The 120,495-nt window shown below is 36.0% G+C and overlaps 3 protein-coding genes across 3 annotated transcripts; 2 read left to right on the forward strand and 1 right to left on the reverse strand.

Moving 5' to 3' along the window:
• Positions 1 to 4,610: 4,610 nt before the first annotated feature.
• LOC121409343 (RAB11-binding protein RELCH homolog) lies at positions 4,611 to 39,014 on the forward strand (the record flags this gene model as incomplete). The annotated part of the gene is made up of 23 exons (XM_041601279.1): positions 4,611 to 5,025; positions 5,841 to 6,002; positions 9,541 to 9,599; positions 10,662 to 10,775; positions 13,924 to 14,127; positions 14,804 to 14,892; positions 15,392 to 15,754; positions 16,560 to 16,740; positions 17,722 to 17,834; positions 18,286 to 18,448; positions 19,003 to 19,140; positions 19,675 to 19,839; positions 20,534 to 20,708; positions 21,660 to 21,819; positions 22,285 to 22,408; positions 23,367 to 23,415; positions 25,144 to 25,336; positions 25,848 to 26,030; positions 26,890 to 27,092; positions 27,789 to 27,905; positions 28,619 to 28,707; positions 33,255 to 33,310; positions 37,977 to 39,014. Coding segments are annotated over 23 exons (3,657 nt in total), but the record flags the coding sequence as incomplete, so codon positions are not given.
• A 10,305-nt stretch (positions 39,015 to 49,319) lies between these two features.
• On the reverse strand, positions 49,320 to 71,160 carry LOC121407116 (UPF0183 protein C16orf70 homolog). The gene is made up of 14 exons (XM_041598046.1): positions 71,021 to 71,160; positions 60,818 to 61,014; positions 59,655 to 59,737; positions 58,610 to 58,693; positions 57,572 to 57,615; positions 56,829 to 56,994; positions 55,956 to 56,059; positions 55,073 to 55,185; positions 54,442 to 54,575; positions 52,352 to 52,432; positions 51,858 to 51,940; positions 50,876 to 50,975; positions 50,071 to 50,202; positions 49,320 to 49,762 (listed from the first exon to the last, which is right to left on the reverse strand). Exons 2-14 carry the CDS (start codon positions 60,879 to 60,881, stop codon positions 49,688 to 49,690), a joined length of 1,263 nt encoding a protein of 420 aa, XP_041453980.1. The 5' UTR covers positions 60,882 to 61,014; positions 71,021 to 71,160; the 3' UTR covers positions 49,320 to 49,687.
• Positions 71,161 to 85,100: 13,940 nt separating this feature from the next.
• On the forward strand, positions 85,101 to 102,030 carry LOC121407117 (UDP-glucose 4-epimerase-like). Its single transcript, XM_041598047.1, has 2 exons — positions 85,101 to 85,430; positions 100,919 to 102,030. The coding sequence occupies exons 1-2, from the start codon at positions 85,131 to 85,133 to the stop codon at positions 101,912 to 101,914; spliced, it is 1,296 nt and encodes a 431-aa protein (XP_041453981.1). The 5' UTR covers positions 85,101 to 85,130; the 3' UTR covers positions 101,915 to 102,030.
• Positions 102,031 to 120,495: the final 18,465 nt, after the last annotated feature.

Here is a 120,495-nt window from a genome sequence, read left to right on the forward strand (position 1 = left end):
AGGGCGTCTGTAAAATGTATCATTTTTTATTGCTACATAAAAATGAATAACACAGTCAGAACCCCGCCCAAAATTAAATCTTGGGGTGCATGCATCCTCGCTTCCCAGGGTCATGTTCATGCATGGGGAGGGAAAATTCTTATTATTTTTGGTTCATGTATGTACTCTAGCTCGGACCACTCGAGAGTCCGAGTTGCCATATGACCGGGGACCGGGGGGGGGGGGGTCTGTAAAAATGGTTCCATTTGCTCCGGCGACAGTCGAATTACTGAATTCAACGGTGGATTTAACACTACATCTATTACATCCTAAACCTTACATCCTACTTACCCTAAACCTTAATTACCCTAACCTATATAAAAACACAATAGGCCTTTAACACTGTAACTCTATAACCAGATCGAGACTCACTGCTCTATAACTATATGGTGGCTCAGTGGTAGAGCGTCCGCCTCATGAACGGGAGGTCGTGGTTCGATCCTCGGCCGAATCATACCAAAGACTTATAAAAGTGTGACCTTTTGCCTTCTTGCTAGGCGCTCAGCATTTAGATTGGAGAAGGGTAATAATATATTATGCAGGGCCCGCTGGTAGAGCAGTTTCCTAACTGAAGTGGCTACCCTGATGGGTAAATAAAACATTATTATTATTATTTATCTATATGCATATAATTATTTTGTTTACAAATTTTCGGCATTATTCATATTTGTCTAAGATCGGTATGCTCGATCTGTAATGAAAATCATAAGTCTGGAACCAGTGGGATTCGAACCTGCCCTGGTTCCAATTTTTTCTGAATTACGATTTTCAGTACAGATCGACTCGATCTTAAACAAATAGGAGTAATGCCGAAAATTTGTAAACAAATTAAAATTTCCTCCTATAAAGCCTCTTTATTTACCATGATACATAGACAAAATATGGCCCGGAGCAAATGTTTGGTCACTATTTAAAGTTTCGCAAGCAAGCAACATTTTGATTTACAAAAAACAATCTGAAAATTAAAGATCCATTTAATATAGGTTTTCCCGTCCAATTTCGTAAAAGTTTTAACCGATTTAATGATGTGATAATTCAATTTGCAACTAATTTGAATGACCTATGAGATTAGCATTTAAATATCCAAATACTTAATTCAATTTAATTCTATTGGCATGCGATTTCATGGTTATCTCATAGAAACATGTATAAATCACGATCAAATTGAAATAGCTGAATAAGTGTTTTCAAATTCGCACCGGTACCTTCCTTGCGAACGTTTAGGAATTCAAAATCATTAATATGCAATCACTTATAGATATGGACAGTGTTTTTCGTTGTTGTTGTTGTTGTTGTTCACTTCTTTTGAATAATTATGGAAATGGATTTTACTCCTAAATTTGATGTTTACAATTTTACTGAAATGTATATCATCCATCTGACAAACCATCATCGGAACAAAAACTCTTTTTTGTGCCACTTTCAATACCATGTTTCTTATCCCTACCCCAAAACGATATAAATTACAGTTATGTAAAATAAAAAAGAACAAGATGATGACGAGAAAATACCTGCCATTGGCATAGGTCATCCACCCACTCACTGGCGGATCCAGGGGGGGCACAGCCGACTCGTGCCCCCCCCCCCTTTCGGCACAATAATTAATTTTTTCGTGGACGAAATACCTTTATTCTTTGGTTAAAAACATTTTTTTTGCTCGTCAAATTCCTCGGGAAAATGTGCCCCCCCCCCCTTTGGTAAATCCTGGATCCGCCCCTGCGCCCACTCATCAATCACTAAAAGAATAAGCGTTTACAACCATATCCTACAAGTTTTACATGAATAAATTCTTTATCAAACATAATGGAATAAAATTATTTTAACTAAAAAGGTTAGAAAAATAGAAAATAGGGTAAAGTTTTAAAAAAAATTGTATAACGTAATGAAAAAAAAATGAACAAAGAAACATGCTATCCAAACTCGGTCGTTTAAAGTGCAATTATGTGTGCCGATAAATGAAATTGAAAATGGTATTTTAGGCGAAATTAAATGATCAGTTGTTCGTCGCGAAATTAAATGACTCCTTAGGGCCATTAATTTGAACGAATATCTCTCTAAATTGAATTTCTACAAAATTCAAAGGAATGATATAGAACGGAATTGAATGCAAAATAAATGAAAATGAACCATGAGTTCAGAGGGTGGACGAAATATTTCGAATTTGAACGTCCTTTCATTGATTCAAATGCAACTCTGATGAAATTGGACGGGAAAACCTATAGACTTATATTTTACCCCGTTTTTCTAAATGTTTCTTGGACCAAAATCACCTTCCTTTTTTTGTATACTTGCTTGCTTGTCAAATTTAAAACAACACCGCCTCTTAAAAATCGTTTCAGGACTGGTCCAGCAATGCCCAATTATTGGAGTGCCAATATAGACGGAGTGGAAAAAAAATTATCCGTTATGAGGGTAGTCCTTTTTACATTTGCTTTAAAAAATTATATTCAGTAGATTATTTCAAGGACTGACTGAATGATTTTGATATATTAAACCCGAATAATATCATTCAAAAGATCATTTAATTCTCCGAATGATACCATGCTTGTAATGATCATGCCATCATGAAGAGCAAGATTCAAAAGTGTTGGATGAGGTCTGAATTGAAAATCTGCAAAACGAGCAGGAAAATAGTCATGAAGGGTCAATAAAAAACATGATTCTTTTGTCTGTGTCAACATGGTCAATAGAGATTCAAATCAATTAAGCTCCTGCTTCTTCATTTTTGATTTTTTTTTGTTCAATGGTTTACGTCGTGATGGTTCTGTGCGATCAGTGGTTCGAGTCGTGGCTAATTTGAAATACCCGGCATGCATGTTTGTTAGTTTGTTATGTGTTTGCTGCCTTGTGCAGAGGTGTGTTTGATTCCATGTTAATTTTAATGTTAAGGTGCATGAAAACAAAACAAACTGCTGATGAGAACCTCACTCATAAACCATGCACGTAAAAAAGAACAGTGACTGTCACTGATATTGTGTCATTTGAAACTTTTGAATTTGACCTTGTACCACATTAAAGGGGTGGTCCAGGCTGAAAGCATTTATAGCTTAATAAATAGAGTAGAATTCACTAAGCAAAATGCCGAAAATTTCGTCAAAATCGGACAACAAATAGCAAAATTATTATATTTTAAAGTTTAGTAATATTTTGTAAAAACAGTCATCATGAATATTCATTAGGTGGGCTGATGATGTCACATCTCCACTTGTTAGGTTTATTCAATTTTTTTTCCTCCCAGAACTAGAAAAATTGGATTGAAATGAAATGAAATAATGAAAAATGTATGATTTTATGTAATAACATAAGAAAACGGAAAGTGGAGATGTGACATCATCAGCTCGCCTAATGAATATTCATGACGACTGTTTTCACAAAATATTGCTAAAAAACTTCAATAACTTTATTATTTGTTATCCGATTTTGATGAAATTTTCAGCTGCGTTTTGCTCAGTGAATTCTACTCTGTGTATTCAGATATAAATATTTTCAGCCTGGACCACCCCTTTAAGGCACTGCACTTCAATGTGAACCATAATATAATGTAGGGTATTTTTTAAAAAGAAAATTCAATGATCTATTCATTGATATCAATCACACAAATATACTAAAACCGAGAAGGGATTATTGATCAAAACTCAGATTTCCAAACTTTGCTTGAGGAGGAGATACGTCTCTCCGACACTAAAAATGCCAAGTGCGAACTTAACTTGAGCAAGCTAAAAAAAATTTGAGATCTATAGACTTGACAACGAGAAAGTACGATGAGCAATAGCTGAATTTTTTTATACAGCGGGCCTATGGGCCAACTTTCGGTTATCTGAAAAGGGAATCTGAATATCAGAAGGAACTTAAAAAGATACGTGATCCAAATTCAAATAATGCAAGCTGAACAACATTCAGACCTGAAACAATTTCAAGCACCTTTTGTAATAACAAATAATGAATAGAATGCCTTTACGATCAAGTGTGGGCTAAACAATTTTAATTTGATCACAAGAGCTGAAAAGGGAATATGTTCAAGCACAGTTTTCGTAAATTAAATGCGTATCATAATTTGTAAGCATTAGTCGAAATTATAGATTTCTGCAATATTACTACGGAAAAAATGCTAGTAATTATTGAAAAATATAAACATTTAGGTTTTGAAATGATGATCCTTTTTTTTAATCTCCACATGAAATCTAATCATTTGAAACTTGAAATCTCACTCTCTCTAAAAAAAAAAAACCAGCAGCCCGGCAATTTTTAGCAACGATAATAGGAGAGGCAACAGTGGATATTTTGATAAAGAGATAATAGCTATGTTAATTGATTTATGCATTTTTGTTTTGAATATCCCCAAATACAATGGATTTGAGTGGACTTGGCCCATGGCCATGTCGATCCGGATCGAGCAGATTCAAATTCATCCAAATTTGAAGAATTTTTAGCCAAATCACGGAATTTCACTCACTTTTTTCTGAACACTTGGCAAATGTCCCTAGGCTGACTGTCCAGCCCCAGCCCCCATCCCCCGGGCCCTCTATCGGATAAATTAATTTTCTAACGTTACACCCCCCCGTGCATACATTTCGAGTCATGTCGTGAAAGAAATCTTTCATCAAACAAGAAAATGCACTCCCTCTAAATGCTGTGTAAACAAATTTTGCGAAATAACCATGGCGGACTATAATCCGTTCTTCGGAGATGAGGACGGAGAAATTGAGGATAGCATCATTGCTGCGGTAGAAGAAGAAAAATCAAGACCATCCTCCAAATCTGAAGGTTCCCCCAAGACTGCCTGGTCCAAAGAAGAACTGAGTTATGACTCAATAGCGGTGAAATTACTAAAAGACAACCTTCTGCTTTCGGCATTGGAATTGCATACGGAGCTCACTGAAAATGGTCGGCAGCTGCCCCGCCTCCGTGATTACTTCTCCAACCCGGGGAACTTTGAGAAACAGTCGGCGGACGGCCGCGGTGGGTCTCCTCAAGTCGGGAATTTGTGTGAGTATCGGGGCAGTGAAATTTGCGGAAGTAATTTTGTAATGAAATGGTGCACAATTTCATGATAATAATTGTATGTAGAGTGGGGGGGGGGGGATTTTTTTTTCTGTTCAATCATGCCTACTAGTACTACATTCAGAAACTTCCTGGCCTAGGTAAAAAAATTGTCATTATGAACCATTAAGAAAATTGACATGTTTAAGGGGCAGCTGCTCGTATTAATAATAACTTTCTTAATCTTTGATTGGATTTTCGTCAACCTCCACCAATATATTTTATTATTTTTTGTGGTATTTTTACAAAAAAATTTCTTCAGGGTGAACTTCCCCTTTAAGTACCAGTACTGTAATTAATGGTGTTAATGTTTACAAATTATGTCTAAACCAGACATGACATGTATCTTTTCTTTTCTCCTATTTTTTTTTCATTTACTGTTGTCTCATGTATACTTTTGTATATTACATTTAAGTGATGACAAGAATTATACTACTTGCAATCTTCCACTCTGAGATAATAAAGTTAAATCTGACCATCTAAAAGTCAAATCTGTTACATAATAATATACAAACTTTGTGAAAGTTTCATTTTTTATATATACACAATCAATCAGTGTGGAATTATGAATATGAGGCTTGTCAGTTTTACATGTATGTTGCTGTTTCATATTTTCTTGTGTTGTATCAAACAGAAATAATGTTATGTTGCTATATTATGCAAGCTTGTTTCTTTATTTAAAAGAATGCGCAATGCAGTTGAGGAAAAATCATGATCAGCGAATCTATAGGCCTACATGTATTTGTGTATCTATTTCACAGATCGAACATCAAGTGAAACAACATTTGATTCCCTGGACTTAGCACGTTATTCAGATGATGGTAACAATCAGGTGGATGAAAGATTAACAGTTCTGGAGTTTGAATTGCGGAAAGCAAGGGAAACCATCAAATCACTCCGAGCTAACCTCACTGAAGCTGCAGGTTAGTCTATATATCAATGTTAAATTGAAAGTACACTTTTAACAAATTCATTATACAAGGTGTGCACAAAAATTATGTTGATATTCTGAACAGGAATAGATCTCATTCAGAAACATAAAATCTTGACTTACATTTATTAAACATTTACATGGCATTACTCGAGTTGATGAGGAAGATGCAAATGTTTTCATTTTTAAATAACATATTTTATTATAAAAAACCAGGCATGGTTGCTTAGTGGTAAAGTGCCTGCCCCATGAACGAGAGGTCAAGGGTTTGACCCCTGGCTTAGTCATTCCAAAGTCTGAATAAAATGGTACCTTCTGCCTTCTTGCTAAGTGCTTAGCATGCAGGGCCTAACTACATTGGCTACTCGTGGTAAATAAAACATCATTGTCAGTATTATTATTAAAAATTAATTATGCAAGAACATCTCATGAACCCCAGCATGTATTAGTTTTATAGAAATATGTACCCCCCCAAAAAAAAAGCACAGCACAAATAATGTACCTGTGGTGTTAAAAGACAAGTCCACCCCAACAAAGTTGATTTGAATTAGCAGAGAAAAGTCCAATAAACATAACACTGAAAATTTCATCGAAATCAGATGGAAAATAAGAAAGTTATGACATTTTAAAGTTTTGCTTTATTTCACAAAACAGTTATATGCACATCCTGGTCGGTATACAAATGAGGAGACTGATGACGTCACCCACTCACTATTTCTTTTGTATTTTATTATATGAAATATGAAATATTCTAATTTTCCAATCATTGTCAAGTGAAACAACGATTAATTCCTCCCTGAACATGTAGAATTAGCATTATGTAATAATATATGGTTCAGTCAAGTTGTCCTTATTGTCAAATCTTTAAAAAATGAAATATTCAAACAATAAAAACAAAGAAATAGTGAGTGATGGACATCATCGACCGACTCATCTGCATGTCACTGAGTTGTGCATACATGTATCACTGTTTTGTAAAAAATAAGGGAAACTTTAAAATGCCATAACTTTCTTATTTTACATCCGATTTAGATGAAATTTCCAACATTCTGCTAGTTTGATTTTTCTCTATTTATTCAGATCAACATTTTTCTCGGGTGGACTTGACTTTAAGTACAGTATATGCAATTGCATTTGATGTTTGATTTTTCTGTTAAAAATTAAATTGTCATTGATTGAATATGTAAAAAAAATCAAATTTCTATTCAACATCTTATAGGTAAAATCCTTGCAAGCTATGTTATACATTCATCTCTCCATCATCATGTGAGTTCAGTGGGGGATGAGAAAGGGGGAAGGTATCAAAATATCCCTCCCTTTAATGCAGTATATTCAGAGATGCCAAGTTCAAAGACCAGCTATGCGTGAGACTTTCTGTGAATCTGAGTGAGATCACAGACATTGTGTACAATGTATATGGGGATAGGCTGTGATAGTTGCGTGAGACAGAGATTTGAGGGGATGAACAAGAGTCCAGAATGCTTGAGTCTCACGCATAATGCGTGAGACTTGGTAGCTCTGTATATTTGTTATCTTTGTTCCCTCCACATATTTCCATTCAATCTTTCTGCTTTCTTTTCTTCATCATGCTGCAGCTACTGGTTTAATAATTACATGTAGTTTGCAAGTAGTGCCTAACACTTTCTTTTTCACAGGTATCTGTATTGTAGCAATTATACAAGAGAAGTTCTTTAGTTTACAAGCACTGCATTCAATGAATAAATTCCTGCCAGGTAGCAGGTACCAATTTACCTTCCTGGGGTTCAGTGCAGCAGTTTGATCATGTGACCCTTTAACGGCACATGATCGATTGTAAAATGACCCTTGACATCTGCTTGTTAGGATTTCTCAGTATGTACATGTGCCATTCACCAGTCAATCTGAATTCTCTGAAAAGGGGGTGTGTATTCCATCTATCCGAATTGATATCAGTATAGATCCTCCATCTGCTGTATGTACCTGGAGATATTTCTTGATTTTGAGCAAGCCTTCATTGAATATGACAGGTACATGTAGTGTAAGAACCATGTAGAAAATGATGAAGTTTATCCTTATTGTTTTTGTTTTGTCATGTTTTTGCCATTGTTAATTAGGCTTGTGTTATCACATCAGGTTGTCAAGTCGGGCAATCGTGAAACCGAGCATTCAAGTAAAGGGTCACCTCAATTCCCAAACGTCAGGTCCAGTTCACTCGACCATTCGAGAAAAGGGCCCCCTACATGTAAATTCCTAAAAGGGCGGTTTCCAGTTTACCTGATGTTTAAATGAAAATCATAACAAAATTATTGAATGGTCTCGTAAACTGGACCAGACGTTTTGGGAATATCTGGGGCCCTTTCCTCGAATGGTCAGGTTTAAGCAATTGCCCGACCTAACACAACAACTTGGATGACATGAGCCATTAATTATATAAAAATATATTTTTCTACATGTACAATTCAAATCTTATCTGAATCTGATTTAGTCTTATAGATTTCTTCAGCTATTCCCTGATTTCCTCCCTCTGTACACTCTTTTACCCCCTTCCCTTCCTAGTACCCTTCTCTCTCTTCTTTCCTCTATCTTTAATCTCCCATCTCTGTCTACAATTCAACTTACCATCTCATTCTGATTTAACCTTTTTAGATTTCTTCAGCTCTTCTCTGATATCCGCCCTCTGACCTCTTCTAACCCCTCCCCTTCCTGATCGCAACTCTCTTCGATCCTCCATCTTTATTATGCCTTACATCATGGTATCTTAGAACTTTCTCTGTCCTCTTCTGCCCCATCCCCTTCCCAACCCCCTTCTCTCTCTCTTCAATCCTCCATCTTTATTGTGCCTTACATGGTATCTTAGAAGTAGAACTTTCTCTGTCCTCTTTTACCCCCTCCCCTCCCAATTACCTTCTCTCTCTCTTTAATCCTCCATCTGTACTAGTGTGCCTTACATGATATCTTTTACATCCATCCTTCCCAATCCCATTCTCTCTTTTTCAATCCTCCATCTTTATTGTGCCTTACATGGTATCTTAGTCAAGAAAGTAGAACTTTCTCTGTCCTCTTCTACCCCCTCCCCTCCCAACCCCCTTCTCTCTCTCTTTAATCCTCCATCTTTATTGTGCCTTACATGGTATCTTCTTTCTCTGTCCTCTCCTACCCACTCCTCCCAATCCCCTTCTCTCTCTTCAATCCTCCATCTTTATTGTGCCTCACATCATAGGTAGTATCTTCTCATCCTCTTCCCCCTTCTACCCCTCCCCTTCCCGATACCCTTCTCTCTCTTCAATCATCCATCTTCATTATGCCTTACATCATGGTATGGTCTCTTCCTCTTCCCTCCTCCAACCCCCTCTTTTCAAAGTAAAACACAGTGTCATGAGAAAAGATGGGGTACTTGATAAACTCCAAGAGAAATTCAAGATTCTGAAAAGAATTCAGCATGCCATCGTGATAAAATCTTGCGGGGGAATATTCCTGTCGTGAGCAGCTTCCGATCTCTGATAGATATTTTCACCATGGACAATCTTGATTTCTTTTTATGTATATTTTAGAGAGTGACATTCCATCACCTGTGCATTCCAATACAGATATGGAGGGAGCTGTAGCAGAGGTATGAAATCTTTTAAGTCATTTGGGCTCTGTTCACATTTGAACCCTGTCTCATAGTTATAGTAAAACTATGCAGTATGTAAAACTTTTACATACATACATGTATAATGGATAACAAATATAAAAGAATGAGACTTATTGGTTCTTGATCATTGTTTTAAACAAACTGGGTATGCAACAATGATCTCGATTAGTCAGAAAGCTGGAGTGAGAGAGCAAGAGAAAGGGAAGGGGAGGGGAATGGAGATGTTTCTGTACATTTATGACCATTTTGAATTGTAACACATGTTGAATCTTTTACATGTACTGGTACTTATTGAATACAGTGACATGTGTATATGTATAATTCATAAGATTATAAAAATTATAATATATCCATGATGGCATGCTGTAACCAAATTTCAGTGTAAATTGCTATCAGAATATGATTGTTGCTCTCAACCTTTTGGCACTTTGCCAACTTGCTTTCATGGGTGAAAAACACCCCCTTATCATGATAATTTGATCTGGAATTCAACTTTAAATGCAGAAAAACATTTAACAACATTTGATTTCAATGATACATGTACGCATACATGTATGTGTAGTTGACCAAACCCTATAACCATGTTATGTTTTTTTTTAAAGTAAATTGTAAAGCAACAGAACTATAAGTTGGTACATGTAGGTGTACATTTCTGAATGTTTTTAGTTCTGTTGCAATCTTTGAATGGCGTACCTGTCTGAAATGGTCCCTATGGAGTAGAGCATATTCATGTATATTGGAAGCCTTAACCCAACACAGACCTGTTTCATGTTGGTATATAGTGTAAAGTACATGATAATGAGGGATTTGCTTCTCAATAATGTGAAGAATTTGTTTGTTCTGTAGTATTTTGACGAAAGTGGAATGCCAAATTGCGAATGAAATTACATTTTTCTTTCAAACCATTTTGTTAAAATGAAATGCATTTCTTAGATAGTAATGATAATCTTTTTTTTATATCATTATCATTTAATCGGTCATTGGCTTATTCAAACTCATTTTTTTTTGTTCCTTTGCTTCCTTTGTTTATTTTTGTAGGAAGCCACCAAGCCTCTTGAAAGGAGAGCAGTCAACTTTCTGGTGAATGAATACCTCATGAACAATAACTATAAACTCACATCCATCACATTTGCAGATGAAAATGAAGATCAGGTAAGAAATGTAAAGATGATGATGAGGATGGTGACGATGATAATATTGATGATGCTGAGGATGTTGGAGATTGTGGTGATGATAGTGATGAGGATGGCGATGATGATAATGACAATTGCAACGAGGATAGCGAGGACAGTGAGGATAGTCGTGGTAGTGATGACTATGATGATGGTTATGATGATGATGATGACGACCACGATGATGATGATGCTGATGATGATCATGATGATCATGATGATGTTGCTGATGACGATGGTGATGATGATGATGGTGATGATGATGATGACGATGATGATGATAATGGTAATGATGATGATGATGACGACGATGATGATGATCACGATGATGGTGATGATGATGATGTTGATGATGATAATGTCGATGATGATGATAATGGTGGTGCTGATGAGGACAGGGAAGAGAGAAGGAATTAATCGATAGGGGAGGGGTACATGTAAAGTTGAGGTGTGAGAGAATGATAGAGGAGGGAAAGAGAGGAGAGGGCAGGGAAGGGGAGAGAAGGAATTCAATTGAGAATGAAATAGGAATGAGGAAAGTTGAGGAGTGTAGGAGAGAGGGTGGAGAGTGTACGGCAGGGGAGTTGGAATGAAGGGTGAGGATGAAGTTGGGATATAAGGAGAGAGAGACAGAGGATGTAAGATGAAAGAGAGAGGGAAGGGGGAAGGGAGTTAAGTTTATATATAACCCCCCTGATACCAATGTAATAGTCACATACATTAATATTAGCATGCATGCTTGCAATCATAGCATCCATTACGCATTTCAAGTCTGCCACTTCTCAATGGAAATTTGCATGTGTATCAGATTTCCAATTCTCTTCAGGGCTCTGAGTGGCTTTTCATTAGTGCATTGTCAGTAGGTGTTAGTGCCATGACAGGAACATGAACCAAATGGGCTGTATCAGTAAGCTACTCATAAAAATATAGTGTGCAACTCTGTGAATCACTGGAACCTTATCATGTATTTATAGTGTCCCTACACATAATTGTACACTATGCATTAACAACACTACATGTATAAAGGAAAAAAAATTAACAGTAGAGGAAATTGGAATTCCTGACCTAGCTAGCTTAAAATCTAATGATTTATATTCAGCTTGCTAATGGCACTTTAAATGAGTATAAATTGAAAATTACCAAATCATATTGTGTATAATTTTATCATCATAAACTATCATGTATTTTATACAACTAGCTTAAATTCAATGCAATATGGTCCATCAAACAAAGAGATATGAGGGTTTTTTTAGCACTCATCAAAAAACCTCTCAATCCAAGTTTCATTATTAGCTTGAAAAAAGTACAAATAGTCAAATCACACCTTCATTTACTCTTGTATTTCCTTCATTAGATTTTCATCCCACAACTTGCTGGGCCATTACTTTTAATTGAAGGTCTAAGAAAATTTGATTGATATCCTTAATCAAACATGAAAATCGATTGATTGGTTTATTATGCATGTAGGCCTACTAAAGGTAACTACAACGAGATGAATTAAAATAAATATTTTTAAATACATGTCCTTGTCTTGATCTCATGTATTCATCAGAAGGGATAAATGAATAGGTCATCCCCAAGTCCTGAACTAAAAAAAATCCTTATTCCTAATACAGATTTACCCCAGTGGCTTCTTGAATAGATAGCAAATAGCTGAACCTCATTTCACATGCTACATAATACAAAACTTGGATGGAGAGGTTTCCTGGGGGGTGTTTCACAAAGATTTAAGTATGACTTAGATCGCACTTAAATGTCAACGCGTACATGATATGCAACGCGCAATCTTATTGATCAATACGCAGTAGTGCGCGTCCTCTTGGCATGATCTGACCAATGCTGTCATGCCTTTTACACTACGCGAAACTAGACATTTAAGTGCGACTCTAAGTCATACTTAAATCTTTGTGAAACACCCCCCTGATGTGTAATGAAAAAATGTTCATATCTTTGTGATTATTAGACCACATCACATAAAATTTCATCCAATTGAAAAAAAAATGAATTGTACTTTACGGGTGTAAAAACATAAACAATATAATGTCATTTTAATAATTTACCCATCTAGAGTGCCATTAACATTTTTTGATTGGACACGCTCTATGTATATATCATACGAAAGAGAAAAGCATTTGTTCTCCACCTAGTTGCAAATTGTGGTCAGTCTTGCGTGAATAATTATGTGAATAAAAAATGCAATAATGCATGTTGTTGGACCTTTCTGTGACCATTAAGCCATAATATTTCTATTTCTATGCTTCATTGATCATGAGCTATTTCAATTTCTTTTCCAGATGTGGTGATATGTTGATATTAGATACAAATTTTTATACTTTTTGTTGTTTGTTTCATTTATTTATTATTTCATTTTGACAAGATAGGGGTCGCTTTCGGGAGGGAGCACTTCTTTGAAATAAACTTGTACCAAAACATATAAACTACCATTTGATTGTGATTTTAAGTATGGTCAGCCCTCCCCCCACTTTCAAAACTCAGGAAAATGAAATGTGAATCCAACTGCATCCTGTCAATGAGGTCCAAAAATTTGTGAAACAAACAATACTAATTGAAATAATCTGAATCATTTATGAAATAAAAGCATAGGTCATTTTCGCCTAAAATCTACGCAAAGGCCGCGACTTTTCTCTTTGCCTTTATGAGTCTGAAGCCTTTGTGCGAAACATCAGCAATAAGTCTGATGCAGATTATGTACTTTAGCTGTGAAGCAGCCACTGCCTATTCACTTCTGTCTTGCGTGATTTCTTTTTTTCTTTGCGACCAGGATACAATGCGGGCTTTTTTATTACTAAAGACCGCCACCGGACTTTCATTGACAAAAAACAAAAACTAATGCTAAACTGGAGTATATACATGTAGGTGGTGGCTACTTCGCATCCAGAGTGCGAAGTCTTCCGTATCAGACGTTTTGCTGTCGTTTCATGTAAGTGCATCAGACTCGTAACTTAGACAAAGACAAAAGCTGCAACCTAGATTATAGGCCAGGGTCATCTCATCTCTTGGAAAATATATGGAAGACTGTCAAGATCACTGAGCAGTCAGCTTTGAATATATTTTGATATAGTCCCAAATTTTCATGTTGAAGTATTAATATTCATGTATTTTCCAAGGACTTTGATGACTGGGATGATGTTGGTCTGAACATGCCCCATCCACCTGATCTTCTGCACCTCTACCGAGACTATAGTCGTCATGTGATCGTCAAGCCCGAGATGAAGGATGTAGGATGTGGGGAGGATAGCATCGACGAGGAGCAGCCGGAAGCGGTGGAGGCGGACCTTAACATGAGCATTGAGCAACAGAGGCAGCATTATGTGAGTAGGGTTGAAATGTATAAACAGTTATTTATGAAGCCTTGTCCAGTGCAGGCAAAGCTCACCAATATTTATCTTTTGTTCAGACATGGTGAAATGAAATATGCAGTGTACACTTCAAAATTGAAAAAAAAAAGAATTCCACAGTTCCATGCACATATTATCGTCATAGTTATGACAAAAGAGCAATTTATTTGATATGTATTGAGTCTGAATATACAGTGTTGTGAGTTTTTTCCACACGACTTTGGACCACAAGAGTTATGTTATGCTCTCGTAGAATTTTATTGGTTTGCCATTTTTTTGTATCCAGGCAACCAGTAAAGTCTCTTTAATTATCAACATTTATTGAATTTGTACACAAGTTGTCCTGAGCTACATGCATTTTAGTATTTATTATACAAATGGTGTTTTTTGTGAATTATTATTCAATAGTTTGTTTTCAAAATCAGCATTGCTATATTGAATTGCGTGATGCAGGCGAGACTGCCAAAGCCATTCCACTTGTTTCTTGTCTTTTTCTTTTTTTCACTAATAAAAAAAAATAAGAAGGGATGGTCCCATTGCTTTCCACCTGTACTGAACAAGCCTTAGAAAAACAGAATCCCCTAAGTATAAAAGTATCCTAATAAATTGTTCATGAATAATAAATAACGCTCCATCATCATAATTTCAGGAAGCTGAAATGGAAAGTCTTGAGAAGCAAGCTGCACAGCTTAGAGAAGAGAAAGCTGAACTTAATATGGTTGTGGAGAAAATGGAAAGGTAATTTATTTGTTTACACTCTGGTATAGAATATATTTGTTGGTTGAATAAGGCTTTGCAATTCTTTGAAAAGTTTGTGTTTTATTTGAGGGGCAGGGTGGCACATTGTCTTGTCTTTGAAAACATTTTCTTGAATTGATCTTTAAAAAAGTTTTTATTTTGATATTGACAACATGACAAAGGACCACATTTTATATTTTATCATGTTTTATGAGTTGCAGGTCTGTTTTATCAATTCATTTTCTACATTTCATTTAATAAAAATGACAGGTAAAATGATAAAATATTGAATTTACACTTTATTTACCTCATGCAAATTTTAAATTGGATGATTTCTACACTGTCTTTATTGGCTATCCAGTTCCCTATTTACAAAATTATATTTCCCTCTCATGATCATTACTTACTCTTTTGTGATTTGAAAAGTAGATTAGAATGTCAGATATATTCCAACCCTATATCAATGCTTTTAATACTTTGTGAACATTTATTTCTACAGAGAAATCCAATCCCTAAAAGCCCCTAAGCAGTCCACACCTATGGTTAGTCCAATCACATCACCAATGAAAGACCCAACCCTTCACCCTGACCACAGAGGAGAGAGACGGGAGCCCATTGGCCAGGAGATGACCGAAGACACGCCCCCTTCATCATCATCATCCAATCAGGTGGAAGCATTAAGGGATATACAGCCCGAGGAGGAAGAGGATGGGAGAGAGGAGGAGGATGAAGTAGACGGTGTGGATGAGATTGATGCGGTTGTCAACGGCGATGAGAGGAGTGGGGAGGGTCAGGAGGAGTTCAGAGAGGTCGAAGGTCAGACAGAAGAGAAGATGGTGGATGGCTATTTGACAAGGAGGAAGTAAGAACTGGAACATTTTTTTCATTAGCTTTTTTCTGAATTCCAGTTTATCATAAGGCCATGTTTTAACTGAAATTGTTCGAAGCCAAAAATTTTGAAATCTGTTTACATTGTATGGTATTTTTATGTAGTTGACTGTGCCCTTTCCTGATGCTGTAATGGTCAAGAAAATGATTTTTGTCATTATTCCTGTACAGTTATGAATGATTTGAGTTTGAAATGAGCTGATGAATTGAACCTTTACTGTTTGATATTTTCTCCACAATTGGCTTTCCATAGTCCCACCACAACTTTAGACCAAAGTTTAGATATTACCCAAGTTAAGAATACAGGCCATATTATCCAGCTTATATATAAAGTTCTAGATGCAATGAAGCATTCCACTAATGCTCTCATATAACCCCACTTGTTTATAACATGCATCTTTTGTGTTTTACCCATGTAAAGTGCACTTAAATTAACTTTGCTAGTAGGTTTATTACTGTAAAAGATCCTGGAAGTTTAACTAATGTTAAGCTTAAGGTAGCAGCATTCCATTTTAAAGAAAGTATTACAGCTGCCATGCTCTTTACATCCATGTACATGTTATTGGCCACATTAATACATTCTAGTATTCTACATGTACCATCTGAAATTGTCTTCCCTGTACAAAGCCCATAGGAATTACATTATTCAGCAGTAAACTGGTCAAACCATTATGTATATTTGAAATTATCTAGCTCGTGGTTAAATTTAAAAAAAATCCATTTAATAAATATTTATATCAAATACATCCCGTCATCAAACGGTTGTATTTTTATCATAGAAACGTTTCTGAAGCATTCCAGAGGGCTTTGCTTGGGACGGTCGTTCATCCTGTCGAAACCACAGAGACGAGACTCTTGGAAGAGGTTTCCCACATAGCGTCATCGGGTCAAGAGGTCGTGGAAATGCTTGCAAGATGTCTGCCCCATATCATTCCTAATGTACTACTTGCAAAGAGAGAGGTACGTTAATTATAGTTAATTGATGTATGCATTGACATAGCACTGTACCTGGCTTTTTGCATAACCCATGGAAAGTGCTCTAATATTCTTTGGAACCCCCTCCCCCTACATGTCTGCCATGAGTTGCAGTGATCTGAAGTTGGATATCTATACTGTATTATATCCTACATTGAGTAAATCCTGTATTGTGATTGGTTCAAGTAGCATCATGTGACCGAATATATTTCAACTATAATGTTGCGTGACGTCAGACCTCGATATATTTTTGGATATATCGAGGTCTGACGTCATTATTTCACAAAACTGGATATCTAGCTTAACTCTCGGGCGTACCGGCCAGCGCGCTCTCTCTTCCGGGCAAGTCCAGGGATGCGTCGGCGCAGGCACTAATCTGCGTTCCGCTGTGCGCGATTGCTCGGAGAAAAGTGGGTAATTCAACTCAAGTAACCGGACTTTGCAAGCTCAGCACATAATTTTGGTTATAAGTTATTAAAAGTAGGATATAAAACAAATATATCAGGTGTTTCATTTGAAAGCATAGTGGGAATTATTAATCCTCGGTTGGACCGGCAAAGCTACTATGTTTCCCTCGGGGCTGCATCCCTCGGGAAAAATAGTACTTGCCAGACCAACCTTGGATGAATAATTCCACTATACTTTCTCAAAGCCTGATATATTTGTTTACTATCCTGGAAAAGGTTTGCACTTCATTCTCCTATCATTCATGAAATACTTCATGAAATCTTTCATGCAATGTAGCTTTTGGAAGCTGGCCAGTGTCATCCCACTACGGTTCTTAATCATATCCGTTTCATAAAGACTTCTTATGATAACAAATATGCAATATCCATAACAAGTTCACAATCCACCAATCAAATTATTTTAGTAGCTTAAAACCGCTGTAACAGCCTTTACAAAATGGGCCCCTGTATTTTGTACTCTGCAGTTTCCACTGTATCTTTAACTTCCTTCTTTCCATAGGAACTTGTACCGTTAATCCTATGTACGGCCAGCTCCCATCCCGAAGCCAAAGAAAGAGATCAGCTATTAAATCTACTTTTCAATCTCATCAAGAAACCTGATGAAGACCAAAGGTAAATTGTGCATTGATGGCATGATTTTATTGACCAATGTGATTAGATAGGAAGAGGTTTGAAAGTTTGAGAATCTTATCAAAAAAGATGTTTCAAGAATGGAGACTTGTTCTGTATTATGTGAAAAATCTATGAATAAGAGCAATAGGAAATTCAAATCTATGTGCATGTAATAGGTGGACAATGTAGCAAGTTATGGTTGAATACTTAAACATTTCCTGTGAAAATGTAGATATAGAGTAGTGTCATTGTAATCAATTGAATTTACAAATTGATTTCACAGATACATTTTTTCCTTCAATGATAGAGCTCATGAACATCTTGCTGCTAGGAATGATTTTTATTCAAATAGAATATTAGGATGTAGAACTTTAAAAATAATAGATACTAGAAAAATAAATTACAGGCATATGAATGGACATCAAATTTTCTTTTCTTTCTCATCCCCCAGACAAATCATTCTAAGTGGCTGCGTAGCATTTGCTAAACATGTAGGACCAACAAAGGCAGAGTCAGAACTGCTTCCGCAATGCTGGGAACAAATTACACACAAGTATCTGGAAAGAAGACTACTTGTGGCTGAGTCATGTGGAGCACTATCTCCTCACTTGCCAGTAAGTGATATACCAGATTGCATCATACTTGTAGGAATTTGTCATTATTTGTTTTATATTTCTGTCATAAATGTTGACATTTTTGTGTGAATTTTTATTAATAAAAAGAACTCAATAATGGGGAGGGCAAAAACTACATATTCTTGTTATAAAACAAAAGCTGAGAAAACATGATAAACCACATCATAGGATATTGTCATTATTTTTATTAGTTTGTAGATTGAACCCTTTTTTTTTACTCTGTAAATCTGTGTAAATTTTGTAACTGGTGGAGGGAAAACAACTAGGCACTTTTTTTGTCTAAAAGATAAAAACTGAGAAAATTTGATACTTTTATCTTTACACTTCATTTCAAACCCTTGTGCTGAAGTGCCCAGATTGCTATATATCCTAAAGATTATTATCAGTGAAGGTTGAGGAGGAGAGGATACAAAATATCAGTGCATTACACATTCTATTAGCTTATCTCTCACTCTCCCCTTTGTCTCTTTCTCACTCTCTGCCCCCTTCTTTCTCTCTCTCTCTCTCGCTCTTTCCTTCTCTTTCCAATGCAGAAAGAAATCTGTAGCTCGTTAGTCCTCTCCATGCTACAGCAGATGCTTGAAGACAGAGCAGAGGAGATCAGAGGCTCGGCCGTTAAGAGCTTAGGTCTTGTCTTCTCTCTCATAGATGATACAGACAAATACAATCAGGTAGGTGATCCATTTTTCTGAAATATTTAGGACCATGTCACCCATGACTTTTGAGTTGAACTTTCTAGAAATGGGGACAGCCTGATCCTTGGTATTGACTTTGAGTGGGGGGTTGGAATGCTGGTATTAAGCTTTATGTGCCAGTGTGCTGTCAATATTTGTCTGTGTGGCTCTTGGAATGATGGGGAGATTCATTTCAGTAAAGAACTGGAGTGAGAAATAAATGGATCGCAGATTTAGAGGTACCTATCGTTGAAACCTAAAATTTGTATTAAGTTGTGGTTGAATATGTGTAGATTCTAGTGTGACAATCATGTGATATTAAAGGGGTGGGGTTGCAAGCATTCTTTGCTCTCATGATATTGTTGGAGGAATAGTTTAATTTTAAGTGATTTCCTACTAATTGCTTGATAATGACACAATTGGGGGTATGATAGTCCCAGGTTCAGGCTTCAGAGTAATGAGTATTCAGTAAAATACAAAATTGCATTGTATCACATTTTTCTTCAAAATGTCACCTCTTTAATTACCTAGGGCCTAGACCTGCTACTGAAGGCTCTGGGTGATAGCTCAGACAGTGTAGTCAATGCAACTCAACAAGTCTTTCTCTCTGCCTTTGCTGCCTGGGCCCAAGATCTTGACAGACTGGAAACCAACCTCATCTCAACAGTACTTAAACGCCTAGAAGTCACTGCCATTGTAAGTTGAGATGGGACCATCTTACACCACTCTCTTTTTGCTGAATTGTTTCCCATACACTAGTTCTTGCAAAGGTGATGGTGCCATAGTATTGTCTTAGTCTGCAGGCACAGACCCTGATTGAAACTTTGATCAACAAGTGTGTCTACACACAAAGACTAGCACATACACAACTTGCTGTTTCAATTCAGCAAGAGGGCCTTTAGTACACAATTGTAGTCTGCACATTCAGACCCTTAACTCGAGTGACAGGTTTGCACAGCAGACTAGTCTTATCTATCATCCTAATATGTGGTTCATCTAAAGCTAGCCAAATGTGATAAGAATGTACAATGCTATGATCCTTATGTTTATTCAACTGTGCCACAAAACAAAGGATTACCATCAGTCTTAAAATGAAATTATAAGACATGTTATCTATTGTATGTGGATTGGCTAATGTTTTAATGGTGAAGAAATCTGTTTTACTTATTTTGCCAAGAAAGTTTGTAATAGCTTGAGTTCCACAAGTTTTGTAAAAATATACTCTATCAATAACCCAATATTATAATTCATTGATGTCTTCACTGTAACAGTATTTCAATGTTTTCGGCACATGTAGCCTTCCATAAATTGCAAATACAAATTACAGATTAAATCTTTCCTCCCGATTATAAATTTCTCCCTTTCACACTTCCTTTTTTTTCTGGGTCAGGATCTTCAAAGGCCCAAGCCAGATCTCCTACAGGGTGAGAGGCTGATAGAACACTACGCTCACACGTTACAGTGCCTCGTTCCTGCCTTATACGCCAACATCCTCAAGACTGGACCGTTTGAAGAACAGTTACAGAATGGGGTGGAAGAGGACGGTGAAGAAGAGGAACTTGAAGGTAAATGCTTGTTATGTAGGGATCTAAAATAAGTGATTGGCTGATATCTATCATGTGACCTTTTGTTTACTTTAGCTAAGAGGAAATTTGCTGACTGGTACTGATGGCTAGTTCTATAGACTTTGTGTGTTGACATCGTGTCACCTACTTAGATGCTGAACCCATTTTGTGCCTTGCTTGCTTTGATCTATAGCCGGCGCTCCTCAAACAACTTCTTTTATGTGTAATCATGTAACTTATGAGGGAGGGCACTATGAGCTTACAACGTCATACAAAGTGTGCATCAGTCTATTGTTTGAACAGACATGATTTTGAGATAACGACTGTTTTAGAATATCAAGGATTCAAATCACTATCTTTATATTAAACCAACATAATGCACACCTTTGTGTTCAGTTACCTTCAACTATTACCTATGATTCAGTCAAAATGCACTTGGCTTTGCCTCTGGCTTGTTCTGAATACTTCAAAGGTATCTTGTGTGTGGAATTCTTACTAATGCCCTTGATGATGATTTGTATTGTTTATATAAATATACCCTTCAAGATTTCCTCTATCAACAGCCCATTGTAGAGAAGTTTCTGTACTGCTATCTTTTACTACCATGGTTACAATGCTCAACAGCCAATAAAAATCAAGGATTCCTTGGATGATATTAGATGCTACCATTTGATGCCAAAGTTACCATAACAATAAACACTGTGAAGAGAATTCACTATTCTAGGGCACAGGCAAATTACAGCACAACTGGGGAAAAAGGGCACATCAAAACTCTAAGGACAATGAGAGAGAGAGTTGCATTGAGACAAGTCAAAGGGCATACACGACCTTAGAGCATACTTGTCCAAAGCCTTTGATTGCCATGAACGATTCTAAGCCCTTGGATTCTACGTAGCTTGAGTACATTGTCTGAATTTGCCCAGAGTAATAATACTCGTTTATTTTTGACAGTGACAAGATTTCCCAAGCCTCTATGCTCTCTTCATAACCTTACCATCATCATGGGTGATAAGAGACGACTCATCAGGCTCATGAAGGCCTTTGAGGCATTCACCATTCAAGAGGGAGATGTGGAATCATGGCCTAGTTACAACTGGCTCACAAATGAATAGTAAGTCTTTTTGATTCTTGTCATATATAGTCTTTGTTATATTCCTTGTGTGTTTGAGATTTCAGCCCAGTCGTGGGTTTTAGATTTTGGTGACGTTGGTTTGATTCCCACTTGGTGCTCTAGTGCCACTGTGGAAGGCATTTATCGTCATCACCAGGTTTCTTGGAGAGGACCTTAGGCTGTTGGTCCTCTGGTTTTAGCAGTCAGTTAAAAAAAAATTCATCACCACCAATTTATGTTTATTGTGATAGAAGAAAAAATATTTGTTTTAGTAAGCTTTAACCTGCAATGATTGACAAATAATTCAAATATGGAAATAATCAAATCCAAAGGAATTTGAAATATCAAATATAGAGTAAAATAGGATGGTTGCATTCTAAATGCCTTACTTTGTATTTATTTCTTAATTTATCACAGCTTATAATTTCTTATTTATGGTTTATCATTTTCTATTCCCATTGACAGCATTCCAAGGTTATTAGAAGTGGCTGGTAGGTTGGACGCTTCCCATACTAACTGTGTAAGAGCACTCACCAAACTCTTTGTTCATATCTGCAAGACTTTTGGTCCCGCATTCACGGATACAAAGGTAAAAAATACACCTAGCTTTTTAAATCAGTACTCTGGCTTGAAATTTATGTATATTGTGTCAATGGAGTAAAATTCAACTCACAGAACAATGGAAGTTTCATCAAAATTATGAAATTCGTGAAAAATCATTATGGCAGCTTTAATTACATCATTTAATTTTGCTTATCTATTTGTATCAATTTAAGGCCAAATGGGATATCCAACATTGGAGGTAAAATTATTTAATTGTCAGCATGGGCATAAGAAATACAAAATGTTGAAAATTTGAAAGAAATTGGACAAGGAATAAGAAAGTAGTTAACTTGGTGTGTAGATTATAACAGTTCATGATGTAAACTCATTTGGCATGTACTTCATTATCAGGCACTATTATGATTTTCTACTTCGTATCCTTTTGCTCCAGGTGGTGTTAAAAATATAATGATAAATTTAATTGTTTAACATATTTTAAAGAATAGTATCATTCTGATTAAAACTTTTATAGTCATTTTGTGAAATGGAGTAAGTGATAAAATCATTTTCCCCAACATCATTATGGCATCACAGTTGGGACTAATTTGAGATTCTATTAGCATAGTGATTACAACTTCATAAAACATCTGTTTTCTCTAATCTTATTTATTTATTTATTTATTCATTATAAATCAACTTTTAATTTTGTTTCAACTTTCTGTTAATGATGAATATTCTACTCTCTGTGGGTATGTGTTCTCTCTTTTTTTTTTTAGTGATTTCTGATGTATGTGAATAATGATTATCATGTATGTATTGTATTGATGGGGGTATCCTTTGGTATTAAATTAGTAGGATCATGGTCAATACTAAATCACTGTAGATATGGCTATGTTGTATCTTGTGTGAATCAATCTATTTAATTTCTCTTTTCTATCTTGGCTACATCAAGGCAATCAGTTTTATATTGATGTTGAAAGGTGTTTTTCTGTGTTCCTTTTCAGGTTACACCAAAGTTCCAAGCAGTGCTAAATGTTCCCAAAGAACAGTATCGTAAGTATAGATGAAAGACCAAATAAAAACTCAGAAGTTTTCTCATACATTTGTATTAATCACTGTATGCTTTTCCATGTTTGGTGTTACTGATTTTGTATGCCAAATATCAGCATGTTCCGTAGTGTCAAAACATTTGAATAAAAAAAAGCACTTCATAAGAGAGAATGAAATACTTTAATTTTGACAAGCCCTGGCAGATCAATAATGACATGAATTGCCTGCCATAGTTAAAATCAAACTAATATTAATATATTTTGTATAACTCTCAAAAGATTCAGTTCATTCCAATATTATTTGAATGAAGTATACATTGTTATAGGTCAGAGAATAATGAACAATCAAGCCAATATATTTGATTGGTCGTAAGAAATGCACAAGTATGGAACTGTTTGGAACTGTACAGGATAATGAATGAATATGATTTCCCATGTACACTTTCAAAGAAAACTAATCAATGAAACATTTTAAGTCAACTGTCAAATTGCTTGGTGTGTCATATGAGGTACCTTGTAGAGCTAGATTCGTAACATGAATCCTGCGTGGTGTCTTTCTTCTCCTTATCCTTCTAAGGTATTTCTAACATGACAAAACACAAGGATAAGGAGAGCCCTTTTTGGCCACAAAGGGCACTCCTGCTAAGCTGCTATACAGTGCGTCCCAGAATAAACGAAACCGAGATTTAGCGATCATTTATCATAACTTAATCATACATAAAATAGACAAATGACCTACCAATTTAAAGCTCAGAATCTCCTCTTCCATCTGATATTACTTAGATTATTTCTTATTCACGCATGAGTGAGCAAAAACAGTTTGAAGAAAGGATACCAAAAACTCATTTGGCGGGGGGTATCTGGGTTTCAAAAAGAAAATCACAATTCTGAAAAGTTCAATATCTGCTCTTTAATTTGGTACCTAATTTACAGAAAATGGTCAAGAAATAAAAAAGTTCTGGTCATTTGAAATAAGGCTTGTATTTCCATAATTTCATGAGATAAACGTGTTTTCACCGGTTTCCCACAGAAGCTTTCGCATGGTGAACAAAAGATCTAATGCATGGCTGATCGTCAACAAAACAGAGTGTCGAGTGAGTTTGAAAGCCAGCCTGGAGAACCTCTTCATTTTATGAAATTATTTAAATTCAAGCCTTATTTCAAATGACCAGAACTTTGTTATTTCATGACCGTTTTCTGTAATTTAGGTATCAAATTAAAGAGGAGATATTGAACTTTTCAAAAATGTGGTTTTCTTTTTGAAACCCAGATACCCCCCGAAAAATGAGTTTTTGATATCCTTTCTTCAAATTGTATTTGCTCACTCATGCGTGAATGAAAAATAATCTAAGTAATATCAGATGAAAGAGGAGATTCTAAGCTTTAAATTGGTAGGTCATTTGTCCATTTTATGTATGATTAAGTAATGATAAATGATCGCTAAATCTCGGTTTCGTTTTTTCTGGGACGTACTGTATAATGTAAAATATGTATTTAAGATGGAGTTTAACAAAAGGAATAGAATTTGTGATTCTTTTTGCAATACCTGTGACATCAAAATGAAAATCAAATGTATTTGTATATATTACTAGTATACAAGTAATATTAAGTGTTCAATATCATGACTTGTTATCTTAAGAATGGAATTGATCACAATTCAAATATCACAATGGGATTCAGTGACTGGGACAAACTATGTCTATGCTCATTTGCTAACCTTTGTACCTTTTAGATACTCTTGTCCGCTCGGGCCAAAGTGCAGTAGCCAAAGCCACGTTACCGGTGTTTGTTTGTGGGGTTCTCGGTAGCCACCATCGGGAAGACGATCGGCATCAGATCTCCCATTACCTTCAAGAAGCCATCGTGATCCTTGGTCAGTGCCAGGCACCACAGGATAGCGTCCATCTTGCTTTCAATGATTTACAGTGAGTTTGTTGTGTATCGGTTAAAGGTAGTTGCAGAATAATCTGCCATTTTATAAATAACTGGAGTACTGGGGGCCAAATTTGTGGCCAGATATATTTGTTAATGATTGATTATTGAATTTTGTTAAATGCTTGACAATGATTTTGAGTAAATTGTGGTGAAAATGTGTTTAAACAGTGTATGTCAACCCCATTAGGACTGTTGTGACCACTCTTCTGCCCAACGTTTTGTCACTGCATCACCAATATGGACTTTCATTTGTTCCTTTGCTTTCTGTATATTTAATACCACTTTGTAGTAATATTGTCATTAGCTTTTGTTGGGAATTCCCCCCTCTGTGTTGTAATATTCTGTTTGATCATATTTGATTAAGGTTTCTGTAAATGTACCAGATCTAGATGATATGGTCCCAAACTTGATATTGGAATATTTTCTCATAAAATCATTTTTTGATGCAAATACATTGTTTTAGCTTTAAGATATATTTTGCTACTTTTTTCCTGACTACAGTGCAAACCCGACCTACCATGAGCTCCTCCTTGCCACCTTATGGAGCTGTGTGGTCCATACAGCTTCCTCCGTCCGCATCGTCACTGCTAGACTCTTTGAATTACTTGCCAAGGGAATCAATGAATCACTGGTATCATCAAGAGTGGTGCCTGCTCTCATCACCCTCTCAGGAGACTCAGATGTGTAAGTAATGGGAATTGCAGGTGTGAGAAAGGAGTCCTGTCTGTTTCCTAATGATTGCTATATCTCACTCTAATGCATTCTTTGAATTGTATGTTTTGCTAGCACTCACACTCCTCGTTTGAGAGGAAGGGGTTGGGAAGAAGTGACTGTTTTGAAGGTTTTGTTAGTGATGCTGTTTGCTATATTTTGATACCTCAGACTGGGGTGGAAAAATAATTAAGATTTCATGATGATTCAATTTTTAATTCATTGCATTTTGTACATATCTTTGATGACACTCCCTTCCCCTTACATGCACCTCCTTTGTTTCTTTCTTTCCACTATCACCCTTCTCCTTGTATCCCTTTTCTCTCCATTCTCAGTTCCACCCCCTTTTAGTCCTCATCACTTTCCCCTCTTTGTCTCTCTAGCCCTTTTAATCCTCTTCCCTTTCCCCTCTTTGTCACTCTAGACCTTTTAATCCTCATCTCTTTCCCCTCCTCTTTTCTAACCTTCACCGTTTTAATCCCCCTTGCCCCTATTTGTCATTCTAGCCCTTTTTAAGCTGCACCCTTATCCCTCCTCTTCTCACTTTCACCTCCTTTAATCAACACTTTTTTCCCCTCTTTGCCCATTCCACCTTTCAATCTTCTCCTCTTCCTCACTCTTCATCATTTCCACCTACTTTTCATTATTTCCACCTCATCCTTTTCCTTCTTTTAATTCTCACTCCTTTCCCCCTTTCTTTTCTCACTTCCACTCCCTTTAATCATCACACTTTCCTTTACTTCCTCTATCTCTTTCAATATTAATGATCATTTTCATTCTCTCCTTTCTCTGCTTCTCTCTAATCACTTTTTGTCTTTCTCTCTCGACCCAGTTCTGTCCGGGTGGCCACCATTCCTGCCTTTGGTACCATCCTAGAGAACACCAATCAGAAGGAGACATTGGACCGGGTTTACACTCAGTTCCAGACCTTCCTTGATGATACCAACTACACCCAGGAACACTCACTCATGGTCCAAGTTATTCATACTTTGGCCAAGATTGGTCCTAACGCAGAACCCAAATTCAGGGACGAGTGTAAGTTGGCAGGATGGAATGTTTAAATCTGTCGTAGATCAGGATTTCATTTTGAAGAGTTATTGTAACTCGTAAACATTTTAAATCCACTGTCTTATAAAGAAGAAGAAAAACTATGATGTACATATGTATGTTAATTTACAATATCTTGTTTAAAAAAGGATATAAAATGTTTTTGTGTTCTGTGGAAATGAAGCTTGAAATTTTGAGGGAATTATGTAATTTTCCTTCTTTTCATTTAGCATGCTTATCTGCTGTTGTAACATGGCAGATATCACTGTTATAATCTTTTAATTCATCACAGTTTTCATGAAACTTCCCAAAGAAATTGATGAAAAATGATTAAAAATATATTTGTTTCAGTACATTTGACTAGACTGTTTAAATGTATAATCTCACAAAATTCTGGAAGTCTAAAGGCTCTCACTTGATTTCCTAGATGTTGTACTTTTATTGTATCATAAACTAAATTCAATCACATCCTATAGTCCTCTATAATTGCCTCAAACCAAAAAAAATGAAATTGACATATATAATATAGGGTATTTATATTGCGCAGATATCCTACTTGTATGTATTATATTCAATATTTGTCTGCAAAAACCCTGTTTGGATGACTCATGTAAATGGTGACATTTTTTCTGTGCAGTAATAAAATCGATAACAATTATAATCCCCTTGTGTAATTCCTTCCAGTTATACTACCTCGACTAGCAGCTATGGCCTATACCAACAGCCAATCAACCAATGATGTTAACAGAGCGGAGGTCGCTATGGCTCTCTTTGAAGCTTACAGTGCAATCTCATGCTGCTGTATCCTTTTCATTTCTTCAATATTATTTTGCGTAATCAGTTTATTTGCTTTTAGCATGATATCCTGCATCATTACACCTGAATGTGTGTGTTTGCACACAGTTCCTAGATTAATGTAAACATTTCATGTTAGATTACAAATAGATGATGATATTTGATTGTTAGATTAAGAATAATGTATAGGTGAAATGTTAAGTACCACTTATGCTTGCATGGCTTAGTAGGACCAACTTCCAAACGTCCAATTGCTTTTTCTTGTTTCATTAAATTTGTGTTCTTTTTGTCTGTTCTCTAGATCCCTTTTGGGAGATTAGATCACAGTATTTGCTGTTTATACATCACCATTTTTATCAGTTTTTCCAAGTCATAGTCAGGTTGATAAGATAGGATGTGTAGGTATGATGTGCAAGTGGCAAATCTGACCCCACTGTTATTTCGAACTGGCTTTTGGATTATGGCCAGAAGGTCTATTGCCCAATCATGCTAATTATCACTGGGCTTGATAACCATTTTTTGCTCTAATTACCTTTTGAAATGGGAAATCAGCCCTAGTGCAACCTTGATATTATTTGAACTGATAAGTCTAAATCAGACAAAATGGTTGGCAGTTGAACTAGTTGTACACAAAATGACAATGTAAACTTTGACTCTTATGTAGATCAAGTGTTTATCAAAGAGTGTTGCATATTCCTTAATACCAATATCATGACCAGTCTTGTCTGTTGATCTGATCCGAGATGCCATGCTCCCAGGACTAAGGTGCTTAAGAAAAGACATGGAGACAGTTCTTCCAGAACATGAGGTAAGTCCTGTAGGTTCATGGTGACTGTTCCATGAAGCTGTTTGTAAAGTGTGACTAAAGTGTGACTTTCCGCTCGACTGGACGATGTTCTTAGCACTAAGTCAGCTACATAGAGATATAGCACAAGAAAGGGTCACCTGCCATGCATAAAGTCATTTGTATTAAAGTAAGGAACAGCTTTATGAAACACCAACAAGAGGCCCATAAAACAAAGTTTAGCAATAATTGTAGAACATTTTTCTATGATTGATTCTGTTGACTTCAATGTACAATCAGTCATGAAAACCTCAGGTTTTGTACATGTACCTTCCCTTCCCAGGCAATTACAAAGTATCATACCTGGTACTTTGTAATTGGTTGTCCCTCCGAACGACTACCCACCTTTTTCCCTTCTTGTCTCTTTGTTTTGTATTGATCCTCTATTTCCTCGCAATATGCCACTCTATTGACTCATCTGGATGCTGTTTCATAAACGTGTTCTTGAGTTCTAAATCTTGTGAGCTTCAGTTGTAATTAGATCTTTGTAGATTAAAATTCACAGGGTTTGAGGTGAAATGAGTTCCACTTGTTAAAAAATGAGGAAACTTTTGTTGATACCTTAATTAGAACAAGGGTATATACCAGTCATACAAAGCTTTGTGAATGGCTTTATGGAACAGCCTCCCCCCCACCGGTCTACTGCAGTAATGACTGTCTTATTGAGGCTCAATTTAGCAACCCTTTTCATGCTCTCAGTACCAACACTAACATAATATTTTACTAACTTAGAATGTTGCTCTATCTAGGATTAGCGAAAAAGGGAATCACCCAATAACTTGTTGATATACCGATCAAATACATTGTGGTGTTTTCCTTTTCACTTATTTCTCAAGTTAACAGTTTTGATTGGGAGTCGCTAGAACATTGTCAACACTTGGAGTATGTACATAATTGAGTGTTTTGCACAATGTACTACTCTTGGTAAAAGTGCTTTGCACTCTGTACTAGCATTGGTAAAAGTGCATTGCACTGTGTACTAAAGAGAAATAAATCATCTTTTAGTTCTATAATTACATACTTTCTGTTGTGGCATGTAAAGGAAATAATCAACTTTTGTTTCAGTGGATGAAACAAACTACCATTCCTCTGTGGTATAAACGGAGGTGCTATCTTTCAGCCTTGCCTCGGAAGTTGAGAAAGATAGCTACATCCAGACACCTCAGAAAAAACAGTTCGCCCATTCTCCAGTATGGTATTTAATTGTTTACTATCCAACAATCACTAGCCAATTGAAAGTCCTTATTAATACTCCTTCGTGTATGACCTTTGACCCCATCCTTTGTGCCTCTATGACCGTTGTGTGCAGGCGGAGGTGAGGAATCAGATCCTGGATTGTGAATCTCAGTTGTACAAGGTCTACCACCAGCCTATCAATATTCAAAAGGTTGTTGCCGCTCGTTTTCATGTGCCAGCAATTTCATAAATTTCAAATTGGCAATGTGATCATTATCCATACAAAATAACCGCCAGAAAAGTGTGCACGAATTTCTGTTATATTATGAATCTCAGTTGAACTATGTTCACCACCAACCATTGTATATAAACAATGTTGTTGCTGCTCATTCTCATATGCAAACAATTTCCCAATTTTTAAATTGGCAATGCGATCGTATCCCTTAGCAGCATTCACCAGTATGTGTGCACAATTTTTTTTACATTGTGAATGTCAATTTTACAAAGTTTATCAATCGGCCGTATGGCATACAAATGTACAAAATGTTGTTGCTGCTCGTTCTCCTATGCAAACAATTTTTAAATTGGCAATGTGTATCCCATAGCAACATTCACCAGTATGTGTTCACAAATTTTCTTTTACATTGAGAATCTCAGTTTTACAGGCCGTACAGCATTGTTGCTTCTTGGATTTTAACCCTATCTAGGCCCTCAACGAATCGCGTGATATTTTCGCCGCGCAAAATTTTTTGACCGCGCCGCTCGCTGACTTTTTACTTTCAAGTCTTGCGCAACTTTTGAGACCAATTTTGCGTCACCCGGGTACGTGGTTCCGAAGTTACGCAACATTAAGTAAGTGCATGTCAGACTGAAAATTGCTCAAAAACGTGATTTCGTGTACAAAGTCAATGCAAATTGTGTTTTCAACCAAAATTCATAAATGTATGATTATTTTTAGTTTTGCTAGTCTAAATGTATTCATTTTATGCTTTTTATGATCACAGAAGAGTCCCCAACAAATTTCATTGAAAAAACAATGAAAAACAAAAGGTCCAAAAAACAAAGAAATACATAAGAAATTGCGAAAAACAATATAATACATAAGAAAATGACTTGATATCCCAATTTTTTTCATGTACATTTGCTAAGGACACCACAAAGAGTTTCTATACCAAAAATTAGTACATTTGGAGCTTTATTTAGGGAGTTAGAGGAAAAAGTATGATTTCGCATACTAATTACGCATAAATTAGCATAATCACTTAATAGCGATTCGCATGAATTAAATTACTATACAATCTTGTAGATTATGTTCCAGGCAACCCACGTGCCAATTTTCGGCGCGATCGCGCGGTCGACGGCCGAGATCTTAGGGGGGGGCCTGGGAGGCCCCCCCCCGGCCATAGGAACTCCCAAAATACCCCGGCCTAGATAGGGTTAATATAGAGACTTTTTCTCAGTTTTCAAATTGGCAATGCAATTATATCCAACAGCAGCATTCACCAGTATGTGTGTACAAATTTTGTTTTACATTTTGAATCTCATTTAGACTTTTTCCTTTTGATTATGGTTAACAGCTGAGATAAAGTGCCAATGCTTTATTCATGCTTTGCCACTGCATTATGCAACCATATTTCAGCACAGTTTCTTTACATTCCTATTCTACAAATACCCTTATTCGATACTAAAGTATCACATTACCCTTTAAGTAATAATTCAAACAGAGGATATTTTGTTGAATTTTTCACTAAAACATGAGGTTACATGTAGATGCTAGTTCTCTTTCAAGTTATAAAATTACTTTATTACTGAAATAGTCTGGTCTTTTATACTATTACTTTTCTGAACACAAGAGTCGACCTCGACTTCCTTGCACAGTCAAACGTTTTGAGATAAAGTAAGAGTAGTTGTAGTAAACACTGATTTCATGATAAAGTCTGTAAAACCAAGATTAATTGTCACTTTACATTTATCAACTGATATTTGTGAAATCATGAAATCTAAGCTGAAAAAATCATCACACTGACAAAGACCAGACATATGGATAAAATTTAATGCTTGTTTTGCTAATTTCTTAACAATTACACAATATCTTCCAGAATCCTTTGGCCCATATTTTTTTGCTCATACAGACATGTTGGTGGCCAATTCATATGATTCTATACGAACTCATTTTTATTCTATACAAACTCATTTTTAAAATCGTTACTACAAATGTGATTTATCTTCAAAACCAGTACCTATTGGGTACGGGGCATGGGTATAATTCATGCCAGGATGAATAGCTCGACCCACTTGCTATATTTTGTACCATTTGAGCATCTCTTGTTCATGCTGCTATTTCATGTTGTTTTATGTATCTGTGTGATAGTTACCAATCATTTTTCCCTTTTGAACAGAGTGGAAGCAATTAAATTTCCGATAAACATCATATTTTCACAAGTAGTAAACTTTGCATTCAGGTATTTGTTATCAATTCTACAAGGATTAGATTTCAACTTAAGCTGATGAGAATGAAAATGGTTTAATGAAAATCTGACTGACCATCCTATAACATGCTCCAGTCATGTCAAGCATAAACTGTGTAATTGAATCAAACTTTATTTCAAATAATGTCATTTATTTAGATGCAAATATCGTACTTTGCACAATAATTTTTTGATATGTTTTTATTCTTATTCAACTTCAGAGATAGAGAACAACAGCCTTGCCATATTCCAGTCATTGATAAATTTATTAACTTTACAAACCAAAGTTTGCATGTCTGTATCCAACACCCCAATGTTATATGAGGAGAGATACATGTATCACATCCCTCCCTACTATGCTCATGGTCCTGTAACACAATGGTCAGCAACTGACCATACTCTTGATTTTCACGATTGATTGTATCTTGTAGTCAATACAGTGTTAAGTGATCATTGCTATACTTTGTGTTACAGGACCCTACCTGGATAGAAATATGAGATGCAAGATTTTATCAAGATTTATTTTCTTATTTTTTACTTTTTAATTTGTTCAAGTTCTTTGTACTGTACATGTATATTTATTTATAATCCATCTGTCTTGCCAATGAGTAGATGCTAAAATTATTTGTGAATGGAACTCACTCTTCCACAGCAAACAGCACATTTGACAATGTTATTAAAATCTCTCTTTTTGCCCTTTCCCTCTGTCTGCACCCCTATCCCTTCTCTCTTTCTCTTTCTCTTTCTCTGTGTGTGTCTCTCTTCTCTTTGTCTTTCTCTGTCTCTTTGTGTGTCTCTCCTGCTCTCTTCCTCTTCTCTTTCTCTGTCTTCCTTTGTTTCTGTCCTTGATTTTTTTTTCATCTACAGGGTGTTGTTTCTTCAATGATCAAAGATTTTGAGTCGAAAATCCATGGAAAAGAAAGGTGAGATTTTATTTTTACACATGCCCCATCTTTCATTTCTTTCTCAGTTTTGAATTCTGTCATTGTAAAGTGCAACATTAAAGTTTTGATGGAAATATATTCTAAACTCATACTTCAATGTAACTTTCACTTGACAACTACTGTATGTAATATTAAATTACTTTTAAACTCCCATAATGGAAACAGGTATTATTTTTACAGAATGTTCCAATTGGACTATTGTGTGGGAAGTTTAAGAGGGAACTAACAAAATGTGTGACTTAATCAATTCTTCTATCAATTGATATTTCCTCTTTTTATGATATCTATATTTATTATTAATCATTTACTTTGAAGCTAGATACTTTTGGTGAGAAGAATATTATTTTTAAAAAATAACAAAATGGAATCTTGAAATGGGATGCTAGTAAACTTTTTACCATTCTTTTTGCAACAGTCAAATGCTTGTTGAAATTTGATTATACAAAAAAAAACTCACATCTATATGATCCTTTGACATTATATTATTATATATGGGGATGTATATATGATATTTGATGATGAGAGTAACATTTATTTTATTGGAAATCATTTTCTGGCAGAATAATTTAGTAATTAACAGCACCTTTCCATTTGAAAAATGGAACATCCTTGTTTATAATGATAAAATATGCATTGAAATTTTTATACTTTTGCTTTTGCATGTTTTGATTGTTGTTTGGGAAATGTGGAGGGCTACTCAAACATGCACTTTTGGGGAAGGGCTTGTTTTCTTGCAATTTGTACTTTTATATTCGTCCCTTTCTTGAATTTAAAATTTATTGTTGCTCCTAATGGAAGATTCCCCGGTCCTTGCGAGACAAACAATCATATTCATAGGTAACAGTATCTGAAATTATAAATGTATACTAATTTCTTTGCTTTGATTCCTTTTTTCCTCTTTCTTTCTCACCCCTCCCTCCCTCATTTTCCCTCTCTCCCACCCTCATTTTCCCTCTCATAATTTGATCCTTTCTATTGACTTGTTATGTCGATCACACCCTGTCCCTATAAACCGATTGACCCTTTCCCTTTTATCTTGGTCACCCTATAATATTTGGATATCATCCCACAATAATGCATAAATGTTGCTTCTAACAACATAATCTTTTTGTACCCACTAATATTTTCATGAAAATCTTTATCTTGTTAACATCCATGCTTATATTAATACCTTTGCCCATGTTCATTTTATATTGATCTAACAAAATATTTGAATTCCTCCATTTACATGAATATACATTCATTCTTCATTCCATCTCTTTTTTTTTCTTTTTCCGTTTGATTATCTCTTAATTTTCTCTCACTCTGTATTTTACCATTTCTTATTTCTCTTGCACTCAATAATTTAATCTTTCTGTCTTCCTCTACTCTCTATTCTTCCATCTCTCTATCTATATCTCATTCTCTCTTTCTAATTTCATTCTCTTAATTTTTCATTTTAAAAATGTAATCTGTCATTTCTGAATTGTGTTAAATTTGCATTTGATGATATCTATTAATAATACTCTGATTACCCACTGTCTCTTCCTTCCTATCCATCAACTCAATTGCTTACTATTTTCATGTCACTGTTTGTATCAACAAATTATCTGATATTTTACCCCATCTAACATTTTCATTTTCTATTCTATCCATGCTATTTGTGTATGATTGTTTGATTATTGTATTTCCAATATTTATCTTGGTTTTGATATGATCTTCTGCTTTTGATATGCATTTTTTATTGTATTTCTTATGTTCTTGCCATTGTTTTCATTTTGTATATGCTTAAATATGCTTTTTTATTGCATGGCTATGGCTTGTGACCGGCATTTCACACATTTCATTTTATTCATGACATCTTGTATTTATAATTGCAAAAAAAAAAATCCTTGCATTCTTGCTTCATCTTCCATCTGAAAATAAATGAACTTATCCACGCCTGGTTTTGATTGCCCATGTTGAAACATGGCCCATGTAATGTCCATTAAAAAAACCCTGCCCCTGCATGTCCCTGGCCCATGTCTCCATTTCACCCCCCCCCCATCCTTGCCCCCATCCACCGATCCATCTCCCCATTCTGATACGCATCGTTGAAACAATACTCCCTTTTCTTGTTCCTCCCAATTGTCTTTGTCCTTCTCCCATACCTATCCACCATCTCCTCACCTATTATTGAAACGTTACCCTCCCCCACCTCTTGGGTGTCCCCATTATCCTGGCCCCCATCCTTTGATCCGTCTCTCCATTCCTGTACGGATCGTTGAAACAATGCCCCCCCCCCACCTCCCACCATGTTCCATGCCCCATCTCTTCATTCCTGCACCCATCATTGAAACAACACCCCCCATGCCCTCCAATGGCCCTTTCCCCCATCAGATCTTCATCGTTCAACAACATGGCTCACAACCTCCAGGGGCACGTGGCCCACCTGGGGGAGGATGCCAGAAAGAAGATGGCTATTAAGATGAGCGCTCAGAAGACAAAGATGGGAAACGTCTTCTCTCGCAAGAAATAATTGAGACAAAAGGTCTTTAAACAATTCTTTAATAATATATGAACAAAAGCTTAGCTTTAACATTCATTGAGAATGTCAGATGCAAGAGATTGGAAATGCCTGGCAAATTATGAGATCCCCAGAGGACTGCTGGAAAACATCTTATCCAGAAAGAATCGCTCGGGCAAAGGATCATTACTTATGATCAGGTTTAGGGACTTTGGTTCATAATCTCAGGGAATTTGGTTCTATATTTGTCTACCCGTGTCTATATACCCCTAGCACTACTCACATTTTTCCCTACAATTTTTGTCTCACCTGCGAAGCAAAGTGAGACTATAGGCGCCGCTTTTCCGACGGCGGCGGCGTCAACATCAAATCTTAACCTGAGGTTAAGTTTTTGAAATGACGTCATAACTTAGAAAGTATATGGACCTAGTTAATAAAACTTGGCCATAAGGTTAATCAAGTATTACTGAACATCCTATTAGAGTTTCATGTCACATGACCAAGGTCAAAGGTCATTTAGGGTCAATGAACTTAGACCATGTTGGAGGAATCAACATCGAAATCTTAACCTGAGGTTAAGTTTTTGAAATGTCATCATAACTTAGAAAATATATGGACCTAGTTCATGAAACTTGGACATAAGGTTAATCAAGTATCACTGAACATCCTGCATGAGTTTCACGTCACATGACCAAGGTCAAAGGTCATTTAGGGTCAATGAACTTTGGCCGAATTGGGGATATCTGTTGAATTCCCATCATAACTTTGAAAGTTTATGGATCTGATTCATGAAACTTGGACATAATAGTAATCAAGCATCACTGAACATTTTGTGCAAGTTTCAGGTCTCATGATTAAGGTCAAAGGTCATTTAGGGTCAATGAACTTTGGCCGAATTGGGGGTATCTGTTGAATTACCATCATAACTTTGAAAGTTTATTGGTCTAGTTCATTAAACTTGGACATTAGAGTAATCAAGTATCACTGAACATCCTGTGCGCGTTTCAGGTCACATACCAAGGTCAAAGGTCAATGAACTTTGGCCGAATTGGGTGTATCTGTTGAATTACCATCCTAACTTTGAAAGTTTATGGATCTGATTCATGAAACTTGTACATAAGAGTAATCAAGTATCACTGATCATCCTGTTCAAGTTTCAGGTCACATGATCAAGGTCAAAGGTCATGTAAGGTCAATGAACTTTGACCATGTTGGGTTTTTTTGTTGAATAACCATCATATCTCTGTAAGTTTATTGGTCTAATTCATAAAAAGTGGACATAAGAGTAACCATGTATCACTGAACATCTTGTGCGAGTTAGAGTAGTATTCAAAGTCAGCACTGCTGCTATATTGAACCGCGTGATGCAGGTGAGACGGCCAGAGGCATTCCACTTGTTGTTAAATAAATACTGCAATTATTTGTGTTTTCATTTATCTTGGCTAGAGGGTTCAACAATTATCCCTTTAAGAAGCTTGGTGAATAATTGATGGCATTTTCTGTATACAAACAAATATTGTAAATTCTTTTATGGACCTTTCAATGAAGTTTACAAACTGCATGCATCCTTTGGTTAATATGGTCTGGCTTGTGTATCTATGCACCACACTATTTGTGACACATATTGTGTCACTAAACAGCAATTTGCTTGTACTATTGTTAATCTTGGTACATTTGATATCTATATGCATGGGATCACCCAATTCATATACCGAGCTGTACCAAAAGTATGGGTAAAGCTTCAATGTAGGTAGAATTCAGCTAGAGTCTCAAAAAATGTACACTGATTCAAAGTGGAGGTCAAGATGGTGAAAGTCAGAACGGTGAAAAGTCAAAGCTACTAGAACAGAAATGCACATTTTATGTCAAATGTGATATTCAGACAACACAGCACCATTTTATAAATATATTCATTTTTTGTATTACTTGTACTTCCTACTTGAAGCAATATTGGCCAAAGAGAAACAAATTATATGTAAATTCCCTGTGACCCTTGACCTTTGACATTCCATTTTATAAATATATTCATTTTTTGTATTACTTGTACTTCCTACTTGAAGCAATATTGGCCAAAGAGAAACAAATTATATGTAAATTCCCTGTGACCCTTGACCTTTGACATTCCTATGACCTTTATATTCATTTGCTTTCCATCAACAGCGAGGATACATCTCCCAGGAGCACCAATCCTTTTTATTCCCCCTATATGGCCAGTGTCAACCCGGACAGCAAGTCGTCGGCCACTAGCAAGACTGCGCCCTCTAGGACCATGATGGGTGGAATCTTCTCTTGGGGGAAATGAACTGAAGGAGAATCGTTCATGGATCAACCAAAGTGAGACTAGATAGGGTCAGGTTTGGTGCTACTTGCCACCAGTAGTGCAAACATGCCCCTCTTGGACCATTGTATACTCGTTGCAGAAGGGATAAGGTAGAAGAATTCGCTCTCTTTCATCTGGACTTGTTGATGATATGGCGAGAGGTAAAATTTGGAATTCAGTATCAGGATCTGGAATCTGTTTGGGATGTTGTCAAGAGATACTACCAAGTTCTTGTCCTGCCCCCCATCAGATGGGAAACATTATACGCTTTGTAGTAGTCTGAACATGCAGTCTAAAGTCCCTGACTGGGACTTGTGCACAGGTCCCTCTCATTCACAAGTTGCACTTGCATTAGTCTTGTCTCAAGGCCTACATGTTGTTTAGGGTCTTTAAGGAAAATTTTGAGATTCGTAGGACTGGAGGTGATCTTCTAGTTTGGTTCTGCCAGTCACCTATGCAACTGCTGCTCCTGGGTCAATAACCTTCTTGGAGAAAGTTTTATCTTCTAAAATGGTGCAATGGATAATAAATTCCCATTCTTTGTAGATACAACAGTTTCCCTTCATAGCACCACAGTACCAAGTAGGAAATGAGTGTTCTTGAATAGGATTGATGATAATAGCTGGTGAACACTTGTAACATCATCCCTACCTAATCCTTGGATCATGACTAGAAATGTGTCCTTATCCTTGTTTCAAAATAGAGAATGATAAGTTGCTGAAAAGCTGATCAGGAACATTCCTTATTTGAAAGAGTGTTATGATACTGCAGTGGAATGATATGTTTAGGAAAATAGGAAAACTTACTATTGAATTTACTTTTATTTCAAACTAAATAAACTAGTCCCGCTATTGAACCTGACAATGCCTTATTGGTTAAAGTGGACATTTCATTTTGTTATTTTTTTTATATTTTGCTCCAAATTTTGTGCCAAAGTTGGAGGGGCAATCAAATTGAATAAAACATATTTTGTGTATAATTTTACACAATGTATTTTCTTTCTTTTTATAGTGTATTCATAGAATTGTTGAATACAGACAAGTGAGTGCTCTGCACAGAATTGTGCCCACAAAGTAATCTACTTTATAGGTCACTAAACAATATCTGTCTAGTGAATAGAGCAGAAACTTGCTTTTTGCAGTTTTAAGAAAGTAGAATATGAGGTGATGTAACACTAGATGTATAGATCCCCTCACAAGTATAACCTTATGGTTTATTTTTTTGGAAAAAAAGTAAAAGCTGATTTTACTATCACTGACTGTTTACAATTTAACAGCTGATTCTTTTATTATGCTAATGAAGATAAAACCAAAGGTCAAGCTTTTGTAAAGTTTTGTAGGTCACATTGAGTACTTTCATTTCACAGAGACAGTCTTTATAACCAGGTTGCTAGTGTAAGTAATAATGATAATAATAATAATAACAGTATATTTTTACCCAGTGTAGCCACTCCTGTTCTGAAAACTGTTCTCCCAGCAGCCGTGCTATTATTACCCAGGCTTTGGCTTGGCTAATTATAGGCGCTCAAGCATTCAAGGAATTTCGTCCTACCGGGTAGACATGTATACAAAGTTGTTTATTCTGATTTAGAATAAAAGAGAAAATATTAAAAAAAGGTAAAGTTTTATTATGAAAAGGGTCAAGTAGTACTTTTAAAATGCAGTACTGTAATAAGATTTGTATGTTACATTGTGTAAGATGATGATCCTCTATTTTGAAATATTTCTGATTATCGCCATGGGAACATTTTCCTTTGTATATTGTGTATTTCCAGTCATTCACATTCCTGTGCATTGTACAACTCTGTTATGCCCTAAGTGTACTATCATGTATCATTGAAATACGTCATGTCACAAACCTGTACTAGATTATATTTTTCAATTTATGTGCTTATTAGTAGTCATTTGCTACTTGTTTGTCACAATTTTTTAGTCTGTAAACAATTGTCAGGTTAAAATAATATGTACCATTGAGAAATGAGATCACAAAGCAATCATACATTTTTTTCTGTAGTACAGGCTGCAAAGAACAGCTACAAATAGTTTTTGAATTAAAGTAAACACTAAAGAGATATGATGTAAGAAGTAATATAGGGAAGATGTCAAGAGCTAATGAGTTGATTTATTTATTATTTAATGACAAAGATTTTTTTTTTGACCTTTGAGGTATTATACTAACATATTCTCATTTAAATGCTTATCAGTTTGTTTGATCCACCTCAAAAGCATTAGAAAGTTCACTGGTTTAAAAAAAAGTGTGCTTGTCACTACAGGTATCTTCTTATTTTTTGTGCTTTTAATTTTTTCATTCCCAAATTCATTTTTGGGAAATGGCTATAAAATTTACATACCACGAAAGCAGGCATGCATGAAAGTGATTATAAAGACTTTGAATAAATTTGTATTGTTGTATTTGTTTATTATTTAATCTACAATTTTCTAGAGCTCCTTTTCAATTCTTTGCTAGCAAAGAAAACATGGCAGTTAATTTAAAATATATTTTACTTCCTAATGATAGCTGCTGCTTCCCATATTAGTGTTGGATGTATATATCGTTTTTTTCAGATATTTTATAATTCAGTATTGTCTAATTTTGTACATGTACATTTTTGTACAAGAATGTAAGACTTCATTTTTAATCGCCTCACCACCTCAAAGATGCCACAATCACGTGTCTTGACTTTAATACTTAACCATGTTATAGGAATGGTGAACTTATTAGTGTATCTCACCATTTTTCATGTTATATTAGATTTCTATTTGCTGTATATGTTTATAGACTTGTATCTGTAAATTTTGGTTGATTCAGTCAGAGAGCATCTTTGTGCAAAATTATTTTCAAGTCTTTCTTCAGAGAACTATTACTATTTGTTTTATATAGCTTATTCAGCTTTATTTCTGCCATTTATACTTCTGTATATCATTCCTGTGATTTTCTAAGTTTCTATCTGGTGATTTTTCCATCCAGCTTATGGTGTAATTGTCATTGTCACGTGACTCGTTCTAGAGGTAATATTGGCTTAGAGATGATCTGTAGCAATTCTGGGATGTTAAAAAGGGGGGGGGGGCTTTATAGACCTTTATTGTCACATGTATGTACTGATGTGTGCATATATGCATTACCTTAGCAATGTGGCTAGGTACAACTTGTTCAGTCCTATCCGGCAGTATTTAGGGAGTTTCGCACCGCGACACAGAACGCTTTCAAGAACATGTATTATCAAATGCTCTTCATGGCAATGCGCAACCAAGAAGTCTTTGTCAAAAATTGGTTTATTAACACAGCAGTTTTGGTCCTGGACTCTGGAAAAACGACTCATTTGCAATTTTTTGTCAGCTCCAAGACTTAGGGTGAACTAATGTTCCAGTTCACCAATTTTCAACATAGACCTTCCAGCTGTTCTTTGTCATATAACTTGCATATTTAAAATATATTTACTGTATTCTTAGATTCGTTCTGCATGGCAGTGCGAAAACTTGCTCTTGACTCACTTGTGACAATAAGCTGTAAAGTACAGACAGAACCAATGTTCTCGCCATATTGTGATTATAAAAATGCCAGAGGTTACTGTACAGCAAAGATCAAGGCCCTGTCTTACAAGGAGTTGTGATTGAAAATGAAAAATCCAATCCATAATTTATTGTTCGAAATAGACATGAAATGAAATACTCCGAAAATTTGCTTTGCCCAACTGATCGTGGGCCCGGCGGCCACCGTGCAGCGCCAGATCGACGAGGCTCTATCCCTTTAATTGTTGAACGCCAAACAGGGTAGCAGCAACTCCCATCTTTTAACGTCTTTTGGTCTGACGCGGCCGGGGTTTGAACCCCCGACCTCCCGGTTGTGAGACGGACGCTCTACCAACTGAGCCAACACACCGGTTGTGGTTGATCCGATCAACCACAATTATGGAAAGCCTGCAATGTCAACATCTAAAATGCATGTTTGTTCAAAATATTTCCTAGCTATGCTGTATAGTCATACATTGTCAGAGCTGCCAAGTAGTACTGATTTTCTGTATTTAGTACTGAAAATAGAGAAGAATACTGATGGTTTCATGCAAAATACTGATTTCTAAAGTTTGAAATAATGATTTTCAGCCTTGAAAATACTGAAATGTTCTTGTTCAGGTTGGCAGCTCTGCATTGTTTTCTTGAAAATTTAGTGCGCTTCTCTTTGTTTACAAAGGGCATTGCGCAAATCTTGTGTAGAAAAAATATGACACTGATGAATTTTCATACATTTGAGTTTGATTGGATCAATCGTAACTCTTGGTAAGACGGGGCCCTGGTTATATTGTGATCTTGATTCTAAATGGATTATGTATGTGATACTCCTGATAGGAAATATATCCTTTAAGGGCGTATTGCTTAAAGTACAATTAATTTACTTTTGAAAAATCCATCAGTAAAAATTGAATACAATTTTATTATTAACCATCCACAAAAAAATGATAACAAAGAATTGATTACTAATGTAAAGACATTTTTATATCGATAAAACATCTGTAAACAATTTATATTTTTGTTATTCATTCATAGGAAAGATTTTATTTGAAAGAATTGATTGCTGTCAAATAAAGGTGATGTTATTCATGAATCAATTTTAAAAAAACCCAAAATTTTATCATCTGTTCAAAAGATAAGATTGTTGAAAAATATGATCATAAATTACTTTATTTCTTTCGCAAGTTATTATCTATAAAATGCCACCATCTCTCTACCCTCTGTGGGAAATATTCTTAACAAAACAAACAAATCAAGAAAAAGTCAATTCTAAAATTCACAAATGGTTATATATCAAATCTAATTTGTTTGCACCAGTGTAAACCCATTTCCCTAAACTGCTCCCCACAACAAGCATATGTTATGTTGTTAAAATAAATGTGTATAATATTATTTTCTATATAGGGCACCATATTATAGGAAAAAATAGAGATGCATACTTAAGTTTTCAAAGATACATGTGTCTTCACTACAGACATGCGATCCCTAGTTTTGCAGACACTTTATAGCAAAATTAAAAGCAATTCATACCCAAGGAGAATGGGAGACTTTGAGAAAGCATACATTGAAACTTATTTGTATTATCCATATCCATACATGTATATTGATCTATGATATAGAATTTTGATTGAGAAATCCTTTGTATTATATATCAATAAGCTAATTGAATTCAGTGCACTTATGAATACCAACTGCCAAAGTCATAGAAAACCTTTCATTTCACTATCTCTCATTGTAAATGGTATAAGATATTATATTTCATAATGATTAGCTAATGTACTAAATCATCTTATATGCCTTTTTAATCATAATTACTCAATTTGTATTCTATTAGTTCTAAATATGTTATATACGTCCAAAGTTACTAATATATGTACTGTATTTTTTCACCGCCTTTTCAATTATATTACTTACAGGTACTACACTGATGAATTGTGATAGAATAGGAAATAGCTCAGTACTTGAAAATGTTAGGAATTATCCTGACAACCTTTTTTTTCCTAAGTAGATTTATGTAAAGGATTGCTTATAAATTGCTCAAATAACTTAAATATATCTATCACTTTCCTCCTCTCTCTCTCTCTCTGTCTTATTCTCCCTTTACTCTTAAAAACCATAAGCCTGCTGCTCACTATACAGTATTACTGTGATCAAATATAAAAAAAATGGCAATAGAAGAAAAAATGTAAAAATGCAAGTATCAATTTGTCAAGATTAGAAAAAATCAAATATTTATGGTGACATATCATAAATTAGCAGTTGGTCTGTTGGACATGTTTGTATGATTGATCTTGAGATCAAGTTCTGTTAGTTTTCATGGGGAATTTGACACTATTTGGTTGCTTAACCTGTAACAGTTCAGGTAAGAACCCTGAGTAGAACAAGACTTATAACCAGCAGACATAATGTAAGGCCTCTAGAAACTCAATCCATTGTCTTCTACAGTACAGCCATTATCTCATTTTCCCTAGCCTGGCAGTTAACCTAGCCTTATTAAGCAGGTTTGGCCTGAGAATTTCTTGCTGGTACATCAAGTTTGCTTCCCCAAAGAATTAATCTCAATTACAGATATTCCAGTGCTTTAACCGCAGTCTGGTTCAGAAAATGATTATCTACTCCCCATGAAAGTTGGCAGTGCTCCCAAATGACTTTTATTGATCTTTGAGGGGGAGGGGGCACCCCTATTGACAAGTGGATATCATGCATGTCCATGGGGTTTCAAAAAGCACCCTAACAGTATTTTCAATGATCTCATAATGCACATCTTAACAAGTACAGTAGTGTTAAATCCGACCCTGGACATGTATTTGGTACAAAACTTTGCCCTCAGGTCAGTTGTCCTGTGCATTTCATCAGGGATACATCGCTCATAAACCTGCTCGGGGGGAGGGGGGGTGGGTGTAAGTCTTAGGGGGAATTGGAACCTTACATGAAATGTTGGCGCAAGAAGTATACCCATACCTATGTTTAATTTATTCTATTTTGTTATACCCTTGCAAGAAACATATGCGCTTTTTTCAGCATTTCAGTGCTTTTGACACCCTTATTTTGTAACTTGTCATTGAAATTGTGAAATAGATTTATACATATGGTGTTTTGGGGATTATGATTGATATTCACCTGTCAATGGAAATGCCCCCCCCCCCCCTCCCTTACCCCTCATGGGAAGATTTTACCATTTTAAACATGAGATGCATCAAATTTCTATTGCCATTTTTACAGAAATTGGATCATGGTCAGATTGTATTGTTTAGTTACTAGATATTGTCTCCATGCACACAGTGATAATAATATTGAAATTGTATATGTGTATGTATCAGAGGTGTATTTAAATTTCCTAGGAAATATTAAAGCTATGGTGAATTTGTGTAACTTAGTTTATAGTAAGCAATTGTGTGCAATAATTGTCTGCATGAATTACTCAATGAATTTTATTATGTCTATTGTTTATCGACCAATAATTTGTCAATTTATGCTTTGGATGGCTTTTTTATTGGGGGGGGGGTATTTTTTTTCTTTAATCCATTTTGGGGAGGGATTGGGGTACCTTCATAGGAAATAAGTTTCTTGCAATTATTCCTCACTCCCATAAATGAAATAAGTGGTTCATAGTAGTAGTATTTTTTTATGCGAGTATTCCCGACATGACAACCCTCAATTTAATACTAGTACTGTGAATGTGGTTAATTTCACTGTAGTTTTAGTTTAATACACTAGTTATTCATTCAAGAGTTGCACTTTCATTAAGTTTATCGGCAGTAATGAAATTATTTAGATAAAAATCTTGAGAATATGAATGGGAATATTTGTATGCAGTTACGCAGGGGTGATCGTACAATTTTTTTCTTCATGAAGCAGTTTAATAAAATATCCTTAAAAATTGACATACTTGAGCTTTTTGTCATGCACTCATCAGAGTAAAATCACAAGGATGAATAGAACACTAGAAGGAAACAACATATAAACATTTTCTTATTAAAATTCGTTATTTATAATTATTATTCAGTTGATATAACTATTAGGTAAGCAGCCGTGTTCCATTCCATTAAGCGAGTCAAAGATATGAATATGTATGTACAGTAGAAACTTGCTATATTTTGCTGGGATCATGAACACAATTTTGTGATGTTAGGGTTTAATGAAATAAATATGAATAGCTGGGACCAGCAAAAATTGCTCTTGTTTGAATGTGTGTTTTTGTGGAAGATGCCAGAAAACAAGTTAGAAGGATGGTGGAACAAGAGGAAAAACTTTGTGATGAGGTAGAACCGGTGAAGGAGTTCTCATACCTGGTGGACAGTGTGTGGGTGGTGGGTATGAGGTGGCTGTGACTGCTAGAGCAAGGTTTGAGTGGGTGAATTTTAGAGAAAGTGGAGAGAAACTATGTTGGAAAATATTTCTTTTGAAGAAATTCAAGATGAAAAGAATAGTGTGGAAGAGTTGTGCGAGATCGGTGATGGTGTATGGAAGTGAGACCATGGTGTCTTGAGTGAAAATAAGATGGGGATTTTGAGGACAGAGAGAGCAATGGTGAGAATGATGGGTGGTGTGAAGTTAATGGATAGGAAGCAGACTTGATGCAAATGTTTGGTTAGGAAGAAGCACTGAACCTTTCTTTGGCCAAGGCGAATGGGGTACCTTGGTATGTGCAGAGGAGGGATGAAGGACATGTTTTGAGAAGGGCTTTTGACTTAGAGGTGGGTGGTTCAAGGAGGATCACAGGGAAGGCCAAAGAAGAAATGGAAGAGGCAAGTGGAGGAGGGTTGGGCTGAGGATACACTGAATTGTGCAAAGTTGAGGAAGGGGATGAGGGCGAGTGTGAGGTGAATTTGGCCACTCCTGTTTATGACAAAACTGGATTTGACACATTACTTCCCTCATTGCATTGCCGATGATACTGTGCATATCATTGTTGTGTTAAAATAAATGAGATATAAAAAAGGTCACAATTTTCTTTTTTTACATATGATTTCGATGAAATTTTCAGTGTTGTGCTTCAGTGAATGATCGTTCTGTTTTTCCACTCTACTGTTTTGTTGGGGTGGAACTGGCCATACAAAATGCATGGGGGATTTATGTCAAGTAAGATGTGGAAAGTTAACGAAGAATAAAAGTTTGTCTTAGTATATATTCAAGAACAACTGGGAATAGATTGGTGAAAGAAGTAATTGAGGGATCAAAACTTGATCTATAGGCCTACGTAGGTGAAAATGTTCAATATTGTAGACTGGTTTGAATCCTTAAAGGGAAGGTCCGGGCTGAAAATATTTATATCTTAATACATAGAGTAAAATTTACTGAGCAAAATGCCGAAAATTTCATCAAAATCGGATAACAAATTACAAAGTTATTGACGTTTGAAGTTCAGCAATATTTTGTGAGAACAGTCATGAATATTCATTAGGTGGGCTGATGTCACATCCCCACTTTCCGTTTTCTTGTTATTACAAGAAGTCATAATTTTTTCATTATTTCTTACTTGTGTGAATAATATGTCTTCCTTATAATGAAATAAGTTGCAGCACGAAATCAATTGTCAATACAATTTTTCTAGTTCTCGGAGGAAAAAATTTGAATAAACCTAATTTCATATAATAAAATACAAAAGAACAAGTGGAGATGTGACATCATCAGCCCACCTAATGAATATTCAGGACTGTTTTCACAAAATATTGCTAAATTTTAAAATTCAATAACTTTGTTATTTGTTATCCGATTTAGATGAAATTTTCAACATTTTGCTCAGTGAATTCTACTCTAATATTAAGCTGTAAATACTTTCAGCCCGGACCATCCCTTTAATACGTTATGGGGAGAATTTTCAAATTAGCAGATGGAAAATAACACATTTTGGGGCCACATATTGCTTTGAAAACACTTTGATTATTAAATAAATGAAAAGTCGCCCAATACAGGCTCTACTCACCAAGTGGATCTAGCCAGATAAGAAACGATAGTTTTTTTAGAGGCCGACTACTGTGCGAAAACAATATGACCCATGAAATGGTATTGTGTTCAACCTGGCTAGATACGCCATTGCTACTGACCAATCAGAGGCATTCTCCTAAATGTGCCATCTAGTATTTATAAGCAATAATTGCTAGATAGGAAAGTTTTGTAGTACAGCATCTCTATAAACATTCTACAGGTATCGTTTGTTGTAAATATTTTGATTTGTGGATTATCATTTATGCACTTTGGTTAGTAAATTTGAAAATGAATTGAATGAAATCACATGAATTGAAATGAATGGGAATGAAATGAATTGAATTGGAATTAAATTGATTGAAATGAATAAAAAAAATTACAAATTGTGGCTCTTAAAACACCTAAAAATTTCTCAAGTTAGCTGTAAATTGACATATTTATTACATAATAAACAGATAATATAATTGTTAATGAGAAACATAATATATATTATACACGTATCATTTAAATATATTTAACAATATTTGACAGAACATGTTTGTTGTCTTGATGCATCTAGTACACAACAAATTTCATACTTCAACAAAAGAGTTTATAATTACAGGTATATATTGAAATCTTTTCTATTTTACACATAAACAAATTATTCTAATGGGTAATGCCTTTTTGTTAATCTGTCTTGATATATCCATTTCAAAATGACATTCCTCTTTGTTCCAACCGGCAAGATGATTCTTATTATAACCCATAAAAGGCATTTTAGTAGCAATATTATTCATATTTTGCAAACTACTTTCATTCTGAGACTAAAGTGGTAAACATTTGCCATGTTGCCCTCTCCCCGGTTTGCCTTATTGTATTTTCCAGACTTCAACCAGCATATATGCAGTCTCAGTCCTCAACTAGTTAAGTATAATAATGATAATATAGGATTTTGTATAGCGCACGTATCCACCTTGCTAGGTGCTCAAGGCGCTCCTATATTACCCCGGCAAAGCTAGTCTACCGAAGCATGCCATACATGGAGAGTGACTGCATAACAATTTATGTCACAATTGCAAGTTAAGCAAGGATAACTTCATCAAGTTGATTGAATAGCCTGAAATCAGATATAGTGACAAGCAAACAATCATATACAGTTGTGCTAAAGAGTCAGTGAACCCCACCACAAAATGCACTCCTTCATGCTGAGTGTTGAATGTAGGCAACACTACAATGCACGGTGAGCCCACAGAAACAAACTTAACTGAATGTTATATCTTCTCACTCGACTTTACGATCAAATATGGCAGAACTTTTACACATTAATATGTTCATTTTCAGGTAGGGTTCACTATTTGAGCACCACTGAAAATTGTTCCAAATAATAGCATGAATTACACATCATAAAGCTGTAGGTAATAAACATATTGACTGGCATCAATTTTGGGGAGATTCCCTCAGAAGACCAATATTGCCCTTGTCAAGAATTGGGGGAAATAAAAGACTACTTTGGGAAATATCTACAATATCTCGCTCAAACCCTGTCATTACAATATAAATATATATCAAGCGTATATGCAGGCATTTTTTAATGAAGGGGTTTTTGACTGAAAGCATGTGAGGTTCTCACATGTGAAAATTATGTTCCTTATAAGCTCATATAAACTAATTTTAAGTTACCAGTTGTAGCTATCTCATTATTAAAGTTTATTTCTGAGGGGGTATTATGAACGAGCAATAAGAGTACTGTATAGATTTTGAACAGTAGGCAGGGGAATACTTAAAAATAAATGACCAATAATTATTAGTCAATGAAAGGCATCAGAATTAATGAGCAAATCTGTTGTAAATATAGACATACCCTAATTGAAAAAGTGCTTTTAAACAAAGATACGAGTCCACTGCTCTATTGGGGGGTTTAAGACCATAGCTTCAGTACAATCCAGTGGTCTCAGTTATAAGCCAGCAGTCCAATGAGAAACAACTCTATCACTTTTTCATTTAACCCTGACATCGACTATTGAGATGCCTAATATAGGACCAAGATGGCTTAATGTAGCCTCCATACATCATTGGTTAGAGCGAGTCCTTGTTTTGGCTAGACCAGGTCTGGATAGTCCAGGACAATGTCTTCCTCAGTCCAACGTCTCCATAGAAGCTACTGTTGGGTCATACATGGTAACAGACGCTAGATGATTATTGGGCATCACCTGAAGGAAAATGGAGAACAGCAAAGGATATAATTTTCACTATACTACAGTATTAGTTATTGGCAATTTGACACTCATCCAAACTTTCTCATTTTTCTCTTTTCTTGTGCGCCTCGGAATAGAATATTTCTAGATAGATGGTGCTATATAAATGCCTATTATTATTATTATTATTATTACACCCGACTGACTTTAAAACTATATCCTCTATCAAATAGTCTTCTACCAGAACCCTAACAATGAGGACAGAAGTACTCATGATGACTCTACTCTAAAAACAAACCAAAAACATGAAGATTTTGACTCACCTCAAATATAAGGTTTAGTACTCCATAACAGAATGTGGACCCAAATGGATTAGTTGTGTTCATGGCCGAGGCTCTGTTCAGAACTACTGGCTTTTGTGATGAACGTATCAGTCTGTGATTCAATGTGTCCCACTGTAAGGGCATTGGAACAATAAAATACTGAAAGGATACAATGCAAACTAAAAATCTAAATGAGTGTGTTCTGTTCTGAAAAAAATATATAGAAATTGATGGGTTTTTTTTTTTTTTTTTTTAGGGGGGGAGGAATTTGCAGAGGGTGCAAATATAAACACCATTGTTACCTGGAAAAGGTCTTAAAACTTGTGTTCTGAAAAAAAAAAAGAAATTGATATTTTTCTTTTTTTTGGGGGGGTGGTGGCATAGTAACAATTTGCAGAGGATGCAAAAATAAATTCTATTGCCAACTGGAATAGGTCTTTAAACTCGTGGTTAATCCATATCATCTAAAATGAGATTGCTTCAGATCGTACATAACTTAAGTACAGTACACCAAAATTTGTAACTACTGAAATCTTCGCCCAAATAATTGATAATGCTGAAGATTACCTAAACAGATAAAACTCGCGTGGGCACAGATATCACTAACGATTGGAATGAGACTGATCTAGTAACAGAAGACCATGCTTATTTTTCTTATCAATGAATTTCAGAATTATTATTCATCAATATACATACATGCACCGAGGGTGGTCATTTCCATAGATTCTGATTCATTTTATTCTTTGATTGTTACAACTGCAATTTATGTTTATTTGCTTTAATATGAGAATGACCTTTGGCCCACCTTGGTAAATGTTGTGATAGATAGAGGGCTCTCATTGTTCTCATCTTCCCTGTTGAACCTTGTATGGGGGAGGAGAATCTCAAAATTACATCGATGGTAGCTGAAAAGACACAAACAAATAAGATTCAATCTAAGATACAATAAAAGTGGAGCAAAGTGCACATTTGAATATGGAACAAGAGGGAAACAGGTCAAAGCTTAAAGGACAAGTCCACCCCAACAAAAACTTGATTTGAATAAAAAGAGAAAAATTCAACAAGCATAACACTGAAAATTTCATCAAAATCGGATGTAAAATAGGAAAGTTATGACATTTCAAAGTTTCACTTTAGTTATATAAACAAGCCAGCTACATCCAAATGAGAGAGTCGATGTCATTCACTCACTATTTCTTTGGTTTTTTATTGTTTGAAATATGAAATATTTTGATTTTCTCATCATTGTCATGTGAAATGAAGTTTCATTCCTCCCTGAACACGTGGAATTCCATTATTTTAACATTTTGTGCTTCAGGCAAGGAGGTCCTAATCGTCAAATTCGTTAAAATTGAAATATAGTATAATTCAAACAATAAAAAACAATGTAGAAATTTATAGAAATTTTTAAGCAAATACAAAAAGAACTTTTCTTGGAGTAAAAATCTCTCAATATATTCCAAGAAGAAATTAGATTCAAAGACAATTATAAACATCATGTCTGAAATCATTCTTATCAAGGCTTATTCAAAATGCATTACTTGATAAATGTTGGATACTAGAATGGTATCATTTGATCTATAAAAAAATACTTATTTTAATACTATCAACCAGATTGCTTAAAAATTATCAAGGTTATATAATTCATAACATCTAAAATTAGATTTCCTTTATCAAACTAGTTTCAAGGAGGCCCTGTACAGCAGGTCGCAATCAACACTGAGCTTTACAAAATAGCTTTTGCCACAAAATCTCTATTTTGACTGACAATTTTAAGACCAACTTACATATTGAAATTGTAATGACCAGGATAGTTTGCATGTAAGATGAACTTCTTAACACAATGAGTAGAAGCATCAAATAAGATGTCCTGTAACAAGAAAAAAAGGAAAAATGAGATCAAATTGAATATCATTGTCAAGAAGGAAATCAACATGAGTTTTGAAAATCAATAAAGAGAAAATGAATGCAATTCCCTTTTCTTCTTTCTCCCCCCCCCCCCCCCCCGAATCCCACTGAATCTGTATCCCCCAAATGCCACATTGATAAACACGCCTTTTCCTATTGGTTACAAAGCACTGCTGTGCACACACACACACTACTCCATGTTTGTGCCACTAAAACAATTCCAAATCTCAGAACGATCGGCTTAGTCCATGTCATTCTTGTCCTCTTATTTGTAACACAAACGGGATTTAATGGCCTCCTTGAAAACTTGCAGTACATTATCCAGCAGTACTTATTATATAGAGCTTACAATACAAAATTCAAATAAACTTACAACTCCGATTGTGAAATAGTTATAGAAGTAGTCTGATGTCCTGGGTTGATCCTTGTGAAATGATCTAGAGTGGATCCTCATCTATCATTCATAGTCAAAGACAAAAGTACAATTAATAATAATAATAACGATAATACCGCTAATAATTTTGATAATAATAATAAAAAAACCCAAATATAACACTACTGATAATAATATTGATAATAATATTAATAGCTGGATTTATTAAGAGCATTCTGCCTGAAGATAAAAGAGCTATATAGAAGCTCTTATTTCACCAGCTTTAGCTGAACTAGCCATATAGGCACCCAAGCATTCAAGGAATTTCTTCCTATTCACCTTACCCATTCACCTTACTTGGGTTGAGTGGAGGACAATGTGGGCAATCTTCTCGCTGTAGGAAAATATGCAATGGCTACGATCGAACCCACGTCCCTCAGATTGAAAGACAAGAGTCAGAACCACTATACCATGATGCCCCATGCATTGAGCTTACAAATGCATATTACAGCTCATTAATCCTTTGCTTGTAAATGTTGCAAAATTGTACATCCAATTACACATTAAATTCCATGCAGTAATAAAATGGTCCATAGAAGTTGCCCCCTTCATCTTTGTACTTGAAGAAATTACAAATAACCACAGCGATTAAGTAACAACTGTGGATTAACAACCAGTATAAATAGTACCATATGGATAACAGAATTCAACACTTGTTTTGTTTCTAGGCATTTTTATACAACCATGTACTTCCCATATGAAGCTCCTTTGTCCCCTAGTTTAGTAGTTCTCATAGTTCTATTTGTTTAAAATACATTCACTTTCAAAACCACTAAGAGAGCAAGTTATTGTACCTTTTAAACAAGAAAAAAAAATCAATACAGCCTCCAGTAGACAGAGGAAGTTCATTGAAAAAAGGAGTGAAAAGGATCAATAAAACCCTCCTCACATTGATGACATAATTTAAATCTTCAATTATTTTGTTGCATCAATAATGCACACACATACACATGTTTTGTTTGTAGGCATTTTTTACAACCATGTACATGTACTTCCCATATGAAGCTCCTTTGTCCCCTAGTTTTGTAGTTCTCATAGTTATACCTTAGTTTTAATAAATTCACTTTCAAAACCACTAAGAGAGCAAGTTATTGTACCTTTTAAACAAGTGAAAAAAAATCAATACAGCCTCCAGTAGACAGAGGAAGTTCATTAAAAAAGGAGTGAAAAGGATCAATAAAACCCTCCTCACAAACAATACCATGCTCAAGTTCATTGTTAGGATCTATGGCTCATGGTACTTTAAATGAAAGAGATGCTTTCATTAGGGATACTTGACCAGTTGAAGATTTGCTCCCTTTTTGTTCACTATAATATGGGCAATGTCAGATTATTATACTTTTGGTAAGAGTATGAAATATTCATGCCGCTGACAAAAGAGCCAAAATTAATAAGTATTTTTGGACATGTAGAAAGAAAGACTTCAATGAAAAAAAATATGCTATGCTTTATAACATAAATCCAATATGTGTGTATAAATGACAAGAAAACACATAAAACAACTTTAGACTGCTACATAACATTTCCTTCAAAAATGATCAGATAAATATTATAACAGTCTAAATAATAGAAATTATCATACCACACAGAAGGGTTCAATGTGAGCAGCCAAAGATTCTGCAACACAGGGGGTTTACCAGTCAATGCACAAAGATAATACCTACAGAACAATCATCATTATCTTCTCTAAGAAATCATTAGGTGATAACAAAGAATGGTGGCTTGCACATTTTCATCTACTGTGAGAAAAGGGCATGATATGGTTTGTTATTTTCATGCATTGAAATAATTGTATTGCTCTAGATATTGTTCTTTCTTTCTGTCTGTGTCTTCCCGTCCCCCCCCCCCCTCTCTATCTCTCTCATCTCCTCTTTGTCTCACCTTATCTTTTGATTTAAAGAAGATCTTGTTTGGTGCCCCTAGACTACTCATCACATCCTGACTGGAAACTCCTCTAAAATTTTCACATCTCAACCCCTCTCCCTTTCCTCTCTCCTTTCTTTCTCTTTCTTTTCCGTTCTTTTTCTCACCTTATCTTCTGATTTAAAGAAGATCTTGTTGGGTGCCCCTAGACTACTCATCACATCCTGACAGGAGTCTCCAAACGTCACTGTCCTCACCACCGCAAGCCTCTTTGCATCCGGTGATCTGCTCTGGCCAGACGCTAAAATCAAAGAAAGACAACAGGATTACATTCAGTCATCTGGACTTGATTTTAGAGGAAAATGATGATGTTCCATCATACATGATTCTCAATTTAATAAATAAATAGTCATAGGTTTGCAAGGTAAAAGTTCCATGTAATCTCCCTGTAATATTCTTTAAAAATTGTTTGGCAGATATCATTTATTTATGGCTTCTATAATTCCATGTGAGTTTTGATTTAATTTTGTGAATTTTTGTTTTCTATTGTTACCAGTACCAGAGTTTATCTTTAAAATGTATGAATATTGGCCTTATTCATAACTCTTCAAAATCAAGTCAATTTGCACTCGCTTCAATAAGGCTAGGTAGGTTTTCACATGGCCAAAGCTCAGGCCTCCATGAACCGTTTCCCAACAAATACAGGCTGTTGATGTTTTTCATGATGCTCTACATTAAGGCAGCCCACACTGAAATAAAAAACTTTTTTTTTGTTGATGTCATCACTTCAGTTCTTACCATCTACTAAAAGGTGAAATTTCAATCCCTGAGGGACACCATCTTGCTCGAGGGTCTCCACATTCTCACAGAACACGTTGCCGCAGAAACAACTGCTTGGAATGGGTGGAGCTCTGACAAACAATAAATGATAAATAACAGGACATTTTTAGCAAGGTCTAAAATTCATACTCTCCCTTTCAGGCAAAATTTACATATGCATTCTAAAGGCGGGGGCAGAGAGACGTCACATCCGCATAACAACGACAGCACTGACCTTAGAACAAAGAATTAAAAACAAAGTGAAATGATGTCAGAAATAGCACTGAAAATTTCAGAAAGAAAGATAACGAATAGGTAAACTCGAGTATCACAACGTTCAGCACAAAGTATGAATGCGATGTTTATGTATCATGCATTGTAGGCATGCCAAAATGCAGCGCTGCTGTACAGGGGGCTAGTGCAATGTTTTCATCAGCAGTTCAGCTGCTAGGCTCAAGATTGAAAATCCCCGGATGCTCGCCCCAGCCTTAAGTTCTTATCGCCTTCCTTAGTTGATTAACTTATTTTTTCTGGGTTTGTTTGAATTGGGACAGTCTTTCCAGTACAAAAACAGCTTTACAGAGTATTGCTTCTTCAATTGAAGAACATGTAAAAATCGGGATGGTATTCAATCCAATAAGTCCTTTTACCAACAAAATTTATGAGCTAACATATTTTCTTTATATGGACTACATTTCAATTATATTGATCTTTCCAGTATTCACTTAATACAGATCTGAATATCACTCCCCAAAAAATAATTATATATGTCTGAGACTAACCTTTAGAATTATCCATTGAAATTGGTGATAAAATCTGAGGGGGAGGGGGCAAATACCTCCAACCCAAGTACTGTACTTACTTCGACTCCTGAGGGTTGCTACCACCATAGATGTAGATACGACTGACTTGAACCGATGTCTTGCTGGGGAGTGGAATAGACCCTAGGCCATGTACACTAGGTTGCTGTCAAAGAAAAGGAGAATAAAATAGTCAAACGACCAATCCCAGTTGGCAATGCTTTTGTATCTATACATTGTCATAAATATAAAGGGCAGGGGTTCAGCTGAACACCAGGATGATTTGAATAACTGGAGGTAAATAGATCTACAATTTAAAATGAAAATTGTATTGAAGATACTGACCCTGTTTCATAAAACTTGTTATAATAACAAATTTGTAATAGTTAAAAGCTACTGTAATCCTTCAACCTGATTGGCTGATAGTAAATTTGTTATAGAAATTGTGCATTCGTTATTACAATGAGTCCTTATGAAACAGGACCCAGATGTCAACAAATCAAGGTGACAGTATCTTTTTAACATTCAAGAAAAAAACACAGATAACAGTACATGAAAAAACATCTCTAAGAAACTGCCCCCCCTTCCTTTATTTCTGTTTGATTGCATTCATATCAATTGTATGATAAGGAGTATTGTGGCCAGGTGGATTGGTCTATGAACTTTGAAACCGAGGGCCATGGGTTCGATTCCCAGCTATTGCGTAATTTCTTTCAGCAAGAAACTGATCCACATTGTGCTGCACTCAACCCAGGTGAGGTAATTGGTACCTGGCAGGATTCATTCCTTGAATACCCCGAGCATGTTTACCAGCTGGAGCTATAGCCGGGGTAATATATAGTGTGCCATTGAATAAGCATAACCTGTGCCTCATAAATGATATTAATTATAATTAATAAGATCCTTTATTCTGAAGATTTAATTAAGGGTATTACCTCAAACTTGGCATCAGCTGGGATGGGGAATAGAAAGGATAGACCCCTGAAGTTGATGGTAAAAAGCTGCTGAGCTGCATCATAGACAGCGGGCTTAGTGGCACCAAAGGATCCATCGATCTGCTCGATAGTCGGCAAGACAAGCGGTGAGTTGAAGTGCTTCCCACTAAAATATACAACATATACTCTTCAATTTAAGTCTGTTATTTCATAATTTACAATATGTGGTAGTTGTTGGCAACTTTGGCAGGCTTAAACTTTTAAGTATAAAATCTGCTTGCAACAGTTTGGAAAACTTTATAGCCTATAAACCAAACAGAATGTGAAAGCCAGTCCTGATCACTTTTCCTAAACATGTTCAGATTTACACCGTCAAATATGTTTGAAGAACTAAAAAAACATACCCACCATCTTTGACATATTATGATGGCTGCAAATCTGTTATTCAAAAAACTTTCAGAAGTTATTAAGCTGTTAACATTCAAATTAATTATCATGTATGCAGGAATTTTCAACCCCTTGCGTTTACATGAACACATTAGCCACTATCAGAACAATAAAAAAAAGATGCATTTTAAATGTATAACACTATTTACAACAACAAAGCTTATCAATATCTGCAAATATCAACTCCAGTGAAATAAGTGACCAAAAAGAAGAGATCGAGATGCACACTTTGGCTTTTCATAGTCAATTATTATGTCATAACATTATACACAGCTTTATATCAAACTACTTCTTACCAGTACTTGAGCTTGATTTTGTGCAGATCGTATATCTCAATGATCTAAAGAAATAAAAACAAAAACATACATTGTTTACAAACATGAACCCCTCATCGTCTAGTTAAATATCATGAGTATATAGTTTTGCCTCTGCCTATCTCAATACAGGCTAAGGAGTTAAATGGTCAAAAAAAAATCAGGGTCTATTAAGCTAAAGAGCTCAAGGGAATAGATTAACTTAGAGGGGGGCTACAAGGGGGGGGCTACAAATTAATTGGCAAAATAGCAATTCTCATTTTTGGTGGAGCTAAAAATCAATTGGCAAAATAACAATGTCTGTTTGGACGGTGGAGGTAGGGGGCCACCAGGAGGATAGAGAGGGATTCTCTTCCCTGGAAGAAAGATGTTTGCATTGTTTTGCATAAATGACAGAGCAAGTTGAGGCAACTTGGGGTGCGGATAATTGTTATTTCATATCAAATACTATGTCATCACATAAAATGAAAATGGGGGACAATACAGCAACACATGCCTGTATAGCATTAGGCAGGTGTCCCCCCCCCCCTCCCCCATCGCTCGAGTTACGGTAAATACCACTTTGAACAAAATTCAATAAAATCACCACCCAAGTGTTTGTATCTATACAGAAAATTATGTGCCAAATGGCTCTGGAAGAAAATGTATTATTGCTGAGAAATTAGCAAAATAAGCACGGAATTCCATCAAATGTCTGGTATTTTATATTAACACATTGTCCACATATGCTTTGTGTAAAAGTTCATCAGAATTATGGGTTTTGACTTTTGTTGATTTCATAAAGATAGATGTAAGTTTACATTTATATACCAGATCTAGATGTATGATAATATGGTGCCATTTCACCTTGATTAAATGACTTTCTCATGAAATAACTGTTTGCTGCCTGCAACTACTCTCATTTACCTCTGATTATCCATTATTTTAACTCTTCCCACTACTGTATCTTATCTGATTACCAAAAACAATCATTTGGGGTTAAATATGAAGTCAGGAATCTTATTCAGGAATTATCCTTACCTTTAGCCTTTGATTGTAAGAATCAAATATTAATTTGATTCCATCCTGTGTCAAATTCAGCACCAGATCTAATGTAAGTGGGACCTGAGGAATAAAAAAAAAGAAATTACTCAAAGTATGAATAATATATGAACCTGTGAAATAGCAGTGTAGTGGTTAGAAACCTTCAAACCCCCAAAACCACAAGATGCATTTTCTTCAGCAACAAATATTAGCAATGACAATAATCATTAAACATGTAATCTTACTGCATATATTTTTTATTGCAGCAAGCCTTGGGCATGCTCATTATGATTTTAAGATCAATTTTTGGATGAAAGGGAGGCATCACAGTTGAATACAATCTTGTATGTACAGGTAGCAATTAACCTTAGAATGAAAGAAATACAGATTCATATATACATGTATTTGTAATACTGCAATCATTTCAGTCTATGTTTCAAGAATCATAGGCCGTGTTTATGCTTCCACTTTTCAGGCCAGAATCAGCGTTTCCAAACGTGATTAGTCCAAAACACAGTTGCATCCATGCTTACTTTTATTTAAACGCTGTTCCAAAACGCTGATTGCAAACTCACAAATAGGTGTGTTTGCAAACGTCGTTTGACCAGAATCAGGCTTTCTGGGGAAGTATAAACAGAACCACGATCGCAAACGTGTTTTAATGACGTCATTTTGTACATGCTTCCGTTGATATGAAAATCCGCGGGCAAATACAGTCACATTGCTCCATGTTATCTCCACATAATAACAACACTCGGAAAAAAACTTTCGAAAAAAGGCGCGCCCAATTTGACCTCGCTTTCCTGCAAAGCCAGCTGGCGATCGTGATTTCGCCTCTGAAAGGTTAAGCAAAACAGCTCTTCCAGAACCACGTTTACGATCGGCGTTTTGAATCGACGTTTAAAAACGCTGATTCTGTCCTCGCAAAGGAAGTATAAACACACCCATAGTGACAAGTACATGGCTGATCTAACATTGTAGGCAGTTGGTTTGTATTGATTTCAAATGATATGAAAGAATAGCACATAATTTTTAGGCTTACCGATTCACAATAAATGACCTGGACATCCTTAATGATCCTGTATTGTCTCCGAAGAATATTTACTGCTTGGGTAAATGTCATTCCTAAAAAGCAACAAAAATATATATTTATGATAGATTGAATTACTTTACACGTACAATGTAATGGCCTGACGCTCACATATGTAAAGTCATGACTTTACTAGCATTTGCCTGTAGGTTAATTTTCATACTGAGGCTGAACTTACATATCTCCTAAAATGTATTTCTGAAGAGCATAACATTTTAAGACTAAAGTTACATGTAACAGTCAACTATTGAAGTTAGGTGAGACTTTAGGCCACAGCTTACACTAAGCAGCATTTGAGATTACAGGCCTGTATTTGGGAGCAAGAAGACGTTCTTAACCTTCTGCCATTAGACTTCCATGAAACAACAATCAGATGCAAAAAATAATGTAAGCCCCAAATTAACCACAAGTCGTGCCATTGATTGTTGGTCTGGCCCTGGCAATAGAAAGCCTTACAAATAATGTTTAGTATTGATATTTCTAATTTGTTAATGCCAATTCGCCCAATCGCCAACTCGTCTACCATCAGTTCATCCACCCACCACATGGTCTACTTTCATTTAGTCTAATGCCATTCCATCCAATAACCAGTTGGTTCAATAGCCATTTACATGTACATGTAGTCCATTTACCATTTGGTCTAATTAGACTTAGTTTTAAATTATGCAAAATGAATGAAAATGAAATAGATATAAGACCAACAGGTTAAATGAGACAAAATGATAATAGACGAAGTGATGATTTGACCACATGGCTATTGGACCAAATGGTTGTTAGACAAAATTTTGATGGATGGAATGGCATTAGACTAAATGAAAGTAGACCATATGTTGAGTGGATGAGTGGGCAGTAGATGTACTGGCAATTCACCTTTCAATTCTTTGATTTTTTTGCAGTGTACTTTCTCAACCCTGACATGACAAGAAAATCTAAGCCTCAGGTTTCAATAACTGAAAACACATTTTTATTTTATTAATTAGGATGGATTTTGTAATATCAAAATAAGGACAAATTCACGTTGCAATTTTCCCCTCAAGTTTTGCTCAGCGACTACAATACGTGTGAGAATAAGAACTAAATACTCAGAAATTAAATAAAAACACAGACAAACTTACCCAGGACAAACTCCCATTGTTCACTGCCAAGGGAACGACCAGGTACAACCTCTACATCTAACATGACTAGTCTGATATGATCTCTCTTATTCTCTGCATTCGTCCCTTGACCTCTTCAGACTCCGAGATTGATGTCGGGGCTGATGTGAAGTGTAATGAAGATGAGATTTTTCATCTCCTAATACATGTATGAATCCCTGAAAATGAAAATAAAATAAGAATATTTGCAACTGCATGCTCAGCATACAATAACGAAGTTCGGAGCACCAAGGAGGTCACTGCCATTGGACTGTATTGAAAGCTGGTGTAGATTTCTCAAACTATATGACAGTAAAGTACAACAAGTATTCCTACAATGTACTCTTGTACCAAAGAAAGACAAGCAGAAGAACTTGTATACAACAAGAAAGACGCTAGCAGAATCCAGGAAAAACGTCGTGCATGGAAAAGCTACATTCGGAGCCGCTCACCAGTCAATTATCTTAGATATTCTAGCATTAGAGACAAACTTCACAGTTCCACCCGCTCCCTGGCACGTGAACATGAGCTCAGAATCGCGAGGAAGGTGAAGTCTAATCCCAAGATGTTCTGGAAACATGTGAATAGCAGGACAAAATTGAGGAGTAACATTGGCTCGTTGATGAAGAATGATGGGACCAGAATTAGTTTTGACCAGGGTAAAGCTGACATCCTGAATCAGCACTTTAAGGATTTTTTACCAATGAAACTGTCTCTCATTTTCCGTGTCGAAAGACATTTAATGGACCTTTCATCGAAGATGTATTATTGACAACTGAATCTGTTGCTAGTAAGTTGAAGAATCTTAATGCTAATAAGTCACCTGGACCTGACATGATTCATCCTAAAGTTTGAAAGAGTGTGCATCTGTTCTATCCATACCACTTACTATGCTATTTCGTAAATCACTGGACGAAGGCGTTCTCCCTTCGGATTGGAAATCTGCGAATATTACTGCAATTCACAAAAAAGGGAGCCGGAATTCTGCTTTGAACTATCGGCCTATAAGCCTCACTTCTATTGTCTGCAAAGTTATGGAGTCATGTGTGAGGGATGTCATTATGGAACATATGCTACAGAATAATCTCATATCCAATACTCAACATGGGCAATTCCACAGGTTGGTGGACATGAGCTTAAAAATTCAAATTCAATATTTTCTTGAATTTTTTAATACTATAAGTCCTTCATACATGATAGTTTCAGGAACAAGAAATAAAAAGTTTATTTTCATATGTATACTTTTGAAAAAAATGGTCGAAAGTTGTGTCTTCCATTTTGTACCACAATACAAGAAAAATAGTGAAAAATGAAATATGCCTTATTAGGTGGTCTGTCTTTGACAGATCACCTCTTAATTTCGTCAGAATTTTCTTATTTCTTTCTTTCTTTCTTTATTTTTACGGATTTTCTTGTCGACAACTTTTCTCCGAATCGGCTGAATCAATTTTGCTGATTTTTTCGTCATACATAGGATCTGTCATGGACACGTCAAAATAAGCTTTTCAAGGTCATCAGGTCATGACGTCATCTAGGCGCCATTTTGTAAAATCACATTATCAATCATATCTCCATTATTAATTATCAAAAATCAATCAAATTAACATCACATCAACTTCAAGTTAAGAGTCATTAGGTCATGTCATCAAAGGTCACCTGGAGGTCACGACGCGCGCGTACGTCAAAATTTCAAAATTCTCAAAATCACTTGTTGACCTAACGAGAGTACGTTTCAGGTCATTTTAAGCATTTCAAAATTTGGCGCGCACGCACGCATGCGCGCGTGTTTCCGCGCGTAACGCCTAAACGCAACACATAATCACCATTTTTTTTCCATCATTTCATTGATAATAAAATTCTGAACAATTTGATACCTTGATCAACCTTCTACGACCATTAATAACGAAATTAACACCCGTTAAACTTTGCAGCACGTGTGCGCGCGAGCTCTCACTATAGGCCATATATGGGCAAAAACATGCCTATTGAAAATTCACTGTAGCTCTTTAAATAGTCCGTTGACCCCCAATTTTGTTTTCATATATCGATAGAGTATGAGTTGTAGATTCGATTTCATGTCACCATTGTCCCTAAATTATATCGTGACGTCATCAAAATGGCGCCTAAACTAAAAATTTCATTTTTTCAAAAATGACGTCATCAAATGTATGCAAATTTGGTTGTAACTTCTCGAATATAGATTATTTTTCGCCCAGATTTCGATATGTTGTAGTTTAGAATGTACTCTTTCTCCTCAGTAATCATTAATTTTTGTTTTGAGAAACGCATCATTGCGTAAAACAGCGATGAAAAGAGGCATGTCATTTTTCCTCATTTTGCGTGTAATCTCTATGGGACATGACTTTTTCTCAAAACTAGATTCGACATTCCTCTATTTCGTGAGCCATATCTCCATTTTTTCTTGTCGGTTTTCCCTGAGCTTTTAGTATGTTGTAGCTGAGATTCTGAGCTTTTGCAAGTGTGCCCTTCATTTTTTGATCAGATGCCGGGATCATGCCCGTATTTCACTTGCAAAATTGGACTTGTAATTCTCAAAATTGCTTACGTGTATTCTCTATGGGAAATATCGTGGCTTTGACTGCTTTCTAAAGGGCGCGGGTTCGAGTCCTGGGGTGAACAACATGATTTTTTTTTCACTTTTTTTTTTCTTTTTGCCACTTCTTACATGATCCTTTATGATAATTAAAAGGTATAAAAGTTAAAATTTAGCAAGATAAAACAGATTATAATTGCTTTTTTCATATCACATGTGTTTTGCGTGTAATCTCTATGGGACATGACTTTTTCTCAAAACTAGATTCGACATTCCGCTATTTCGTGAGCCATATCTCCATTTTTTCTTGTCAGTTTTCTTTAAGCTTTTAGTATGTTGTAGCTTAGATTCTAAGCTTTCGGAAGTGTGCCCTTCATTTTTTGATCAGATGCCAGGATCATGCCCGTATTTCACTTGCAAAATTGGACTTGTAATTCTCAAATTTGCTTACGTGTAAAGTCTATGGGAAATATGCTAGCTCAATCGGTTAGGCGTCAGACTTGCATCTCATTCAATCATGCGGGCAGGGGTTCGAGTCCGCGGGTGAACATGAATTTTTTTTTTACTCTCTTGTGCATGATCAGTTATAACAATTCTAATAATTAATACCTAAAATATTGCAAAATAAAACAGATTATAATTACTTTTTTCGTATATTATATCTATCTAATCATATCCATCCATCCGCTATCTGTTATAAATCTATCTATTTATCCATATATATGTCTATCTATTTACTTACTTTGTATATGTATCTGTCTATCTATCCCTCTCTCTCTGTCTAATATAACATATCTATCTGTTTTGATATGTATATCTATCTATCGTTCTATATATCCATCAATCTATCTGCCTGTCTCTATCTATCTTTATATATGTATGTCTGTCTGGCTATCTATCTATATCAATCTATTTGTCTCTATCTATCTATTTATCTATTTATATGTCTGTGTGTCTGTCTATCTATGTTTTATTAATATAACCACCTATCATTTATCTCTCAATCGATCACTTGATCCATCCATCGCTCCATCCACCACTCCATCCATCTATATATATATATATAATCATCTATCTTGTATGTATCTGTTTGAAGATGTATGTCTGACGATTGTCATCACCACATCAATAATCACATTTAGCAATGGTCAAAACTAATTCTTAGGATGTCTACGATCAAGATTATCAATATATCTAAATGATTTATTTCATACATTAGCCGACACTGAATGACAAATCATGACAGACCACCTAATTCGTCCGCATGACGAATTAAATTCTAGTTACCATATTGTTATTGCAACAACATACCACTTTATATATTTCTGAAGTTTAGAAGGGTCAAATTACTTAAAATACACAACAGCTTTTCAAGTAAATTTGTAGTACTCATTCAAAACTGAATATTGCAACCTGTTGAGGTGATGTAACGTGAGTAACCGAAAAAACTGACTTTGTTTTCTGAGAGAAAAATTCTTCACAGTTAATTGGTGGGATTTTAAATTCTCTTCCTTCAAACAATCTTTGACACAGTGATGACTATCAAAATCATTAAAAAGTACAATTTTTTATAAAAATGATGAAGAAAAACTGTAACGTGAGTAACTTTGTAACGTGAGTAACCATCAGGTAATGTGAGTAACCAGTAAAAATTATTCAGTTAGGTAACATTTTCTGTGGGATGTCAAGTTTTAAGTCTCATGGTGAGTTGTGAAGTTATTTTTGATTAATTAAAAGCAAAATGAGGGTACACCTCTTTGATGTGACTCTTTGTTCATCAAAATATCAGTAGTCATACAATCACATTATCACACACAAAAATGAATATTAGTAGAAGTATTCACAATGCGAGAGTGCATTAGTAAGGCTTGGTTTTGATTAACCAAACTTCTGAGTGTTCGAAGAGTGTTCGAACAACACATTGAATGCCCTTTATACCTGTAACCCTATCTAGACCGGGGTATTTTGGGAGTTGATATGGCCCGGGGGGGGGTGGGGGCCTCCCAGGCCCTTCTTGAGATCTCGGCCATTGGCCGCACGATCACGCCGAAAATTTGCGTGCAGGTTGTCTTGGACATAATCTACAATACTATACAGTAATTTATTTCATGCAAATTGGTACTAAGCGATTATGCTAATTTATGCATAATTAGTAAGCGAAATCATACTTTCCCTCCTACACCCTAATAAAGCTCCAATTGTTCCAATTTTTGGTATAAAATCTCTTTTTGATGTTCCTAGCAATGAATTTTACACACATTATTGAATTTTTAATGACATGTGTGTTGTTAACCATACATGGACAAAATGTAACGTGAGTAACCGTAACGTGAGTAACCACATTATCTGCACCCCAAGTAAAAACCATGTGTTCTTTATTTTTTTAATTATATACAAAGTTTGTCTCCCTAATATACTTCTTTGAAATGGATATAATCAACTTTCATAAAAGCCTTGCATGAGGAGACTTTTCACTTATGTCGACTTTTCATTTCATGCATGTCCAAATCATGTAACGTGAGTAACCGACACATTCCAAAGATTTGCCAGGAGCATAATAAAATTTCCCAAGTTTTGTTTTTATACAAAGGATAGTCAGACTGTGTACTTTGTTGTGATAAGAAGATGTTAAGTTCCTATCAATAATAATGGAGTTACAGGTCCAAGTATGAGTCAAGGTGTCTCCAAATGTAACGTGAGTAACCGTGGAATAGCCCCCATGGGTTTATTCCTTGAAGATCATGCACTTCGCAGTTGCTCACCCAACTTGAAGACTGGACCCGTATGCTCGATTTGGGAGAACCAATTGATGTAATTTACATGGACTTTAGCAAAGCATTTGACTCTGTCCCCCATAGCAGATTGATCAGTAAAGTGAACTCATATGGTTTCTCAGGAAAATTACTTTAAATGGATCCAAGAATTTCTCACTGGACGTACACAACAAATTTGTCGTTAATGATGCTAAGTCAGCCTGGGCCAATGTGATCAGTGGAATTCCACAAGGAAGTATTCTCGGCCTGATTCTGTTCATCATATTTATCAATGACTTACCAGATGTAATAACAAGTATTATTACCTGAATGAGGCATTTTGGAGACATGATATAAACGCGTATTTTGTCTGTCGTAACTGGTTAACTCAACATAAACTACGTCACAATGGCTCGGTCAGGGATCAGCTGAATGACGAGTGACCATAATATTCGTACACCCCTCCTCCCCGAAAAGAGTAATTTTCCTAATGCACCTACGTACAATAATTAGCGGTCCATAATATCCGTATTCCGAGCTCATCAATCCCCAGCGCATTTGTGGGTGCGTATAAAGAGATACGCTTCATAAGGATCCGCGCACCAACAATATACATCATAATAAAGACAACACTGGATCCGAGCGCTTGTAAGTACGTCATAATGGTAAAGTGCAGAATTGACACTAGAGGCTTGACCAAGGTAAGTCCAACAATTTAGTTATATTATCTATCAATATGTTAATTTAATGTACCAGAAAGAGTTGAACAGGTAATAATAATAATATTGACTGGCGTTACTTTCGGGAGATACAAAAAATATTTCCCTCACTAGACCCACATTGCCCTCGTCTTCGACTCGGGGCAATATGAGACTACTAAATAGGTTCATTATTGCGGATTGAAATAATCGCTAGAGGGTATTCATTTGTCTCGCAATCTACTATGGTCAACAAGGAAATTCGTGATCACTCTCGCAAAAAGTGTTCACTGGCTTTCTAGGAAATTCGTGATCACTCTCGCAAAAAGTGTTCACTAGCTTACAAGTTCACGAGCTTTCGAGTGCCGCTGCAACTCTTTATCAAGTGACAAAGATTTTCCGATATCGTACTCTATTTATACTAATCTCCAAGACCGTACGCACAAACGCGAGAACAATAGGTGGGCACTGATCCGTTGTGTGATTGGTCAGGAGTTATGCAAATAAGCCGGGGGTATATGCAAATACGCCGTGGGTCGGCAATATGCAAATGAGACCAAAATTGGCGGGCTCGCTAGTTTCCCGTGGGCGGGGGTTGACTAGCTGAGCGGTCCCTCGATTGGGGCCGGGAACGATCGGGTCGGCGTGCACTGCCAGGTAAGGGGGTATTGTGCTGTCGGATGGTTCGCATCCAGAAATCGGGGATGTCGATCCCGCTGTCTCTGTTGAAGTTGTTAGGACAAAGACGTATACTAATAGCCTCCTTAATCCTGCGTGTATACCAATGTCTTTCTTTGGCAATGCAATGTACACCCTCCCAATCTGGGTGGTGTTGCTTCTCCCAAGCGTGTTCTGCCACCGCGGATGTGTCGGTTCGCTGTAACCGAACATCGCGCTTGTGTTCAGAAATGCGTTCAACTATCGGTCGGGCTGTCTCTCCGATGTAAGACCCGTCACATCCCTGGCAAGGAATGTTGTATACTACGCCATCACGTCTGTGATCAGGGATAGGGTCTTTGGGGCGTACAAGCTGTTTGCGTAAGGTGGTGTCCGAGCGGAAAACCGTTCGGATACCGGACCTTCTAATCGGCGTTTAAGTTGTTGTGAAAGGCCATCTATGTATGGCAAGACTGTACAAGTCTTGAAAACCTTCTGATCCCTTGGTGGTTGTTTTTTCTTGAAAGTGTTCTTGATAAAACGGCGTGGGTAGCCGTTGCTATATAAGGCGCCACGTATGTGTGCTCTTTCTTTCGGGAGTTCAGGCGGGTGAGTTATAATACGTGCTGCTCTGTCGAACAGACATTTAACAAGACCCTTCTTGACCGATTTGCCGTGATGAGAATCATATGGTATCATAACCTTGTTCATTGAATGCAGGGTTGGCAATTTTTTTTATTTTTAAAAAAAAATAAAAAAAATCGGATTTGATTTAAATCAGATTTTTTTTATTTAAATCAGATTTTTTTTATTTTTTTTATTTTTTAAAAGTTCCTTCGAAAAAAGGGTAATTTCCCCCCCCCCCTTACTCTTACAATGACATCAATATTGATGTTATACGTTTCACCCCTAATATTGTTCTTAACCACATATTTTGTAATTAAAATCCAGTAAAAATTGACAATTAAAAATAAATTTGAGGAATCATGTACATGTGTATCTGAACTTAATTCTATCATACATAGGCCTATGAAGGAATATTCCTTAGGGAATTCCCAGTGAGTAGAGAAAATTCCCCTCTGGGATTTTTCATTCACATATTTAAAAAATCCAAGAGAAAAAATCCCTTATCAGAACTGCCAACAAACCCTTTGCCAATTACTAGTATTCATGTATATTGTAAGAGAAATAATTCAAATCAATGATTTTTTTCAATTAGTCACAGCTTTACAATAGTCAAAGAGAGACTACAACTGTATATGTTTAGGATCTTTTTAGTTTGATAAAAAGCTCTTCTCTTGCTACAGGTATAGATGCAAAACTCTCAGTTTTGGAGAACATATAGGAGATAGCTTAGTCAAAGGTAGACCAAAAGCTTCAGTCTCTGTATTTTGGTTGTTCCGCTGAACTGCGTTGGCTCACTCACCAATACATAGTAAAATGTCAGAAATTGTTGAATAAATCCCCAGAAACGACGGTTATTCCTGTCTAAGTCAAAGGGTGACTATACTACATTCTGTTAGTGTGATTCGTTTACATTAATCTACAATTTTTATTCCCATATTTTCTACAAAAAAATCTGTTTGATCCATGAAGTATGAAAAAAATCTACTTACTTTTAACTTAACTAAAGGATAGAAACTGCAAAACTGCTTAAATTACAACATACATGTACATTTAAGTATTACAAAAAGAAGTATTTTATTTTCAATGAGACACAGCTTACAACTGCCAATGATTGTAACTGAAGTACCTGCATCTTAACATTAAAATGCAGTGTTAAATGTTTATTCTGAGTTTGCAAATTGTTGTTATAGAGCTCTTTCCATTATTACATGCAGATACAAAACTTCCATTATTTGTAGCACTGAACATAAAATGGGCTGCAGTGACTTAAACGGTTTATAAGAGAAAGCTTTTCTCAACAGTCAAATTATGACTGTACTACATTATGTTAATGTGATTTTTATAATTATGTTATTTAAAACATCAAATGTATGATAAATGTAACAATACGAAATAAGAGGCATGTTAAATATGTTGATTACATGCAGGTATAATTTTTTTATTTTACATGACAGAAGTAGTTATGTGTAGGCGAAGGATCAAAACTGGAAAACTGCCAACAAACCTTTTCTCATTGACTTTTATATATTATATATTTTTTTTTACAAACTGCTCTCTGAAAAGTCTTTGGATTATGTAAAAACTTTGTTAAGAAAGAAATTGACTAATAATAACTGACAAAGAATGTAAAATTTCAGAAGAAAAACTCGACATAATTTACAAAAAATGAGTACCTATTGACAACATACATCTGTAGTTTTTAAGGAATTACCCGATTTTATTAATTTGATTTTAATTTGTTTTCAGTAGATATGAAGACTTTGTTGATCTTTTATTGATATAAAGTTAATTCAAAGTTTTTCAGTTGACTTGAAGAATTAAAACTGCATTGAACAAATACTTTGTCCATGATTTGTACATTTTTCAATGGAAGTGATTTAAATCAATGATTTTTTTAAAAAATCATGGTGATTTAAATCGCGATTTAAATCACGATTTAAATCAACGTGATTTAAATCAGCCAATATTCTCTACAGTTGGATATGTTTTCCGCTGCCTTTTAAAAGGCTAAAATGGCCGGAAAATTTTCTTCTTTGACTTAGACCAAAAGCTTCGGTCTCTGTTTTGTTGGTTGTTCAGCTGAACTCCGTTGGCTTCACTCACCAAATACAGAGACCGAAGTTCTAGCGCGATCTGTACAGGGGACTCAATGGCCATATGTTTATGTACTTAAGATCGGATAAAACGGGGAAGTGAATTTGTGCGACAGCCGAGGTAAGTCACTGTTTTTGTTCCTTTTAACTTCATTTTTCTCTGTTTTTGGGCAATTAATGCCAAGAGGGAATATAAATTTGCATTTTGGTCGCGTTAATTTTCAAAATTTTTATTCATTAAAGACAAAAATTGAAGAGCCCCGACGGGGGAATTTTGCATTGGAAGTCCCCTAATGATGGGTACGCGTTAGCGAGCCGTCTGTGTACGAGGAGAAATAAAAAATTAAAAAAAATAAAAAAACTCCTCGAAACAGACGGCTGCCAGCTGTCTTTGACTTTGCCTTTGGCGAATTTTTAACGTCGTTAGGTTTGGGTTTGTAACTTTCAACATGTTCAATTTGCGATAAAGTCGATCCCTTTGTCTGGCATATAAAGGACATAATAATAACATGAAATGCTCTATGGTTTCATGAGTTTGACAATTATCACAAAGTAATACAATCACTCACTAGATGATCTAGTCACTAGTGTAGTAGGCCTAGATCTACCGTATTATAGGGCCTAGATCCCGGAATTAGTTCTCACTCGGTTGTTTACATGTAACGTTAGGCCTATGCAAATGCAAGTCGAACGACAAATCGTCGATACGCTGAGCTGTCTTTGCGCTCAACATGATTGAAAATACACCCTCGAATGAACAGAAATACGGTAAAATTCAATCGGTAGCCATCCATTTAACTCACCTCCGCAGAATGTACTTAATAAGGAAATATTGACTCAAAGTTGATTCAAAGGTAAATTCATAAGAATTCGTTGCAGATTTTCGTTTCAGTGTTTACAACCCCAGTATAGCTTGCTAGCCTAATGCACCAGTCGCAAATTACAGAAAGGTTTATGACTAGTCTGCAAACACAGACTGAGAATTTACACTTAAACAGTAATAACCTGTCTAACGTAAGATCTAAGGCTGAAAATATACTCCAATTCTCTATTTATATCTGGTAGAATTTATCCACATTTTATGAGCGAATCTAGTCTCACTAATTCACAACAATATGCACTGTGTGAAAGCCAAAGGTCTGTCTTTCAGACTACATCTACATTAACTTAATTGTCTTTGTGCGTGCGGCGCATGGACAAAAGAGGCAAGTATATGGGTATGATGAGAATAATAGATAGATAGATAGATGCGATCATTGAAGTTTTTAATTGTCCGAAATCAATTTTTTTTTTAATTTTCTTAGAAAATGGGGGATTTCAAGTCCGGTGTTTCAAGCATATTTGGATTGCTTCCCATAGCTCAAAAACCTATTCTGATTTTATTAAACTGAGCCGGATCACATGACATCTCAAAAACTAGTGAGTGACTTTTCAGGACATCTTCATTTTATGTTTGGTGTTATACTCATGTAAAAACTGACCTAACGCCAACACCTAAAGGTCAACACTGAACTTGAAATCACCCAAAATGAGGCTAAGCTTATTTAAACCATATAGTTTAGAGTCAGGAGTGTCGATCCATGCCGGCGAGAGGGGGTATATGTCCAAATTTTTCTACATCTATAATACCAATTAGGCCCTGCATGATGCATGAAAAAATCACGTGCATTTTGAAAATGAGATTTTTTTGCTCGGTCGCGACGCTCCCTCGCATGATATTGTAAATATTTCTTATGGGGGAGAGGGGACTAGGTGCTTGATCAGTATATGGCTACCCACAATAGGCTATTTTCATTGTATGGAATAAACCAACGTCGAAAATTTCTCAAGCCCGCGCCTCCCCCCCCCCCCGGCCCTCAAAAAAAAACAAAAAACTTTTAATCCAGAACCGCGCCTGTGGGCTGGGGCGATTTAAATCTAATCTAGCCCCCGAAATACTAAAAAAGCCCTGGTAACTAAAAGTGGTTCCCTGGTTCCCAATGCTTTGATCGGCCACCCTGCACGCTTAGGGGTGTATCAAATTAAAGTGCCTTAATTTTTCGTGTCAAAATTATAATGGACGCAGTTCAATAGATGCACAGACATGACAGAGATACCAACGTACACAGAAGATCCCGAAGATGAGTATATCATAGCGCCACCTCATCGTGGGCCAATAAATTAAAACTCATTTGAAAAAAAGATCTTGCTGCTCAAGATAATCTTAGTATCAGGTGAGTCGTGCATTTGTTTTCCTAATTAATAGAGATTTGAATGACTTATTAGAGTGTTTCAATTCACTGGCGTACAGATGAAAGGGAGGCGCTTGGGGCAATGCCCTACCCCCCACAAAAAAGTTCCACGACAAACATGACAAAGGGGAAAAAGAATTGAAGGGGAATTATCATAAAAAAAAAGAAGAGGAAAATAGGAAGATATAAGATGTCATATTCTGAAAATCACGTCAAAATCTTGACCCTCTTGATACTCCATTGCAGTGGGAAAACAAATTAAGGTGCCATTGTCTCGAAAATACGGACCGATTGCTATATATATATATATATATATATATATATAATTACCCCCAAACATTTACCTCTGAGGATATATTCCAGGGGACGATTATCCCCGGAAACCCCCCCCCCCCCTTTCTCTCCGGCATCGGTGTTTGAATCAAGTGGGACCCATTGTAAGTCTTGGACGGTGGCACAGGTTTTCGAAATATTTTCTACTTTATATTACGTTAATAACTTTTTCTTTCTCTTTTATATTGTTCTTTCTCCTTTTCTCTCTTTCACTTTCTTCTTTTTTTCCTTACTTTTTCATTTTTCTTCCTTTTCCACTTTTTTCTTCCCTTTTTTAGCAGCACTTTCTGCATCATGAAATATGGGGAAGGGGCTTGCATCCCAAACCTCCCGTTTGGCTACGCATGCATATTTGAATCAGAAAATATGTAAAGTGGCCCTCATACTAACACTAAGTTTTCATATAGAACAATATTATTGAACACGATAATACATAATAATCACATATGCTGAATATCTCTGATCCCAACTGATGTGGTTTTTTAAAATATCTATTTTTGGTTTAATTTCAGGAAAGAAATCAGGCAAATAGATAAACGTTAAAAAGACACAGATATAGATAGAAATATTGAAAGTCGATAACGCAACTTTCAACACTAACACTGTCAAGTAGGACCTATAAACCTGTTTTTTGAAACAATTCAACTAACAAGAAGCTAAGAATTATGAAACGATTGTTGCACATTCCAGATATGTGGCCTTATTAAAAATACCATGGGCGGAAATCCCAGTTTGGCCCACTGGATCTGCCAATGCATTTACAAACATCGCAGCTTAATGACTGTGTGCATGCATTAACGGAAAGGCCAAAATTTAGTCAATTTCGTAACGGACGTGATGGTGGAATATAATTGACTTTACACAAAGGGACAGTATTATTATTACGATTATTCATTGGGCTCTAGTGTTTACATTGCATTACGTATATATGCGCCATATTGTTGGATATGGAAATAATACGAAATGAATTGAATTGAATAAAATGTAAATTCAACCATAATTGCATTAAAGTTTGGAGCATTATCATCCCAATCATGAAAGTAACGTTCTCTCAAAATTAAGAATCATTTAACATGAGAGAGAATACCTATAGTTTGATATGAAAGACAGTCATTTGATATACATTTTCATTATTAGTGATAACTAGACTCTGACAGTCTATAAGAAAAACATATGTCGTCAGATACCGTTTCAATACATAACAGGCAGAGAGGAAATTATTGTTTGCTTTTCTGAATTGATGAGAATGGCAGTATTGCAGTTTTTAACTCTTTTTCTTTTCAGAGAGAACAGTACAAAATCCATACAGAATACAACTATAATAAACAATTTTGAAGTATGAAACAAACATGACATTGTAGCCAACATTACCATATGTTATTTTGGAAACTCAGAACAAGGATCATAACACATCAATGTTCAGGCGCGTACGCAGGATTTTTGAAAGGGGGGGTTCGAGCTGATTTTTTTTTTAATCTCCCGCCCAGTCTCTAAAAAGTGATGAGCGGGGGGGGGGGAGAATCCGCCCTCTTTTTGTCCTTACAATTTCTTGCGTCATACATTATTATGTAGGGGTACTGTGCGTCTACCAGACCGACCTCTGGGGAGACAAGCAAAAAAAAAAAAAAACGAAACGAAAAGGGGGGGTTGAACCCCTAACCCCCCCTTGCGTACGCGCCTGTCAATGTTGGAAATGGAGAGGTTCAGTGTGCGGTTGTGTTTGTGCATCGTGTAAACCCGAATGAAAGCATATAGAGCTATATAATAAATATTTATTCCATAATAATACTGGCTTCTATTCTTTCAAGCATTTTGCTTAGCTGGCCCCTGCATTTGATTACATAAATAATTAAAAGTTGTGTAGGAAGTATTAAATTATCATTAGTTATTCGGTTACTCTTACCATCTTGGCATTTTTCTTTCTCGCTTGAAAAGTCTTAAACGATCTCTCTTGTTTTTCAAGGCCTATGGATGGAACTATTAAAAACTATTTCTAAATTCATATATATAGCTACATCTACGATGCATCCCATACCATTTCATTTTAGGTGATTCGGAAAACAGAACCGTAATGACATTCAGATAATTTAACACGGTGACAATAAACGGAAAAATACCGGCTTTTAGATATTAGCAATATACTTGATCCAGAAACTTTTCACAAAATCAAAATATATTTGCGTTGATATGTTTTCGGATCAACACTGGAATGAAATTACATTTTGCATTTTACAATCTATCTTCCTTAGCCATATATACAATTTGCACCTACGTGTGTCTGATGCCGTTAAAGGATATATTGATCTATATCATGAGTCGCACAAGATCCCATTGTTGTTTGTTCAAAATTGATTATTTCTTATACCTTCGAGTCAACAGAGAAAGCCTCAGAAGTTCTGCCAGGGCCGTTTCTATAATGTGTCCCATCGAACTTTGAAAACTTTCACATTAGAGGAGGGGGCATCGGTTACGTAATAGAAGCCATCCCGAGTCGATATATTTACAGAGTGGATTCACGTCAAACATCAGGAGCAATTGTTACTGAGGTCGAACAACCGATTTAGCTACTATAGTAACAAGATCTCCGCTCTCATTACTTTTTACGAACCTGGATGGATCATCAAGCGCTGATCAATTTGTAGATAAATTCGATACACTTCAGTTTATCCAGCATTCCATTTTTAGAAGTTCATTACTCGGGTGTTTCGCCTCTCGCAGTGAATTCTTGTTTCATCATTATCCAGTTTGATAGTGACGGTATATATTGAGTCCACCAGGCGAGGCAGTTCAACTTCTAAACGGCTCCGGTAACAGATAAATTGTATTTCTTCAAAGAACCTGCGTTACGTCGCCAGTCAGCGTTCGGCATATACTATTGAAAAGGTTCGTATGCCCATAAGCCTGCTAATTTCGACAACATTTAATCGTCCATAATTACTGTAATTAAAAAAAAATCCAATGATTGATGTATGCAAATAATGAAATACATAAATATTCAAATTGCACCCCAAGCAAAGCTGGAAAATTTCAAAGATAACGAACTTTTAGCATGCTTATTGTAAAGTTGTGCCATACATTAAGTTGGGTACAGAAATATTTTTCATTTTAAAGATTTAATTCATGGCCAAACATAATAGGCTTACGAACTCTGAAATCCATAATAGAACAGTATATACTGTTGTAAAGTAGAATCGCTGACAAAACATTTATAATCCAGGTTTGAACTAATCAGATAAAATTATAAAGATGTCATCTACAAGATTTAATTTAATTTGAACTGATATATTGTTTTCTTTTGCATTCATATACCATACAATTTTCATTACGTAACAAACATAATACAGATTTATCTGTAATTGATTTTGGTAATAATCATACAGAAACAATACTAAATAAAAAAGTCATTCAATATAAAAATATGATCTACCATCAAAGTTTGCAGGAGGACTGTCATTCTAAGCAGATTGTTTGAAAAAATAACAACCCCTGGATAAAACTCATTAATTTAATAGATACATTTATAAAGCAGAATGGAAATGTTCTTTTGTTTATAACTGAATAATGATGAAGATAGAGATGATAAGAATGAGGATGATGATGATAATGGTGAAAATGAAGGCCATGATGAAGATGATGATTATGGTCATGGGAGCAGGCGCGGATCCAGGATTTCGTAGGGAGGGGGGCCCAAATTCGACCTGATTTTGGCGCCCCTGTGTACTTTTCGGAAAAATGGCGGCCCCTCCCTCCCCCAGGCAATCATAAGTGCGTTAAATGCATGTTAAATTATCTTATTTCATAGGCACATGAATCAGGGGCGGATCCAGCCTTCGCCAATAAAGGGACCCGGAATTTTTGTTTAGCCATAATTTCCCCGATCGGCCGCTCGAAGATGTTTTTTTTTCGTTTGTTTATTTGAAGGGGGTAGTCTTATAAGTCATTTCTTAGCTTTATTATTTAAATCAACATAAATGTATAATATCATAATCCTTATTTTATAATGCCTGCGCAAAGCGCGAGCAATTTTTTTTTTAAATTGTATGTATTTTTTCCTAAAATCTGAAAATTCTGGAAAAAAAGATGTGCCTGCAATAATTACTGCGAACGCAAAGCGCTAGTAGAAATTTTTGATACACGTTTTGAACCGATCGGAATGGTAGGCCTACCAGTCCTGTTAAAGATTGCATACAGTTAGCTATGAAGACGTTATATATTTCAACAATCAAATAATGCGAGCGCGAAGCGCGAGCTGAAAAATTTTGACATTTTCTACATAAAGAATGGAAAATTTTTGATTATTTTTGTAATCATGAACACGATAGCTATACAGTATAACTAAACAATTGATGCGAGCGCGAAGTGCAAGCGGAAAAAATTCTAGATTTAGACCTAAAACGGGACACTCTATTCATGTTTCCTAAATCATGAAAAAGATGAGTAAGAGGGGATCTTCCTACATTAATAATGCGAGCGCAAAGCGCGAGCAGAAAATGTTTGTATACGTTTTGAACTGATCAAAAAGTGCCTTTTAAGGACTGCTTGCATTTAGCCATGAAGACATTAGATATTTCATCAATCAAATAATGTGAGCGCGAAGCGCGAGCAAAAAACTTTTGACATTTCTACATAAAGAATGGAAAACTTTGATACAATATACTTAATTACAGAAAAAAAAACAATTCGAATCTGTACTGATTCCCAATATTTATCACACACAAATCCATTATTCCATAAACTAAAGACTCTAACAGTATTTGACATAAATACACTTCAAAGTTTACTACTTATGTTTAAGTACGTTAATAACATGCTCCCACCTACTTTCATTCCACAATTTTTATTACCTGAATACATCTATTCATTCATACCCTGTCCGTAACTCTTCAAATTTCCATTTAATCAACCCCAAACTGCTTATTGCGCAGAGATCCATATGACACCATGGTCCAGATTTGTGGAACTCTCTACCAGCAGAGTCTGTAAAACAATCTTCGTCTCTTCACTCATTTAAGACAAACGTTAAATCTATGTTATTTTCAGAATATTTGAAGTAAAATTTTTGTGTCGTATCCTTTTTAACGTGAATTTATTCCTCCTTCGATTTAGTTATTACCAATATCTTCATCATGACCACCATCATCTCCATGGCCTTCATCATCATCATATCACCGTCACCCTCAGCTTTATCATCTTCATCTTTATGCTATAATATTGCATGAATTCATGTTTCGTATTTGAAAATAAATGCCAATTCTGCTTTATAAATGTATTAATTCAATTAGTATAAGTTTGGGATTGTCGTTTTTTCAAGCAATTTGCTTATGATGACAATCCTTCTCCTGCAAATTGTGAATATCATATAGTTTATCATTTTTGTCTAGAATTATTTTTTCAGTACTCTATATTTATGATTGATGCCAAAAATGCTAACATATTATGTTTATTATGTTGTGAAAAATGTATTATACGAATGTTATGGATGCAGAAGAAAATAATAAATCAAGTCAAATCAAATCAATTGATGCGAGCGCGAAGTGCGAGCGGAAAAATTCTAGATTTAGACCTAGAACGGGACACTATTCATTTCAAGACATTAGATATTTCATCAATCAAATAATGCGAGCGCGAAGCGCGAACTGAAAAAAGAATGGAAAACTTTAATCAGTTTTTGTAATCATGATCAAGATAGCTATATAACTTAACAATTGATGCGAGCAGAAAAATTCTAGATTGAGACCTAGAACGGGACACTATTCATGTTTCCTAAATCATGAAAAAGATGAGCAAGAGGGGATCTTCCTACATTAATAATGCAAGCGCAAAGCGCGATTAGAAAATGTTTGTATACGTTTTGAACTGATCGAAAAGTGCCTTTTAAGGACTGCTTGCATTTAGCCATGAAGACTTTACATATTTCATCAATCAAATAATGCGAGCGCGAGCTGAAAATTTTTGACATTTCTACATAAAGAATGGAAAACTTTAATCAGTTTTTGTAATCATGAACAAGATGGCTATATAACTAAACAATTGATGCGAGCGCGAAGTGCGAGCGGAAAATTTTAGTTTTAGACCTAGAACGGGACACTATTCATTTCAAGACATTAGATATTTCATCAATCAAATAATGCGAGCGCGAAGCGCGAGCTGAAAATTTTTGACATTTCTACATAAAGAATGGAAAACTTTAATCAGTTTTTGTAATCATGAACAAGATAGCTATATAACTAAACAATTGATGCGAGCGGAAAAATTCTAGATTTAGACCTAGAACGGGACACTATTCATTTTTCCTAAATCATGAAAAAGATGAGTAAAAGGGGATCTTCCTACATTAATAATGCGAGCGGAAAGCGCGAGCAGAAAATGTTTGTATACGTTTTGAACTGATCGAAAAGTGCCTTTTAAGGACTGCTTGCATTTAGCCATGAAGACATTACATATTTCACAATCAATTTATGCGAGCGCGAAACGCGAGCGTAAAAAAAATCGAGATTTCAACCTTGTACGGGATACTCTATTCATGTTTTGTAAATCATGAAAGGGATGAGAAAGGGGATCTTCTTACATTAATAATACGAGCACAAAGGGCGAGCAGAATTTTTTTATATTGTGATCTGAAACTGGATAACTGAATGAAAATGCCCGGGCGTGTTTCAGATTAAGACCTACATGTAGAATCTAGGCATTCTAAACAATCTTTTATCATGAAAATAAAAGCGAGCGCGAAACGCGAGCTTAAAATATTTGATATTCCGATCTGATATTTCAAACACTTTGTAGGAAACTTGTAAGGTGGATATAAATCGCATTTGATAAAGAGCTGATATGTTTCATTATTACTTTAATTTTGAGACATAGGACCTTGACATCCTTAGGACATGTTATCATATAAATATAATGACTACATTGTATATATCTTCCTATTCATCTTGCTAAGCGCGAGATAAAACAAAAGTGACAATTTAATTATTAAATTGATATCTTAGTATTAATGCATAATGAGGGCGCGGAATCTGATGATATTATGGCCTGAACACTGAACATTTCAAGCACCTTTTTATAATGAATAGGATGCATCATTAATTAGTTGATATATTTTTAACCATTAATGCGAGCGCAAATCGCGAGCCGAAAATTTTGATAAACTGTCATGAAAAGGGGATTTTAAGTAGTTTGTTATACAATACGGGTTCAAAACTGCACCCCTAAATTTCAAATTGAACCCCTAGGGATGCAATTTTGAACCCGCATGGTGCAAAAATGAACCCCAACCGCAGGATTCAATTTTTGAACCCCAAATCAGGGGTTCAATTTTTGAACCCATAGGGTGCTGATTTTGCATCAACCTTTCGGGGTTAAATTCTGAACCTTTTTTTCTTAGTGTGTGCAAGTAAACTTCAAAATTTCTGTAAATAATATCTATCAATATATCCATCAGTGTTGTAGTCAAGGCTGAAACCTCCAAGGCCAAGGCTTTAATACCCAAGACCAAGGCTTCAATCCCCAAGGCCAAGGCCAAGGCATGGAAACCCAAGGCCTAAAAACCTCAAGGCCAAGGCATTTCAAACTTTCAATATATGGGACAATGAGCCAACAACAAGGCGGCAGTTCGAATATCAGTTTCGCGCCCCTACATGTAGGTCGATCATCAATTTGCCCCCCCCCCGTTCGAACATCGATTCGGCCCCCAGTTCGAACATCATTTTGGCATCCCTTCGAACTCGATTTGCCTTCCCTAGTTCGAATATCATTTCGCCCCCCTAGCTCGAGTATCAATTTTGCGCCCCCTAGTTTGAACATCAATTCGGCGCCCCCTAGTTTGAGCATCAATTTGACGCCCCCTACCTCGAATATCGATTCGGCCCCCCTCCCTAGTTCGAGTATCAATTTGGTGCCCCCACTTCGAACATCATTTCGGCGCCCTCCTAGTTCGAATATCAGTTCGGCGCCCCTACATGTAGGTCAATCATCAATTTGCCCCCCCCCCCGTTCGAACATCAATTCGGCCCCCAGTTCGAACATCATTTTGGCATACCTTCGAACTCAATTTGCCTTCCCTAGTTAGAATATCATTTCGCCCCCCTAGTTCGAGTATCAATTTTGCGCCCCCCCCCCCTAGTTTGAACATCAATTCGGCGCCCCCTAGTTTGAGTATCAATTTGGCGCCCCCTACCTCGAACCTCGATTCGGCCTCCCTCCCTAGTTCGAGTATCATTTCGGCGCCCTCCTAGTTCGAATATCAATTCGGCGCCCCTACATGTAGGTCCAACATTAATTTGGCGCCCCTACATGTAGGTCGATCATCAATTCGCCCCCCCCCCCTTCGAACATAAATTCGGCCCCCAGTTGGAACATCATTTTGGCATCCCTTCGAACTCAATTTGCCTTCCCTAGTTCGAATCGCCCCCCCCCCTAGATCGAGTATCAATTTTGCGCCCCCCTAGTTCGAACATTAATTCGGCGCCCCCTAATTTGAGTATCAATTGGCGCCCCCCTTGCTCGAACATCGATTCGGCCCCCCTCCCCAGTTCGAGTATTAATTTGGCGCCCCCAGTTCTAACATCATTTTAACATCTCTTCGAACATCATTTCGGCGCCCTCCAAGTTCGAATATCACTTCGGCGCCCCTACATGTAGGTCCAACATCAATTTGGCGCCCCTAGTTCGAATATCAATTCGGCGCCCCTACATGTAGGTCCAACATCAATTTGGCGCCCCTATATGTAGGTCGATCATCAATTCGGCCCCCCCCCCCCCGTTCGAACATAAATTCGGCCCCCAGTTCGAACATCATTTCGGCGCCCTAGCTCGAGTATCAATTTGGCGCCCCTACATGTAGGTCCAACATCAATTTGGCGCCCCTAGTTCGAATACCATTTCGCCCCCTCGCTCGAGTATCAATTTGGCGCCCCCTAGTTCCAACATCAATTTGGCGACCCTACGTCGACCATCAATTCTGCCCCCAGTTTGAACAGCATTTTGACATTCCTTCGAACATCATTTCAGCGCCCTTTTGGTTCGAACATCATTTTCTTTCCTCCTCTTCCTCTTTTTTTCTTCTCGTCCTTCCCCTCTTCCTCTCCCCTTTCTTCTCTTCTTTCCCCTTTCTCTCTTTTTTTCTTCTCTTCTTTCTTCCATCTTCCTCTTTCTTCTTTTTTCTCCTTTTCCCCTCTTCCTCTCCCCCCCCCCCCCTCTTCCTCTTTTTTTCTCCCCCTCCCCTCCCTTTTCTTCTCTTCCTTCCCCCTCTTCCTCTTTCTTTCCCCTCTTCTTTCCCCCTTTTTTTCTTTTCTTTCCCCTCTTCCTTTCCCCTTTTCTTCCCCCTTCTCTCTCTTTTTTCCTCTTCTTTCTTCCCTCTTCCTCTCTTTCCTTTTTTCTCCTTTTCCTTTTCCCCTCTTCCTCTCTCTTTCCTTTTCCCCTCTTCCTCTTTTTTCTTCTCCCTCCCCCTCCCTTTTTCTTCTCTTCCTTCCCCCTTTTCCTCTTTCTTTCCCCTCTTTTCTCCTCTTCTTTTCTTTCCCCTCTCTTTTTTCTTCTCTTCTTTCCTCTCTCTCCCTCCCCTTTCTTTTCTTCTCTTCCTCCTTTTCTTTTCTCTTTTTCTTCTCTTCCTTTCCCCTCTTCCCCTCTTTCTCTTTTTTTTTCTCCTTTTCCTTTCCCTCTCTTTTTCCTTCTCTTTCTTTCCCCTTTTCCTCTCTCTTTTCCTTCCCTTCCTTCCCCCTCTTCCCTTTTCTCCTTTTCTTTCCCCCTTTCCTCTCTCTTTTTTCCCTCTTCTTCCTTCCCCCTCTTCTTTTCCTCCTCTCCCCTCTCTCTTTTCCCTTTTTCTTTCCCCCCTTTTCCTCTCTTTTTTCTTCCCTTCTTCCTTTCTTCTTTTTTCTTTTCTTTCCCCTCTTCCCCTCTTTTTCTCTTCTTTCCCTCTCTCTTTTTTTTAGCCGAAGGGGGGGGGGGGGCCAAGGCCCCCTCGGCCCCCCCCATGGATCCGCGCCTGCATGGGAGAATATTTGGTGATGATCAAATCACAGGAAAAGTGATTTAATGATTAACTGAAATACTGACACAGAAAACTTACTTTAAATATTCTGATAATAACATGGATTTAACATTTGCCTTGAATGAGAAAAGAGACGAACACTTTTGATACATCTAGAGAGTTCCATAAATCGGGACCGTGGTGTCTTATGGATCTCGGTGTTTGGGGTTAAGTGGAATTTGAAGAGTTCCGAGTAAGGTATGAATGAATAGATGTGTTCATTGTATAAAAATTGTGGAATGAAGATGGAAACATGTTGTTTACCTACTTGAACATCAGTAGTAAGCTTTAAAGTGAATTCATGTCAAATACTGTTAGAGTCTGTAGTTTATGGAATAATGGGTTTGTGTGTGCTAAATACTGCGAATCAGGGAATCAGTACAAATTCGAATAGCTTTTTTCTTTAATAAATATATTGCATTAATTTTAGTTTTTGCACATGTTGCCAAAACTATATTGCAATACAGTACAATAAAAATAATGAATAATTGTATAGTGTAACAATTAGGGTATAGTGTGGAATAATGTTTTTCGTTTTGTCAAGTACACCTATACGTTTCTCGAGATACCTGTATAGATATGCAACAAATGTCTTCGTTCCAATTTAGATTTTCATCTATTGTAACACCTAAACATTTTGTATCTTTTTTCTTTTCAGAGGAGTGTTGTCTATGATTATATTGTAAGGGATTTCAGCAATTAGAAATATAACTCTCAAACCATTGAAGTTGATTGCGTATTCCATACTTCTCTCATTATAAACCAGTAAATCATAATCGATGCGATGCATGTAGTTGATGTAGACAACTGGTAAAAAAGGCTGATATTCAGTAGTTGGGATTGAACCTCTTTTTTCAATGATCTTAGCAACTTGGCTAACAACAGAAATAAGCCTGTAATTATTTTCATCTTTCTTTGAACCCAATTGCCGGGGTTGTTCGTGCTATTTTCCGGTCGTCGGGTATTTCGTCAGGAGATAATTTTAGTATTGTAGATTAGAGTACTTTAGAGAATCAATGGTGCTGCGCAATGGCGTACCTAGGATCTTCCACAGGGGGGGGGGGGGGGCAATTCGTCCACCAAAAAATTTGACAAGCAAAAAAAAGGGTCTTCAACCACAAATAAAGGATTTTGTAACACAAAAAAATTTGACAAGCAAAATAAAAAAAATGAAAAAAATAAAAAATAAAAGGTCTTCAAGTTCAAAGAAGCGGGCCAGGGATCAGTTGTGACTCGTCGGGGGGGGGGGGGAGGGCAGGGATACGTCCCTTGCGTGGGTTGTGACTCGTCAGGGGGGGGGGCAGTCTGCCCCCTCTGCTCCCCCCGTGGGTACGCTAATTGTGCTGCGATATTTAATAATTTTGTATCGTATATAGGCCTAACAGCTCCATCTTACTTCTTTTGTCAAGGCGAGTAAGCTGTTTTAAAATTTTGTTTATCTCAACATTTTTAAAATGAAAAGAATAAACACATTCAGAATGTTCCTATTCAATTTTTTTTCAGGAAAACTATTTGCTATCATTTTACCAATGTTTGCAAGATGATTGTTCATTTCATCACAGTCAACCACACGTGTTATTTATTTATCGTTGCCTGTGACAGCGTGTATTCAAATTTATGCCTTGATTATTCATGTAGTCTTTTGATTTTTTTCATTTACATCCACAAAAACAACCATGCATGCATGCGTCCACAGACTCCACGAACTGGTATTTCCAAGGAGTTCACAGTTACCTATACATTATTTTAGTCTAAAGTTGTTGTGTTCATTGATGTGCTAATCTAATTCTAGTCGTCTGGTATATTCAATTTCTTCATCCTGCTATGTAAGGCATCCTTACGTAATCTTGTTTTGAAATATTCCTATCATAATAAAAGAAATAAAAGGTCATTTGAAACAAAATTGTCCATGAAGTAACAACGAACTGGTCTATTGAAAGATAGTACCAGTCTGGTATGAAGACTAAATACCAGCGACACGTGTTGAAAATAATCACTGAACATATCCGTGAACTGAACTCAGCTCCATGCGCCTGCATGCTGCGCAACTTGCTGAATACCATTCCATCTTCCATAATAATAATGTGCTGCATCACCACACGCATGAATGGAGCTTTTGTTGACAAAGACCGAGGATGACTGCACCGTATACATTTATCCTCATAACTATAATTTGCACTTGTATGATTCGCTGAGGAGTCGAGGTGCAACATTGAGAGGGAGAGCCTTGTCTAAAAAAATCGTTTTCTCTGAGACTTTACTCTGACACTGACAGCAATGCTAAGTCAAGTGGGAGCTGAGAGTGAGTGCCGTATCTCTGGCTCAATGGCGAGTGAAGTTGTCGTTATCAATGGCTCTCCGAATGGCTCTTCCGCATCCGCATCACCTGAAATGGACCAATCTGGTCTACGAAAGCATATTATGATCTGCCCTACTTGTCGATGTAACTGTAAGGACGGAAAACACCTATTTTCATTCTCAAACCATGCTCGTGAAAAAATTCAATGTTCAGTTTCAAATGAGTGGCAAGGAAAGGGTTCAGGCTCTACCAGTGCTAGCATGCTCGGAGCAGAATTGCCTACTCCCCTCGCTAAACGTCATTGTGAGCATCCAAAAAGATCTACGGTAAGTATCCAATAGAGGTATCCTTTGGAGGCATCCATGCTCGCAATACTCGATACTTGCCAGCAGCCAGGTATGATTATTGCATTGATAACTCATGGAAATGGTGGAATGATATGGTTAATTCTGGGAAGGAAAAACGGGGTGAGGGGAGATGGCTGGTTGGTTACCTTGGAGAACTATCTCACATCCACATTTTTTTTTGGTGAAGGGGGGGGGGGGCTTGTTTACATTAAAAAAAACCCACATCTCTCCATCCAATGCCTAATGGCTATTCAGCAGCCAACTCCAGATTTTTTTAGCGCTGGGAACCCAGACAACTGCTCCAATTTATTTTGCAAATTTAGCCTATTCTTGGTAAGAAATATCATTTATCACCCCACCCCTGCCACTCTTCAGACTTTTCCCCCCCTCCCTGGATTATAAATTTGGTTACTCAACCTTTATAAGGGAGGGGGGGGTATGCATGCATGAACATGTAAATTAAAAGCAACGGCATTAAAAAAGAAAATATGTGTCATGGGGCTGGGAACAACACCTGATAAAATATAGTTAAACTCTGGAAGAATAATTCTATATCAACAGGGTAAATCTCTGCAGCACTATGGGGGCAGGGGATAACTAACACATTTCATTTGTTTATGTAGTGAAATAGGAATGAATAATGATAATAGTAATAGGAGGGGAAAAAGGGAAGAAAAAAAATCATATTTTGAAACTTGCAAAAGTCTGTAACTCTATCATACCTCTTGAATGAGAAAAAAATTAGGTCACATTTTGGTACCATAGTTTGTTTCCCAACCCCCCCCCCCATCCTGTCAGAATATCCTGGTGGCACAACTCCTGCCTAACCATTCTCCCAGCTAGAGAATCCTTTGATGGATTTGTCCATCGAGCTGGGGTGGGGATGGGAGGTGTGGGGGTTGTCAATAATATAGCTTGGTATCCAAACTCAATTAGGAAGCCTTTTCTAGACCGTGAGATGGTGAAATAGCTCTTGATTCAATGAACAATTGGGGAGATATAGGTGTAGTTGCATTGTCTCCTTTGAAGTTTGAATGCATTTCTTATTATTTAGCCTACTGTGAGAATTGTCAAATGCTTAGCATGAATGAGCCGCATGAACATATATGATTGAAGTTCATATATACATGTATATGTCCATGCAGCTCATTCATGGTTATCATTTGACAATTCTATTGTGTGGTGTCTTCACAAGATAAACAACTGCTCATATTTTTAACAGTTGTTTATCTTGTGTAGAGTCCACATGATAGAAACAACTGTTTCTGTTCATATATGTCCATGCAATTCATTCATGGTAAGCCTTTCTGTGGACAAGTGTATATTAAAGGTCAAGTCCACCCCAGGAAAATATTGATTTGAATAAATAGAGAAAAATCAAACTAGCATAATGCTGAACATTTTATCAAAATCAGATGTAAAATAAGAAAGTTATGACATTTTGAAGTTTCGCTTATTTTTCACAAAACAGTGATATGCACAACTTGGTAAGTCAGTCGATGATGTTCATCACTCACTTTTCTTTTTGTTTTTATTGTTTAAATTATACAATATTTCATTTTTTATAGATTGGACAATAAGGACCAACTTGACTGAACCATATAGTATTAAGCAATTCGCTAAATTTCACAAAACAGTTATTAACTGTTTTGTGAAATTTAGCAAAACTTTAAACTGTCATAACTTTCTTATTTTACATCCGATTTTGATGAAATTTTCAGTGTTATGCTTGTTGGATTTTTCTCTTTTTATTCAAATCAACTTTTTGTTGGGGTGGACTTGTCCTTTAAAGGAAATAACCAGTATAATCGATGTAAGTGTTTAGTTACATCCGTCATGATTTTCCTAACTGGGCCCTGTGACATAAAATCTAACAATTTTTTTAATTTATGATTGTGAAGTAAAAAGATAGAAAATAGCCTAAGACTAGAGCCCTAGACTACTTGGGCAGATCAATTAACTGGCCAGGATCACATTTCATCAAGACTTGTTTATAATTTAACAACTGCGAAGCAGCGAAATCTTCATAGGCCTATCAGCCAATCAGATCGAAGGATTTCAGTAACTTTTAACTGATATTGTGAATTTGTTATAAGAAGTTTTATGAAACAGGGCCCTGGTGAGTGTTCCATAAAGCTGGATGTTCTACGATACTGAGTTAACTACGTATATGAATATAACATTTAGCAAAAGAAAGGGTCACCTGTTTTGCTTGTGCATTAAGTCAATCGTAAATTGTGATAAACTTACATTTTTGTAAATGAATAAAATGGCCTCCTTAATTCATTTTGGTATATTGCAGACTAGAGCCCTAGTCTACTTGGAAAAATGTAGGAAAAGATTCGATATAAACAACTTTACTTTTCATTTCAATTGTACCTAACATGCACAAGTATAACATCGCGTCACAGAAACTCAGATAATGTCTCAACTCTAAATGTTGCTGGTTCTATTATTCAGCCAGTCTCCAAGGCACGGGATCTAGGGGTAATTGTCGAGAATGAATTAGGAATGAAGTCCCATGTTAACAATAATTGTAGGGCTGCTGCAATTGGGTTACACAAAATTGGGAAAATGAGAAAATATCTTGATAGGAAAACAACAGAAAAATTAGTACATGCCTTCATCTTAAGTCACTTAGATAATAATAGTTAACTATTCGGAATACAGGAATAGCTTCTCGATAAATTACAACATATCCAAAATTCTGCTGCAAGACTTATATCTCGAAAAGGAAAATTTGAACACATCTCCCCTATCTTATCTGACCTTCATTGGCTACCCATTCGATCAAGGATCAAATATACATGTAAACTTCTCATATTAACATTCAAATGTATTCATGGTGTTGCCCCTGCTTATCTTCAAGAACTTGTCCAGATTCATAAACCTAAGCGTAATCTCTGTTCTGGCTCACAAAATCTTCTCTCTGAAATTACTGTCAAGACCAAATCATATGGGGATCGGGCTTTCCAGAAAGCTGCACCAGCACAATGGAATTCTCTTCCATCGACATTAAGAAATATTACCCAGATTGAGAAATTCAAAGTTCAATTAAAAACCCACCTTTTCAGAATGTTTGATTTAGTCACTCGCGCATAGAGACCTGTAGGTGTTATGCGTATTTAAGAAATGTACTATTATTTATTACCTGTAGTTCTTTTAAAATATGCTCTAAAAGTTTCTGTTTCTGTTTATGCCTTTATGGTAACTCCTGTAGGAACTCGGCAGGACAGTTTTTGCTGGTTAACAACAAACTTGTATATAACCAATTACCCTGGACACACTAAATGTCTAGTTTAATCAGTCAAAGTGGCTGATCTTATAGACGACAGATATTACTCTTAGGCTTTGTTATCAAAGTTTAGACAATTACAGAGTGAGGATGTAAACTCACAACCTTGCAATTATTAGTTGAATGCTCTACCCACTAGACCACACGACCCCGTTAGTCATTTGACAATTCTAACCCAATTTCATATGTTTCATAACTGCAAAAAAATGAAGCAATAACAAAACTTCCTTTCATGTGTTGTGTATCTTACACAATGCATGAATAGAGTTGTTCTGTTCATTGTCTGCCTTTGTTCATATGCTTCCATTCCCTTGAGGTCAGACATGTGAAACAATGAAAATTTCATACTGTACTAGCAAATCATGAATTTATTTTTTTTTACCTTCATCATTCTTAAATGAACAACATTACATTTTCTTTTATTGCTACATTGGAACAACTAAACAATCAATGTGCAAGTATGCATGGCATGTATCTAACCTTCAGAATCCACAGTTTATTTTCTGAATAGTAAGATTTCATACATGTACACTTACCCAATCATGTGATGTATATAGGCATTGTCTTTCATACAGTCATTTAATTGTTCCATAGAGAGTAAAGAGCTCACTAATTACTGGTAATATTTTTTATATATTTTTTTAAAGCATTCTTTAGTGCCCCAGCAGAGGGCAGATCATAGAAAAGGGGGGTGGAATTGCTCGATGAGGCAATGAAACCACCCTGTACTGGGAGCCTCGTGCTCTTTCTCAACAGACAGACACTGATATCCTACCCTGGTAAGGTTTGCATGGTATGGATGCCCCCCCCCCCCCCCCAAAAAAAAAAAATGGAGAGAGAGGGAGAAGCTCATAAAAGAAAAGGGGAGAAAGAAAATAAGAAGAAAAGAGGAGGGGGATGGAAGAGGAAAAAGAAAAAAGGTGAAGGAAAGTTAAGGAAGGGGAGAGGGGGAAGAGAGAATTAAAAGGAAGGAAAAGAAAAGAGGGGAAAGAAAAGGAGGTGGGAAAAAGAGGGAAAGGGAGAAGGAAAAGAAGGGAGGGAAGGCAGAAAGAAAAACAAGAAAAAAGAGAAAAAAAAGTATAAAGAAAAAAAAGGGAGAGGGGAATGAAAACAAAATGGAGAGAGAGAGTGCTGAAATGAAGGAGAAAGGACTGATGAAGGAAAAAGAGAGAAAAGTAGAATAGAGAGAAGGGAGAAGGAAGAAAGGGGAAATGAGAAAAGGAGAGGGGAGATAAAAGGAGAGCAGAAGAGTAAGAAAAAAGAAAACAACAAATGGAAGAAAAACGAGAGGTGAAAAGGAAGGAGAGGAAGAGAAAAAGACAAAGCAAATGTGGGAGAAAAAAAGATGAGAAACAAGAAGGAATAGAGGGAAGAGGAAAGGAGAAAGTAAACAATGAAGAAAAGGGAGAGGGGAAATAAAAAAGGAAAGACCATTAGAGAGGGAAATGGGGAAAAGGGAAATGAGATGAAGAGAGAGGAGAGAAAAGGAAGGGGGGAGAGAGAGAATATCGAAAGAAAATTTTGAAGAGAGAAAGGAAAAAGGAATGGGAGAGGGAAGAACTTCTCAGACAGACTGGAGTTGTATTTTTACCCCACTTTTTTTTATTTAGATTTCGTCATAACTTCGAAAGTATATTGACTTAGTTCATGAAACTTGGCCATAAGGATAATCAAGTATTACTGAACATCCTGCCTGAGTTTCAAGTCACATGACAAGGTCAAATGTCATGTAGGGTCAATGAACTTTGACCAAGTTGGGAGTATTTGTTGAATTACCATCAGAACTCTGAAAGTGTATTGTTCTTGTTCATAAAACTAGGACATAATAGTAATCAAGTATCACTGAACATCTCATGCGAGTTTCAGGTCACATGACCAAATTCAAAGGTCATTTAAGGTCAATGGACTTTGGCAGTTTTGGAGGTAATCGTTAAATTGCTGTCATAACATTCAAAGTTTATGGATACAGATTATGAAATGTGGACATAGGGATAATAGAATATAGGGGCAAGTATAGATCACTTTTCTGGAAATACATTAGAAATAACATCCGGCGGAAGTTACATAACGGATTAACATTGACCTTGAGGAAACGTGGTCAAGATGATTATCAAGAAGTCATGTTTTCCTGCTGATTAAAATGGATTAAGGGTGAACTTCATGGACACATGGATATCAGGGTCATTGTCAGGAAGCCATGAGACAGGGTATAGGTGGTTTCAAACCACCTCGATCACAAGAATCCCCTTTAAATTACAAGAAATTTTGTAGGCTAAAAAATATCCATTAATTATTCCTGCATTCACACCGCCCCGAAACATATCCTTCGGGATAAGTTCCCGAAGTTACAAGCATGCGCAGTATGGTCTGATAAGCAGGCACCCACGCCGCCGCGCCCAATGACACGCTGGGCTAAAAGTTCCCGTAAATTGCTTTCACATTGCCAAAATACCTGCGACCTTGGAAAAATCCCCGCAAAAGCTCTCGTAATTTCGCCAAGTACCTACTATTTAGAAGGTATTTTTTTCGGGGAAATTACGTGTAGTTTGCTTTCACATTACCAAAATACCTGGTATTTTCTGATCGGGGTAAATTTCCCGATCAGAGAATACCTTGAACTGACGAACTTCGAGGCAGTCTGAAACCACCTTATGTTCTTAGGTTAGATTTGTTTGCCTCCACTCGTCGGGAAGAGGCCAAGTATCATGACGAAACACTTCCATTTGAGAACACTATACCCCAGTTCCCCTTCTCATCAATTCTCTTCTCCAAGCACGACAAACCGTAACTGCCTCAAGCAAGCAATTTAAGTATCAAAACACCTGTTTCTTGACGTTGGTCCGAAGATAACATTACACAACAGCCCGGCATATACAGTCACAACAGACGGCCACACACGATGGATGCATGCGCAGCGCTCAGTGCGGTCCCTGTAAGCATGCCGTCAATTTTATTCGCTTACTTTCCTTATTTCGAGGTCGATTTTCTTCGTTCGAAATTGAAAATGGACTAACATTGGATTACTGAATACAATATGCCTTTGAAACGTGATTAAATATGGAATACAATAATTTCATTCCGAAGGTCCTACTACAGGCAGAGAATCTTACGTAATAGCACAGCTTTTGTTTATCTTTTCGTCCTTTGCTCAATGCTCATATATACCGTGTTTACACAGTGACACGGCTCGGGGGTTCGACACGCGAGCCGTGCTCAACACGGCAATTTTATGCTGTGTAAACGCGATCAGTGTGATCTGCGAGCCGTGTCGAACACGGCTTTTTTGATCCGCCAAAATCGTAGGTTTCAACCCGCGAGCCGAGTCAGACTCGGCAATTTTTTCGTGTGTAAACAGAAAGCCGTGTCGAACTCTCTTGACCAGGTCACTGCGCGCGCTTTCACTTTTGGCATTGTTGTTGTTCGCACGGACAAGATTCGATTCCGGCGGTGAATTTCCCGCGTTTAATTTGCGACGTCATAATTCTTCTTCCGTTCGAGATCCGCGAGCCGTGTTGAACTCGCCTTTTTATATGTACGTATAAACGCGATCTCTGATCCCTTCTTCGCAGTGTTCAACCCGGCTCGCGGATTCAACACCCGAGCCGAGTCAATGTGTAAACACGGTAATACTGGCCTGTGGGGGTGAAATTGAGACAGCAGGGATTACCCCTGGATTACTTGGCCAAGTGCGGTTGATAAGGGCTTGGAAATGTATTTTAAGAGATCCAAATGGAAAATGGGGTACAACACCGCAGTTCTGAACTGCGGTCTTTGTCCAAAGGGGGGTTTCACGTAATGTCTGCCATCTGAAGACCATACGGTAATTTGTCTTTTCACATTTTTTTGCTGGTCTTCTACTCTTCTTGGAGAATCAGCTGTTTCATTTTTTTTCATTTCTTGCAATTTTTTGAACTCGTCTTCTTGAACTGGCTTAGGTCTGTGTTAGAAATTCTTGACCATACATGTTTGCTCGAGTGATTAGTGTCACTCTTAAAGAGAGACACTAATCAATGCTCCCCTATGCTATAGTCACCTGAACCATAGCTCTATGCCTGAACCAAGCATCTCCCGAGGTTTACGGGACAACATGGCTTCCTGACATTGACACTCATCTAAATTGCCGACACATATCCATGTGTCCACCAAGTTCACCCTCAATCCATTTGTAGAAAACAGGGCTTCCTGATAATGACCTTTATCTTGACCATGTTTCCTCAAGGTCAACATTAATATGTTATGTAACTTCCGCCTTATTTCTTATGCATTCAAGAAAAGTGATTTATAGTATCACTGACAAATCTAATGTTTCAGGATCAAGGTCATTTATCATTCAAGGTATCATTTAGGGTCAATGAACATAGTATTGTATCACTATATGAATGGTGTTTTTTGTGAATAATTATTTTATAGTAGTTTTCAAAGTCAGCACTGCTGCTATATTGAATTATGTGATGCAGGTGAGACTGCCAGGGGAGTACCACAAAGGAAAAATTATATTCATGGTATTTCTTTGACTTTGACAGAAAAAAAACACGATCTGGGGAAAGTGAACTCTGTTGTACCATGGACCTACTAAACTCCATGGTTGTACAGTATGAATTTCTATCACAGGCCTAAGCCAGCTACAGAAGACAAATTTCTAGTAATTGCAGCAAGAAATGAAAAAAAAATGGAACAGCTGTTTTTTTAAGAAGACCAGCAAAAAAATGTGAAAAGACAATTACCGTATGGTCTTGAGATGGCAGAATACTTGGCCTTTTCCTAACGAGTGGAGGCAGACAAATCAAATGGTTGATCACATGTGAAAATGACTTAAAGTAACTTTGTCAACTTTCTTGGCTTAACTATTTCATGAGGTCTGGCACAGACTGTAGGCTAGACTGATGACCCAATATGCTACTTTTAAACGATTATTCTATGATGGTGTGTTCCAACTCTCCTGTATTCTTGTATTTCAATCATTATATTTATTATTTATTCTCATTTATTTTCATTTTTTATGTGCATTTGTAATTGTTTCTTTCTTTAAATATTGTTTTTTTTTCTTGTGTAAGCTGTAAACCTGTTAAAACAAATCAAAAAGGGATAAAATGTACAAACTGTCATGAATGGCTACACAGTGTGGGTATCTTTTATAAATTATAATCCTTTATATGAATTATTAAACTGGGAATGTCCAAAATGTTTATTTTTTATACTTGCCTCAATATCGAAAATACAGAAATCAACGATAACATTACATGTCAGCTAGGTACCATTGATTTATAACCATAACTTGGAATTTAATGCTGATTTACAGTTTGCGAAATTACAGCAAAAGGGTCTAAAATGTTTACACTTGAATGTTAGGAGTCTAATTAGAAACATATCTATGAAATTAATTTTCAACTAAAAATGAAGTACATATATTTTCCATCAATGAATCATGGTTGGATGCATCAGTGTATGATAATGAAATACATATCAATGGCTTTCGTTTAGTTCATAAAAAAAGAAATCGTAATGGAGGTGGTGTTTTATTTACATCAGGAGTGATTTAAGCTTCAGGAACACCGTTGTTTGAATAACATCGAAGCACTTCCAATCTTGGTAGATAGTTACCATGCCAGACCGTTTATTTTTATGTCTTGGTATCATCCTCCAAACTGTACAATTGGTATTTTTGATTACTATGAGGAATTGCTTATATGTCTTGATTGCTTGCATCTCAATATTATCACCGAGGACTTAAATTGTGATATCAAAAGATCACTGTTAACTAACACTACAAAACGACTTAATCAAATTCATAATCTTTTCTCATTAAAGTAGATTAATACAACTACATGTACGAGAAATTCAAGAATATCCGGCAATTCACTTGGTTTAATAGATCATATATGCTATCAAATTCAGTGGAAAATGTTAAATCATATGGTATTATACATACTGGGATCAGTGATCATTCCGTCTGCTTTTTTATCAGAAATTCACATGTAAAAAGATATATTCCACGAACAATGAGTTATATAGAAGAACCAGGGTTGGCGATTTTTTTGATTTTTTTAAAAAAATCAAAAAAATCGGATTTATTTGATTTAAATCAGATTTTTTTTATTTAAATCAGATTTTTTTGATTTTTTTGATTTTTTAAAGTTCCTTCGAAAAAAAGGGTAATTATCCCCCCCCCCCTTACTCTTACAATGACATCAATATTGATGTTATACATTTCACCCCTAATATTGTTCTTAACCACATATTTTGTAATTAAAATCCAGTAAAAAAGGACAATTAAAAATAAATTTGAGGAATCATGTATCTGAACTTAATTCTATCATACATAGGCCTATGAAGGAATATTCCATAGGGAATTCCCAGTGAGTAGAGAAAATTCCCCTCTGGGATTTTTCATTCAAATATTTAAAAAAATCCAAGAGAAAAAATCCCTTATCAAAACTGCCAACAAACCCTTTGCCAATTACTAGTATTCATGTATATTGTAAGAGAAATATTTCTCATCAATGATTTTTTTCAATTAGTCACAGCTTTACAATAGTCAAAGAGAGACTACAACTGTATATGTTAAGGATCTTTTTGATAAAAAGCTCTTCTCTTGCTACAGATATAGATGCAAAACTCTCAGTTTTGGAGAACAATATAGGAGATAGCTTAGTCAAAGGGTGACTATACTACATTCTGTTACTGTGATTTTTTTACATTAATCTACAATTTTTATTCCCATATTCTCTACAAAAAAATCTGTTTGATCCATGAAGTATGAAAAAAAATCTACTTACTTTTAACTTAAAGGATAAAAACTGCAAAACTGCTTAAATTACAACATATGTATTACAAAAAGAAGTATTTTATTTTAAATGAGACACAGCTTACAACTGCCAATGATTGTAACTGAAGTACCTGCATCTTAACGTTAAAATACAGAGTTAAATGTTTATTCTGAGTTTTGCAAATTGTTGTTATAGAGCTCTTTCCATTATTACATGCAGATACAAAACTTCCATTATTTGTAGCACTGAACATAAAATGGGCTGCAGTGACTTAAAAGGTTTATAAGAGAAAGCTTTTCTCAACAGTCAAATTATGACTGTACTACAGAATGTTAATGTGATTTTTATAATTATGTTATTCAAAACATCAAATGTATGATAAATGTAACAATACGAAATAAGAGGCATGTTAAATATGTTGATTACATGCAGGTATCATTTTTTATTTTACATGACAGAAGTAGTTATGTGTAGGCGAAGGATCAAAACTGGAAAACTGCCAACAAACCTTTTCTCATCGACTTTTATATATTATATTTTTTTTTTTTTACAAACTGCTCTCTGAAAAGTCTTTGGATTATGTGAAAACTTTACGTTAAGAAAGAAATTGACTAATAATAACTGACAAAGAATGTAAAATTTCAGAAGAAAACTCGACATAATTTACAAAAAATGAGTACCTATTGACAACATACATCTGTAGTTTTTAAGGAATTACCTGATTTTATTAATTTGATTTTAATTTGTTTTAAGTAGATATGAAGACTTTGTTGATCTTTTATTGATATAAAGTTAATTCAAAGTTTTTCAGTTGACTTGAAGAATTAAAACTGCATTGAACAAATACTTTGTCCATGATTTGTACATGTTTCAATGGAAGTGATTTAAATCAATGATTTTTTAAAAAAAATCATGGTGATTTAAATCGCAATTTAAATCACGATTTAAATCAACGTGATTTAAATCCGCCAACCCTGAGAAGAACCAAAGACTTTAACTCTAGTTTGTTCTTTCTCCCTTTAACTGATGTTGATTATGTTACACAAATTTGTTAATGAATATATTTTTGTAAATTGTAATATGAATTTCATGTTGTTTATTCGATATAATTGGACCCCTCAGCAGAACAGTTGTGCTATAATGGCTCAGCTGAGTAGAGCGATCCATCCAATGTTATTTTATCTATTATGTTGTAATTTTATATGTATTGAGTTTGTATTGGTAAATAAAAAAAAATTAAACCATTGTAACATAGGATCCAAGGCCATGGCCTTAAACAATAGCCCCAGATTAATTAAAACCTGAAGTGGCCCCCCCCCCCCCCTGTTTGAAAAGTGGAGACAAGATGCTATGTATGTTGGTTGTTGAAAAGTATTTGCAAAAAATATGTGTAGTCACAAAGTGGCAATAGCATTTAGTGCTCAATGAAGTGTCAGAAATAATATGACAGAAATAAACATTGGGATTAACCTGCAATACCAATACATGTATTAAGATCAATTGCCCGGTCTAAAAGAGTGTGTACCAATCAATACCATATCAGCCAAGCTATAGCCTAATACATTTGTTGCACCAGAACTCAGCTAATGCAAACCAAGTTGGATTTTCAGAAGAACAGTTAAAAAAAAATCAAGCAAAATGAAAAAAAATACTGTAAACATGTTAACTTTTATGAAATTATATTTTTTCCCTAAGCAGTGAAATCAACTTTGTCATGACAAGAATGGTGATATCATTGCTCACTTTTTTTTTTGTTTTATATATTGTACATGTATGCATGGGCTCAAATCCCACTGCTGCCACAAGTTTGTAGATTATTCAAGGAATCACTTCACAATCGATCATGAAACAGCAAACTCAGTCAAAACAAATAGCTAGGAGAAGCACCAAATTGATAAGAAGGGAATGAAATATACTAGTTGTAAAGATTAAAATAAAGATTAAAGTGAAGTGTAGTGATGCTGGGAATTTTCAGCTTCATGTAATACTGTGGTATATACAGTTTTCCAGATTAAGTAAGAAATAAAACTGATCAACTAAAAAGATGATACCCTTTGGTATCTGTGGCTATATAAAATATACTAGGCAGGACGGCTTTCCAATTTGTTTCCTCAGGATATTACCTCTTCTCTTCTCTTCCTTTTCTTTTTTTCCGATTGCACAAATATTGAATGAAATCAAAAATATTGGTGTTTCAAGACACGTTATCTAGAGATAATAATTAGCAACTCCTTGTCATCAATTTGGCTTTTATTTCAGTTACAATATATTTGAATGAGGTACATAGGCCTATAGTAGTGATTTAGAAGAAGATGATGGGCATGAGAACCAATACATATGCAAGCAAAATGTCATGAGGATTGGGATTTATTTGAGGAATGTCTTTGAGCTGTTGTCAGCAAACACCCTCAACAAACATCCCAAGTGGTACAAATGATTCTTTAATATGCTACTGGACTCCCCTTTTCATTTATTACATAACATCAACTGGTGGAGTCCTTGATGAATAGAAGTTAGCCTTAGAGGCATTGAAACATCAAGAATAGTAGCAAGAGCAAACATAGAATTCAATGCTTTCATTGTAGCTATTGTCTTTAAGTGTGTGACACCACCCCCTCCATAGAGAAGCTATGAATATTGAAATGTTTTCTTTTGCAAAAACTCAAATATGGGTATGAATGGAATTGTGATCCGTCACTTTGTTACATCCTCTTTCCTTTGAAAGTGTACTTATGAGGCTTTAGTCAAGAAATGGTAAAATACTGTAACGCTAACAGTCTCAAAATGGAATATATCTCTCTTCAGTCTCCAGTGCACTCATGTTCAAATCAAATGTCCAATGTTCTCGACTATAAAGATACAATCTGTAGGGTAAGTTGAGCATAGGGGGTTAGTTGAGCCACCATTCCCAGTCTGATACAGTCAGACATCGTGGTGGTGTCATGTATTGATGACCCATTTCATAACTCTTTACGCCATCACATTCTTTTAAATTTTGAAACAAAAAGTATGTTTTTAGAGGGAAAAATACAAATTTCAGCTAAAAAAGTAAAAAAGAGTGTGAAATAGATTTCACACCCTTAGATGTTTTTTTACCCACACACGTCTTTAAATATAATAAAGACATAAGAACAATATTGTTAGTGCATGTATGGATTTTCATTGTTGTCATGTAGTCTTTTAAATGATGGATGCATAAGAAATGTGTGGATTTGAAAATATCACATTAAGTTTGGACTGGGGTAATTTGAGCCAGCCAACATGGGGCGAGTTGAGCCATAGGAATTCTTATGGTAATGTATAATAATTTTTAAAAAATTTAAAAGCCATTGATATGGAGGCAGAAAGGGGCAAATTCACCTGAAAGTTCTTTTACTTTTAAAGGATGTACTAGGAAGTGAAAAAGACTTTGAATTTAAAAAAATGACATGCTGGTTCTTCCTGCATACATTGTTTACATAGTTTTTGTAGCTCAACTTACCCAGAAGGTGGCACAATTTACCCTACAGATGCGGCAAGTTGAGCCATTTTACATTTTTTTTCAAAGGTTACAATGAATTTCAGTCACAGTGTGGGGGTAGAAAGTTATATATAGGTGAAACATACTTCCCAAGAATCAAATCTAAAGGCCAGGTACTTATTTTTACAATATAATCACTTCTAACATGCAAAGTGCAAGAAGTGTCACAACTTACCTCGCCTTCCCCTACCTAACTGAAGAAGGGCGACCACAGAATAACATAAGATTTCCTCTTAAGGTTTTTTTAGGACCAAATTGTTCTTATAAATATCAAGGTATTAGTCTCGTATCGTGTGCTAATTCTCTGTAACAGTTGAAATATATTTTGTTAAATTCGATTTTTGTCCAATCTAATGATATATAATATCGAACTCTAAAATATCAATTTTGGTATTTTCCCCTTAAGTTCAGTCAGATTTGTTTCTTTGCTAAATGTTTTTGATCTCTGCACTTTGACCTATATATGATTATGATTCTCTCTCCTAAATGATGCTTTACAACTGAGATTAAAGATTTGATATTTTGCAATATAATGGTTTTATATTAAGGTAATAATTCATTCCTTATTTTTGAAGTTGAGTCTCATTACACAGCATTCTAGCAAAACTTAAAAATGTTGATTTTAAATATGTCCAATATACAGGTAACCCTATATTCATATTTGTAGGTCACCCATTCACCTTTGTCAATTAGGTGCTTCCCAAGGATTGAACACCCCATTGTTGTTTCATGGACCTACTAGCAAATAGGTCCATGGTTATTTTGGAGCACACCAAGTGTTTCTCTTCAGTGGAGACATCAAATTAAAAAGAAAAATATTAATATTATGATCTTGACTACAACAGCCTCTTCTTGAGACAATGTATTCATCATATCAATTCAGATATTTCAAAAGCAAGTAACTTTATTTTGATAAAATAATGACTCTCATCCATTTTCCTCATTTACAGAGTTAGTTCCCTTTTAGAATAATCTAAAATAAGTAATGCAATATAGAGTTCTTTGTAAGTGGTAAATTTCATAATACATGTAGTCATTTCAACAAGACAAAAATAAATTTTGTGTGCTTGTTGTCTTCTTCAACTAGTCAGACCTGTAAACATGAATATATGATTGACAAAATTCAGTAGTCCACATATGAATATTGAAAGGGTTGAACTTTGCCATGTTTTGTTGATTACACTTTGCTTTTCATACATGTCGTCACCTTCCATTTCTATGCCATTGTCACATGTGTTTTTCTCATTCCTTGGTTTGTACATCACAGACATTCCCATTGCCATTCCAATTCCATGCAGCTCCACATGATTGTATCGTCCTTTTCTCATTTATACTAAGAACATTCTTTTTCATTCATAACATTCTATCTCATCCTCTTTGCTTCACCTTTCACCCTTGGTTCTTCCATTCTCTCTTTCTCTATTGGTTAAATTGATCATGTGACACTATTATAAATGATTTGCAAAAGCACTGCCTAGTGAGGTCTGGATTTCAGTCCAATAATTTTTGTCGACATCTTTATTGTTAATTTAGTTCAGAGCTCTGGAATGAGGTTTTTATTTGGTGCTTCTGGCTGTTTGATATGATTTAAGTTTGCTTGTTTACGACTGTTTTTGTGAGTTGTATCTTTGAACTTTCAGCCACTCTACAATATTTTACAAAAACATGTGTAAAGGCCACAAAAGGAAAGCAAGAAATATGATTTTGCACTCTTGAATGCACAAAAGGAAGAATTCAAGAGGTTTAAAGACAAAAGCTCTGAAATGCAGAAATTCCTAAATGTTTAATTATGTTCCTCCGAAATTATCCTAATTTTGGAGGCCAAAGTTATATTGGTGAAGCAAGATTCAGGCATTTAGTTCTGTTTTGTTTTTTTTCTTTGCAGAATCACATCATGAACGGAAATTCTCAGTTTATCACAGAATCAAACAACAATACCGGTGAGGTACTGAAGGTGATGGTCACCGGAGGTGCGGGCTACCTAGGAACTACCATTGTACCTATGCTTCTAGCTCGTGGCCATGAAGTCAAGATCTATGATCGTCTTAGCTGGGGTGTCCAGTCTATCCTACCTATTGTAGGGTCACCTAAGCTCACAGTGGTGCGTGGAGACATCCGAGACAATGACAAACTGGCCAGGGAGATGGAAGACTGCAACGTTGTCATCCATCTAGCTGCCATTGTTGGGTACCCAGCCTGCGAGAAGGACCCTGATGAAGCCAAGGAAGTTAATGAAGATGGTACAGCCAACATCATCAAGAACCTCAGACGGGACCAACAGCTTATTTACGCATCCACAGGCTCCTGCTATGGAGCGGTTGATGGCACTTGCACTGAAGAAACGCCCATCAGTCCTTTAACCCTCTATGGAAGCACCAAGGCCAAAGGAGAAGAGCTGACCAGATCTGTTGGTGGTGTTGGACTTCGGCTGGCTACTGTATTTGGCATATCTCCAAGGTTACGTCTTGACCTCCTGATCAACGACTTGACCCACAAGGCTGTAACCTTGAAGCACTTTGACCTCTACCAGGGTAGCTTCCGAAGGACCTTCCTGCATGTCAGGGATGCTGCTAGGGCATTCCTTATTGCCATGGACAACTATAAAACCATGAGTGGCCAGGCGTACAACGTTGGCCATGAATCCATGAACATGACCAAGAGGGATGTGGCTGATACCATTCAAGATCTTGTCCCAGAGTGCAAGATCACCACTTCCAACAACGGAGAGGACAAAGACAAGAGGGACTATGAGGTATCCTATGCAAAACTGCGCAAGCTTGGCTTCAAACCCACTATCACCGTGAAAGACGGTATCAAGGAACTGCTCAAAGTGGTTCCCCACATGACCGAGAATGAAGTCCGGATTGCACGTAATGTTTAAGGATCATGTGTGTGAAAATGTAGTGGATGTTAGGCTGTATACGAAAAGCAGAATTTATGACTTGTGACCTTAAGATCAGTAGATATCAACAGTCAATACTTTGTGATAACATGCATTTTTGTCTCACCTGCGAAGCAAAGTGAGACTATAGGCGCCGCTTTTCCCACGGCGGCGGCGGCGTCAACATCAAATCTTAACCTGAGGTTAAGTTTTTGAAATGACGTCATAACTTAGAAAATATATGGACCTAGTTAATAAAACTTGGCCATAAGGTTAATCAAGTATTACTGAACATCCTATTAGAATTTCATGTCACATGACCAAGGTCAAAGGTCATTTAGGGTCAATGAACTTAGACCATGTTGGAGGAATCAACATCGAAATCTTAACCTGAGGTTAAGTTTTTGAAATGTCATCATAACTTAGAAAATATATGGACCTAGTTCATGAAACTTGGACATAAGGTTAATCAAGTATCACTGAACATCCTGCATGAGTTTCACGTCACATGACCAAGGTCAAAGGTCATTTAGGGTCAATGAACTTTGGCCGAATTGGGGATATCTGTTGAATTCCCATCATAACTTTGAAAGTTTATTGGTCTAGTTCATTAAACTTGGACATAATAGTAATCAAGCATCACTGAAAATTTTGTGCAAGTTTCAGGTCTCATGATTAAGGTCAAAGGTCATTTAGGGTCAATGAACTTTGGCCGAATCGGGGGTATCTTTTGAATTACCATCATAACTTTGAAAGTTTATTGGTCTAGTTCATTAAACTTGGACATTAGAGTAATCAAGTATCACTGAACATCCTGTGCGCGTTTCAGGTCACATGACCAACATCAAAGGTCAATGAACTTTGGCCGAATTGGGTGTATCTGTTGAATTACCATCATAACTTTGAAAGTTTATGGATCTGATTCATGAAACTTGTACATAAGAGTAATCAAGTATCACTGAACATCCTGTTCGAGTTTCAGGTTACATGATCAAGGTCAAAGGTCATGTAAGGTCAATGAACTTTGGCCATGTTGGGGTTTTTTGTTGAATAACCATCATATCTCTGTAAGTTTATTGGTCTAGTTCATAAAAAAGGGAAATAAGAGTAACCATGTATCACTGAACATCTTGTGCGAGTTAGAGTAGTATTCAAAGTGAGCACTGCTGCTATATTGAATCGCGTGATGCAGGTGAGACGGCCAGAGGCATTCCACTTGTTGTAATTAAGAATACAGATATGCAATGTCTTAATTGCAATATTCCAAGGTTTGTAAAGGTTTCCAAATCGTGTTTTATTTTTATACATACAATGTATGCTTTTTCAATCAACCTTTATTTAAAATTTGTCTTAAAAGGAAATTGGCAGTATCTCCTTGCTAATGAAAAGAGTGCTTCATTGCTAATAATAGTAAGGAATTAAATGCAGGTCCATGTCACCTCTCTCACCCCATCTATGTGCCCACCCCCCCCCCTCCCCACCCCCACAAAATAAAATGAAATACTGCATGACTATACAGGACAGACATAAAGCCCCTAGTTTATGCATTCGAAAGAAAGCACATTTTAATTGCTCCCTTTTTATCATCACATTATATTAGAATGTTTTGAGGTTGTAAAAGACCTCTAAGGCGAAGGCTAGGAGACCGCTACGGTAAAGAGGAGGTGACACAACATTTTCATCAAGTTAGGGTTTGGGTTGCAGACTCTGCAGTAGGGGGTTTAATGTTAGGTTTAGGGTTACGTTTAGGATAGGGTATAGTGTTAAATCCAGTGTTGAAGTTGGTCATTCTGTTAGTGTAAAGAGTTGACGGAGCAAATGTCACGGAACCTGTAGAGGATATTGAAGCATTCAAAACTTCAATTAGACAAGTGTAAGTACAATTGAAATAATAACTACAACATTCAGGCATTATTGATTTTGGATCCCTTGTATATTATGGTACAGGTAATCAACTTTGCTTTTTCTAACAAAATCAGTATTGTTTTTATATTATATATTTTATTATATCTTGTTCATTGTGGAAATGAGAGAACAAATAATGTCAAAACCCTATTGCATTTATTTTCTGTTACATGAAATATGAAGTAATTGAATTATTTCCTTTTGCAATGGAGAATATAGTTTGACTTCAATCAATCAATTCAGTCAAGAGTCTATATTTTGATGAAAATTTGATGTTTGATAATAAATAGTGAGTGTATGACACTATCATCTCTTCCATTTCCACATATCACCTTTAATGTGTTTATCACTACTTTGTGGAAACGAGATATTCAAATAATCTTACAAGCCTTTTAAAAGTAGGGCCATAATCCTAGAATCCTCTGAATAATTTTAATAGAAAAATGATTTTTTTTTAATTAGAAAAAGTGAAGTATTTTTAATATGAAATCTGTTCTGCTATAGGACATTGCTTTGGGTTGCTCTTAAACACATGTACGTACGGACCATGTTTCATAAAGACTTAAAAATGCAACAATTCTACAATCAGCCAATCAAACTGAATGAATTCATTAGCTTTAAGCTGTTAAGTCATAAGTTTTATGAAACAGGAACTGAAAAAGGTGATACGAAAATGCTACAGGTATTTCTCTCTGAGACTGTTATTGGCTCTATTCACTGCAACATTTGCTCAACCATTATTATTTATTATGAAAAATACATATTGTGCTTACCAGGGAGCGGTAGAAGTAGAACTGTGTCAAATAAAAAGGGAAAACGTGAATAATAGTTCACATTTCAATTGTTCAGCTTTCATAATTCTCTAGGCAGTGTCGATACTGTCTGCAGCTTTGAAAAACCACAATTGATTGAATGGATTATGCATCATAAAAGTGAATTGGTTGTGGCTAATGGTTCAGTGCATGCCCTTTTTGTCTCGCCCACCAGAGGTGAAGGCGAGACTTAGGGATCCAAATGTCGTCCGTCCGTCCGTCACAAACCTGTAATGACACATAACTCCACAACCGTAAGTCGCTGTTCAACCAAACTTGGATGGTAGATTGACTTGGGGGACCTGCATGTTATGCTGCAGTCGGAGGTCACATGGTAAGGTCAAAGGTCATTTTCAGGTCAATGTTAAAGTTTACATGCAAGACTCTCTTATGACACCTAACTCGCTTTTCAACCAAACTTGGATGGTAGATGGACTTGGGGGACCTGCATCTTATGCTGCAGTCGGAGGTCACATGATAAGGTCAAAGGTCATTTTTAGGTCAACGTTAAAGTTTACATGCAAGACTCTCTTATGACACCTAACTCCGCAACCGTAAGTCACTTTTCAACCAAACTTGGATGGTAGATAGACTTGGGGGACCTGCATGTTATGCTGCAGTCGGAGGTCACATGGTAAGGTCAAAGGTCATTTTCTGGTCAACGTTAAAGTTTACATGCAAGACTCTATTATGACACCTAACTCTGCAACCGGAAGTCGCTTTTCTACCAAACTTGGTTGGTAGATGGACTTGGGGGACCTGCATGTTATGCTGCACTCAGAGGTCACATGATAAGGTCAAAGGTCATTTTTAGGTCAACGTTAAAGTTTACATGCAAGACTCTCTTATGACACCTAACTCTGCAACCGTAAGTCACTTTTCAACAAAACTTAGATGGTGGATGGACTTGGGGGACCTGCATGTTAGGCTGCACTCGGAGGTCACATGGTAAGGTCAAAGGTCATTTTCAGGTCAACATTAAAGTTTACATGCAAGGCTCTTATGACAAGTGTTATCATCCCAGTCATTTCACAATGAAGTTTTGATACAATTCTGTTGCCTGCCCTTGCAAATCACAATATTTCTGGTTATTTTCATAAGTGGGCGAGACACAAAATTGCTTTTGCCTTGTTCCTATAAAAGAAACCAATCAACTTTGCTTTTTCTAACAAAAGCAGTATTATTTTTATATTATATATTTTATTATATCTTGTTCATTGTGGAAATGAGAGAACAAATAATGTCAAAACCCTATTGCATTTATTTTCTGTTACAGGAAATATGAAGTAATTGAATTATTTCCTTTTGCAATGGAGAATATAGTTTGACTTCAATCAATCAATTCAGTCAAGAGTCTATATTTTGATGAAAATTTGATGTTCGATAATAAATGGCGAGTGTATGACACTATCATCTCTCCCATTTCCACATATTAGTTTCCTTTAATGTGTTTATCACTACTTTGTGGAAACAAGACATATTCAAATCATCTTACAAGTCTTTTTAAAGTAGGGCCATAATCCTAGAATCCTCGGAGTAATTCCACTCGTAACCCCCAAACAAAAAAGTAGAAACAAAATATTTTTAAATAAGAAAAAGTGTAGTATTCTTAATATGAAATCTGTTCTGCTATAGGGCATTGCTTTGGGTTGCTCTTAAACACATGCACGTACGGACCATGGTCATGTTTCATGAAGACTTATTAGAATACAAAATGCAACAATTCTACAATCAGCCAATCAAATTGAATGAATTCATTAGCTTTAAGCTGTTAAGTCATAAGTTTTATGAAACAGGAACTGAAAAAGGTGATATGAAAATGCTACAGGTATTTCTCTCTGAGACTGTTATTGGCTCTATTCACTGCAACATTTTTGCTCAACCATTATTATTTATTATGAAAGATACATATTGTACTTACCAGGGAGCGGTAGAAGTAAAACTATGTCAAATAAAAAGGGAAAACGTGAATAATAGTTCACATTTCAATTGTTCAGCTTTCATAATTCTCTAGGCCGTGTCGATTGGCTTTGGTAAGATTTTCGCACTGTCTGCAGCTTTGAAAAACCACAATTGATTGAATGGATTGTGCATCATAAAAGTGAATTGGTTGTGGCTAATGGATCAGTGCATGCCCTTTTTTAATATTTGTTTAGGTGTCTAGTGTATTATGAAAAAAGGTGTATGTGATTATCTCTTGGAATGTTTAGGGTGAATGCATAACAAATTTAGTATTTGCTTACAGGGTAACCATTTATACTTAAAGGGGAAGTTCACCCTGACAAAAAGTTTATTGTAAAAATAGCGGAAAGAATAATAAAAAATATTGCCGAAGGTTTGAGAAAAATTCATCAAGTAATAAAAAAGTTATTAGAATTTCAATTATTTGATTTGTGACATCATATGCGAGCAGCAATCCTACATAGCGAATGGTAAAAAAACAATGAAATGTCATTTTCTCAGAAAATTATAAATGGTTTTCACTGAACCTTTTGTATATCAATAGACAAATCATTTCACACCCGATCATGAATAGAAAACAAAATTGAGTCATCAGGAACCATACAAAATTTGAAATTCATGCATTTTATATTACATAACACATGGGGCAGCTGCTCGTTTATGACGTCACAAATCCAAAACTTTGAACTCTAATAACTTTCTTACTCTTTAATGGATTTTCCTCAAACCTTCACCAATATTTTTTACTATTTTTTCTGCTATTTTTACAACAAAGTTTTCTTCAGGGTGAACTTCCCCTTTAAGTGAAGTTTTCATGTTGTAACCTCCTTGCTCCCCCCCAAAAAAAAATGAGGAAAATCTGCCAACCATCTGGCAATAAGGAAGAATTCAGATGGTCTTCAAAAAAAAAAAGATTTCACTAAATTCTGCATGTATATGTATATCTAGAAGTATGATGTATATCTAAAATTGGCAAATGACAGCACAACAAAATATCTCTTATTTTCTATATTTACAGTGATTACACAGTTTTTTGAATAATCTCGTGCAGATTATCCATGAGCCAGTTCAGAGTTCCATTCTGCGCATGATCAGAAAATTCTGTGCATGTCATGATCAGAGGAAGGTCATTTGTACCTAAGTGACATGGTGGTTTAATATTCAATGAGATAAGCACTAACTTTGATCTCTTGTTTTTGCATGTGTTGTTCACTAGATCCACAAAAACAACAATTCGTGCACTAGCGACTAGTATTTAACAGTTGGCCAAGAACATTGTCATAACAACATGCTAATGCATTCAAAGTAGAAATGCAAATATCTTCATAGGGTGTTCATTCATTAGTGTGCTATTCTAGTCACCTGTTCTATTTCTGCATCCTGCTATGTAAGGCATGCTTACATAATATCTTGCTTTGAAATTTTTCATAAAGAAAGAAATGTAAGGTCAATTGTACAAACTTGCCAATGAGGAAAATTTGAATTGGCTTATTCAGTCACTGTTAATTTTAATGTACTCTTCATCTTTATTTCTTTCTTTCATAAGCAGCTTGCAATGCCTTATTGCAATTTAGAACTTTTGGTTTTAAAATTTTCATTTTTGTTGCCATTTTTTACAGTACTAGATTCATCAAAAGTGAAATTTTGATCAATTTGATACGATTTTCATTTTCCATTCTATTCCATTATTTATGTACATTTTACATCTGTATGTGCTCTGTTGCTATATTTCTCGTGAACTATTATATTGCGTTGTACATCTCCTGTCTTAAAGGGGGTCAACCTTGGTTAAAACTTTATTGTAAAAATAGAAAGAATGATACAAAACGTTAGTGAAGTTGAGGAAAGTCCATTAAATGTTTAAGAGGTTATTAGAATTTTATTTTTGGATTTGTGATGTCATATATGACAGCTGCCCCATATATCATGTAGGGGCTGTTAAATAAATCAATGAAATGTTATTTTAAAAAAATGAAATTTGTTATCAGTAAATCAACAGAGAAATCAGTTCACACCCACTCCAAAAGGAAAAAAAGTCCCCATGAACCATTGAAAAAAATGATTTATGCAGTTTATATGACATGAAATAAGGCTATATAGCTGCTTGTTTCATACATAATAGTCCAGGATAGAAGAGGCGTAACCTTGTTTTTTTATATATACAATATTTCTTGATGGTTTCTTGTCAATTCGAGGGTGCTGATTACGAATCTGGATGATGCCACTCGTGTAACCTTGAGCATTTTCCGCAAATTGGCAAAATCCAATATGGCCGCCAAAATATGCAAATTACCCATAAAAATCCTAAAATTGTCCGCACATTAGCTACGAAATGCATGGAATTGTGTGGCAGGAGTGAGATACTCCCTGAAAAAACAATTTTTGACAAAATATTTATTTTCCTCATATTCAAAATGGCCGCCATAGTCCATTGTATACTATATTATGTACAGTATAAATAGGGAAAACTAGCTTTCACAAAAGTGAGCACTAAACCGGAAAGAAATCGCGATGTATGAACGAAGTGATATATGCAAATCATTATTACTAAAGAGATATATCATTTATTATATCATTAATGGGAAGATTTCTGTATTTTGATATCTAAAATGGCCGCCACTGGCCCAAACAGTATTACGTACAATGGCAATGGGGGCCAAAAATTCACAAGAGTGATCACTAAAGTGCATAGTATCAAGATTAAACGAGTGGAATACTGACTAAAAACGTAATTGTTAGCGAAATGTATGTGATGAATGTTGTATTTAGATATTCAAAATGGCTGCCAAAGGCCCTAAAAGCACAATGAGAAAGAGGGGCAAAAACATCACAAGAGTGATCACTAAAATGCATATATATTTGATAAATTAATGGGATACTTTTTAAAGCACACATTTTCTAACGAAATATATCATTCAGGTTTAAAGTTTGTGTGAAATACTGTATTTTATCCACATTTATCAACATTGTGCTGCACTCGACCCAGGTGAGGTGAATGGGTACCCGGTAGGATTTTTCCTTGAACGCTTTAGCGCCTATTAATATGGCGGCTCAGCTACAGCCAGGGTAATAATTATGATACCAAGTATCAAAGCGCAGTTGAGTATATGCACATAGTTACTGCGCTATATAAATGGGCATATCATTATTATTATTTTTACTTTCAAAATGGCCGCCAGAGACATTAACAGTATTATGCACAATGCAAAGTGGGAAACCAATATTAGCACCATAAATACAAGTATTAGTGATCTATGAGTAAAATATTGTCTGAAAGCATGATTTCTATTAGAGATATCATTTATTCTGCCAGTTAGGTGATAGATACTGTTATTGGAAAATCAAAATGGCCGCTACAGGCCCTTAAGATATTATGCACAATGTGAATGGGAACAAATTATCTCATCAGAATTTGGCTTTGCTTGGCCAAATGATGATGTATGAGTGAAATATCGTCTGAAAACATGATTTATGACAAAATATATCATCTCTTATGTAATTTATGTGATAAATATTGTATTTCAACATACAAAATGGCTGCCATATGCCTTTTTTGTGAACATTATTTGTCTACACTCAAATTTTATATTATACGATAAGGGCTTATGTTGGCCATTTTCAATTTAAAAATGCAGTGTTTATCACCTTGAATACACAACATTATGATATATCTCGTTAGAAACCATGGTGTTAGACAATATTTCACCCTTGCATCAGAATTCACAATTATAGGCAATATTTAGAGTCAAACAAAGCCAAATTCTGTCAAAATTATATGTCTAATGTTACAATGTACATAATACTTTTAGGACCTATGGCAGCCATTTTGTATTTCAAAGTACAGTATTCATAACCTCCACAACCAATATTTTTATTCGTATATCACAGTCATATGCATTTCATGATTCTCACTCTTGTGAAAATTAGTTTCTCAATTCGCATTGTACATGATAAATATAGGGATTATGGCGGCCATTTTGAATGTCAAAATACAGCATTTATCACATAAATTACATAAGATATCATATATTTTGTTATAAATCATGTTTTCAGACGATATTTCACTCATACATCCCCAATTGGCCAAGCAAAGCCAAATTATGCTGAAATAATTTGTTCCCATTCACATTGTGCATAATATCGTAGGGCCTGTAGCGGCCATTTTGACTTTCCAATAACAGTATCTATCACCTATCTGGCATAATAAATGATATCTCTTAATAGAAATTATGCTTTCAGACAATATTTTACTCATAGATCACTAATACCTGCATTTATGGTGCTCACCCCTGTGAATATTGGTTTCCCACTTTGCATTGTGCATAACACTGTTAATGTCTCTGGCGGCCATTTTGAAAGTAAAAATACAGCATTTAACACAAACTTTAAACCTGAATGATGTTATTCGTTGGAAAATACGTTTTTAAACAGTTTCCCATGAATTTATCACATATAATATGCATTTTAGTGATCACTCTTGTGATTTCTTTGCCCCACTTTCTCATTGTGGATAATGCTTTTAGGGCCTTTGGCAGCCATTTTGAATATCTAAATACAACATTCATCACATACATGGCATATTAATAATATATTTCGTTAACAATTATGTTTTTAGTCAGTATTCCACTCGTTTAATCTTAATAATATGCATTTTAGTGATCACTCTTGTGAATTTTTTGGCCCCCATCGCAATTGTACGCAATACTGTTTGGGCCAGTGGCGGCCATTTTAGACATCAAAATACAGAAATGTTCCCATTTATGACATAATTAATAATATGTCTCGCTAGTAATGATGATTTCCATATATTATTTCGTTCATATACCGCGATTTTTTGCGGTTTAGTACTCATTTTTGTAAAAATTAGTTTTCCCTATTCATATTGTACGTAATAGAGTATACAATGGACTATGGCGGCCATTTTGAATATCAGGAAAATAAATATTTTGTCAAAAATAATTTTTCAGAGTGTATTTTACTCCTGCCACACGCTTCCATGCATTTCATATCCAATGTGCGGACAATAATTAGGATTTTTATGGGTAATTTGCATATTTTGGCGGCCATATTGGATTTTGCCAATTTGCGGAAAATGCTCAAGGTTACACGAGTGGCATCATCCAGATTCGTAATCAGCACCCTCGAATTGACAAGAAACCATCAAAAAATATTGTATATATTCCCATGGCCAGTGTCAAAAAAACAAGGTTTGGTCAAGTTTCTATGGGGCCTATCCTGGACTATAACAAATCAAAAACTTTTCTCTCTTTTTTCCAAAATTCTAAGAACTTAATCTTTGATGGACTTTCCTCAAACCTTCACTAATTTTTGAATATTTTTCTGGTATTCTCACAACAAACTTTTCATTAGGGTGAACTTCCCCTTTCAGAACTGCATAGATCCTTTCAACTTCTTTTTAATTCTCAAGTGTAGATTGAAATTCAAAGGCTGATAATATGATGTATCAATTAATTTTTGTGTTGACAGTCAAACAAACCCAAAAAGTAAACATCATATAAATTGTTGATATGATAGCAATTAGCAATAATATTGCCTTGTTGGATATCAGTAAATTTATTGTTTTTTCTGTTAAGCCCCAGCCCCCCCCCCCCTGCTTCCAAGCACATATTGATGCCTGTACATAGATAGTCAATAGTCTTAACTTCAAAGTGTTGCTTAATTCACAACAGAGTTTTATGCTTGTTTTGGTTGGTATTCAAATGAGGGAAGAATGTTTAAATGAAAGCCTGTCTGAAATGTAGACTAAAGTAATAATGAATTTCACATATGCTGACAATCTAGAGTGAAAACAATTTTTATTGTTATTGTAGATATTCTTGTTATAAATTTACATGTATATTTGTTTGACTTTTATTGAGTGACATTGATTAATTATGATGAAATTGCAAATTTTAGGCTGAATCATGCTATCATTTTTTATTCATATTGAAAGGAAATTTGGGATCGGCTGAAAAATGTTTTTATCTGAAAAAGAAAACCTGTAGACCAGTCAATTTTTTTTAAAAGTTAAATGGAAGGATCTTACTGTATATATATATAATTACATGACCAGAAAACCCTGAAATAGGTAGCTTTTTCCGGATGTGCGCAAGGCATATTAAGGGTGTCCGAAGTTAGAAGATAAAGTATGATTCTGAAAATTGAAGCTAAATATGAGTAAAAAGGAGTAATAATACAAGTTTATCCCAATGCGGTTTCCCCAAAACTTTGTCCAGGTTTTGACGCTTCTTTTTTAAATTCCTCTATTGGTTATATTTGCGAAAGGGGTGTGTCCAAAGGGTCTAATTAAAAAAAAAATATGTGACATAGGGACCCACACAAAAGAGTGTAGAAATTGTTTTAAAAAGTAATGTTTGTGTCTCAGTTGAGCCCCCCCCATCAATGCCATATGTCAAATTTCCCATTGTTTTTCTAGATTTGTTCATAAATTCATTAAGTTCCCTTTTGTGTGTCCCCTAAAATCAAATCAACTTGATGTGACTGTTGGATTTCTCTTTGATAATGATTGCACCCATAATGTTGATTGTAGTATTTCATTCAATCCTGTTTTTGAACAGTAACCTTGGGCACATGTATTGATATCGTGCATATATTTTCTTTTACTTCATGTTGAGTAACTATGTCTTATTTCCATCTACATGTATTTGTATCACCCTTGCTTCTTCAGGAAAACAGGTACCTTTAAATGAACATTTCCTTATATGAACAGAAACTAGTAATTTGAGATTTTTAACCCAATCCCATTTCATTATTATTTTAGTTGCAAACAGGAACTACTTTTGAAAGTAGTTCCGATTGCATGATTCAAGTTTTTATCTTTGTATTTCCTCGGATAATGTATTTCTTAGTTTTCACATTAACTTTGTTAACTGTACTTGCAATTTTCCTATGTTTACAATCATTACATTTAAGTAACAGTTTAGCTGATAATTTATACACGTGTAGAGTTTATATTTTTGGCAGTAGTGTAGTTTAGATTGAAATAGGTGACAGTAATGATTACCAGTTATAAGCACCTGTGAGTCTCTCCTTGTACATGATTTTGCACCATTTCTCAGCACTATAATCACCTTTTATTATAACGTATCTAATTGATTCAGCTATTTACTGAATTTTTTTTCTTACCCTTTTATGTTTGATTTTATTACCAGGCAGAGAGAGAAAGAATTATTTAAGTGTAACCTTTCTCTGTGTATATCAGTTTTTAACTCTTTCTTGGATCATGCTTTGTTCGATTATTCCGTGTTTCTTCACCATGAAGTGAGTCTTGTGATTCACCAAAAAATAAACAGCTGAGTTATTGAATGTGTTTGTATTTGTGTTACAAAGATCCTGAATATCTTACGTGCCATACATCAATGCGAACATTTTCATGTTTATTTAGAGTGTTTCTTAGGGTAATCAGAACTATATGTGTATCTATTGAGAAATTATGGGAATTGTAGATACGTCGCAATTTGTGGGTCCAGGAGAAAAGAAAATAATATTCCACTTTATCTTGGACTTTGGTGATTGTCTTTTACCTTATTTGTGAATTCCTAATAGAAATGTTGATGTGATGATGATTTTATGATGGTGGTTATGATGATGAGGAGGATGATGATAGTGAGGATGATGAGTAGGAGAATTAGGATGATGACAACGATGATGATGATGATGATAACTTTTTATTTACCCAGGGTAGCCACTTCAGTTAGGAAACTGCTCTACCAGCGGGCCCTGCATAACATTATACAATTAATGCACATTTATGAGTGTGTTATGACGATGCAGCACAGTCGAGGGTATTTACAATTATGCGAAAGCAAGAGGCGCTTGCGCCGAGTGCTTTTGCATAATATTGTGAATGCCCGAGAGTTGCTCGCATCGTCACTAACATCACGAATCTTAAAATGTGCATTGTTTTATAAAACGGGTCGGCAAAATGAATTTTTCATGGAAATCTTGTTCAAATCCCTCCAACTTGTGTACGATCGCACAGACGAAGACATCACAAGACTGTCAATTATGACATCACAGGCGTATCTACTATGCGCGCCTAAGTAAGCGCATCAAAATCCTCGCCAGCCTCTTTTACTGAACGCGTATCAGTTTATGCTGCACAAAAATTGCACGGTGCATGCTGCACAAAAATTGCACGGTGCTGCACAAAAAATGCACAGTGCTGCACGAAAAATGCACGACTGGAAGGTTGCGCATAATTAAAGCATGAACACGTGACTTGAATACGCACTCACCATTGGCTACATCCTTGAACCCGTTTTATAAAATGTTATTATTACCCTTTTCCAATCCAAATGCTGAGCGCCTAGCAAGAAGGTCCCATTTTCATGATTTTTGTAAGTCTTTGGTATGACTCGGCCGGGGATCGAACCCACGATGATGATTGATGATGATGAGGAAGAGGATTATGATGGATGTTGATGATGGATAATGATGACCCCGATGATGATGATTACATAATTAGTATTGCGATTGTGTTGCTGTTTTGATAGGTGGTGATGATGTAGATATATGATGATTATAATGATAGGTGATAATGATTATATGAGGGTAGTTAAAGTGTTGCTTCTCTTGTCGACAATGATGGATGATCATGATGATGATGAAGATAGTGGTAGTGAAGATGAGGAGGATGATAATGATTAAATGAGGATAGTTATTGCGTTACTGCTGTTGTCAACAATGATGAAGATAGTAGTAGGGAAGATGAGGATTATGATGAGGATGGATATGATGAGGAAGATGATGATGACATTGATTATATGAGGATAGTTATTGTGTTGCTGCTGCTGTCAATAATGATGGATGATGATGAAGGTAGTGGTAATGAAGATGATGATGATGACGATGATGATGATAATGATGATGATGGATGATGATGACGCCGATGATAATTACTTATGATTACATAATTAGTATTGCGATTGTGTTGCTTTTTTTTATGATAGGTGGTGACAATGATGTAGATAGATGCTAGATGGTGATTATTATGATAGATGATAACTTAAGATTGTGATAATGATTATATGAGGATAGTTATTGTGTTGCTGCTGCTGTCAACAATGATGGATGATAATGAAGATAGTGGTAGTGAAGATGATGATGATGGATGATGATGAAGACGCTGATGATGATTACTTGTGATTACATAATTAGTCACTACGATTGTGTTGCTGTTTTTATGATAGTTGGTGATAATGATGTATATAGATGATAACTTAAGATTGTGATAATGATTATATGAGAATAGTTATTGTGTTGCTGCTGTTGTCGACAATAATGAAGATGAGGATTATGATGCTTATGATGATGATGATGATGGTGATGATGATAATCATGATGATAAGATGATGATGATGATATGATGATGATGATGGATGACGACGACGATGATGCAGATGCTGATGACCTACGATTATGATAAAAATTGTTTTGCTGCTATTTAATTTTTTTTGTTTTTTTTTTTCTGTATATCATTGTTATAATCTCTATGTATTTTGCTCGTGTGTTTTGCTTTTTAAACAAAAACAAATTGTTATTCGTGCTCCCAAATGTATTGTATAATAACGTATACGAAATTAATAGAATCGATTTAAATTTGACAGATTTCACCAAACCTTTATCAATAGTTTCTTGCATTTTTCTGCTAATCTATCAAAACCAACTTAAAAGTCAGAATGAAGTTGAAGTTGACACAATTAGGTCGGGTATCCGACAGTTGTGTCTGAGAGTAATTGGAGGTTGTGGTTCCTCGGCTGGAGGTTCCATCCTCGCCAGAGCGGTTCAAATACTGGTCATTAAAGGGTGACAGTTTATTTCAGAATATTCATAAGTTTTAGAATATATTAAAAAGTAAGTCACTTGGGGTCTTGTTGGGGATGACAATAATAGCATCGAGGTATAGAACCAGGGCCGTCGCTAAGGGGGGGGGGGGGGCGGGGTGCGACCCCCCCCCCCCTTATTTGGATGTCGTCGGTAAATCAGCTCTGCCGTCGGGAATACTAAAAAAAGGCGAGAAGAAAAAAAAGAAGAAGGGAGAAAGAGGAAAGAGAAAAGGAAGAAAAAAGGAAAGAAGAAAGAAATACAGGGACAAAGAGGGAAAACATCTAACAGAGACGAGAATGGGTTGACAAGGTTTCGATTAGGTAAACCTGTGTGTCGGTGTAATTAATGATGTGGAGTCTGCGATGTTGGAAAAATTACAAACTGTCTGTTTCGCGAGCGCAGGGCTGTTGGCTGTTGTCGGAAAAATGACAAACTGTCGGATCACACGGGACACATGACTGTTCCATCTCCTTCATGTACCTTGTTCTTGCTCGGTCTTTGAGTTCTATTATCTTTGTCGGTAAAATAATGTCAAAATGCATACTATTGTCGTTTTTTGTCGTCAAATTGTGGGGTTTTTTCGCAATGCGATCGTGGGAAGAGATACACAGCTTGTTCAGTTATAGATGCAGAAACGGGATTGTTTTAATGTAAAAACCTGTAAAAGGTTTTCAAAAATATTTTAGCTCGTGCTTCGCGCTCGCATATGTTTTGAGATACACAATTTGCTTACAGAAACTGAGTTTATTTTAATGTAAAAACTTGTAAAAATGTTTTCAAATCAAAATATCCAAAATTTTCAACTCGCGCTTCGCGCTCGCATCATTCGATGATGCCCTTCTTTTTCATGATTAAAAAACTGCATGGAATGATGGATTTTAGATCTATATAAATTCGATTAGATACCATCATGTCCTTTTTCAGAAATGTTAATTAAAAGTATCAGCTCGCGCTCGCATAAATTTTTCTACATGTATATGCATATCATTCTTGCAAAAAAGGCTTAAAATGTCCAGATTTTTGGTCGGAAATCAAAATTTCAGCTCGCGCTTTGCGCTCACATCAATAATTTGGCTGATGTACATCCACTCTCTTCATTGTTATAATTGAGTTTCCAGGTCGGGCTTTTTTAAAGCTCGCGCTTTGCACTCGCTCTATTTGATTAGTGAGAAATGTAAGTTCACTGCAAACAGTAATTAACATATCTTTTTTCAAGAACAGTTAATTAAAAGTTTCAGCTCGCGCTAGCATGAATTGCTTACATATGCATATTTTTTTATAAAAAAGCTTACGAAATGTCGAAAATCAAAATTTTCCGCTCCCGCTTCGCGCTCGCATCAATCAATATTTGATTAATATATTTATCCTTTTCATGATTACAGTCGATTTTTCAGGTCGAAATGTAAAAAGGTTTAGCTAGCGCTTCGCGCACGGATTTTTGGATTGGAGAGAAATATTAATTCATGGATTACTGCGAACGGACTTTAATACTAAAGTCTTTTTGTTGGCTAATATATAAAAACATTCAGCTCACGTTTTGCGCTCGAATGGATCGTTTAGTTAGATACCTCCCCCCCCCGTGATGATTACGAAAGTAGAGCTAAATAGAGCTCTACTTTAGAGCTAAATACATGTATATAAAATATCTCCCAAAAAATGAACCCGCACTCGCATGGTAATTTATTTTCAGGCCACATGAAGTACCTCACTATGCTTCTAAAAATTAAAAATTAAAATTTAGTTAAGACTCCTTAAAAGCAAAAAAAATCAGATTTTGGCCGTCGCGACGGGAAAGTGTGGATGCAAATTTCACCCCCCGCCTTGATGAAAGTTGGAACTGATCGGGGTATGACGAAAGAAAATATGACTAAGGAAAATTTGTGCGTAAAAGCGTAGCAACCAAATAGTAGTAGAAGTAGCAGTAGTAGTAGTAGAAGTAATGGTAGTAGCAGTAGTAGCAGTAGAAGCCATGCAGAAGAAGTAGTAGCATTAGTAGCAGTAGAAGTAGTAGAAGTAGTAGTAGTAGTAGAAGCAGTAGTAGCAGTAGTAGTAGTAGAAGTAGTAGTAGTAGTAGAAGCAGTAGTAGCAGTAGTAGTAGTAGAAGTAGTAGTAGTAGCAGTAGTAGAAGTAGTAGTAGTAGTAGTAGTAGTAGTAGTAGAAGCCAGAAGAAGTGTAGCAGTATAGTAGCAGTAGTAGTAACAGAAGTAGTAGTAGAAGCAGTAGTAGCAGTAGTAGTAGTAGTAGTAGTAGTAGTAGTATTAGAAGTAGTAGTAGTAGTAGTAGTAGTAGTAGTAGTAGTAGTAGTAGTAATGGTAGTAACAGTAGTAGCAGTAGAAGCCAGAAGTAGTAGCAGTAGTAGCAGTAGTAGTAGTAGAAGTAGTAGTAGTAGTAGTAGAAGCAGTAGTAGCAGTAGTAGTAGTAGTAGTAGTAGAAGCCAGAAGAAGTAGTAGCAGTAGTAGCAGTAGTAGCAGTAGTAGAAGTAGTAGTAGTAGTAGAAGCAGGAGTAGCAGTAGTAGCAGTAGAAGTAGTAGTAGAAGCAGTAGTAGAAGTAGTAGTAGCAGTAGTAGTAGTAGAAGTAGTAGTAGTAGTAGTAGTAGAAGTAGTAGTAGTAGAAGTAGTAGTAGTAGTAGTAGTAGTAGTAGTAGTAGTAGTAGTAGTAGTAGTAGTAGTAGTAGTAGTAGTAGTAGTAGTAGTAGTAGAAGTAGTAGTAGTAGTAGTAGTAGTAGTAGTAGTAGTAGTAATGGTAGTAACAGTAGTAGCAGTAGAAGCCAGAAGAAGTAGTAGTAGTAGTAGTAGCAGTAGAAGTAGTAGTAGTAGTAGTAGTAGTAGTAGAAGCAGTAGTAGCAGTAGTAGTAGTAGTAGTAGTAGTAGTAGTAGAAGCAGTAGTAGCAGTTGTAATGGTAGTAACAGTAGTAGCAGTAGAAGCCAGAAGAAGTAGTAGAAGTAGTAGTAGTAGTAGTAGTAGTAGTAGTAGTAGTAGTAGTAGAAGTAGAAGTAGTAGTAGTACCAGTACCAGTACCAGTACCAGTACCAGTACCAGTAGCAGTAGCAGTAGCAGTACCAGTACCAGTAGCAGTAGCAGTAGCAGTAGCAGTAGCAGTAGCAGTAGCAGTAGCAGTAGCAGTAGCAGTAGCAGTAGCAGTAGCAGTAGCAGTAGCAGTAGCAGTAGTAGTAGTAGTAGTAGTAGTAGTAGTAGTAGTAGTAGTAGTAGTAGTAGTAGTAGTAGTAGTAGTAGTAGTAGTAGTAGTAGTAGTAGTAGTAGTAGTAGTAGTAGTAGTAGTAGTAGTAGTAGTAGTAGTAGAAGTAGTAGTAGCAGTAGAAGTAGTAGTAGCAGTAGTAGCAGCAGCAGCAGCAGCAGCAGCAGTAGTAGTAGTATAAAAAATACAAAAAGGATGGATGGCCCATATACAGTTTTATAAACATGACAATACTATTCTTCTATGTGGTTCAAATGAAAAATATCACAGATGTTAAGAATGTATTGTAGGTCCACTACTTCTGCTTGTATCAAACCCAAGAAATTGCCTTTTTTGTTTCACGAAAAGGGGGGCAAGACTTACGATCGGGGAAGAGTCTGTGTTGTTGAAACTTATAAGCGAGTGAGCGTAAAGAACGAGCGAGAAATTTTCAGGAGCAAATAATAGAAACTTTTTTTTATTTTTAACATGTATGTAACTTAGTATAAGGTATGAGAGAGCGTGAGAGTCAACTACAGGAGAATGACAAAGATTAAAAGATTAAAAACGATTTTTTTTTTACCAGAGTACGCAAACTGAGGATTATGCTGGTGTTTTAGTCATCAGTGAAACAAGTGTCTGGTATATTAAATAACTTATTTTGCAATAAAAGGGTAACCATGCATACCGGTATAATGAACAAAGTGTGTATGATATATGCTACTCGAGATTGGAAAGTGGAGCAAATAATCATACAAGTGGGAGAAATTAAACAGTCGGACAATAAGTGGCTTGTCTGTCAGTAAAGAATACTAAAGAGAGCTTGTGAACGGCTTGGGGCCCCTGGGTAGAACAGGACGTAAGGAGGCGAGGTAGT

This window comes from Lytechinus variegatus, chromosome 2 (genome assembly GCF_018143015.1).
Source record: "Lytechinus variegatus isolate NC3 chromosome 2, Lvar_3.0, whole genome shotgun sequence".
Taxonomy (NCBI): domain Eukaryota; kingdom Metazoa; phylum Echinodermata; class Echinoidea; order Temnopleuroida; family Toxopneustidae; genus Lytechinus; species Lytechinus variegatus.

Coding starts and splice junctions, on each gene's coding strand:
- LOC121407116 (XM_041598046.1), bottom strand. CDS start 60,881: ATGTTAGATGTAGAGGTTGTACCTGGTCGTTCCCTTGGCAGTGAACAA. Junction 59,738..60,817: donor ACAATGGGAGTTTGTCCTGG/GTAAGTTTGTCT, acceptor GTTGCTTTTTAG/GAATGACATTTACCCAAGCA. Junction 58,694..59,654: donor AGGTCATTTATTGTGAATCG/GTAAGCCTAAAA, acceptor TTTATTCCTCAG/GTCCCACTTACATTAGATCT.
- LOC121407117 (XM_041598047.1), top strand. CDS start 85,131: ATGGCGAGTGAAGTTGTCGTTATCAATGGCTCTCCGAATGGCTCTTCC. Junction 85,431..100,918: donor AGCATCCAAAAAGATCTACG/GTAAGTATCCAA, acceptor TTTTCTTTGCAG/AATCACATCATGAACGGAAA.